The sequence below is a fragment of the Amphibalanus amphitrite genome, unplaced genomic scaffold (genome assembly GCF_019059575.1).
Source record: "Amphibalanus amphitrite isolate SeventyFive unplaced genomic scaffold, NRLGWU_Aamphi_draft 000012F_arrow, whole genome shotgun sequence".
Taxonomy (NCBI): domain Eukaryota; kingdom Metazoa; phylum Arthropoda; class Thecostraca; order Balanomorpha; family Balanidae; genus Amphibalanus; species Amphibalanus amphitrite.
The window spans coordinates 1,784,155-1,897,500 of NW_024881508.1; the positions used below are offsets into that span (position 1 = coordinate 1,784,155).

Sequence of the window (113,346 nt, forward strand, 5' to 3'; positions counted from 1 at the left end):
TACAAATCTGGTTCATGAGTTATATCAAGATTTAATGAGTTGGAGACAGGCAGTTATTTTGTTTCAATGGTTTTGATTATTTTTCATTTCACTGTTGCTGATTTCAAATAAATTTTACTGTGTGATATGTTGTCTACTGCACAGCTTGCTAACAGCTCTTTTCTTTGAAACAACATTCCCTCAGCAGAAAAAAAAACAGGTCATCCAATTCAGCAAAAGATGATCGGCCATGCTTATATTCATGCTGTTTTTAGAGGTCAGCTCACTGAGCTTCCCAGAAATGCAGATGATTCCACTAATCTGTAGATTGTTTGATTGTTTTTGAATTATCAGTTTGAATAAAGCTCATGTTTTGCAACATTTGACTTGTATTGTGTTTTTCTCCCAGGATGTTGCCTGCTGAGGCCATACAATGGCCAACACTTCTGGATATGACAAAGGAAGAATGCCAAAGAGTTCTTCGGCGATTTGGTAAGTAAGCGAGACTCCCGATTAAAGTGAAATGTCATTTGTATACCGAGACTCCCTATTAAAATGAAATGTTATTGGTATTTGGGTGGGTACATTTACAATTTTTACATGCATTCCAAATACTTCAGTGGTCAACGAAGTTACAATGCCAGTCTACTCTGTCTACCAGATCTACGGAGGTTACGGTTTTCGGAAATTCCCGACTGGGACCGCTACTGCGGTCTAAAAATAGACTCCGACATTTGTAATTCGACTTTAACAAACTCTTTCTGACATCAGTCCTAGTTTGTATCATGGAAATCATGGTTATCTAGCTCATGTGACTCTGATGCTTTCTGTTTTACCTGAACATCTCTTTGCGCATTTCAAAGACATGTACGTGCTTATTAATAAGAGATAGCGAACAGCTGAATCGAAAGCAGGTTCGGCGCAGGTGCCTTCCACGTTCATCACTTTGTCTGTAGAAGGAACATGACTTTGAACTCGACTAGGTCTGCACCTATCCCAGTAAACATGACGACGTCGGCCCGACGTCGGGCCGAGGCTCGGCCCGACGTCGGTCCAGCGTCGGTTCAACCTCGGCCCGACATCGGCTGGACGTCGGATATGCCCGCATGTTCCGACGTCCAGCCGAAGTCCAGCCGACGTCGAGCCGACGTCGGGCCGAGATCGTTTGCCGAGGTTGACGAGATCGTTTGTCGTTGGACCGACGGGGCCGACGTCGGCATGTTTATTGGGACAACGCGCCAAAAATATCAACCGGCGGCGGGATTCGAGCCCCCCAGTCGCCGACGTCGGCATGTTTACTGGGACAACACGCCAAAAGCATCAGCCGGCGATGGGATTTGAACCCAGTGTCATTCGAACGCGAGGTTAGTGCGCTAACCACTACACCACGCAGCCAGCTAACGAAACTGGTTTGTTTTGTTGAGTTATGCCCTTTCGGTCTGACAAGACCATTTCAGAGCCGGAAGGATCATAGGATGGAGACATTGGTCTTCTTGGCGAGCACCCTGGGTCCAGTTCATATAGAGTCCCTGGTCCCATTGCTGTTACGTGACACTTTTTGGAAAGGGCGACCCCACAATGGATTCATATAGCCACTCTTACACACCTGCACCAACGTTTCCCAAAGTGTCCCTTTGATAAGTGGCACTTTGGCAAAGTGACACTTGCCGACTGGCCTTTCTATATGAACTGGGCCCGGCCCTGGTGAGTTGCCGGGGCTGAGCCTGACCAAAGGATAGGCCGAGCAGCCCCCAAGCGCTCACCGCACCCGGCTACGGGTGAGCTCGGCTTACGGGCAATCCCAAATGGGATAAAGTTTCCCGTCCAGTCCGGATCAGGGGGTTGCGGCGTGGAGGAAGATTTGAGTTTCCTGAGGATATTTTGAATACAGAAGCTCTTTATGAAACATGAAACATGTATTTTATATTATTTTAACGGTCAAAATAGCGGCCGATGTCGGTCCGACGTCGCCCCGACGCCGGCCCGACGTCGGCTGGACCTCAGCAATTTATCTCGGTCCGACGTCGGCCCGACGTCGGCTGGACCTCGGCTGGACGTCGGAACATGCGGGCATATCCGACATCCAGCCGACGTCGTGCCGAGGTTGGACCGACGTCGGGCCGACGTCGGCATGCTGATGCCGAGTTGCCGACGTCACCCCGACGTCGGCCGACGTCGGGCCGACGTCGGCATGTTTACTGGGTATATATTCATCGGCCAACGGGTGTAAACTGTACGATTTTTCGACGAGAAGCCTGGTAGCGGTCATGACCTCGCTCCAGGACGTTGATTTATCGTACCACATCGAAGGAAGGGATAGAGACGTTTTGACATATTATGAACATGGCTGTGTAGAATACCCATTACACATGAGCTGGAAAAAAATACAAATACGATTTTGGTGACCTGAGGTAGAGTCGCCAGGTTGAGCGCTCACTCTCCTTCCCAAATCTCCCCGCCCCGGAGTGGGGTGGGAGGGGGGGGGACCCCGCTGGCTGTCCGTCTCAGACTCCCAGAACTCGCCCGCTCCGGTGACTGGTGGCCGGGAGGAGGCGGCCGTGTCGGATTTCATGTCACCGCGCCGCGGCTCCACACTCTTTCCGTACCACTCCTCTGCCTCGCTACAGCGATCGGTGTCGAATATCGCCCGCGGGCTTACTGGGGTGTCGGCTGTCATTGCCAGTTTATGCTGAGCTTGGGGGCAACTCCGCAAGTCAGATGTGCTTTTTATTTTGTTTGGTTGCGTTGGGAGTGATTGTGTGTTTGCGTTAACATTTTTAAGCTCTTGAGAACGATAAATGAGGTTTTAATTATTACCTACCGTTTCAGGTATTGCATCGCTTCTGACATATCCCCTTGTGTTTTGTCGTCCGTTGCCAGACTGGCCCGACCTGAAGTGAACTATGACCTGACCTGTGACCTGCCGCTCTTGCAGAACTGACTAACAGCCTACAACGGCGTTCTGTAGGCGTTCCCTGCTGACCTGACCTGTGACCTGACCTGACCTGTGACCGGCGCTTTCCACAGAGCTGACCGCCTACAGCGGCGTGGTGTCGGCGTTTGCTGACCTGTGACCTGTGATCTGACCTGTGACCTGACCTGACCCGTGACCTGCCCCCTTCCCACAGAGCTGACCGCCTACAGCGGCGTGGTGTCGGCGTTCCGCGGCGAGAATACCTGACCTGACCTCTGACCTGTCCCACCCACAGAGCTGACCGCTTACAGCGGCGTGGTGTCGGTGTTCCCTGACCTGTGACCTGACCTAACCTGTGACCTGACCTGACCTGACCCGACCTGCCTCCTTTCCACAGAGCTGACCGCCTACAGCGGCGTGGTGTCGGCGTTCCGCGGCCAGGGTGAGCTGACTAAGGAGAAGCGCCGGCTGCTGGCGGAGCTGGCCGGCGCTCTGGGGGTGCCGGCCGACCGGCACCGGGCCGAGGTGCGCCGCGCCGCCAACGACGAGGCGCTCAACACCATCGCGCACAGGTCAGAGGGCGGGGTGCGGAGGGAGAGGGAGGGGGACTAGAGGGGCATGGAAGGTGGTTAGCGATGTGGAACGTACAGGGGATGTAGAGCGACCATAGTGTGCCCATTTCTGTGGAGGGTTTTCGCTTTTCTTACAACAGTGTAGGTTAACGCGCTTGGTCCAGCTCTTTTGGACACATCGAGAATCGTCTCCAAAAATTACGTATCTTACTTTTAATCCATAATCCATACCATGGCATATATCTTAGACGTATAAGCCATAAGTAACATACCTTGGTCAGTCACATCTCGGTCTGACATGATATAAATGTCCATACTCTCTCGTGGTCTGTTGCTGGATCGATAAACAGGAAAGTGGAAGCGTGTCAGACTGCGGCGGCTTCACGACAATCCCCGGAAATGCCTCTACGGGCTGACGGTTCTATTCTACCATTTACACCCCTTTTCCTTCAAATCCTAGCAATAACCTCAAACGGAAAGAATGACGACGCCCGTTCCCATTGTGGATATTTATTATTTACGCATCCTATTTTAACGACGGATGTTAAACTTTGTAGGAACATTTATAGAAACGCTTCAGAGAAGCATTTTAGCTTCTCTGGAGCTATTTCAGTTACTATTTCTGTTTCAGTTAGATTTTCAGTTACGGATACGAAGAAGCATAGTGTTTGTCCCTGTACCTGCAGACTGACAGGCGCCGGTACTCTCCTGTGACCCCATATTTGACCCTGTCCCCGTCTGCGTGTATCACATACTGGCGGGCGCCGGCCCCTTTCTGTGACCCTGCCCCTTTTATGACCCTGTCTTTGCCCCTGTCCCGCAGACTGGCGGGCGCCGGCCCCTTTCTGTGACCCTGCCCCTTTTATGACCCTGTCTTTGCCCCTGCCCCGCAGACTGGCGGGCGCCGGCACGCGGACCGACTGGGCCGTCGAGGGCCGTCGGGTGGTGCCCGTGCTGCCGCGCGGTCGGCCCATCACCGCCTACACAGCCGTGGCCGACGCCAGCCGGGCACGAGCGGAGCGGCTGGCGGGCCGACTGCCGACGCCGGCCGATACACGCAGCTACGAGCCGGGTCAGTGCAGGGGGAGGGCAGTCACGGAGGGATTGTCAGTCAGATTAGACGGGTTTCCTGAATTCACGAATGGCGAATAGGTCAATGTGACTTCAAGTCGGCTCAGTCTGCTTAAGTTGCTGTCATTCTACAGAATGTTTAGGCATATCATGTCTACTGACTTAGTTTTCTTCATGAATTCGGTAGGCGTTTTCATATGATTACATTTTGTTTCCGCGTTTTTCATCAGTGACTCATAAAAGGTAAAGCTTCTCTCTCGTGATTTTAAGTCAAGAAAACGTATAATTGACACCAACCGCCACCCAGTGCCGCAGCTGACTCCCCTCCATCCTCCCCGCTGCCACAGTGGTGGAGGAGCTCTCGTCGCCAGACACACTACCCTCCAAGATGCCGGCGGCTCTGCTGTCTCCCCCTCCGCCTGCTCCCCCTCCCCCGGCGCCGGCCCCGGCCGTGCCCAGCGGGCCCCCGCCGGCAGCGGCGGCGGCGGCTACTCCGCACCTCCGTCCGCCGTCACCGACCCCGGGCGTCATACGACTGCCGTCCGGCATGTCGATACAGGTAGGACTTGGTACGGTAGTCGATGGAGGATGGGAAGACGGCATGATGGAACAGGCGTGTGAGTGGGGATGGGGGGGGGGTGACTGTTGCTTTGCATCGGAGGTCAGGTCGAGAGAATCAGTTGCGTCATGTAATTTCCGGGCGAAATCTTTGTGTCGACAGTTTTGCTAAATGATACACAGTCATATAGTATGGTTTAGCATGAACCCTTCTCGTTCTCCTCACTACACTGAAGCACTACGTCCTCGTTCGATTTATTCGTTCTCTGATGTATGTTGGTGTGTTTCTCAGCTGGAAGACGAACTGCAGGGCCGGGGTCGGAAGCGGCGCCGCTCCTCCTCGTCAGGTGACACCGGACCCAGAATACACCCGGCGCCGGCGGCGCGTACTCAGGTAAGGGTACAGCCAGCTTCGGGATGCTTCTAGCTTCCAGCTCCAGATTCTTTCGGGTATTCGAGGCATTGCAGATTCATTGCCCAGCCAGAACGTAGGTGAGAATTTGCCCAGCCCTGCTCAACATTAGGCGATCGAATTCGACACTGAACCCAGCTAGCCTGTACACGACCTCAACTCATGCGAGGGTCTCCTTATTACTCAGAATGAAAACTGTCTGCCAGTGATCTTTGTTTAGTTTTGCGATGCGAGATATGTTCGCTCTTGCCGCTGTAAGTGGCCCTTCGCGCAATGGCCCGTGACCTGCCCACAGCGGCCCTTCGCGCAATGGCCTCTGACGTACCATGTCGCCCCGGCAGGTATCCCACCCGCAGGAGGCGTACACTGTGCGCGTTCCGCCGCCTCCTCCATACACCTCAGCACCCGGGGGTGTGGGCCGGCCCCGCCTGCCGGTTCCCGGCGCTGCGCCGCCCCCGCCCCCGCCCCCGCCCCCGCCCCCGCCGCCCGGCCACCCCGGCGGGGGCGGGGGCGGGCCCCGGCCGGTGGGGGTGACCGCCAGCCGAGCGCCGCCGCTACCGACGGCCGTCACTGCCACCGCTACCGTCAACACCAGCTCCGGGCACAAGGTGGGTGACGGGGAGGGCAGGGGCGGTCCGGAGCCACCCCGCAGATTGGTGGGACGGCCGGGAATTTCTGCTTGTTAGCCAGACTAACTTCGGCTTGATGACTCACATCAGCCTCATGAAGACATTGACTGGGATGAAGATGTTGTTTGCAGGGCTACAGTATGTCGTAATCTACTTAGCAGGCATGTAGGTGAAATGCTTTCACACCGTTATGTTTTTCTCATTGTCCAATATCAAAGTTTGATTAATGATGTCGACCTAACTGTGCCCTCTTCGCCAGGTGATATTTGTATCGAGCTCGAGCGGCGCGCCGTCGCCAGTGGTGGCCTGTCCGCCGCGAACCACGGCTCTCTCCGAGCCAGGTCCTTTGCCCGGCCCCCCGCCCGGCCCCGGCCCCGGCCCGGGCGTCATACAGGGCCCCGGCGTGATCCAGGGCCCCGGCGGCGCGGCGGCGGCCGGCGAGCGGCAGCCGCGCCCGCTGGACCCCAACACGGACACCTACCGACAGATGGCAGGTACGGAGACGGTCCGAGGGGTCTCGGGGTGTCGAGGGGGCCGAGTCATATGACAGGATAAAAACTCCGGCTGAGTAGAAGTGGCTGCAGGAGGCCCGTCGTCTGGAATATATTCCGACTCTCAGTCGACCTCCGTGTTCCTCTCCTTACTTCTTTTAAAATTTATCCGATCTAAAATCTCTCCATCTCTACAGCTATCTTCTCCTCTCGTTTCCCTTCCACTGTGACCCAATGTCGCGGAGACTGGCACGGGCAGGGAAAACGGCGTCTGTGGTGGCGATTGTCCGGTCGCTTTAGGAGATTATCCTGGTGCCCGGCTGGAGCAAGACTCACGGAATGAGATCAGTTGCGGGAAACCAGTGAAATGGAGCTGGTGCGCGGTTAGATGGTATCTGTGTCGAACTGTTACCTGGGCGGTATGCCGTGAACTATCTTGTGTTTGAGTAGGAACATACTGATACGTTCTGATGGTAATCTTCACTTCTAGCTCATTCATTTATTGAATACCATCATATTGAACAGATTTTGAAAAATATCAATCTTGACTTTCACTATGATGCATGATGTCAGCACCGTTCAATGACATTTACCTAGCGGTAAATCAGGTATTCACCTCCATAGATACTAAATCGGCACGCAACGCATTCCTGCCGGTAGTGGATAAACCGTTCTTTCCTGCAAACTTGGAACCACGTGTTCTTCCGTGAGGTTTTATATCTATGTGATGAGACTGATGGATATGTGGTTTTCAGTGTGATCGTGTGATTATTTCAGTTTTTGTCCTGCCGGAGATAGCCTCTGGTGATCTGTTCAATATGATGGTATTCAATAAATGAATGAGCTTGAAGTGAAGATTTCCATCAGAACGTATCGGTATGTTCCTACTCTGAGAGAATATAACCCCGTGATTATTCCACTGGCTTGCCTACCCGTGTATTCTCTCTCCCATTAAGCTCCCTTATGTTTTCTCTATGGTAACCTTGCCTGTGTTCTCTGTCAGGTCTGGACTCGAGGGGCAAACCCATGGCGTCCAGGACCCCGGCACGGGCGCGGGGCCGCGTGGGACGCCTGCCAACCAACTGTCCCTCCTCACAGCCGGGGAAGAGCGCCACGCGCGGTAAGACTCGGGGGGGGGGAGAGGAGGAGGGGGTAGGGAGATGGGCTGGGAGTGAGCGCTCCCAACTATTTATTTGTCATGTAGGTGTAGCGAGTCCTTCCCTTACATTGCTCACGTAGTCGCAATATTTTATAACCAGAGGTGGGAACGAGAGAAGTAATGCTACGGATCCCGGAGTCTAAGCAAAATGGAATAGGGAAATTCGTGGCAACGGGCGGATGTGTGTCACCCAGTTCTCTATCAGAGACTCAGGACATCTTTCCTTGTAAATGGTTTGCGCCATTGCTAGTAGATATTTTGTCATACGTGCTAAAGAATGGCAGTTCGGTCAATTGTTCCGTTTACCGTTGGCTTAACCACATTGCACAATGCACATCGATCTGCCACTGCACGAATTAGATCATCGTGATAATCAGTGATAATTAATCAGGTTTTGGTCAAACATTGTCTTGATCCGATTGTAGTCGTGTATCAATGGCCAGGCCAGGTCCCGTTGTAAGATTGCCGTCAGGACCGGAGTGTGGCCTTATGTGTACGCATGCTCCCTCTCCGGTGTGGTGCTATATTCTGATCCTGCCGTGTTTCAGTGGCCACTGGTGTGAAGATCATCACGCACACGGTACCGCTGGCCGCCGCCGGTACCAAGGTGATGACCAAGGGCGGCGGCCAGCCAGTGCTGGTGGTGCCCAGCTCGGCGGCGCCCCCGCCCGCCGCCGCCGCCGCCGCCGCAGCTGCCGTCCGGCCGGCGGTGGCCGTCCGCACCGGCTCCGGTGGCCGCGTAGTGACCGTCAGTGGCGGCGTCGGTCGCCAGCTGGTGCGGCACTCTCTGCACGGCTACGCCCTGCCGCGCGCCGTGCACGTGGGCCGATCGCCCAGCGGCGGCTCGCCCACCAACCGGGCTCCGGCCAGCGTGATCGTGCTGCAGAAGAGCGCTGCCGGCCGGCCGCCGACCGTGGTGCGGCCGCCGCGCGCCCGCTCCGACTCGGGCGCCGCCGCGGTGTTTGTGAGCGCGCCGCAGACGGCCAGCCCGGCGGCCCGCCTGCCGGCGCCCTCACCGGCTCCCACTCCGGCCGCGGCGCCGGCCCCGCTGTCCGCAGCGGCGGCACCGGCAGCGACGCCGGTCTCCGCTCAGGTGGGTGCGCTCGGTGAATGTCTGAGAGAGTCTCGAGTTCGACTCGAGACTCTCGAGACACATGCATATAACGTACAAGTACACTCGAACACTGGAAATTTATGAGAAAAAATTGCGTGTGCGAGAACAACTTCAACTCACCGATTGTGTTTTCAAATTTTTGCCTGCAAACAACCATCAACAGTGTTCCATTTTTCAGACTTTTTGGTGGCAAATAACACCTAATGGGGAAAATACTTTCATCCCTAAAATATGAATGACCGACTTGACTTCATCTCTGAAAAAATGTTTCGTGTAGGTATTCCCAACAGCCAGTTTACATGTCACTTGACAGTTGATGCACCCTCATCCTTTTGTTTCACACCATGTCAAGATCCTGACATGAATTCCTGGTTTATCAGTTGGCATAAAAATTGGCATTACACCATTTTGCAAAAATACTCCAGTAATTTACTTCCCTTTTTCTCATCCTAGGCTTTTTTTCTTCATCGGCACACCCAACCAAAATCCAATTTTAGAACACTGACATGTGACATGCTTTGCCTCACGTTATCGATAAAGCACTTCTTATAAAGGTCTTTAGGTTATCCTTTCTACCTGGATACCAGCTGCTGATATACAAGTCTGGAGTTTGATTTATTTGAGAAGGTTGAATTGTTCCGTTGTTGGAAGATATTGTTTCCACCCAACTCTAACGCCAGCATGTGTCGCATTTCAGGACCAGCAGCAGGTTAACAGCAGTTCGGTGTTATCCGATATTCTGCACGCCACGGGTATCATCAACCCCAAGGCCGCGCCAGGTCAGAAGGCTCGCCGACTTGATTGTGTGGTATAATCAGCGCTCGATTCTGCTCGTCCGGTGTCGCTTTTGGGCTTTGTTTCTTCTTCGTGTGCTTTGAAGCGTTTGTTTGTGTTTCATGGTATTTCTGATTTGAGATCGAAAGCGCAGTTAGCTATGTTTTTCCTACTTTGCTTTGTCTGCATTGTTGTTAATTTGTTTCCGTTTCTCTTCAGACGGAGTATCTGCGTCTCCGCCGCCATCAGGCGGAATTCAGAAGGCGCCGCCCCCGCCGGCGCCGGCGCCGGTGCCGGCGGCGGACTCAGGGCGGCCGCCGCCCTCCTCGCCGGGCCCAGGCCGGCCGCCCCCGCCCCCGCCCGAGCCCCCGGCGGCGGTCGCGGCGGCACCTCCTCCTCTGGCCGACACCGACAGCAGCAACGACACTGGCGAGTCGATCACACTCGGTAAGGCCGTCACCCTACAGTCATTGCAATGTAGAGGTGGCAAAATGTGGACCCGAGGACCCGGTCCAAAGAACCAGTCTGGATCCATATGGGTCCAGACTGGTTCCTGGAAATTTTTTGACGGGTCCAACCGGGTCCTACCATCTTGCACACTACACATTATTGCAAAATATGAAGTGAATAAAGTGAATGTTTCTTTGCACACAGTAGCTCAGGAGTATTCCCAGTGGGAAATACCCCGCAGGGGGCTGACCGTGGTCAGAGCCGTTGCTTGGCCGGGACCATTGGGCTCTGGCCTCGCGGCGGCTGTGACTTCGGCCAGTAAGGGGAGTAGCGCCCCCTCGGCCCCAGCTTGACTTGCGTTCGACCTCGGCTCTGATTTGATTGTCGGATGGATTTTCTGCAAGATTGGCCCCGCAGGGGGCTGGCGGTGGCCTGGGTTCCTTGGGCCCGCGTCCTGCAGCGGCCCTGACCTCCGCCAGCAAGGGGAGTAGCGCCCCCTCGGCCCCAGCTTGACTCATGCTCGATTACAACCGGACTCGACCCTGGATTGATAGACGACAAGTCAGACCTTTCTTGGTTTCTCTTTTCCCTTTGTTTCTGATGAGTGTCTTTTTTGCGCCCGGTTCCGCTCCTTCCGGGTGTTTCTTTTCACTGCCAGCTTATACTGCCTTGCCGTCTTCTCACGTGGTTTGCACTAAGTTTTTGCACTTGTCTGTTGCCCAGCTTTCTTGCGAGCATTTTCATTGGTTGCCTTTTCTGCATTCTCACGCACCGCACGGGCACACTCGGGTGAAGTGGAATAGCGCCCCCCCCCCCTCAGCCCTAGATACACATATGTGTGATCTTGACTTTGCCCACATTTGCTGGATTTGATGTTTGCACAATGCCATTGCCAGTCGGCCGCGTTGCCGTCTTCTCACGCGAATTTCTCCTGGCTGGTTTGCACTCATTTGGTTGCCTACCTCATCGGTTTCGCACGCTTCCCAGTTTTTTTTTTTTAACACTTGCTCATCTTCTCTGTGCACGATTCCATTGCATAATGCGATTCCAGTCTCTAATCGTGCCATCTTCTCACGTGAATTGCTCTTGGTCGTCTTGTACCCGTTTGTTGCCCATATTTCTCTTGCGGTCACTGGCATTGGCTGCGTTTTCAGTCTTCTTGCGCTGTACCGGTCTTGCAGGCTGCTTGCCTCACCGGTTCCGCACGCTTCCCCAGTTTTTTTTTTACACTTGCTTATCTTCCTTGTGCACAATTCCATTGCCAGTTTGCTGCATTGCACTCTTTTCACGTGAATTGCTCTTGGTTGTTTTGTACCTGTCTGTTGCCTTTTTTGCGGATACTCGCGTTGATTGCCATATGTGTGATCTTGACTTTGCCCACATTTGCTGGATTTGATGTTTGCCCAATGCCACTGCCAGTCGGCCGCGTTGCCGTCTTCTCACCTGGCTGGTTTGCTCTCATTTGGTTGCCTACCTCATCGGTTTCGCACGCTTCCCAGTTTTTTTTTTTTTAACACTTGCTCATCTTCTCTGTGCACGATTCCATTGCATAATGCGATTCCAGTCTCTAATCGTGCCATCTTCTCACGTGAATTGCTCTTGGTCGTCTTGTACCCGTTTGTTGCCCATATTTCTTTTGCGGTCACTGGCATTGGCTGCGTTTTCAGTCTTCTTGCGCTGTACCGGTCTTGCAGGCTGCTTGCCTCACCGGTTCCGCACGCTTCCCCAGTTTTTTTTTTTTTACACTTGCTTGTCTTCCTTGTGCACGATTCCATTGCCAGTTTGCTGCATTGCACTCTTTTCACGTGAATTGCTCTTGGTTGTTTTGTACCTGTCTGTTGCCTTTTTTGCGGATACTCGCGTTGATTGCGTTTTCAGTTTTCCTACGCTGTACCGGTCTTGCAGGCTGCTTGCCTCAACGGTTTCGAAAGCTCCCCCATTTTTTTTTTATTTTTTTTATTTTTTGCACTCGCTCATCTTCTTTGTTCTCTGGTTCCCCTGGTTTTATCGGTCTAGCCGTACCTTCGGCCCAAAGACCGGGGAGAGGATGTCTGGGCGTTGAGGGGGCTGCCCTGCGGGTTAGTCGGGGCAGCCTTCCAACACATGCCTTTGGCGCCAATCCCCGGATCTGCGGGATGCCCCATGTTGGCCTCGCATGAGGGAAATCGGCCGGTCAGGCGTCGCCCTGTGCGGCACTGGCTAATCGGGGTCAAGGGGGCTGGGCGACGGGTATGCGGGGGGTTGCCGCCGGGTGCAGGGGCCGCCTGATTCCTTCAGCGCGGGGCTTAGCGCCACCGTATCCATGTCCGCGCGCGGGATCAGGTCCGGTCCCGTGCCCCATGGCTCTGCGGCGGCCGCGGCTCACGCGGCCCCGTACCCGGCGGCTTCGTCTTGCTGCTTTTGGCGTCCCGGCCCCCGTATAGTCCTGCAGTACTCCTGGCGGACCACCACCCTACGGGGGAGTGTGGCCGTCCCCCAGTTGGGCTCCGAGGTGGGTGGGAGGCTGCGGGACCGAAACAATTACACTTTCCATGGATTCTCACTTGGCACCCCCACGGACCACAGCCTCGGCTGAACCCCTTGCACCTAGTGCAGTCGGTGGAGCACGACCAAAAGTTCTTATATTCACATCCGACGAACGAAAACTCGCGTCGCTGTCTCCCTTTCAGAGACGAGAGGGCTGTGACAGATTTGGTAAGATTGCGAGGTGTGAAAAACTTAGAGACGGAGGCATCGAAGTAGAGTTTGTTGACGATAGAGAGGCGGAAAGGGCCCTGAAAGCCACTCACTTCACATACACAGTTAAGGATCAGCAGAGCAGGAAGGAAGTAAACCTTTCGGTCAGCGTTTCGCCGCATCGCACGAAAAATTCCAGCCGAGGGGTCATTTTTTGCGACGATCTGGAGGGCATGCAAAACGACGAGATCGCCGAAGGCCTGTCACAGTTTGGGGTCTCCGCCGCCCGCCGCATCTACACCAAGAGAAGTGGCGCTCTCGCACCCACGCACAGTATCATTCTGACTTTCAACTCGCTGGAACTGCCGAGGGAGGTGATGATAGGATATCTGTCCGTGAAAGTTCGACCATATGTCCCGAGTCCCATGCGTTGTTTTCAGTGTCTTCGATTCGGTCACACTCGAGACAGCTGTCGGAACAGACCGGCATGCGGGAGATGTGCGGCAACTGATCACAGCAGTGCCGATTGCTCGTCGTCTGAGTTGAGATGCGTCAATTGTGACGACTCTCAGACTCCACATTCCTCGTTTGATGGGCGATGCCCGGCCTTCCAGAGAGAAAAAGAAATAATGTCTCTGAAGGTCACCGAAAGGCTGTCATTTCGTCAGGCCCGAGACCGCTTTGCTGCCCTCCATCCCAAGCGGTCTTATGCTAGTGTGGCCAACGGTTCTAGACAGCGCTGCCCCACTGAAACTGATGCCAACAACAGCATCGGTCAGCTAATAGCGATTCTGAAGTCATTCGGCTTTTGTTTTGTCCCAGATGCCAACAGTCACAGCAACTCATCAGTTCAACAGGAGCCCTCTAAAGCGTCGTCGTGCACCGCCACACAGACGTCACCAAGCAGGAAGCAGGAGGAGGAGTGGACCCTCGCCCGGGGTCGTCGCCGGGGCCCGGTCTCGCCACTGCGCTCCGCTGAGCGGGCCCCGGGCACGTCTGCTGAAGTGCACCGACCCCCGCCAAGGGAGACTGCAGTGATGGCTGCGCTGCGCCGCGGTCAGGAGGAACGGTTAGAGCAGGACGCCAGACGGGAACGCCGGATTGCCCAGGCTCTTGAGGAGCGTCGAGTGTCTTCGGCCCATAGAGGCTCTGATGCCCCGGGGCCTCTGCTGGGACCTCCCCCTACTCCTCCGCCCCCTCCTCCACCTCCGCCTCCTCCACCTCCGCCCCCACCTCCCCCACCTCCCCCACCTCCCCCACCACCCCCTCCACCTCCTCCGTTCCCACCGCCCCCACTGCCCCCCTCACAGCGTCCCTCCGGTGCCCCTCCGGCGCCCTCCACGGGCGAGGTGTCGGGGTCTCGGCCTCCTCCGTGCACGCCACCTTCGGAACCGAGACCGGCGGGGCCGCCGCCCGCCCCAGGCCGCCCCACGAAGCGCACACTTCCGTGGGAGCTATCGCCGACAAACGACGGTAGCCCCCGCTCGCGGCTGAAGTTTCAACCGGGAGCTACCGGCCGTCCTAGGTCTGCCGATGGAAGGCTCCGCGAGGGCCGTCCAAAGGTGGTCTTTGGTGGTAGCCCGGGCCCCGGCGGCGAGGAGCGTTTTTAAGTCCTCGCCCTCTTTTAACACAAGCCAAAGTCTACAGTTTTAGACACCTTTCGCTTACCTAAGCGCTCAAAACTACAGCTATAGCACATTTTATCCTGCAGTGGAATTGTAGAGGTTTAAAACCAAACTTCCAGGACTTGCAATCGGTCATACGTGGGCGCAACCCCTTCATAATCTGTCTCCAGGAGACCAAGCTGGCGCCAACTATGACTTGCACCATCAGGGGCTATGCCGTCTTCCGCAGGGACCTGCATTCGGACACTATAGCACATGGTGGTGTCCTCATAGCAGTGCACCACAGTCTGCCAGTCACACCGCTCCTTCTGAACTCTCCTCTGCAAGCAGTAGCTGTGAGAGTGCACCTATACCGCCGGGAAGTCACAGTCTGTTCGCTATACCTCCCTCCTGGTACAGCTTTCCCGGAGGCAGAACTGCGCCACCTTCTCTGTGAGCTCCCGGCACCAGTCCTTGTGGTGGGCGACTTCAACGCTCATAGCACGGCATGGGGATGTGATCACATCGGCCCACGTGGTCGTGCCTTAGAAAGTTTTATTTGCGATGAGTCGCTTTGTATTTTAAATACAGGGCAGCGAACCCATTTTACTCTGCCTTCCGGCCAAACATCGGCGCTTGACCTGAGTTTGGCAAGTCCGCTTCTAGCTCACCTCTTTACTTGGTCGGTACATGACGACCCACTCGGCAGTGACCACTTTCCGGTGTGGATTGCGTACCAGGATACCCCGACACTGGGGAAGCGCCCACAACGGTGGAACCTGCATAAAGCCGACTGGGCCGAGTTTTCCGTTTTGATGGAAACCTCGTTGTCCAGTGCCGACGGCTGTATTCCATCGGCGGAAGCTTTTACGTCTTTACTTTTAAGCTCCGCCGAAGCGTGCATCCCTAAGACATCAGGACAGCCCCACCGCACTCCCGTCCCTTGGTGGACGGAAGAGTGTAGGAACGCAATCCGAGCACGGAAACGCGCCTTCAAGCAGTTTAACCGAAACAGCACCATGGAGAACCTCATCGCTTTCAAAAAAGCGCGGGCTTTTGCACGACGCACAATCAAAGAGGCAAAGGTCAGATCATGGCGCACCTACGTTAATTCTTTAAACCGGTTTACTCCGACGAGCCAGGTGTGGTCACGCATAAAGCGCATCTCGGGACGGCTCAGCTCTTCTCCACTTCCGACTCTGAGGGTGAACAACTCTGATATAATACATCCTTTTGATGTCGCGGAGGCTATAGCTAGAACACTCTCAGAGCGCTGCCGGGGTGACGCTCCCTCGCAGCCCGCACTAGGGCGAGCCCGGCCCCAGCTTGGCTTGGCGGATTTTTCCACTGACGAACATATAGAATATAACGAGCCTTTTACAATGACTGAACTGAAGCACGCCATATCCTCGCTTCGAAGTGTCGCCGAGGGCCCAGACGCCATTCACAATTCCATGTTGAAGCACCTTCCTTCTATCGCCCTGGAAACACTGTTAGCGATATTTAACTCGCTATGGGAGAGCGGTTTGTTTCCTGCAGCATGGCAAGAGGCCACGGTGATCCCCATTTTAAAGCCTGGCAAGTCGGGACTTGACCCACTTCACTACCGTCCTATCTCATTGACCTCTGCCCTTTGCAAGTTAATGGAGAAGATGGTGAATGCTCGCTTGAGTTGGTTTCTGGAACATAACGACATTTTTACGGACGCGCAGTGTGGTTTCAGGAAACACCGCAGTTCAGTTGACCATATCTTAGCTCTTGACACCGAAGTGAGGACAGCTTTTACCGAAAAGAAACACCTTGGGGCTATCTTTTTTGATATTGAGGCTGCTTACGACACAGTTTTACGGCAGATCATCTTGAGGAAGCTTCTCAGCTATGGTATCCGTGGCTGTATGGGCTTTTTCATTTGCAACTTTTTATCTTATCGCACCTTTCGTGTCAGGGTTGGAAACCACTTGTCCAGCTCCCACCTTCAGGAGAATGGTATTCCACAGGGAGGCGTCTTGAGTGTGGCACTTTTTGCTATCATGATTAATGACATTGGCGACAGACTCCCAACGGCTATAGGGAGATCCCTTTTTGTTGACGATTTGGCGGTATGGTTCTCCGCCTCAAGTGTGCGGCACACGTCGCGACAACTTCAGCTTGCTGTGACGCGTTTAGAAAAGTGGAGCAAGGATAATGGCCTTAAGTTCTCAACTTCAAAGACTGTGGCTGTTCACTTTTGCCGCCGCCGCTGCCACGATCCTGATCTTGGAATCCGCCTCTACGGGCGAAATATCCCCACGCAGCCGGTTGCAAAGTTTCTTGGTGTTGTTTTGGACAGACGTCTGACGTACAACGAGCATTTTAAAACTCTTCGTGAGAGATGTTTTAAAACTCTAAATATTTTAAAATGTGTATCACGTACGTCGTATGGAGCTGACCGACGAACCTTGCTTTTACTTTACCGCTCTCTGGTACGTTCAAAGCTCGACTACGCAAGTTTCATTTATGACAGCGCCAGCGAGTCGCGTAAGAAAATGCTTGACACCATTCACCATGCCTCACTTCGCGTTGCTACGGGTGCTTTCCGTACTTCGCCAACAAGCAGCGTTCTGGCTGAGGCTCACGAGCCACCGCTATCTTTCCGTCGCCAGATGTTGGGCATGCGGTATGTTTTAAAACTTCGTCAATTTCCCTCGCACCCGGCATACCCGTATGTCTTCTCGCGAGAGATCAGTCGGTCTGACAGAGTGGCTGGTCGATCGACTTCCTTCGGTGGACGTATGCAAGCTCTCTTCTCAAAAGCAAACATTTCTCTCCGCGGCGTGAGGCGCACATGGAGCGCGCCCTCGCCGCCCTGGAGAAATGCGTATCCACGAATCGATCTTTTACTGACAGACATCAGGAAGGACGATCAGCCGCCATGCACACTACGAGCACGGGCGCTGGAACACATTGCCTCATATGATGGTTTTACCTCGGTTTTTACAGACGGCTCGAAAACAGAACATGGTGTCGGCTGCGCTTTTGTGACTGGTCATGACACACGCACATTCTCTTTGCCAACTTCTGCCTCTGTTTTTTCTTCCGAGCTCGTTGCGATTGAGAAGGCTTTGTGTTTTATCGAGGTGTCTGACAGCTCCTGCTATCTGATCTTGTCAGACTCCCTTAGCAGCCTCTTATCTTTACGGAGTTTTAATCCAGACAACCCGATAGTACAAGACATTTTATCTCGTCTTACGTCGGTGGAAAGAGCAGGTAAATTCATCCAGTTCTGCTGGATACCGAGCCATGTAGGCATAAGAGGCAACGAGCTTGCCGACGCGGCCGCAAGACGCGCGGCCGCGGCCCCCTGCCTCCGTCGTTTGCCTCTGCCGGCTCACGATTTTTACCCAGCCGTTCGATCTTTTACGACGTTTAGCTGGCAGACAGAGTGGCGTCTCCATGGATCCGAGAAGCTACGAAAGGTGAAACCTACTCTGGAGCCCTGGCAGTCCTGCTTTCAAGGCAAAAGACACCATGAAGTGGTCCTCTGCAGACTACGGATAGGGCATACGTATGCAACGCATGGCTATCTCCTCCGTGGAGATAATCAACCAACATGTAGCCATTGTGCCGTGCCGCTCACAGTCACTCACATTCTCTTAAGTTGCCCGCACCTCGAACCAAACCGGACACGCTGCCTCGGCCGCATTGCCCCAGGCACCACCATTCGCCACCTGCTGGGTGATGACTCACCCTGGGTTTTATCCGGCAGCATCTTTTCTTATATTCAATCCATCAGTTTTCCTGTGATATACTCGTTTTACTAGTATAACGTATCTCAGGTAGTCCTAGTCTTCTTCAGTTCGTCAGTTCTCTGTTGACATATCCGCTTTACCAGTACAGCGTTATGGGCGCAAAATGACCACCGCAGTCGACGCGCCCGTAAACCCCAATGAACGAACGAACGAACCAGTGGGAAATAGGCTGTTTTACATGATGCAAGTAATGATACCTGCAAGTAGTTTGTATTATTTGACTTTTGGGGAACGGGTCCAACTGGTTCCGATTCCAACTAAGACCGGGTCCGACTGGTTCCAGAAATGTCCAGCCGGGTCTGGTTCGAGTCTGGTTCCCAAAATTTTCATCTTTTGCCACCTCTATTGCAATGGCTTTGAATATGACTTCCGCTGATTTCCATAACGCCTTTGAATGGCTACATTGTGACAATATTTTTTACAGCAGAATATGTAAATCAAATATGAAAAGGAAAACAAAAACATGGAGAAGTATAAAAACACGCCGCAAGTTGAAGACATTTATGACCTGTAATCTGGCCTATGAACCCAGGTGTGTGACCTGATCGGCGACGTCCTAACTGCGCCCTACGTCCTGTGACCGTTATGACCTGCTCTTGTCCACAGAGCAAGCGGTGCAGTTAATGAACCACCAGACGTCCAACCCGGGACAGTCGCGGCAGATTCTGCGGCGGGCCGGTATCCGGCTGGGAGAGGCGCCGGACGGCGTCACCGGAGCTGTGCTACAGGTACGGGGGAAGTGCTGTGTGGGGAACCATCCCTTGGGTAACCATGGGAGATGCGGTGGACGGCGTCACGGGGACAGTCCTTCTGGTACGGGGTTGGGAATGGGGCTGTGTAGTGTGTGGGGTGGACCATCCTTAGGTAAGCGGGAGAGGCGACGGACGGCGTCACGGAAGCTGTGTTACAGGTACGAGGGACGAATACGCCTTATGTCGGCGTATGTTCTTCCTTTTAGGATCTGAGGATAGGGGAGGGAGTAAGAGGAAGTGTTGTCAGCTGATTTGGGAGGTTTGAGATGGAATGCAAGGCTCTGTCTCAGACTGGAAAGCCTGGGCGAACGCTTTTCTGGGGATAAAAAGCTCGGAATTGGAATTTGGGAATCGGGAATGTGATTTGAGTAATGCCCCCGTCTCCGTCTAACCGAGCTCTGTCCGTGGTGTACCCTCAGGCGTCCGGCGGTGACCGGTTACCGTCCGACCCCAGTATGGAGTTGGTGGGGGAGTTGGACCCGCAGACGGGCATATTCTACCCCGTCACACAAAACAGCGCCGGTGAGTTAGTACATTACTGACAGATGGGCATATTCTACCCCGTCACACAAAACAGCACCGGTGAGTTAGTACATTACTGACAGATGGGCATATTCTACCCCGTCACACAAAACAGCGCCGGTGAGTTAGTACATTACTGACAGATGGGCATATTCTACCCCGTGACACAAAACAGCGCCGGTGAGTTAGTACATTACTGACAGATGGGCATATTCTACCCCGTCACACAAAACAGCGCCGGTGAGTTAGTACATACATTACTGGCAGACGGGCAAATTTCTACCCCGTCACACAAAACAGCGCCGGTGAGTTAGTACATTACTGACAGCAGACGGGCATATTCTACCCCGTCACACAAAACAGCGCCGGTGAGTTAGTACATTACTGACAGACGGGCATATTCTACCCCGTCACATAAAACAGCGCCGGTGAGTTAGTACATTACTAACACCCGGGCATAATTCAACCCCGTCACACAAAACAGCGTCGGTGAGTCCCCTTGCACCAAACAGTGCCGGCTAGTTTCATACAGACTGGTGTGTTCTACTCCGAGTAACATATAACAGGGCATTTGGACAAGCATGTTTTGATAGACGGGCTTTTCTGTACTGTCATACAAAACTACAGCGCTGGTGATCTTTAGATAGGCGTTGGGGCGCCCACGTAATGATGACGTAGATATTTACCGCATATCTATGTAGGTATGTGGCCCCGTGCGTTCATTGGTCGTCGAATATGACTCGATCTCACGCCAACCCCGTAATTGTATGACGTCCTCCGCCTGCCCGTCCCGCGACGGTTACTGAGCTGCTGCCTCTGGCTTGTCTCTGCAGGTGGCGCTGTTTTGGAAGGCTCAGATCTCGTACAGGTGAGTCGCTGATACGGTTCTCTCGCTCGGCTGTGTGTTTCTTCACTTTCCCGCTGTGCCTAGCTGAGATCGGAGACAGCCTCGCCAGTGTATGGTGTAGGATGCAATCAATTGAGGTTTCGTTTGAATGAAACATGCATGACTGTGCATTTACCGATGTAGTTTTGACAGCCCGATGCAGCTGTTTGTTACTGGCCAACCGGTGGCGGCGCATGTACCATAAGCAGTTACATCCCTGAGTGACCCTAACTTAACAAACGCCCACCAAGCGAAGCTGCGAACCACCCAGTAACGTTGTGTTTGACATAACGTAACCACACTCTACACTGGTTTGTCGGAGGTCGCAGTTCTGTCGATAGTACCGTGTGTGACTAACTCCGGCCCCAGCCCCAAGCCGTGGTTTGTGTTCGCCCTCCGGCCCGGTACCCTGTGGTGTCCACCCGCGCCCCTGCGTATGGTGACTGGTGTCGGTGACGGTGCATGTGGCGGTGGTGCCGTGCCGCCCTTCCAGGACAGTACTGGTGAGACGCTGGAGGACATTTCCGCCTTCCTGCAGCAGAGGCACGACCCTGTCCCCAGCGCCGCACCAGAGGTCAGTTAGTAACCGTGTCCCTAGGGAGGTTTTTTTTAGTAAAGTCCCCGGCCCCAGAGGTTGGAACACAGTTACCGCAGTCTGTCGTATCACCCAAGGATCTGCAGCATCCTGTCCCGAGCGTTACACGAGATATCGGTAGCATAACTGGTACAGCTCAGAATCCTAGCGCTCATCCTAAGGTTAGGTCCTTATTTCTACCGTAGTCCCAGCTATAGGTCTGCGCCCTGTCCCCACAGGACCTCAAAGCGCAGGATGTAGTGTAGGTGCCAAATTGCAGATGCGTGTTTTACAAATGAAGGGCGCTGCTAGGGGCCTTTCAGCTCTTGGTGATGGGTAGAATAAAATAGGCGCCATGCTGCGTTGGCTCCCTTACCCCCTCTTCCTGCACCGAAAGGTGGCGGTTCTAATCTAACAACGGGTTTTAACTGAAATTCGGAATGTATGTGCCTTGCATATATTGCACAGGAACGCTGATTCGTCTTTCCATATGTTTTGTAAAAAAAAAAAAAACACGTAGCTACCGATCTTAGGGCTTTCGCGGTCGTGGCTAACATCTCACGTCGGATAATTTTTTATTCAAAAAATGGTGCAAAGCTCCAATCCCGTTGTGAGTTGTATACCCATTACCCAGCCCCATTGACCCCCTCCCCCTTCTCCCTTTCCACAGGTGTCCAAGTAGCTAGTGATCTGAGGTCGACTCTCGGCGTGTGACGTCACACTGCAGCCGGCGGTGACGTCACCCCGAACGGTCGCCGCGCGCGCGCCCAAACTTTTACGTCGTCTCACCCGCTCGCGTCCACATCTCATCCATCTCTGGCGCGCGCGCGCGCCCGCTGCGTCTGATTGTTACGTCATTTGGTGGCGCCCGCCCGGCGCGTGCCGTTTTATCCCAGGTCTCGTGCGAACGTGTGTGTTGTGTCCGTGTAAGCGTGTTTTATTCTAAGCTGGTGCCGTTTCATACGTTTTTATTACTAGAATGCAGGGCAGTGTCGTGCTGGTCGGTTCGCGGGAGGGGTGGGTGTTGCTGGGGAGGGCCGAGGGGGAGGGGAGCCCAGTGACAAAGAACAATACAGCCTCGGATGCAAGTCAGTGAGTCGTTTGTATGTGGATGGTTTGAAGTGTTGGGATTGATGACCGGATTGCGACCGACGTGCGATGTTTGATAACCAGCTAAATTGAGATGGCGCCGCGGTCTATCTGTCGGGTGCTGGGCGTTATTGAATTTGTCATGATAAATAACAAAAGCTTGAAGCATAGAACTATTGGCTTCAGCCATCAGGTGAATCGGCGGACGTTGAGCTCTCATACACGTCGTGGCTGCGGTCTCGAGCAACTGCGAAAGCCCATTTATACGGCGGTTTCACTACAAACTGAATACTGGCGCATAACAAACATGGCACGCTTTTCCTGTTTCCTTTGATCACAAACTTGATACCCGGAAAGGACTGATGTAAAGAAACGATGCTATTTTCTATTCATTCTTCCATTCAACGGGCTGTTTCTGCCCATTTACAGGAGGGCTCGTGCTCCTCCTCCATAAAAAAACATGTAATTTACTTGGATCGATTCAGAGATATAAAACTTAGTTCCAATAAATTTAACGAGAGATGGTCTTGAGTATTTTCCCGTGCCATTATTGGCTCACGGAAGGCTATACGATTACGCATCGCTTTGTTCTGAAAAAGTCACGCTGCGTGTAATCTGGCCCGCTTCCCTTCAAGTTCAGCCGTTAACCCGTATAGTTATAGGTCCTTGCGCTCACATATCGCGATCCTTAGCACCTGTTATAAATTCACGCGGTCCGCCGTTCCCTCTAATCCCACCCCTCCCCGCCGCCGGTCGATGACGTCACCTCACCTCGCCGAGTCACTGACCGGCGGCGGGTGTGACGTCACCGCCGGCGGGCCGGTCGTCTCGTCTCGGCTCCCCCGCGTACCGCCGCGCCGGCCCGCCGCAGACGCCACCGGCCGCCGCCGCCGTCAGTGCTACGTGGCTCAGGCGCCGTGTGCTGGAGCGTGTAGTCTGCTGGCTGCGGAGGGTGGAGTGTGGGGCTGGGCCGTAGCTACAGAAAGCAGCTCGATCAGACTGTGACTGTGTGGGAAGTGTGTCTGAAGGGACCAGTGACTACGCGTGTCGGAAGGCGCGCTTTGAGAAGTCTGTGCGAGTCTCTCCCGAGTCTGTACGGCGGTACCGGTCGGTCAGACTCTGTTTCGGTGTGACTGGCGGCTGAGTGTCGGGATGGAGGCGCCGGTACGTCGGAGCCGGTGGACGGCGGTGTGCTCACCTCTGCTACTGGTCATGATGATGCTGTGTCGGACAGCTACCGCAGGTGAGAAGGTTGGAACAGGAGGGAGGACTGCCGGTAACTTTTGACATGGACTGGCTGCACTGTTTAAAAATAATGCAACCTTTATCTCATCCATCGCCCTTTTTGTTTTTGACTTTTTATTGCTGCACCCCTAGTTGATCGTATCGATCGAGATCATACGACGTCATGTTTGGTAACTGATAAAATTATGTTTCCATTCGAGGGTGATACTTCTTTGAGATTCAAATCGGTCGGAAAGCTTCAGAAATAGACGAGAAAATGCTGCAACTCTTCCTTACGACGCCCTTTTAGCATATCACCTCTGACGTGCAGAATTCCATGTGCCCGTAAGGTCCGGTTGAACGCCATTGAGTAAGATCCGCTGTCGTTCTGACCGGATATCGTAAGTCTGTCACCCGTCACCGCAATCAACATACCCTGTGAATCATGTGAATCACTTCTGAAGCTGACACAGGCTCCGGGATCCACTTTAGACCTACCTGATGCCTTTCAACGGTATTCCTCAATCGTCTTACCGATATATGTTCTACGTTTCAGATATTTGGGAGAAGGACGTGGGAAAGGACATCGAGATCGGCCCGTCGGCCAAGGGCTGGAGTTCGGTGACGTTGACCTGCCGCAGTGACGTGCTCAAGGTCCGGCTGGTGTTTCCCGAGTCGTTCAAAGGCGTGGTGTACACGCGCGGGAACTACGGGGAGGAGTCGCCCTGTATGAGCGACCCCGAGGGCGAGACTGAGGTCGAGATGACGCTGCCCAACACCGTCTGTAATGTCATACAGGTGAGACGCGGTAGGGTGACATTATACCGTCTGTAACGTCAATGCCATACACTGGTGAGAAGACATGGGAGAGCCCGCATGATATTATCAAGATACGTTCCTGTGTAGCGATGCAGTCTCCATGACAGTTATGTTCCTGTGTGAAGATGCAGTCTCCAAGACGGTGAGATATGTTCCTGTGTAGCAATGAAGTCTCCATGACAGTGGGATATGTTCCTGTGTAAAGATGCAGCCTCCAAGACAGTGAGATTAGGAACACAGTCTCAAAGACAGTGATATGTTCCTGTGTAGAAATGCAGTCTCCATGACTGATACACTCCTTTGTAGAAATGCAGTCTCCAAAACTGATACGTTCCTGTGTGGAAATGCAGTCAGTCAAAGACAGATATGTTCCTGTGTCAAAATGCAATCTCCATGACTGAATACTGATAGTGTTCCTGTGTATAAATTCAGTTTACATGACAGCTCTTGTGTAAAATGCAATCTTCGTGATAGGCTAAAAGATGTCTCCATGACAGGATAGGTTTACATTTATACCATCTTCATAGTGAAAAGATGCGTTTCTGTGTAAAGTGATGCATAGTTCGAAAATGAATGAAACGAACGAGTACGAATGACTAAGCGATACGACTGACTCTTTTTCAGGACGAAATGTCTCGCAACACCACCCTGGTGGTACAGCACGACGACTTTCTGATCTTCGAGGGCGACACGGCCTTCCAGCTCGGCTGTCGCGTCCACGAGGACAGGTGGGTGCCGTGACCGTCCGTCCTGGGCTTATTGGAAGCCCTTGGAAGCTCGAACTGGTGTGCGAGTTCGTCACAGATGTTTGGATATGCCGTAAATTTTTCAAGCCAAGTAAATGGTCTTAGTCTCATTGGACATGAAGCCAGAATTAATCTGCAACCTCCCGCATATATTATGTCAACGTATTCACCCTATCTCAAACCGCCCCATCCCGTAGACCTTATCTGACAGACCCCCCCCCTCCCCTACCCAGGTATTTGGCCAGTATCGACCTGGCCTCTCCGGACCCGGGCGCGGTGCCGCTGCCCGAGTCCCGGCGCAGTACCGTCTCCTCCGACTCCGGCACGGTCACCTTTCGACCGGACCAGGTGCGACCAGAGTCTCTGGTCGGCACCAAAGCGCCCTCACAGCTGAAGATTGAGCCGGGGGAGGTGCGGCCCGACCCGACCGCTAGCGAGCCGCCGCGCACCGCGCGCGCCACCGTACAGAAGGTGGAACTCTGAGCTGAGCTCTGACATAGCGACTGGAGCAGCTGACACCGGGGCCGCGACTGGAACTGTGACCCAGCGACTGGAGCAGCTGACACCGGGGCCACGACTGGAGTTCTGTGACTGTGAGTGGAGATGTGGGACCGTGACCGAAGCAGCTGTGACTCCACAGTTGGAGCCCTGATACCGCGACTGGAGCTCTGAGACTGCAAATGAAGCTGTGGGACTGAGACTGGAGCTCTGGGATTGGAACCCCACAGCTGTAGCTTTGAAAGCATGAGGGCAGAGTGACATCGCGATCGGCACTCGACTCGTGGCTGGTGCGTACGAACGGCGAACGGTGCACCGGCTAGGTGGGGCGCGATATAGAACGAGGGGGCGAGATATTCAGGTGTGACGGTGTGGTTCTCACTCGAGGGGTTCTCACCGCTTGTATTCGAGACGGCAATACTGTCACGTATGGAAGAATGATGTGTGGTTTTAACTCGTCCGGCGACAAGTTTTACAAGTGGTAGTGTGGACGAATTCAACCTGCCAGTGTTACTTATGTCTCAGATACGTTCACGCAAAACTTCGCAACTGGGCGAGAGAAACCGTGTACCTTAGTCATTGTTTGTATTGCTTCCAATCATGCATATTTATTACTTCAGTTTAATGATTCATGGCATGCTGGCACGCAGCTTTGTAAACCGTATGGCAAAGGCCACGGTAAAAGGCAAATACAAAGCGTCGTATCAAATATTATCAATCCAGCAGCTGTCCGTACAACCCTGTAATCGTAGTTGCAAAAGCAACATCACCAAACGGCAGACCGCCAAACCACAGCAAAATGCATGCTGCATACCTCAACCAGCCACGTCTTTGGGTAGCATGCGTAATCATTCAAATCACTAATTGACTCGATAACAATCCGCTAACATTTTTTAACGCGAAATTCCATAACGTACCGCATCTGTCGCGTAACTAACAAGGGCGTAGCCGAAGGCGCGCGCCCAACACAGGTCGCGGCTTCATAACCTCGGCGAAATCGCCCGACATGCCACGCAGTTCTGCTGGTCAGACCAGCCGTTGACTGAGCAGTCCTAGCTCAACAGACTGCAAGCTCGGTTCAATCAGCCTCTGTTGGCGAATGCCCCGTGTCACAATATCAGCTCCGTCAGACAGCCGAGCCGCCAAATGTACCCTACCGGTACCCACTCGGCGGCCTCACTGACGGCTAACTGCCTCTGACTGCCGCGAGTCCACGGATCCCTCGTACCCCGGTACCAAAGCACGACAGGTCCTCCATTAGCATCATCTACCTAACTGCTCTACCTAATGCTCCGTTACACGTGTTCACTTGTCGCGCGAACCGCATCAGGAGTTTATCACAATAGCTGCGTCAATCGGCAATAAATTGTCATCCCATGGGGCGACCATCCACATATCACCAGTGGGGGTCATCTTCGACCAGTGTCTAACAAATTGGCACAGTAATAAGTCGAATAAGTCGTCCACTGCAAGACGCAGCGACTACAGCGAGCTAGTCCTCTCACATTTCCAGAGCTGCTTATGAGCGGCCACGCGGTCAGGAGTAGTGAGCAACTGCAATATAAAACTGCCTGAACTGTATAAGGCACCGATAACCGCAATCCACACACAGACAGTAAGGCAAGGTAAGGCACTGGGTTCCAAGACGGCATCTAGGGTACAGACTCCCTCCTACCCGGCCGGGAAGACATGACTGAAGTCAGCCAGCAGCGCCTCGACCAGCATGTTCTGTCGCATCACATCTCCTGTGTTCTGGAGCGGGTCACCCTCCGGCTGGCTGGAGAGCGTCGGGCCAAACACCACGGAGAGGTTGCGCGGCCCCATCCGGTTACTGGCCTCGTGCGTGCACACCCTGAGGGCGAGGGAAGAGGGACGGTGCAAGTGTCAAAATGAAATACACATGAGTAATTAGCGAAGAGTCTTGTATTGTTTCATGCATGGCCGTAAGGACAAGAGATTTATCTATAAAGAAGTTACAGTACACTACTCTAGCGACTCTGCACTGCGACCATAACAAATGGCTGGCCTGAAGTAAAAGCTTACCTACATACAAGCGCTACTGCAAAATGAAATCAATTCAGATAAACACGAACCTCGATGCAACATAACTAAAATAAATATAACCTAACAATCCGTTTCAACACTGACTGACTTATCATCTCTCCCACTAGCCTGATGAGTTGGTGACCTCTCCCACTAGCCTGGTGACCCCCCCCCCCCTCCCCGACTGACATGGCGCCCCCTCCCCAACTGACCTGGTCAAGTGGCGCAGCAGCAGGTGCAGCGTATCACGGTGCGCCGGCTCCAGGGAGGCCACCATAGCCCGGAGCGCCTCCGTGCGCGCCCGGCCGGCCTGCCCCTCTGCCGCGCGCAGTGCCGCGTCCATGGCCGCCCCGGCCGGCAGCAGTGGCTGCGGCAGCTCGCGGAAAAACAGCTTCAGCGCGCCGGCCAGCACATGCGGGTCCGACTCGTCCTCCAGAACCGAGTAGTTCTCCTGGTCCACCTGATGGGGGGGGGGGGGGGAGGGCCGGGCGGGTCAGGGACACACCGCGGATGGAGGACGAGAGGGCCGCACGCTTTGCGGTTGAATGTGGGAAGGAATGCCACAGAGGCACGGTTCACGGTTCAGGGTAGGCACCAGATGGTGGTTGGAAATTAACAATAACAAGTGATGAAATTACCTGTCTATTATGTCGGGCAACAAATCAAGTATGAACACTCATGGTATCCCACGCAAACTTTTGCTAAATACAGCCGAAAATCTGTCACGCAACCGGCTTCCAATTTTCATCCTCATCCTTATCAAAATACCCCATTCTAAATAACGATACCATCAGCACAATCCAGTCACAATACCGTACAGCGCGGCACGGTTGCGTTACTGGTGTCTTACCTGACAGCGGACGCGCTGCACCTGGTCCAGGCCTGCCGACACCCGGTACAGGCCCTCCGTCTGCAGGAAGGCCACGTTCGACTCGATGGCCGCGATACAGCGCTCGACGAACCGCGGCACGGCACTGCGATCCGCCTCGCAGAGCGCCGTCAGACTGCGGCCAAACACCCGCTCGTCTGGGGAGGGAGGGAGGGGAGGGCAGGTCAGGTCTTGGGTCAGGTGACCCGCCGCGGCGGCTGTGCTCTGGTAGGATGGTCGTGTGCCGCGGTGGTACACTACACCGCGGCACACGACCACGGCACACGACTGTAAATCGTTCGGTAATCGTCAGTTGAAATACTTTCCCATCCATAAAATGACGCCATGTTTCGTGTTTTGGGGTTATTCTCGGTCGCCGTACCACACGTCCCAGTGTCAAGTGTTCACACTCCGTCGCCGAGCCCACCTTTGAGGATACCGCTGCGTTTCAGCTCCTCGGCCGAGGGCCGGGCGTTGAAGAAGCCTTTGAGCCGGCGTCGTATCCGGCTGTTCTGCCTGGTGAGGTTCGTGCTGGGCGGCTCCAGGGTCGCGCCGCCAGGGCCAGAGTCTGGCGAATGATGAGACGGAGAGTTAGGGGTGAAAACGGCTCTGGTAACGGCACTACACCGGCTGGAGTGATGACGTGATAGGTCTATCTGTTATTGTGTAAATCGCTGCATAGTTACATACACATTCCAACAAAACGGCGATTTCGAGTGTCTGCAAGACATCTAGTATCATCGAAAAAACGCCTTGCAGTTCCCCGAAGGCGAACTAGAAGATCACGTTTGCTCTCTAGGCCACAGGCACAGGTGCCGCTCCGACGGTCAACTTCCAGGCCCATCCCATCCACTGTCAGTCAGTACAGCGCTACATTCGCCGATAGTGGATTCCGAGCTACTAGAATGATACTTGATCACCAGCAGAACCCTTTGGTCACCGGTTGGACCCCGATACCCATGAGATCCCTGTTCAGTTCCCTCCAGCCCAGCTGGCAGTGACCACCTCACCTGACTCGGAGGCGGAGCGGGCCCGGCTCTCGATGGCTCGTCTGATCGTGGGTGACCGCTGCGCCTGCAGCAGCTGCTGCGGCTTGGGCGGCACTATCGGCGGCAGCAGGGGCTTCACCTCGCTGGGCAGGCCGGCGATGGCGCTGTGCAGCGCGTCCGTCCACACCTTCATCGTAGTCGTGTTGTCATCGCGGAGCAACACCTGGAAAAGGCGATAGGATGTCATTCTTTATTTATCGCAAAACTTCCCACCAAAAAAGGATCATTGGCGGTGACAACAAAACCCTGTCATGTAACATCATTTAAAACAAGTAGGGAGCACATGCCTCGGACATATTCAGCTGGCTTAGCTACAACAAAGCTCAAGGCTCGTTTCAAAATCAGTAAAATCGTATGCCACTCCAACAACCCGTCTCTTGTCGTTTAACAAAAGCCGCGTACTCGTACACCACCACACCTGCACAGATCACAGACGGAACGACCAGACCAGCTCCCGTCCCGTCAGGCCCACTGACTGTAACAGTGGGCCAGGCGGGGCGCGGGTGGGGCCGGTTCCTGTGTACGCACCTGCATGCCATGCCGAGTGGTCAGCTGGAGGACGTTCTTCTTGGACGAGGCGGCTGAGTCGGCGATGAGGCCCGCTCCTGCCAGGTGGACGGTGACCAGCGGCAGGTGCGTGGGCGAGCCCCACTCCTGGGGACAGTGCGGGAATAGTCTGTCAGAGGCTATGTCGCTCATTGTGTCAAACATACGGCATATGAGTGACGCGGCTGGGCGGCAGCTCATCTCAGGTGACACGGTCTTGCTATGTAACTACTAACATACAATGGAAACGCCCAATTTGCATGGTAACAGCCGGTAAGAGAAAAGCATCGGTCTGAGCCATTCTTGTTCATCTACAAGAGAGAAGATATGCCAAGGAAACACATAATCAAAGCTGTTCCCAAACAATGGGGACGTAATACGATTGTTCGGCGCAAAACATTAAAACTTAAGCGTCTGCTGAACCACAGCTACGCAGTGATGATTAAGATCCCCAGACACGGTTGGTCAAAGAGCCGCCACATTCTGCAGAAATCAGCCCACACACCCGACCCCGTCACCCGTGTCCGTGCGGCCGGAGAACTCGCCACTCTGCCACTCACGATGCTGGCCGGGTCGTTGGTGTCGTTGAAGAGCAGCAGGTAGCTGTCGGTGAGCGCCAGGTGACAGGGCGCCCAGTGTCGCCACAGCTTCACCTGCTTGACGCTGGCGCTGTTGTTACCGCCGCCCTTCCGTCGGCTGAGCTTGATCCGACAGCTGAGAGTGCCCTGAGAGGGAGCGCGGGGGTTAGCTGGACTGGGGACTGGGGAGATACCAGATACCAGTTAGATGGACTGGAGAGACAGTCACTGAAGTGATACCAGAGGCCGGCGCTCGACTGAAACAGCTGCAGTGGACGCAAACACATATCAAAATTTGTTTTCTCTTAAGCATAAAAATATATAGCCACATCCTGTAATTGTCTGCTCACCTGTCTTATGACCAGCAGCGGCGCCTCGCCGGCGCGCAGCTGTGGCCACCCGCTACCCAGGTCCGAGGGCTGCCAGCCGCCCCCGCCCCCGCCCTCGGACGGTTTGGGCGGCTTGGGCGGCTTGGCCGGCGGCGGAGGACCCTTGACGGGCAGTGAGGGCAGCGGTTTAACGGGCAGATGCCGCGAACGGATGGAGTTGGTGCCGACCTGCGGATAGAGACCGGAACAGGGAGTGAGCGAAACAGCCGCTAGCCAGTCAAAAAGAGAAAAGGATAACCATTTACTATACCAAAATGAGAATTAACATCATAAGAACGACGCACCATCTATCGAAGAAATTCCATGTTTCTAGAGCAGAGCTTTACGGAATGATCTATCGAATTCATCAACGAGTCAGTTGTTGATCTACCACGCAATTCCTTACAAACCCGGCTTCCATGAATTACTATTTACACTTACCTGCGCTATTTTCGTACTATGCCGCAGTATATTACAGCTTAGCTCCGATTGCGTCCCTGAAGCAACACTCCAGGCGCCGTGAACAGGACAATCCCACCCACGTTACACCCACCGACTCATTAGCCGTCGTTCCAGCAGTGTTGGCGGCCGCTGGAGCAGGGGCGGCGGGACGGCCCCGCGCCGGCGGTAGCGCCCACTGAGACTCCGAGCTGCCCTCGGCGAAAAAGTAGATGTGGTTGTCTGCGTTCAGGTCGCTGTACCACTGCGGTAAGACGGGGAGGGATATGAGGTCACAGACGGCGCTCACTGCGGCCAGACATGACAGTTATACGACAGAGCGGCTACCTGAGACAGAGCTTGATGACCTAACGTATGATTCCTAACTTGTAATTAGTCATGTATAAAACTTCACGAATGATAATACTTATGCGAGTTTAATTCAAGAAATCCTAAAAGATGCATAAGGAAAATCAAGAGGTAGCGAAAGGTGGTTCATTTATATTCAATAAGCGTTGCCCCTTTTCTCTTCCGTTCCTAGTACATCCGCCAATATCCCCACCCGCTCCTACCCTGGTGGGCGAGGTGTCTCGGACGAAGCAGATCTGCCCGCTGGTGTCTCGCCGCCGGCGCCATCCGTCCGGCAGCGGAACGTTAGCGCCCGCCGCCGGCTCCAATACCGGTGAGCACAGCGGCGAGTCGGAGCACGACTCTGACTCCGAGTACAGACTCTCACACGACTGAGGGAGAGGGAGTGTAGTCAGTAGAGCGGAGAGTCGGAGCTGCCGAGCATGACTCCGACTCCGAGTACAGACTCTCACACGACTGATGGAGAGGGAGTGTAGTCAGTAGAGCGGAGAGTCCGAGCTGCCGAGCATGACTCCGACTCCGAGTAGACTCTCACACCACTGAGGGAGGGATGAGCAGGGTAAGCTCAGCGGAAGGAGAGTTAAGATATTAGGGGCTGATGGCTGTAACGATGCAATCCAATAGTTGCGGAATGTGAGAGACACAAAACGGACATAGTGCAATTGAAGTTTCTGACAAGCTCCTGCTAGATATAAATGAAAGCAGCACTTTAACATAAGACATAGAAAGTTCGGAAAGTAGGCTACAGTCCAAGCAACGAGGGCAGGCGGCAAATTTGTGTTCGCAGAATCTTTTAGACATCAGACGCTGTCCCCACATTTTAATAGCACTATCCATATTTATCTTCCATCCCTAATCGTTCGATTCCGGCAGCATCGCCCCGTACCCGGCCGATCAAACGGCTACCGGTACCGGACACGGCCGATAAACAGGCACTGATCGCCAGGTCGGCCCGGCCACAGCCAACAACCACATCCTGCCCCCCTTCCACCCAGCCCCCCCTCCCCCCCCCCGGCACCCACCGACAGCTCGTCATTGCTCTGGGTCGGCGCCACCGGCCGCTGCGGCGGCGGCGGGGGCGGCGGCTGCCAGGAGGACACGCCCGTCTCGACGTTGTAGAAGTAGCTGGTGCCGTCGGGCAGGTCGTACTCTGCCCAGCTGCCCGTCAGCTGCCGGCGAGGCGTATCCAGGATGTGTGGCACGGGCGGCGCCGCCGACCGGTCCACCTGGGAACGATGCCGCGGGCACGGAAGGTCGGTTAGGTACGGGGTGAGACCTGTGGCAAAGCTTTAGCGTTTGGGTAATGAGTCAACTACAAGCATGTTGTGCAATAGACATTGACATTTTAAGTACAAAAATTGACCAAATGAAAAAGAGGGATCCTATGACACAATGTCGCTCCTCGATCAATGTCTATGTAGTTCAGAGTTCAGAATAAAGTCAATGATATTATTCGATTCGTAATCTTTGCTTTATCGCCTTCACCGTGGCATCCGTTTCGTTTGTCGTCAGCTAAGGAAAATCAAAACTAAAGGCAATCGATATCGCTTAGCTCATCAATGAACCCATGTAGAATTGTCATAAACGAAAGTAAGCCGGATAGAATGGGAGCATACGTGAGACCAAACGGTCCAACAATAGCAGCAACCGTGAATGTCTTCAAAAAAGACTCCAAACAGTATGCACGCAGCTAAGAGTCCGCAGCTCATACTCACCAGAGCGTGGACGGGCTGTTGTTGCTGTTCGGCTGCGGGCCTCCTGCTGGGCCGGGGCGGTACGGCAGGTCTCCCCGTGCCCGTCCCTGCCGCAGTCTCCTCCGTCCTGACCGGCGGCCGCTCCGCCAGCCTCGCCGGCATCCAGATACCCTCGGTCCGGTCGGCGGCGGCCGGCGGTGGCCGCGGGCTCTCACTGCGGCCGGCCAGCCGCTCGGCCGTGCGCCGGTAGCCCTCGTTGTGGCCGTCGGACAGGTCGGGTCGCTGCGCGCGCAGGTCGGAAAGCGAGCTCGGTGACGGCCGGCGCGCCGCCAGTGAGCTCGGTGACGGCCGGCGAGCGTCGATGGCGTCAAACGCCAGGCTCGGCGCCGACTGGTTGATGATACCGCGACCGGTGGACAGACCGGCCGGCTCTGCCGCTCCTGAGGGACCGCTGACGCCGGCCGCCATCCCCTGCAGCGCGTGTCGGGTGCGCGGCGGCGGCACCGGCGCCTGCTTCCGCTCCGTCTGCCACGACATGGCCATGGGTCCGCGCACGCGCACGCTGTCCTTGCCGCGCTCCCAGGTGCTACTGCCGCCGTACGGAGGAGGCGCGGAGCCATCAAGCGCGGGCTCCCAGACGCCGGCTCCGCTCTGCGGCACGATCGGCCCGCTGGTGCCCTTCCTCTCCCAGCTGGGCTCGGGCTGCGCGAACTGCGGGTCCACCCGGCCACCTCGCTCCCACGTGTTACTGGTGCCGTGCGGGGCGCGCGAGCCGCCCGTGGCGCCCCGCTCCCACGTGCTGCTCGCGCCCGGCGGTGCCGGCGGCGGCCCTTTGCGCTCCCACGTGTCACTGCCGGCGGCGGGCCGCGGCCGGCCGGTGCTGCCGATGCTCTGGTCGGAGCCGTGCGCGCGGCTCATCTCCAGCTGGTAGGAGTGCGACCGGCGGTGGGAGGGCTCCGGGAGTGCTGCCGGCGCTGGCAGTGCGCCGCCGGCCGCCTGCCGGCCCTCGGAGCGCCGCTCGGGCGCCCACGACTGCCGCCGGTGCCAGGTGTGGCCGGCGCGCGACGGCGACTCGGCCAGCACATCGTCCATGGAGCTGCTGCGGGCCACCGGGCTGCCGGCGGCGGCGGCACCGCGCCAGTCCCAGCCGGCGCCGACCGCGTCCTCATGGCCGCTGATGTGCCGCTCCGCGTCCACTGCCGACAGCGGGGCGCTGCAGCGGGACACCGACACGGTCAGATAGTCTGGTGAGGTAGCGAGTCAGGGTTTAAGTGTGCATCGTTATAATCTAACAACACTGCAGCTGGTTGATGGGTGACAAACTGCCTTTTTTTTTTGCTAGGAGAATGAAGAAAACAAAATCAAAGCTGGAATAAGCGCGGTAAGGCCCTTGTTAGTATGGTATATGGCTTAAAAGAGAAGCAAAGAAGTCAAGGCTAAATGTAGCTTGACTGACCACTACACCTTCCCATTTAAGAATAAGCCAAAGGATCAGTCATTCCATCGGTTAGTTAGGTTAATCGTGCAGCGCATTCACACATTTTTGCGGGGTGGGGGGGGGGGGACAGTATCTGGTCTGGGTTCGGCAGAGTCAAATGCCCACTGAAAAGAGCCGCCGAGCTAAGCAAGCTTGTTGCCTTGGGAAGAATAACGTACTAGCGCTAAAAATCCATCAACGATGAGATCGGGACCTCGAACAAACGACCGAAACAGCACACCCATAGCATTCAACGATCATCTTTCAACAGATGTCAGAAATTATCCGCAGCCCACCCACCGTCTGCGGTCTCGGACGCTGCCGGTACCGGAACGGAGTCGCACACGCGGCACCGCCCGCTCCTGCAGCACGTCCGACGGAGCATAGAACGGCTGTCCCTGACCACTTCTGACCACCTGAGGGAATGACCAGACCAGGTCAAGGTGGGTCAGCTGATACAGGGCCACAAATACAGTGACTGCAAGTGGGATTGTGAATAACATGCCTTCTAGGACAACTGCTGAGTGTTGCATGCCTGAAAGCTGGTTCAAGCAGCATTTGTAAGCCTCACAACAGCTCTTCGAACTTAGGTACTAAGCAAGCTTAATATTTTGAAAGCAATAACAATGGTAGGTAACAAATCTAAGAGCTGATGGCTAACAGAAGAAGATACACACATCAATGATGAATGCAAAATTATGATAAAAAGCAGTCAGAAATACCAGAGAGCAATGACAGCACAAACAGTTCCGACTTACCTTCCACCATCTGCTGTTTGTCTTTTCCAGAATCAGTACCTGCTCATCCTTCCTCATGCACACTTCTGAGCCATTTGCAGTGGAAAACTTAATATCCGACAAAACAGTTGCCAAGAGATCAGTGGCCATTGGTGAAGTGCCCCGGTGCATGGACAGTCAGCTGCTATGAAATGGAAGAGAGCACATCACTACAAAAGCAGACATGCAAGTGGTGCCAAATAACAAGCTACACCAAACAACAGTGCATCAAAGCTCTATCAGCCAAGTAAAGCACTAATTTGATGCACATAAATGAAAGAGAAATACCTAGTCATTATGTGGGTTAATAGTAATATGACTGCAGGCACTAATCCTTGAATGAATTAAACTTCAAACCTCAAGGAAAACATTTTAGGTATCTAGGTACATACTTTGCAGCAACAACTGTTGGAAACAATCATGTTTAACTTGAAAAGCAATAATCCAAGCCAATGGTTAAAATGCAAGGTTCTTTGTTGTGGTTTCAGGGATATTGTGAGCAGAAAGTTCATAATCAGCCCATAAATGAAAGGTAGGTACCCATCAAACATCTGGAGACTTAATGAAGTAGGTAGGTACCTTCCAAATACTGTATTGTGATTGTTTGACATAGTAGTGTCATGCCATACCAATTGATTCATTGCTTATAAGTATCATCATATTTCTGAAAGATATATAATGAAGAAAATAACAGAACTGCATAGGACTTCAAGTGAAATATAATTGTATGCTTTCATCTAGCATAAGCTCGACACTCACGGGTCCACCTTCACTACACACTCCACATTAATGACTGAAGCAGAGCCACTGATTGGGAGCTCAATAAGAAAGAGTCCTAAAGGCCAAGTGCCCTTCTAGATTCTCGCATGTTGTAAGTGTAAGCATTAGTGAATTCGATTCAGTGTTAATACACTATGCATAAAAATACACAGTTCTTTTAGCACTCTTTTACCAGATAAATAATGACTTTCATCATAAAGGAACTTATTGAAATTACTGGCATAAAAATCACCAGTTAAGCATAGACTGAAATAATTGTTGACAAATGACAGGAAAACATGAGCTACGGCCGAAATTAAAATCGGTAGAAATAACCGTTCAACACTTACCAGTTACCGTGAATACAGTGAAAAGCTTGGGGATAGCGTCGAAAGGTATGATATTGAAATAAATCTAAATAATATACAATTCCGAAGTTGCACACATCATGCAGGAACTAACTTGCCGAATGCCCGAGGCAAATTTGTGGGCGGACCTCGCCACGTTCGTCTCAGACGCGTAGCCTTCGCAAACGGTTGAGTTCGTCTTTGGTTATGGCACCCCAAAAATCGACAGACATTCCGATTTCCGACATATTCATACACTGCAGTTTTTTATTCCAAGCCGGAAAATTATTTGAAGCGTAACCAAAGTTGTCTATAATCCTTCCCAATCTTGCTTTCAATGCGAAAATATGTCCCGACTCAACCCCACCCTCATCCAAAGTCAGCCTCCCAGTTCCCATCAGCAGGATTGACGCCAATCGACGTCTGGAAAACAGCACGCAAAAGGTGTGCTTTCCATTTCCGTCCCATTCCTTCATATTTCCGATCGCCACTTTTTGCGACCAGTCTTATGGGCTACGATAGTCGATAGTTTACAGTTATGAGCGCACCATTTTCCTCGATAGCGCGAGCACGGATAAAATGACGACCTTCGACACGACTGACGTGTTCCGAAACCAAATCCGTCAGAGCATGTCAAGAATTTCCCAACAGGATAACGGTCCTTCGCGCGACATCAGACTAGAAGACGATGGCTGTGAAGAAGGTGGTTTTCGAGACCCGGCGTTTCCAATGTTATCGAAGGCGGACGCAGCTAGCTGGCACCACCAGGATGCCCCGTCGAACAAAGCCGCCGAGTCCGTGGTCGCCCGAGACGATCGTATATTCAGTCTGTGGTCATATTATGGTCCGCGGCGCCGGCTCCTCCAACTGGGCACATCACTCACCAGCTAAAACTAGGAAATTTATTATATATTACTTTTGATCAGTCCGAGTAAAAACAAAACCACATACGGTTAAAATGTCATTATGTATGCTGCGAGGCAACAAGCCAGTGGAAAGCCCCGGTCACTGCCAGTCTATGCACAGCTGGCGGGAGGGTGTGCCGGGGTGTCCTGTCCTGAGGGGACAGCAGCGGGAACAACAGCAGCAGCAGCAGCAGCGGTGGTGGTGTCGGCGGGGAGCGGCGCTCCGGGCCCCGCCGGCCGGCCGCCGCGCCTTCACAGAGGGCACACCGGCCGTGCACCGACCGACGGGCCGGGCCGGGCCGCCGGCGCGCGGCGGCGCCTTCACAGTCGGAGATCTGGTCTATTGTCGGTCGGGCAGGCGGCGTCGTGCACCACGAGACGCGAGACATTCACCAGCGCACGAACCATCACAGTATGACTGAGGACTCGGCTGGCGAGCTGGCCACCCGGCCAGACGCCGCGCCGCGCCGCCTGGAAGGACGCCGACCCATTGGAAAATTGCCTAGCCGCCTAGAGGTGTTACCAGTTGATCTTTTTCTTGGCCTTGGCGTTCCGCTTCATCACCTGCTCCTTGAGCATCTCCTTGTAGGCGATGATGTCGCCCTGCCACTTGGTGACCGTCTGTTTCTCGCAGATCCAGATCTCTTCCGCCACCTGGCGCAGAACGACAGATCGGTCAGGGCAGGCAGGAGGTAGATTGGTCAGTGCAGGTACACGGACAGATCGGTCAGGGCAAGCAGGAGGCAGATTGGTCAGTGCAGGTACACAGACAGATCGGTCAGGACAGGCCGGCGACAGAGCGGTTAGTACACGAGCGATTACCGCAGCACTGAACAGCAGCGACCCACACTGCACACTGTGCACACACACACAACAGCGCTGATGAATTCGTTAGAAGCAGCCGGTCTGTGTTTATGTAACTGATCAGTTCACAATATTCATATACAGTAACTGTTCAGCAAATAAAATTGTCAAAAATATCTAACATAGCTCATTTGGGCCGGATTAAGTGACGCATTTGCAGCTAAGTCCCGTATCAAATATCTAGGGACCGTGATATACCGTCCCTATCTTATCAGGCGATAATCAGCGCACAACTATCTGCATACCTACACGGCTCACATAAGTGTACATACAGTCATCAGCCACATACGGCATACCTCAAATACCTGCACACCGCTACACCACGTCACCGATCATAAACTAAGCACCATTGAGGACCCACAACTAACCACGCTAACTCATCCTCATCCCCCTGCCAAGCCAGCTCAGCTGCTCTCCGCTCTGACAGCCGGTCTCTGGAGCGCGGCTCGGCGCGGCCGGCTCCACACCCACCTGACTGATGAGTCGGAAGTCGTGGCTGACGAGGATGAGGCCGCCGCCGAAGTTGTTGATGGCCTCGGCCAGTGAGTCGATGGTCTCCATGTCCAGATGGTTAGTAGGTTCGTCCAGGAAGAGCAGGTGGGGGTTCTGCCAGGCCAGCCAGGCGAACACGACTCGACACCGCTGGCCGTCAGAGAGCTGGCGGATCGGACACACCTGGCCACGGAGACGAGGAGGGTCAGTAGGGACGAGCTTAGAGCTCGCGGATCGGACACACCTGACCGCGGAGGGAGGAAGGGAGGTCAGAGGGGCAGACCTGGCACTGACGACGGCGCATATACTGCGTGGTTAGCGGAAAACGAGTCAGGCTTCAAATGTTTGAAAAGTCATGAAAGAAGTGTCACACAATCGAGGGATGAATCATCTTACAGCTAAGAGCATTCGTATCAGCTCCTATTGACACACGAAGAACACATGAAGTTTTTCTACGTCTGATCTCTTTATCGGTAGCATCATGGCCACAATCAGGGTAAAATAGACGCGGACCGGAGTAACTTGATAAGACAGTCTCACTATCAGTTCATCTCCATACACAGATGAGTCCCTCTGCCGCCATGACTGGCCGCTGACCTGCTGTTTGCCGGTGAGGCCGTAGCGGCCGATGACCTTGCGCATCTCCTCCTTCTCCTTGATCTCGGGGAACTCCTTCATCATGTACTCGAGCGGCGTCAGGTTGAGGTCGAGCAGCTCGTGCAGGTGCTGGTGGTAGCGCGCGATACGCACGTGCATGTTCTTGCGGATCATACCGCTGGTCGGGGAGAGCTGACAGACGGGAGGTGGGAGGTCAGATAACGCTGCAGCAGGGACACGGCGGATGACAAACAACTGCGGGAGCGGCGGATTCTAGGAAATGTTTGAAACTAAGCCCATGACAGAACGTTTCAATAAACGCAGCGTTTCAATAAACTGAACATAAGCTTAACGATCGACTTAAAAGCAACACAACATCGGGGTACGATTGCAAAACTGTGAGGATGAACGGCTGTCCTTAAAGTTTGCTCTCAAGCATTAAACTTTCCAATGACATCACCGACGGATCTTTTCAGACAGGTTACCGACATTACCAACACTCAACGTAACTGCTAAATACTTCGCTCCGGCGCAGCTGCACACAGACACTGTATCACTCACGGGTCCACCACCTCACCTCTCCGTAGAGCAGTTTAAGCAGGGTCGACTTGCCGGCTCCGTTAGGTCCCACCAGAGCCAGCCGCGTGTCCAGGTCAATGCCGAACTCCAGGTTCTTGTAGATGTAGTCCTGCGCCTCAGAGTACTTGAAGCTCACATTCTGGAAACAAATACAGATTCGAATGCGTCAGCAATCGTCGTCATGAAAAGAAAATGAAGTTAAAAAGACATAAACACGGACCAAATTAATGTTTTGGTAATGCCAAAAGTGGATGAAACAAATACAACGAACGTTGTTTTCACCACGACGTCTTGCATATCGCTCATGCATTTGTGAAAACGCAGGCAGCGTCTCAATAGACTGAGCATAAAACTGACGTTCGGCTAAAAACAGCACATCTATTTACATCTGAGCTTATCATAGTCAAGGTGCTTTGTTTTGTAGAGGCTAGACTGAGCATAAAACAAATGTTCGGCTAAAAAGCAGCACATATGTTTACATCTGAACTTGTTATTCATTATCAAGGTGCTTTGCTTTGTAGAGGCCCATGCGGGACGCGGGTCGTTCGCATCTTATCTTATCTGACTCGCTCAGCTGCTTACAGTCACTGTAACAATTTTATCTACACCTGACCTACATCTGACCCCTGATGACGAGAACTGAACTCCGCGTCACATACATGAGACGTTTACGGTAACGAGTCCCGTTACGGCTGCATCCTCACATTCCCCAGCCATATTGGCATAACGGGAAACGAGCGGGCGGATTCGGCCGCAAGACGGAGTACCCAGCAGCCTTGCGGCCGTCGTTTTCCCAGTTTGTTTATTAGGAGTTTATGGCCCACAGTCTTCAATTGTCATTTTGCACCCATAACGTTATACTCGCAAAACGTCGGGCTCCTCGCCCTGCCAGTGACTTTCTGCCACACATGAAAATTACCCCTCATTCCTGGGTCGCGGCGGGCGAGCTTGCAGTGAGAATAATGGCAACAAACTGCTTCCAACCAAACCAAGATTAGTGCCTTAGCAGTCGGCTGTGCCGAGGGACCAGTGTCAGGTGGGTAGTGCTCTGCCGACTCCGCACTAAACACCGGGATATGGAATTACACGCGGTTACCTTTAGGGTGGCGATCCCAGTACGTCCTGTCCCCGGTGTAACTCCCCTAAAACTGTTCGGTATGTGCTGATAAAATGCCCGAGGCTGCAGGCGAAGCGTACTTTTGCTGAGAAAGTACCCACCGGTCCTGTCCTAGTGTCTATGATGACATCTTATAGGATAATTCTGATTTTCTGACGTGTACTTTTCGGATTTATCAATGCCTCTCGCCTTCCAATTGTCTATTCTTCCACTCCCGGCCTAAATGAACCATGAAGGACGTGATATGGCCCAGTAGCTGGGCGAAACCAATTAATCATCATCGTGCTCTGTGTCTGTGTCTGTGTCAGCTCAGTGCCGCAGTCATCGTATCAACATCTAGCCGCTCCGACAGCGCCCCCATACTGAGACTATCCAACCGTATCGGTTAGTCGGCTGTCATGCGAACCCACAGAGGGCGCCAGTTATGACACCCTTCCATTTCTGCGGCGAGGTTCTCGGGTGGACCGGCAGCACCCGGAAGGTCGACGCGGGTATTGTAAATATATAATGGCCGGCGACATCTACCAATATCGACCCGAAATTTTGACGGAGATGCCAACGAACCGAATGTAACCGGACTAACGGACAGACCGGAATAGCAGACCAACGGACCGACCGGAATAGTGGACCATCGGACCGACCAGACTACAACCGTTTGCGCTCCGACCCGAATCGTTTCCGCTCCGAGCTGAGCTGATACGATAGCATTCGCCCCGGACCGACCTGCACCATGATGACGGGCGGCGGGATGGTGCCGCAGTCGAAAAAGTAGAAGGAGAGCTGGCGGTCGGACGTGACGCGCTCCGTCAGGCCCTTGTCCACCATCTTCTGCAGGGTCTTCTCCTTGGACTGGGCCTGACGCGCCAGCTTGGCTGAGCCGTGACCGAACCGGGCGATGTAGTTCTGACGACGGGAGAGGTTCGTCAGACGGGTGGCCGGACAATTGTTCGGTGCATTAGAGCACAACACAACAAGCGGAACCACAATTGGTTGCGCTCCGTCGTGCACAACAATGGTCCGCGCTGCACGCTCACGATCGGCGCAATGCTGGCTGTTGCAAACAATAGAGACAAATGATAATATTGTAGGTGATTCAAAATATGTAGATAATATTGGAGGTGATTCAAAATATGTACATTAAGACAGTCAAAATCAAGCGACATCGTGATAATTTTTTTTTTTTGCAAACCATCTACCACTCCTACAAGCCGTCTACAGTCTATCAGCATCAACTACCGCCCCCGTTCCTCCAGTTAACGGTCTGGTCGTTTCTACCACCCACTGATCCCTTACTCATTCCCGACCAGCCCACCTTCATGTTGGCGATCTGGTCCTGTTCCCACTTGTACTGCTTCATCTGGTTCTCGAGCAGCTCACAGCGCGTCTGCACAAACATGTCGTAGTTACCCGTGTAGAACTGCAGCTTCTTCTGGTCCAGGTGGATGATGTTGCTGCACACGCCTGGTGTGAACACAGAAAAAAGGTCGCGTTAGGTCGCCATGCCTCGCCAGAGATAAATACGCACAGCGGCATGGCAACACTGGAACAAACTACAGCTCCACTGTTGCCTATGCATATTGTTACGGAGCGAGCGAAGCGAGCGGAGTCTTACGTAGAATAACGGAAATTTCTGAGTATGAGCGGCCGGCCGGCCGTGGTCACGATTCTGCGACGCTTATATCTCAGCAACCACTTGACCGATTTACATGCGGTAATTTTTGTAGGGTAGCTTCATTCCTTCTACCAAGTATTGGACTATTCCCGATGCATGTGGGTGACCCCTTATGCACGTGCCACGTGCAAAACGAAGAGGTGTCAGTTTTGTAATTGTTGCAATATCTCGGTAACTACTGGGCCGATTGCGCTGAAAGTTGGCATGTAGGTAGGCACCCGCTAGGCAATGCATATCCATGTGCCAGAGTTGGGGTGCTGCTGCACGTGCGCACGTGCAGGGGTCGTTTCCAGATCTCGAGAACGGCTGGACCGATTGCGCTCAAATTTGGTACACGGTTAGGGACCAGTTAGTAGGGTGCCGTGCACAAGTCAGTTGGGACCCATTTTGCACGTGCGCACGTGCAGGGTGCCGCTTCCAGATCTCGAGAACGGCTGGGCCAATTGTGCTCAAATTTGGCACATCGCTAGAGACCGGTTAGTAGGGTGCCGTGCACAAGTCAGTTGGAGGTACCCCCTCGAAATTTCGCACGTGCAAGGCCCACCCTCTCGCTCGCTCCGTTAGTCGCCCCAAAAGGCGTTATACTGGTGTATCATCTTGTGAGGCGTCAGACCCGACAAGATCCCACTAACCGTTGAGGAAGTCCTGTGAGTGGCTGATGACGACCAGGATGCGTTTGTACGTCTTCAGCTCCTCCTCGAGCCACACGCAGGCGTTCAGGTCCAGGTGGTTGGTTGGCTCGTCCAACATCAGCAGATGGGGGCGCACGAACAGCGCGCGGGCCAGAGCCACGCGCATCCGCCAGCCTCCGGAGAAGTCCTTACACTGGCGGTGCTGCATCTCCTGCGGGAGAGGACGAGGGGTGGGGTGGCGAGGGAGTGGTTAGCAGTGTTGTTTGTTTGTTGTTTTATTAGTAGGTATTGCGCCATAACAGCATGCGAGCCAGATCAATCAAACGTGACCAAAAGTTCTCAAAAAAGAAAGAAAAAAGGACATTGAATTACGATATTCATAACAAAGTAGAGCGATAATGTGTCAGATACCCGAGTTTCCAACCATTGGAGTAAAGGAAGAGACAGTAAAACCGCAGTTATGCGGCTAATCATTGCTATGGATGGACCTCGCCCCCACCACCCTGCTGCTCCGTTACCGCCCTCGCCCGACTCACGGTTGTGAAGCCGAGTCCGTGCAGGATGTAGCCGGCCTTGGCCTCTGCCGTGTCGGCGCCGAGGTCGTCCAGCCGCTCGTAGACATCCATCAGCTCCTCCTGGTCGGCGTCGTCGGCGCTGTGGGCCAGCTCCTCGGCCAGCTTCTCCAGGCGCACGCGCTCCTGGTCGACCTCCATGACACACTGGAGGGCCGTCTTCTCCGAGGCGGGCATCTCGCGCGCCAGCAGGAACACGTCGATCATGTCCTGCACCGGGATCTCCCGGTTGGCGATAGCGTGCAGAAGAGACGATTTGCCTGGAGGATAGGAAGGAAACGTTAACTGCACCATCGAGCATCATCAACATCATCATCATTTATTTCGTATGACCTCCGCATGTCCACGGCATTTCGGGTCAAGTGTCAAGTTTACAATAAGAACATAAAGACACACGGCAGTGTGTTTTAGCGTCACAACAACGTAGGTAGCTAGCAGCTCGTCCTAGCCCATAAGGAGATCTTATCACAATGTGAAATATTGATCGTTCTCAACTTCATCTAATTACAGCCACAGGAAGCAAACAAAACAATTAAATCACATGTAACTAAGCGGGTTGGCGCCGCATTTTCAGCAAGGATCAATAAATGTCGCCTGCAGCCCTGGCCGTATATCAATATCGCTACATAATCACAAGTGCGAGTGTTGACACGTCGCTATGGCAATCTTGCGTAGAGCCCCGAAAGTTGGCCGAATGGAAAAGTACTGGAAGCGTCCTGATTTATGCGCGTTCATTCTTTCCGCACGGAACAGTCAGTCAAACAATATCATGATGCATTAGTAGCACCAGCCATTAGCCGGCCGAGTTAAATGTCACCGCAGAAGTGACATTCGCGCCCGGCCTGTCCCATCGCCCCGCGTTTCGCGCGTTTTCGATACTGAGTTCGCGCCTCGTGCCCGGCGGCAGCGCGATGACTGTACCGCCGGCGCCGGGCGCACCACGGCCACGTCACCGGCCGCCGGCAGCCGCCCAAGGTCACGGCCGGCGGCCGGGCGGCGCGCGGAAACCCCCGCGCCATTCCCGCGCACCGCCCGCACAGCGCGACCACCGTCCTCTCGGCTCCTCAGGTGAAATTATTGATGCAAAAGGAGAGGTGACTCAGCGATCCTGAGATAAGAGACGAGATATCCTAGGGCTGATCTTATCTCTGGCCAGTAGTTCGAGCAAAAAACAAAACAAAAACATACTGAATAGCAATTACTGTAATAGGAATTAGGGAGTGGGTGAATAAAAACATTTGAGGCGCACCCTACACCGGCAGCTTTGTTACTGCCCGTCCGTCTATTATCAAACTACTGTTCCGAAACGCCTGAATTGAATATAAAATATGGAAAAAATAACATCCACTGCAGTTTTTATGATCTATGCTATTACTCCTGCACAGTGCACATGCCGTGACTGCCAGCATATTCGAGCGGTGTAATGAGGACCTAGAGACACACGGGGTGGGGCCGGTAGGTACCCGGTCGGTACCAGGACCCAGTTGGGCAGAACCGCCGCGGCGGAGCCGTCCTCCACTCACCGCTGCCGTTGGCGCCGATCAGACCGTAGCGGCGGCCGCAGTTCAGCTCCAGATGCGTATCCTGGAGCAGCTCCGAGCCATAGAAGCTCATCGACAGGCCGGACACCTTGATGTCACGACTGCGCGGGTGTACGCCCAGCACGCCGGTACAGGCGCGTGCCTCGGCGGCCATCGCCAGCTCGCGGTCCAGCTGGGCGCACAGCTTCTCTGGGGGACGGCGGAGGGCGAGTCAGCTGCCGGAGCGGGATGTGGAGGGAGATGGATTCGGGTAAAGTCTCTGAGGGGTATGAGAAGGCAGGTCATCTGAGCGAGGGAGTTTTGAGACCGATAGATTTGGGTAAGGTCTCTGGTGGATGGCACCAGGCAGCTCAGCAGAGCCAGGACACGGGACGCTGATTTAGGAGGCGAGGGAAGTGGATGGTTCAGCATTACACAGAACAGTTCCAGAGACATCAGACTCCAGTGACCAGCCCAGACAGGCAGAGGGGTTAAACAAGGCCAAGAATGAAATTCGAACATGTAGAGTGTAGACACGCCTGAACATGTGTTGTAAAACATGTGACCAAGCATGAGCAATATCATATTGTCACAGCAGTCAGCACTGAGTGAAATGAATAAATGATGTTCATATACCTAACAGTGTTTTCATACAGACACAATATTTTCGTTCGCTCACCCTCCTCAGTCATTTCGCGGGGCTCCCCGTTGGCACCACCATTGACAGCACCATTGGTGCCGTTGGCGTCTCCGTTGGTTTCGGGGGCCGCGGCCGCCTCGGGCTTCTTGCCTTTGGGAGCGCCCTTCTTCTTGGCAGCCTCCTTCTTGGCGGCCTGCCTCTTCCTGGACGACTCAGACGGCATGACTCTGAGAGAACAGAAAATACATACACTGATCTCTCCCCATCACCAGTTACACTCAATCTATTGCATACGTGTAGTAGGGTGGTCCTTATTTTCATACAAAATTTCAATTTGTATTTTTTTTTTCGCGCTTGCGCCCCCTCAAATGATGCCATTCGTCTTGAAACGTGGAAAAAGAGCAAAAAGAGCGAAATCGGCGGATGCTTTTTGGTGGCTCAATGCATATTAACCCTCGTATGTGTAGGGGGTCGGATGGACCCCCCCCCATGGTTTTTCACGAATAACTCACGGAAAAAGCGGCCGATCGCGACGAAACTTTCAGTACCCTCGAGTTGATCAATTGTATAACTACTCTGAAAATTTCATGAGCTTGACCCAAATGACCTTTGACCTGTGACCATGTTTGGCCGCAATCGCGATTAAGCGTATGTCAGCTCTCATTATCCGCGCGTTTCTGTCTTTTTGCGATTATAAACCTCCAAACATGTGAAATGATGCTCGTCCCATGCATTACGGTGGGTGTCAAGGTCACCTGAAGGTCAGGTCAGGTCATTGACGTATGATGTCGATGACCTCGAGTCACTTTTCCGAGTTATACATGTTTCTATGGTAGTTTTTTCGGGCTGATTTCGAATTTAGCATCCATTTGAACATTTAAGAAGTAGTTTTAGTGCCTTCGTAACATGTTACGACGCCGTCAGTAGTAGTTGACACCTACTATGGATAGCCGGCAGGACGCCTAATGGTTGACCTGACCTGACCTGGTCTAAATGCATGAAGACATCATATGTGATCAAAACTAGCATGAAATTTGGTGTCAGCACCCCCCCCCCCCCAAAAAAAAAACAGCTTCACTGTACGAGGTTCTAGCAGGTCCCAATTTTACTGACCATTGGGTCATTGACCTGACCTGGAAGGTGGTCAACCAATGACCTAGGACCTTAAAATTGGGTATCGTCGGCTTCCTCTCGTCACCGGCAACATGCTCGTTTTTTCCGCAAAACTCTAGCGCGATCTGGAGCCAAACGGCAGATGGGTCCAACCTGTAAAACACGTAAAGCTCGAAAAAGTAACCGAGGTCATCAAAGGTCAATGACCTGACCTGAACTTCAGGCAGAACTGGGCATTGCGCAGCTTACGTTCGCACTTCGCAACTCCACAACTTGCGGACTACCTACCCTCTTGGTAGCGGAGTATCGGCTACCGGGCCCAAAACAGTTGCGGAGTTGCGAGATGCGGAAGCAAAAAACTCCAAGCGCAACTGAGCTACCGGGGCCGCCACCGAGATACAGGATTGAAGCGAGATACAGGTTCCAGGGAAAAATTCATTGTGTTTATGTCGTCAAGACTAATCAATTGATATGCAACATGGCCTTTTTGGGTCAGGTCGTGACCTTGACCTGAGGTTACATTATAAATATTCAATTTGACCTTTCGAGGTCATCTTAAATGTTATTGATGACCCCGAAACGATGCGTCGTGATGAGAAAAAAATGTTATGGTTATTAAATTATTGACCGAGCTATATCATGTCGACTTGTTTTTTCTTCACAAAACCCATATCCGTTCTCCCGGAAATTTCGGTATTCTTATAGCAGGCGTCTCACATGCTGCCACCCGTTAGGGAAAAGTCGCTAGATTCGTACCCCCACGCACCCCCTAGTATCCCGATGAAAGTTTGCATTACTAAAGGCTTGTCTACTCGCACGTTTTCAAACCCCGCCTTGCAAGCCTGGCTCCGATTAGCCGTTTCCGAGCTATCGGTCAAGGCGCAATCTCTCCCCCCCCCCCCCCCCCTAGTATATCCCGATGATAGTTTACATTACTAAAGGCTTGTCTACTCGAAGGCTTTCCAACGCCTCCTTGCAAGCCTGGTTCCGATCAGCCGATCCCGAGCTATTGGCCAGGGCGCAATCCCCCCCCCCCCACGCACCCCCCTAGTATCCCGATGATAAGTTGTATTAGAGATGTCAATCGGATACCAACTTTTTGGTATACCAATACCAAACCGATACCAACTTGGTATTTGGTATTTCAATACTAATGTGTTTGGTATTTTGTTGGTATTATGAGCCCTTACTAATGTACAGGGTGTCCGGAAAGTCCTGGCGCTTCTTTTGGACGCCGTGTAACGCGCGCTGTGATTATTGGACATTCAGCCAATCATCACAGACATGACCCCTCGTTGATTGCTCAGCCAGAGGTCGTGTAAATATGACCTTGAAATCGTTTTCAGTGATGGGTAGATGGGCGAAGATGCGCCTTGTCGCTGAATGCCTGCGCGCGGCGGCCGGGTGCGACTTGAACGAGGCTCGAGCTGCAGCGCGATGCGGCGTTTTTCGATGAATGGTTTAGCAGGTAAAGGTTTATTTCGACTCGGGAATTCCTTAGAAAATATCCTCAGACCGTTTCGAACGCGATATGGGAACGGAGCAGCATTTCAGCGCGGCAATCGAAGAAAGTGCGGGGGTCTGATGGACAAAAATGTCCCATCATCTTCGTCAATGTCGAATAAATGAATAACAGGCTGGCCCACGAGGGGTTCCTGGACAGCCACATCAACCCGAGGGTCAAGACGACATGCCCTAAGGGTCACTTCGCATTTCAACAGCACAGAGCACCCTCCAACAACGCCGCTGCCATTCAAGCTAAACTGACAGAGGAGCTTGCCGGGCCAGATCACCGTGGCGAAATGAGATCAGGCCGCCTTATTCTCTTAACCTGACCCGCTCGACTAAGGCGTGCTACGCGTTTTGTAGAACAGGATCTAGGCCATTTCTCACCCCAACCTGGAGTCGCTGAAGACTCGCATCATGACAGCATGGGAGGACCTGGAAATGCCCCGCATCGTCAAAACCCGCAGACGCTTCCTCCCCTACGTCGAGGCCGTCGTCGGCGCCGACGATGGTTACATTGAATGAGCACGTAGCGGAAGCATGTGGCTTGGTGTCCCTGGTCATTGTTTTGATCCATTGATTAGTATCTATGAACCAATGGCATTTGTTTTAGAAAATGTTGAAAAGCGCCAGAACTATCCGGACACCCTGTATAAGAGGCTAAGAAATTGGTTAAAAGTTGGTATTTCTCTCATCTTTCAAAGTTGGTTCGGTTTCGGTATTTCCCCACGGTTTTGGTTGGCATTTCGAACGCGATCGGCCCAGCCGTTCCTGAGATCTGGAAGCGGCATACTGCACGTGCGCACGTGCAAACGGAGTCCAAACTGACTTTTGCACGGCACCCTACTAACCGGTCCCTAACCGTGTAGCAAATTTGAGCGCAATCGGCCCAGCCGTTCTCGAGATCTGGAAGCGCCCCCTGCACGTGCGCACGTGCAGTAGCACCCTAACCGCAACACATGAGAATGCATTGCCTGGTGGGTGCCTACCTGTATGCCAAGTTTCAGCGAAATCGCCACAGTAATTACCAAGTTATTGAAATGGGAACAAATTTGGTACCTCTTCTTTTTGCATTTTCCACGTGCAGTGCGGGTCACTCACATAGATCAAGAGTATCTGACCTTTGGTAGAAGGAATGCAGCTACCCTACAAAAATTACCGCAAGAAAATCGCCCAAGCGGCTGCTGAGATATGAGCCTCTAAAAATCACTACTTTTGCAAAACAGCTTGAACCCCCTTGACTTTTCACGTGGCACGTGCCACGACGGTCACTGAGATGTATCAAAAGTAGTCAATTACGGAATTCAATTACGTAGAAGGAATTGGGCTACCCAGCAAAAAAGACCGCAGGCCAATCGACCAGTCTGCAAAACATGGCAGGGTTCAACGAGATCTCGTCGGGGCAGACACAGTGGGGCAGGGGCAGATATTGGGGCAGCTTTTGAGAAATTGGGGCAGAGTTCGGCAATTCCGGGGCAGACCGTCTGCAGTCGGGGCGAACCGGGGCGGGGCGCACGCTACCGGTGGAAAATAATAAAGAAGCAGAGAATTGTTGAAATGCGCAAGAAAAAGTGGGCTGCGCCACAAACGTCGCTGAAGCGCAGAAATTGTCATTCGTAACTGTTACCATATTCGAGTTTTCCCTTCATCGGGGCTATGAATGTTTTACGCGCAGTGTTTCGTATTAGCAACCAAGGAAAGGCGCTACCCGGAGATACTCCTTTCTAGCCTCCTGCCTCACCAAACCAAATCAAACCAAACCGAACCATCACCGAGACGAGGTGTAATATCAGTTTTTTCCATGATGCATTGGGGCATTGTGCGGGTAGCGCCTCTCTTTGGTTGCAAAAACGAAATGCGCCCCTCGCTGCCGATTGATTTGACGTTGCCATGGCAACATGAGGCAGTTTTGCACCCCAACTGCGTCATCATCACATTTTAACCGGAACACTAGCCGCTCTACATAGTATATAATATAACCTTAACCAATGATCAGATCCTTTCGTAAAAATTGTATGAGTCTCATTACCGCGACCGACATAAATTTGCGCGGGTGATGTATTGCTATGTAGTTTTTATGCTATATATAGTACATTTAGGGCATAATCTAACCTGCCCCAAGTAGATGCCCTATTTGGGGCAGAAATTTGACTGCCCGGGAGGCCAACTGCCCCATTTGGGACGACGGTGAAAACAGGGCGCCTGGAGCGATTTGATCAAGGTTCGTGAAATTTACACGTGACGTTTGGCATATAGAAGGCCCATGGAGCGGGAGAAGTTCCAAATGTCACGTGACTAATATGCCCTCCGGCGCCCTGTTTTCACCGGCGTCCCCCATTTGGGGCAGGATTCCGGCTGCCCCAAACCCGACTGGAAAAAATGCACGCTTTCGTCGAGAACTCGAGCGTAGTTGGGCGTTTGCGCCGAAAATTTTCGGCGTACTTCGGCGTAAATCGACGGCTTGCGCCGAAATTTTCGGCGTACTTCGGCGTAAATCGACGGCTTGCGTCGAAAATTTCGGCGCACTTCGGCGTAAATAAGCCTGCGACGAAATTTCGCCTTGATCCAGTGCTTCCGGCCGTATTCGTATGCTCCCAGTGTTCCAAACAAACAAAAAATCTCACCGTGACTGCGCGATGAGCTATATTCGTATAGGGCGGACGGTGGGACAACACAGAAGTTCAGGCTCTCAAATTGCATGACCCTCATTTATTTTATTATTTTTGGTCAATTACAACAGCCATACCTGGGACCATGTAAAGTTAACCCTCGCCGGACGCAACGGTTTTCTCTATCTCTCTATCGCAAACGGCTCCGGAGCAGTCGCGAAAAAACCGTCAGGGGGGTGGCACCAACCCCCCTCGGCCGGCGAGGGTTAAATGTCTTAGGGAGTTAAACATCTTAAATGTCACTTATCTTGTCTCGTGTTCGTCTCAGGGTATTTAAGTCATGTTCAGTGAACCTGATTACGACTCTCCCACGGCGGGAACAGTTCACCGATCGAGAGTGAGGTTATGGATTGTCGGATCCCCTAGTTCAGATAACGTATGCTATCGTGTGCGTATTGACCGTTGTGATTCCTGTATTTCCGGCGTGTGGTTTGTGAGCGGACGCCGGCAATCGGTCCCGCGTGGCCTGGTATCTGCCCGATCCCATCGGCCGTGCTTGCACCACGCCTGTTGAAGGCCCCGTCAGGTGTCAGTCACCGGCTGGGCACTACTGCTGATCAGAGCCGGGCAACAAAATAAAGGTTACATTATGGAACATGCCAGTGAGTTTGTGAGTCAGGAGATTTTGTGAATTGTGATAGCGAACGCTGGTGCTCGGTCCCGCATGGCCTGCTGACGTCTATTGTCTGCCCGATCCCAGCCCTGATCGGCGGCCGGCTAGTACTCTTGCCCGCGCTCACATACGTGCACGTTACCCCGGCAACGGGCTATTGACCAATGAGAAGCGAGGAAAGTGTTACGTCACTGCGATTTTTCATATACCTGTGCCCCCCGGACGTGACGTAGTGTGCTCGCGTGCGTGCAGGGTCTCTGCGATCGAAAAAGAGCGCTAGCAGCGCGCCACTCTACGCCGCAATTGTCAAAAGCGGCGTGTTAGTATGCTTTATTATGAATGATGCGTGTAAAAGTGAGTTTTTATGTTGTTTATTTGGAGGAAATGGTTTGAATAAATTAAGTTATTTTTATTTCTGTTGGTTGGAGTTTTTATTCAAAAGATTTCGGTCTATACCATTGATATTTGCTGAAAATACCTTCGCTTGAATAAATTGCCGATATTTGGCAACTGAAGTGTTAGGTAAGCCAAAATGATATGGAAAAAGGTAAGAGACACCCTGATTATCATTTGAGAAACGAAAATATATGAATTTTCCTCCTAAGACTCGCTCAATATGCTACTCCGCGGTTTATGACCCGAGGGTGTCCGAGGGTTCCCGTTAGTTTGTCGTTGGCGCTCGGCTCGCGCGCGAGCCGACGTCACCGCCTGTGACGTCGGCTCGCGAAATACGTCATACCCTGCACACAAAATAGCCGGCTGCCGAACAGCGCTCCCGTCGACAGTGCCAACAACCGTCTGTAGACAGTAGTCACTGGAAGACAGCCACACACACACTCCAGCCCCCCCCCCCCCGACAAAAAGTGCGTGGCTACAGCCTGTAGCCATCAGTAAGCCTGGAAAATTTTCGGCGCATGAAGCATGGCTTGGTGAAATAATTTCGGCGCATAAACCCTTGCGCCAAAATTTCGGCGCATTACCTCCGCCGAGAACTTCAGCGTAGTGGAGGCATTTTTTCCAGTCGGGGCCCCAAACACCTCGTCGAGCTGGCTGCCACGTTTTGCAGACTGGCCAATCGATCCAGCGGTTGCTGAGATATAAGCCTCTCAAAAGCGTTACAGGCCGGGCTGGGCCGCTCATACTGAGATTTTTCCGTTATATTGAAAAGACTTCGCTTCGCTCGCTGCGCTCGCTCGTAATAATCTATGTGAACTGTGATGCTAGGTATCGGGCCTCAGTATTATCTGGATTCAGTCAGCTGGCAACGTATGATAGATACCAAGCTTATAAATATAAACACTCAGTGTAGAAGATAGACATCACAAAAAATGGTATTATTAGAAAAAATAATAAATAGGTTCCTTTGTACATTACATTAATAAATAAAAAGCTATGCTAGCGCCATCATACTGTGAGAGCTGGCAAATAATCCAGTTAATACTGCAGCCCTAAGTATATATTACAAACAAGCAGGCTGAAAATGATTCACACTGCACAGTTCACCGACATTTCAAATTAAATGAGGACCATGCATTATCAATTTCATCCTTAAAAATACTAAGCAAATTTTTGAACATATTTTCTAAATAACTGTGCGAATTGTGCAGCACGTATATTACGAAATCGCCAGCATGCTACAGCTGCGCCGCAATTGTACCACATTGGAAACCAGAAAAATACTACCGATATCAGGCTCCAATTCAAACAACACCGGATCAAACCATTCATTTCAACATAGAGAATCTGAAAATCATATTTGAGTTCCACTTACGATAAGTGTCGTGCTGGCAAATGCCTAAGCACCAACAACAGCCGGTCACGTTGACTCCGCGCCGGACGAAAAGAACGTCTCAGTCCATATTTTAAGGATCTTAAAAATCACGGCTTCGAGTGCTAAGTTACTGCTAAAATAGAATATGAGGCAAAAGAGCTGTCAATGGTTGTAGTTGGAAGTTACGATCAAGTTACGATTGCAGTCTATAAATTAAGTCTTATAAGAAAGGTAAATGATGCTATTGATGCTGGTGATCCAAGCAACATATTTTATTTATGCGCAAATAATCAATGGAAGAAAATACTGTCACAAGCTTGCTCTTCACAGGGCACTGTGAAGAGTATGTGCGTGATGTTGGCGTCGGATTCGGATTCGTATTCATCGTCGAGTACCGAATCACTTGAAAACGTCATATCTGGTCAATTCGGGGACGGGGAGCACGAATATGACATTAATTTTGCCCTAGCAGGTATCCCTTATCCCTTAATCGTCCCTTAAATGACGGGGCGCGCCAAAAGTGCCTCAGGGGCTCTTCCGATCGCGAAAATAATGGTCCCAGGCGATTCCCCGGGTCGATATCTAGCCGCACCACCACTAACTTCACACGTGCCTCATATCCCTTATCCCTTAATCGTCCCTTAAATGACGGGGCGCGCCAAAAGTGCCTCAGGGGTTCTTCCGATCGCGAAAATAATGGTCCCAGGCAATTCCCCGGGTCGATATCTAGCCGCACCACCACTAACTTCACACGTGCCTCACATCCCTCATCCCTTAATCGTCCCTTAAACGACGGGGCGCGCCAAAAGTGCCTCAGGGGTTCTTCTGATCGCGAAAATAATGGTCCCAGGCGATTCCCCGGGTCGATATCTAGCCGCACCACCACTAACTTCACACGTGCCTCATATCCCTTATCCCTTAATCGTCCCTTAAACGACGGGGCGCGCCAAAAGTGCCTCAGGGGCTCTTCCGATCACGAAAATAATGGTCCCAGGCGATTCCCCGGGTCGATATCTAGCCGCACCACCACTAACTTCACACGTGCCTCATATCCCTTATCCCTTAATCGTCCCTTAAATGACGGGGCGCGCCAAAAGTACCTCAGGGGTTCTTCCGATCGCGAAAATAATGGTCCCAGGCAATTCCCCGGGTCGATATCTAGCCGCACCACCACTAACTTCACACGTGCCTCACATCCCTCATCCCTTAATCGTCCCTTAAACGACGGGGCGCGCCAAAAGTGCCTCAGGGGTTCTTCTGATCGCGAAAATAATGGTCCCAGGCGATTCCCCGGGTCGATATCTAGCCGCACCACCACTAACTTCACACGTGCCTCATATCCCTCATCCCTTAATCGTCCCTTAAATGACGGGGCGCGCCAAAAGTGCCTCAGGGGTTCTTCCGATCGCGAAAAGAATGGTCCCAGGCGATTCCCCGGGTCGATATCTAGCCGCACCACCACTAACTTCACACGTGCCTCATATCCCTCATCCCTTAATCGTCCCTTAAATGACGGGGCGCGCCAAAAGTGCCTCAGGGGTTCTTCCGATCGCGAAAAGAATGGTCCCAGGCGATTCCCCGGGTCGATATCTAGCCGCACCACCACTAACTTCACACGTGCCTCATATCCCTTATCCCTTAATCGTCCCTTAAATGACGGGGCGCGCCAAAAGTGCCTCAGGGGTTCTTCTGATCGCGAAAATAATGGTCCCAGGCGATTCCCCGGGTCGATATCTAGCCGCACCACCACTAACTTCACACGTGCCGCATATCCCTTATCCCTTAATCGTCCCTTAAATGACGGGGCGCGCCAAAAGTGCCTCAGGGGTTCTTCCGATCGCGAAAATAATGGTCCCAGGCAATTCCCCGGGTCGATATCTAGCCGCACCACCACTAACTTCACACGTGCCTCACATCCCTCATCCCTTAATCGTCCCTTAAATGACGGGGCGCGCAAAAAGTGCCTCAGGGGTTCTTCCGATCGCGAAAATAATGGTCCCAGGCAATTCCCCGGGTCGATATCTAGCCGCACCACCACTAACTTCACACGTGCCTCACATCCCTCATCCCTTAATCGTCCCTTAAACGACGGGGTGCGCCAAAAGTGCCTCAGGGGTTCTTCTGATCGCGAAAATAATGGTCCCAGGCGATTCTCCGGGTCGATATCTAGCCGCACCACCACTAACTTCACACGTGCCTCATATCCCTCATCCCTTAATCGTCCCTTAAATGACGGGGCGCGCCAAAAGTGCCTCAGGGGTTCTTCCGATCGCGAAAATAATGGTGCCAGGCAATTCCCCGGGTCGATATCTAGCCGCACCACCACTAACTTCACACGTGCCTCACATCCCTCATCCCTTAATCGTCCCTGAAACGACGGGGCGCGTCAAAAGTGCCTCAGGGGTTCTTCCGATCGCGAAAAGAATGGTCCCAGGCGATTCCCCGGGTCGATATCTAGCCGCACCACCACTAACTTCACACGTGCCTCACATCCCTTATCCCTTAATCGTCCCTTAAATGACGGGGCGCGCCAAAAGTGCCTCAAGGGTTCTTCCCATCGCGAAAATAATGGTCCCAGGCGATTCCCCGGGTCGATATCTAGCCGCACCACCACTAACTTCACACGTGCCTCATATCCCTTATCCCTTAATCGTCCCTTAAATGACGGGGCGCGCCAAAAGTGCCTCAGGGGTTCTTCCGATTGCGAAAAGAATGGTCCCAGGCGATTCCCCGGGTCGATATCTAGCCGCACCACCACTAACTTCACACGTGCCTCATATCCCTTATCCCTTAATCGTCCCTTAAATGACGGGAATGGGATATGAGGCACGTGTGAAGTTAGTGGTGGTGCGGCTAGATATCGACCCGGGGAATCGCCTGGGACCATTATTTTCGCGATCGGAAGAACCCTTGAGGCACTTTTGGCGCGCCCCGTCATTTAAGGGACGATTAAGGGATAAGGGATATGAGGCACGTGTGAAGTTAGTGGTGGTGCGGCTAGATATCGACCCGGGGAATCGCCTGGGACCATTCTTTTCGCGATCGGAAGAACCCCTGAGGCACTTTTGACGCGCCCCGTCGTTTCAGGGACGATTAAGGGATGAGGGATGTGAGGCACGTGTGAAGTTAGTGGTGGTGCGGCTAGATATCGACCCGGGGAATTGCCTGGGACCATTATTTTCGCGATCGGAAGAACCCCTGAGGCACTTTTGGCGCGCCCCGTCATTTAAGGGACGATTAAGGGATAAGGGATATGAGGCACGTGTGAAGTTAGTGGTGGTGCGGCTAGATATCGACCCGGGGAATCGCCTGGGACCATTCTTTTCGCGATCGGAAGAACCCCTGAGGCACTTTTGGCGCGCCCCGTCATTTAAGGGACGATTAAGGGATAAGGGATATGAGGCACGTGTGAAGTTAGTGGTGGTGCGGCTAGATATCGACCCGGGGAATCGCCTGGGACCATTATTTTCGCGATCGGAAGAACCCTTGAGGCACTTTTGGCGCGCCCCGTCATTTAAGGGACGATTAAGGGATAAGGGATATGAGGCACGTGTGAAGTTAGTGGTGGTGCGGCTAGATATCGACCCGGGGAATCGCCTGGGACCATTATTTTCGCGATCAGAAGAACCCCTGAGGCACTTTTGGCGCGCCCCGTCATTTAAGGGACGATTAAGGGATAAGGGATATGAGGCACGTGTGAAGTTAGTGGTGGTGCGGCTAGATATCGACCCGGGGAATCGCCTGGGACCATTCTTTTCGCGATCGGAAGAACCCCTGAGGCACTTTTGGCGCGCCCCGTCATTTAAGGGACGATTAAGGGATGAGGGATATGAGGCACGTGTGAAGTTAGTGGTGGTGCGGCTAGATATCGACCCGGGAATCGCCTGGGACCATTATTTTCGCGATCAGAAGAACCCCTGAGGCACTTTTGGCGCGCCCCGTCGTTTAAGGGACGATTAAGGGATGAGGGATGTGAGGCACGTGTGAAGTTAGTGGTGGTGCGGCTAGATATCGACCCGGGGAATTGCCTGGGACCATTATTTTCGCGATCGGAAGAACCCCTGAGGCACTTTTGGCGCGCCCCGTCATTTAAGGGACGATTAAGGGATAAGGGATATGAGGCACGTGTGAAGTTAGTGGTGGTGCGGCTAGATATCGACCCGGGGAATCGCCTGGGACCATTCTTTTCGCGATCGGAAGAACCCCTGAGGCACTTTTGGCGCGCCCCGTCATTTAAGGGACGATTAAGGGATAAGGGATATGAGGCACGTGTGAAGTTAGTGGTGGTGCGGCTAGATATCGACCCGGGGAATCGCCTGGGACCATTATTTTCGCGATCGGAAGAACCCTTGAGGCACTTTTGGCGCGCCCCGTCATTTAAGGGACGATTAAGGGATAAGGGATATGAGGCACGTGTGAAGTTAGTGGTGGTGCGGCTAGATATCGACCCGGGGAATCGCCTGGGACCATTCTTTTCGCGATCGGAAGAACCCCTGAGGCACTTTTGGCGCGCCCCGTCATTTAAGGGACGATTAAGGGATAAGGGATATGAGGCACGTGTGAAGTTAGTGGTGGTGCGGCTAGATATCGACCCGGGGAATCGCCTGGGACCATTATTTTCGCGATCAGAAGAACCCCTGAGGCACTTTTGGCGCGCCCCGTCATTTAAGGGACGATTAAGGGATAAGGGATATGAGGCACGTGTGAAGTTAGTGGTGGTGCGGCTAGATATCGACCCGGGGAATCGCCTGGGACCATTCTTTTCGCGATCGGAAGAACCCCTGAGGCACTTTTGGCGCGCCCCGTCATTTAAGGGACGATTAAGGGATGAGGGATATGAGGCACGTGTGAAGTTAGTGGTGGTGCGGCTAGATATCGACCCGGGGAATCGCCTGGGACCATTATTTTCGCGATCAGAAGAACCCCTGAGGCACTTTTGGCGCGCCCCGTCGTTTAAGGGACGATTAAGGGATGAGGGATGTGAGGCACGTGTGAAGTTAGTGGTGGTGCGGCTAGATATCGACCCGGGGAATTGCCTGGGACCATTATTTTCGCGATCGGAAGAACCCCTGAGGCACTTTTGGCGCGCCCCGTCATTTAAGGGACGATTAAGGGATAAGGGATATGAGGCACGTGTGAAGTTAGTGGTGGTGCGGCTAGATATCGACCCGGGAAATCGCCTGGGACCATTCTTTTCGCGATCGGAAGAACCCCTGAGGCACTTTTGGCGCGCCCCGTCATTTAAGGGACGATTAAGGGATAAGGGATATGAGGCACGTGTGAAGTTAGTGGTGGTGCGGCTAGATATCGACCCGGGGAATCGCCTGGGACCATTATTTTCGCGATCAGAAGAACCCCTGAGGCACTTTTGGCGCGCCCCGTCATTTAAGGGACGATTAAGGGATAAGGGATATGAGGCACGTGTGAAGTTAGTGGTGGTGCGGCTAGATATCGACCCGGGGAATCGCCTGGGACCATTATTTTCGCGATCAGAAGAACCCCTGAGGCACTTTTGGCGCGCCCCGTCGTTTAAGGGACGATTAAGGGATGAGGGATGTGAGGCACGTGTGAAGTTAGTGGTGGTGCGGCTAGATATCGACCCGGGGAATTGCCTGGGACCATTATTTTCGCGATCGGAAGAACCCCTGAGGCACTTTTGGCGCGCCCCGTCATTTAAGGGACGATTAAGGGATAAGGGATATGAGGCACGTGTGAAGTTAGTGGTGGTGCGGCTAGATATCGACCCGGGGAATCGCCTGGGACCATTCTTTTCGCGATCGGAAGAACCCCTGAGGCACTTTTGGCGCGCCCCGTCATTTAAGGGACGATTAAGGGATAAGGGATATGAGGCACGTGTGAAGTTAGTGGTGGTGCGGCTAGATATCGACCCGGGGAATCGCCTGGGACCATTATTTTCGCGATCAGAAGAACCCCTGAGGCACTTTTGGCGCGCCCCGTCATTTAAGGGACGATTAAGGGATAAGGGATATGAGGCACGTGTGAAGTTAGTGGTGGTGCGGCTAGATATCGACCCGGGGAATCGCCTGGGACCATTCTTTTCGCGATCGGAAGAACCCCTGAGGCACTTTTGGCGCGCCCCGTCATTTAAGGGACGATTAAGGGATAAGGGATATGAGGCACGTGTGAAGTTAGTGGTGGTGCGGCTAGATATCGACCCGGGGAATCGCCTGGGACCATTATTTTCGCGATCAGAAGAACCCCTGAGGCACTTTTGGCGCGCCCCGTCGTTTAAGGGACGATTAAGGGATGAGGGATGTGAGGCACGTGTGAAGTTAGTGGTGGTGCGGCTAGATATCGACCCGGGGAATTGCCTGGGACCATTATTTTCGCGATCGGAAGAACCCCTGAGGCACTTTTGGCGCGCCCCGTCATTTAAGGGACGATTAAGGGATAAGGGATATGAGGCACGTGTGAAGTTAGTGGTGGTGCGGCTAGATATCGACCCGGGGAATCGCCTGGGACCATTCTTTTCGCGATCGGAAGAACCCCTGAGGCACTTTTGGCGCGCCCCGTCATTTAAGGGACGATTAAGGGATAAGGGATATGAGGCACGTGTGAAGTTAGTGGTGGTGCGGCTAGATATCGACCCGGGGAATCGCCTGGGACCATTATTTTCGCGATCAGAAGAACCCCTGAGGCACTTTTGGCGCGCCCCGTCATTTAAGGGACGATTAAGGGATAAGGGATATGAGGCACGTGTGAAGTTAGTGGTGGTGCGGCTAGATATCGACCCGGGGAATCGCCTGGGACCATTATTTTCGCGATCAGAAGAACCCCTGATGCACTTTTGGCGCGCCCCGTCGTTTAAGGGACGATTAAGGGATGAGGGATGTGAGGCACGTGTGAAGTTAGTGGTGGTGCGGCTAGATATCGACCCGGGGAATTGCCTGGGACCATTATTTTCGCGATCGGAAGAACCCCTGAGGCACTTTTGGCGCGCCCCGTCATTTAAGGGACGATTAAGGGATAAGGGATATGAGGCACGTGTGAAGTTAGTGGTGGTGCGGCTAGATATCGACCCGGGGAATCGCCTGGGACCATTCTTTTCGCGATCGGAAGAACCCCTGAGGCACTTTTGGCGCGCCCCGTCATTTAAGGGACGATTAAGGGATAAGGGATATGAGGCACGTGTGAAGTTAGTGGTGGTGCGGCTAGATATCGACCCGGGGAATCGCCTGGGACCATTATTTTCGCGATCAGAAGAACCCCTGAGGCACTTTTGGCGCGCCCCGTCATTTAAGGGACGATTAAGGGATAAGGGATATGAGGCACGTGTGAAGTTAGTGGTGGTGCGGCTAGATATCGACCCGGGGAATCGCCTGGGACCATTCTTTTCGCGATCGGAAGAACCCCTGAGGCACTTTTGGCGCGCCCCGTCATTTAAGGGACGATTAAGGGATGAGGGATATGAGGCACGTGTGAAGTTAGTGGTGGTGCGGCTAGATATCGACCCGGGGAATTGCCTGGGACCATTATTTTCGCGATCGGAAGAACCCCTGAGGCACTTTTGGCGCGCCCCGTCATTTAAGGGACGATTAAGGGATAAGGGATATGAGGCACGTGTGAAGTTAGTGGTGGTGCGGCTAGATATCGACCCGGGGAATCGCCTGGGACCATTCTTTTCGCGATCGGAAGAACCCCTGAGGCACTTTTGGCGCGCCCCGTCATTTAAGGGACGATTAAGGGATAAGGGATATGAGGCACGTGTGAAGTTAGTGGTGGTGCGGCTAGATATCGACCCGGGGAATCGCCTGGGACCATTATTTTCGCGATCAGAAGAACCCCTGAGGCACTTTTGGCGCGCCCCGTCATTTAAGGGACGATTAAGGGATAAGGGATATGAGGCACGTGTGAAGTTAGTGGTGGTGCGGCTAGATATCGACCCGGGGAATCGCCTGGGACCATTCTTTTCGCGATCGGAAGAACCCCTGAGGCACTTTTGGCGCGCCCCGTCATTTAAGGGACGATTAAGGGATGAGGGATATGAGGCACGTGTGAAGTTAGTGGTGGTGCGGCTAGATATCGACCCGGGGAATCGCCTGGGACCATTATTTTCGCGATCAGAAGAACCCCTGAGGCACTTTTGGCGCGCCCCGTCGTTTAAGGGACGATTAAGGGATAAGGGATACCTGCTAGGGCAAAATTAATGTCATATTCGTGCTCCCCGTCCCCGAATTGACCAGATATGACGTTTTCAAGTGATTCGGTACTCGACGCTGAATACGAATCCGAATCCGACGCCAACTTCACGCACATGTGAAGAGTCCTAGTGATAAAGTGAATGGTATCGTGAAGTTTTGTTCAGGCAAGGCAGGGACCATTTGTTCGGATACCAAATGCGGAACCGTAGTGCAACAAAAAGCACCTATCCGTGCTTCTATCCTCAAGATACTGAAATCCTTCTCCTCCACGCCACAACCCCCTTCCGGGCTGGACAGACAGCTTTATCTCATGCGGGCTGCTCACTTGGAGCGGCACCGCTGCTCCCGAGGGAGCTGCACCCCGTAGCCGGGTGCAGAGAGTGCTTGGGGGCTGGTTGGCCTGTCCTATGGACGGGCTCAGCCCCGGCGACTCTCTAGGGTGCCTGCCCAGACCAATGTCTCCCCCTAATTCCTATCATCCTTCCGGCTCTGCAATGGTCTTGTCGACCGAAAGGGCCTAACCCAACAAAACAAAAACAAAAAAAGCAACAAAAAGCATCGCTGGTTTGGCTCCGCAGTATTGCAATGTTAACTGCAGTGGCGACTTGCGGACTGCGGTAAACAGCATCCCCTATAGGTATCCACTCCGTCCGAACCCCCCTCCCCTCCCTATCAGCTAGTTCAGCTTATCTGAAATCGTAGCGCAATGGCACATTAGTGGCAAGCATTGGCGAAAACGGGCTAAGAAGATATAATAATCATGCGTGAAAATTTTACTCAAACAACTGCGCGACAAGCCGAAGCATTGAACGGTTGGTGCGATTTTTATTGCGCTTCGCCTATCGGGAAGAGCTAACGCCCGACGCCAGGGCATATTTTAACATACTGACTGCGTCCCATTTTGGGACGCAGCCCCCTGCCTTTGGGACGTAGCCCTCGCGAAATTTGGACCACTGCGTCCCACATGAAATGTCACGGTTTCAGCGGAAAAGTGCAAGCAAAAATATTTAGCATGCCTCGGTCTTTTACTATGCAACAGATGTTGCCTTTCTGATTGCTTTGTGCCCTGATTTACTATGCACCTTAGTACATACATGCGCTCTCCAGTCCTTGTGCCCTGCCCTATCCTAGGGTCGTACACCTTGTTATGTCCTGCCCTACTATACCCCTAGGATATGTGACCTGCCCAGTGCCCTGTCCTAAGGTCTTGTACCTTGCCCTGCCCTTCCTTCAGGCCCTGCGCCCTGCTCTGCATTCAGGCCCTGTGACCCTCTCTGCCCTGCCCAGTTCCCTCAAACCCGATACCTTGTTGTCTTCCCGTCTTAAGGACCCGTTCGGTGCTGCTGCCGGTTCGGTGCTGGGCCCGGGTTTCGGGAAAATTGTGCATGTCTAGTCCTGTTCCTTGCCCTGCCCTCAGATCCAATAATACTTATATTAAAAAAAAAATCAAATATAAGACTTTAGCTAAAGCTGGAGAAGATTGTCCCTGGACCTGGGCGGAACCCAGGGAGGCGAGGCGAGTTATCACAAGCAACATAAGTGTCACCTTTAATCCCCTACGCTCCCCCTCCCCTGTGGCACCATCCGCCGCCCACCACCCATTCATGATTCACATTCGCGTAGTCGCCGTGCTGGACCTGTCGGAGCCGAGGCGGACGTGCGAGCCTGGATGTTAGGCTGACCCGGGCGGAATCGGCGCCCGCCCTTCCGGGGATTCCCGGCCATTGAAACCAAGGCCGTATAAGAAAGGTGGAATCATCCCGCGATTTCCAATTTAGTCTCACCTCGGGCCAGAGGGGCCTTGCGACGCCAATTGGCGGCTGAGTGTCCACGCTGGCATCTTTCGACTCAGAAGGGCCCCACAGGGCTCGGCAGAACACCTTATGTGCTCCGAAGAGCCACACTTCTCTCCATAAGAGCCCCACACCGGCTTTTTAACTTAGTTAGTGTCCCTTGTCGGCCTTTGAGGGCCCCTTGCCGGCTTCTCAGGGCCTATTGGCGACCTCTGAGAGCTACTTGCCGGCCTCTGAGGGCCCTTACCGGCCTATCAGGGACCAGCAGCTCTAAGGGTTCCACACACGCCTGCGATGACCCCCTAAACCAATGATTGAAGGCCCCCACAACGGCGCCTGCGAGGGCCCTCTCCGGCGGCTGTGAATGCCCCACACCGGTGCCTAGCTGAGGGCCCAACACTGCCACCTCTGAGTGCAACCGGCACCCCTGAATGAGGTCCCGAAACTAGTGCTTCTTAAGGCCATATATCGGCGGCTCTGGGGGCTCAACGCCGGAGCCGCATCGGACGGCCACTCACCGGTGACTTTTGAGGGCCCCACTAGAGATGTCAATCGGATACCAACTTTTTGGTATACCGATACCAAACCGATACCAACTCGGTATTTGGTATTTCAATCCTAATGTGTTTGGTATTTTGTTAGTATCATGAACCCTCGCTAATGTTTAAGAGGCTAAGAAATCCGTAAAAAGTTGGTATTTTCCTCATGTTCCCAAGTTGGTTTGGTTTCGGTATTTCTCCACGGTTTTGGTTGGTATTTGGTTTGGTATCGGTATTCGGGGTAATCCGATTTTCCGTAATTGACGTCACTAGGCCCCACACCGACGACTCTGAGGGCCCCACTGGCGTCTGAGTGTACCTTGCTGGTCTCTAAGGACTCCACAGGGCTCCCGAAGGCACCGCAGATGAGGTGGCATCCGCCCCACCCCTTCTCGGCCGACGAGGGTTAATGCACTAATTCATGTACATGTATGAGCAGATATAGTATCATCTCAGCTAAAATATATCACTAATTCATGTTCGATACATTCTAGTGTTAGTATAAATATTCACTCATTATATTTTCAATTTATTTGACTTTTGTGTATGACGAATATTTACTTTTCAAAAAATAGGTGCTATCTCCAAAATGAAAATTTTTCAGATTTCAGGGACCACACCATCGGATTCCTCGCAAAATTTTGGTTCAGAAAATACTAAAATTGGAGATAGGTATTTTCGAAAGTTATTTACCGTCTGTTGGAGCAATGTGCGCGGGCAGATGACGCCGGCTGGGGGACCCGGCCTGTGGGACCCGGCAGAGTGGGAACCTGGCGTCACCTGGACCGGCTGTACGAGGTCGGGGCCGGGTGACACTCCGCTGTGATAACGTTGTGCATACGTGCCTACCCATCGCAATAACAATAAACCGCAGCCATTTTCGGACGTGTGTAGTGGCCCGTTTGCCAGTTTTCCTTGCTTCCCTGGCCGATCAGCTGCCGGGCGCGATCCCGCATTACGCTGAGGCGCCGAGGCGGGCACGTGGCGACAGGCTGCACTCGCCACTGGCGGCTTAGCCGAGCTGTGGGAATTTTCAGCCGGAGCTGGGCTCCTTTCGGGAGCGGCCCAGGTGGGCGGATTGGCCGGATCGCGCCGTGCCGCCGCCCGCCTGGCACATAGGTGAGCGCGCCGCGCCTCCGGTCCGGATACGCCCCCGGACAGAGCTGTGAGGGCGGCCAGAGGGAGGCGGCCCGCTCCGACTGAGAGGCCAGCTCCCGCGACACCGCCAGAGCCCCAGGCCCACCCAGCTGGGAGCTCAGCTGCAACACACACGGGGCTGACCATGCAGTATCGTCCAACGGCGTGGGACCGATCGGCGCGTCAAATGGGATGGTTCACGTGAGCCATGGCAGTGTATTTGCAATGATGCTGCCGCAGCGCCGGCCGGTCCGACCGCGGCGTGGCAAGACCGGCCGCTGACGTAGTGCCGGAAGTGACAGCAAGTCTGCCGGTCAGCCTTCGGACAGACTAAAAATAGCAGCGGCCTCCGCCAGCAACGGTGCAGTCAACCCCCAGACACACACGCTGGCAATGACGCGGAACGCATCTACCATCTACGCAACGTAAATGCCTTTTCAGGTCGAGGACCTGTCATGATACCACTCAATCCACATAACAGCTGTCATCAAACGTTAGCAATGCATGTATGTAGATTGTAGGCACGTCTTTAAACGATAGATCAGACCCGCTGTATGCGAACAATTATCAATGAGCATTGGGTTGAGCCAGTTGAGGTATTTTCCAGCACGTTCTAACAAGCAGTACACGGTTGAGCAGGTAACAGAATATCTGTTAAACTCGCACCCTGCTGGAGTGGGGTGGTTGAACGCCCCTCCTGTGTTTTTTTTTTCGCGTCCGTGCCGTAGTTAGTTTTTTTCGTCTTCTTTTTCCTGCACACCTTATCATACATCTTTTCTATACACTGTGCTTTTCTGCGCATGTTGTTGTGACGGATCGTTTTGAAACTTTCAGTAATCGAGAACCGCAACATTATGTGCAAAATGCATATCTCGGAATTTTGATATCGGTGACCTTACGTCAGGTCAATTTTGCGACCTCTCCATTAGGCCTACACCCAAGTCAATGGGAGAAAATCGAAAGACGCCTCGTTTGGATCAGCGTCATTTTAAATACCATACACCGACTTACAAGGTAACATGGACATACTGAACCGGAAAATGGCACCCGCGACCCTTCCTCATGTGCGTGAGGTCATCTCAGGTCACGACTTGGCGTAAAACAGTTTTTTGCCAATAACTCTGAAAGAGGCATGCTATAGCGATGAAAACGCCTTACATGTGCTCAGCTCAACGATGCGGATCGACTGATAGCGACACGACCTTTTCTGGTCGCGTCATGACCTTGAGCTGAGGTCATTGTTTTCAAATAAGCCTTTCAAGGTCAAATCATATTCATAATCCAGTTTATTTAATGCATCTGAACGGGAGGAAAACGATGCTAGTAAAAGTAACCTCGTGCAATTTTTAAGTCAAACGTTATTGCAGAATAACTGTTCCCCGCAAAAAAACGTAAATTTTGGCAGTTTTTGCCCCCGCAGGCTAAGCCGTTGACCTTAGGTCAAATTTAAGGACATTACCTACACTTGAGAGCCAAAAGAGTCATCGAATGCGTTATAACTTTTACTGCGGCGCTGTAGCTCTATCCGATCCTGAGCAATGCACCGGTTTATCGTTAATAGTCTAAATTTGACTTGGTAATTGGCGAACTTTACCTTCCATGACCTCGGGTGACTTGACCTCTGACCTGACCTTAAACGTAACCGAAGTAACTTTTTCATTATTGTTGACGCTCTCTCGAACGCCGCCCGCCTTTGGTGTGTCGCTACGTGGCCCAGGAGCCGAGCTAGAAGGGGTGGGTGTGTTAAAAGACGCCCTCCCCCAGCAGAGCGTGGAAATCCAGGACTTATGAGCTTCAGTGGGGCGCAGGTTAAAACCCGCGAGCCGTTGGGGTCTGCCGAGCAACGCGCCCCGTTAGGGGAGCATTTTGCCACCCCACCCCCCCCCCCCCCCCCCAGATCTCGAGAATCACGCAACATAGCGACAAGCAGCAAACGGTGTTAGATAGCCCCAACGGGGAACTACTTTGTGACCCAAATTCATTTGCCTTGGTCAAACTGATGACGTCACAGGTCAGGTCAAGGGTCGAATTTTCACCGTTTACAGGCATTTTAAGATATGTGTTGTAAAATTGATGAAAATGCATGGCATCGAAAATCATCGATGACGAATTGTTCGTCAAACAAATGTTTTGCTGTTCGAGGTCAATGATACCCACCAGGTCAGGTCACAGAGGTCAGGTCACTGAGGGTCATAATATGAAAATAGCATGTGATGCATGTTTTATGGTCCATTTTACATGACAAATGTGATTATGTGGGGCGGGCAGTCTTTAGGGCCCTTTTATGTTACGTTCTGGTGGAGGTCAGACCAAGGTCAGGTCAAATTAGGTCAAAGTTCCAACTTGATATTTTGCATTAAATGGGTATCGGTTCGATGCAGCTTGTCACGGGGTGTCTAATGGTGTCTTTGTTTTGCGCTACGTGGTCTAGAATTGCTGAAATTGAGATAAAAAATTGACGTCATAAATTTTGAGCAGTTTTTCCGCTATAACTTGGCCAAAAAAGGAGGTATCTATCTAAAATTTGGTATGTAGATAGAGGAGCGAGGAACTATCATGCATATTCCGTTTTTTTCGAAATTCGAAAAACTTTTGGGATTGTTTTGCTTTTTTATAAAAAACAACTTAATTTGATTTTGCGGGGTCAAAATCACAAAAATGTGAAAACCCGAGATAGCAGCTTTGTAGCGCCGTTTTTTCTACACGACCACACAAAGAACTTTGAACTTGCTTGTTAACTGTAGCTTTTGTGTGCGTTTCAACATTTCATATTTTTTGCTCATTTCTGCTCGAGCATAACCTCAGTTTGACCTGAATACATTGAATGAATTGATGCCGCTGAGGGTACCGCAAGTTTCGTGTTGATCCGTCGAACGGTCGGAAAGATATGGCCGAGAAACGGGAGGGGGGCTCTGTAGAGCCCCCCCCCCAGTCATGCACGGGTTAAACAAGACAGTACCGCATCATTCAGATGTGTTTATTCGTGGCCCACAGAACAGCTCTGTGGGGACAAACAAAATCTCAGCCCCGCGCCTTCCTCCGTGTTCTCGCCAAAGTGTCACTTGATTGGCCTATAGGTATAGGTATCCAGTACCGCACGCTGTCGGCACCAGTGGCATCCTCCATTTACCGCCAATACCATAATAAATCCAGCTCAACAAATCGAAGTCGAGCCATCAGTGACGCCCATAAATCAGGCCGACTGGACAGAGCGGTGGGCTCCGCGGTCCGGCGGGACGGTCTCGGGTCTGGAGGAAGTCGTGAGGAAGTCGTGGACAGTGGACAGTGGACAGTGAACGGTGGACAGGGATAGGGGACAGGGGGGGGGGGCATTCCACGATAGATCGTACCAGGCCCGTCACCCTCATCTCTCATATTTTAATGAAAATTGGTACTAGGGGTAATCATAGGCTCCAAAAACATCTGTCAAATTTTCAGACTTCTCAGATGAAAACTTTTTGAGCTACATTTCATAATATTTTCTAAACTTCAGATTGTAAGGGTGAGTTTGATGAGCTATAACTCAAAAACGAGCTAAGAAAGCAACAAACGGTAAACAGCTTTGAACTAACGATGAATCAAAGATTAATACAGCTTTTTTAAAATTGGAAAGAACAGCTTTGCATATTGAAAAAAGTCGTAATATTTTTTAAAATTGTCTATAATGGCCCTTGGGACCAAATTTTTTGCCATTTTTATTCCTTCAAAATAAAGTTCAGGTCATTCAAAATCGACATGCAAAAAATTAGAAAGGTGTTCTTTCTATAAGTTCCTCATTTTAATGCATACAAAATGGGTTTCCGGGGGTCGGTACGACCCCAGCTCGCCGTTTCGCCTCTAATGGAGCTAGAGCCTTGCGGAAAAAACGAGCATGTGCGCCGTTACAAGGTGCATCGAATGATACCACATTTTAAGGTCTCGGGTTCATTGGTGACCGAGTCCACGACAAAGCCAACCAGCGCGGCGCTGGACAAACAGCGCCGCCACAGAGATGGTTAACAGTCGGGTCAGGCCACGAAGCTGGGTGAATGAGATCATATTGCCCATCATTCGATTCGCAAGGTCTTCCCGAGTCCATTGGTAGCTTTCCCGTCTCTCTAGCTCAATTTGATCGAGAGTTATTGACGAAAAACTTTTATGACCCTAGTGACGTACGAATGACGTCACACAAGGTCAACATTGCAAACGTGAGGCAAATATGACTTCAATTGGACTTTCAGTAACCAGTGATGTCGCTAGGCAGCTTTACCACGCCATTTGTAGGCTCTCTTCCGAAAGCACCATTCGAGACCATTACGGTGACGCAAAATAAGCACATTTATAGAAAGAACACCTTCCCAATTTTTTTTCATACCTACTACTTAATAATGATCCAAAAATGCTTTTCAGTAAATAAAAATTCAAAAAAATTTGGTCCCAAAGGCATAAAAATGCAAATGAAAGGAAACTCGATGTGTTATATATAAAAAATAGTTTATATTTCAAAATTTTAAAAATGCATATTATTCTTTGTTTCAATGCAAGTTCAATGCCGTATAGCATTTGGCATTTAGATTATCCGTCTTAGAGTTACAGCCCGCCAAACTTGGCGCTGCAACGCGAGATCCAAAACATGTTATACATTATAACTCGAAAACTGCTCATCGGATTAGCCTGAAATTGTCACAGGAGGATTCAGAGCCCCTGATTACCCCTTAGACCAATTATCGTTAAAATCCGAGAGATGAGGGTGTCAACTTGGAAAAAAGTGGTACGATCTATCGTGGAATGCCCCAGGGGACAGTGGACAGTGGACAGTGGACAGCGGACAGTGGACAGCGGACAGCGGACAGTGGACGGTGGACAGCGGACAGGGGACAGGGGACAGGGGATAGAGGACAGCGGACTGGAGACTGGGGACTGGGGACTGGGGACAGGGGACAGGGGACAGGGGACAGGGGACAGTGAACAGCGGACAGCGGACAGTGGTCAGCGGACAGCGGACAGCGGACAGGGATAGGGGACAGTGGACAGGGGACAGTGGACAGCGGACAGCGGACACTCGATCAGCCGGCGCCGCTCGCTGCAGGCGCTGGGCCGCGGCACCGTACCGCTCGGGCCGCAGCACCGTACCGCTCGTGCCGCGGCACCGTACCGCTCGGGTCGCAGCACCGTACCGTACCGCTCGGGCCGCTGCACTTCCCCGGGAGCTGGGCCGCAGCCGGCCGCCTGAAATAACCACCCACTCTCCCGCCATACCGAACCAATCGGCTCGTCAGCCTCATCCACGAAAATGTTGCCGTCGACTGATAGGTATCAGTTTCCCAATTTCGGGCTAACATTTGTTGGAGGTTTCGAGAAGCTACACCGCTTGCCGCTAAACATGCTCTCTGATTGTCTCGGCGGCGTTTGGCGCGAGCTGTGAGAGCTCCTCCTGTTACGTGACACCGATTTATTGTCCGAGCGTGAGGGTGGCGGGATGTGGTCCGCGCTGTCAATGTGTGTGTGTGGGGGGGGGGGGGATCTCCTTTGATCCCAAAGGCCCTCTCTGGCAGGCTTATGACCTTCCTCGCTTAGCAAATCAATTATCGTTTTCAGGGACTTTTTCTTGGGAAATAAGGCCGATATGTGATTTACAAATTAGTAGAAATGATGTTCAGGCATTAGAATATCATTAGCGAAAAGTATATAACACAAAATTTGTTAAGTTGATAGATAGGGATGTAGGGTAAGGTGCCTAATTAGCGACCCTTTCCTATTTGCGACCTACCTCCCTACAGAAAAACTGGCAGAGAAAGCTGGGTAAAAACATTGTCAAAAGGACAGCCATACTTAGCTTACCAAATTAATTTTTTTCCGGTTGTCGGTGTTTCTGGTGGGACGTTTCAGGTGAGCTTGAATATTTATTTAAAAGAGCTTATATAAAAAAGAGCTTATTCAAAGCGTGTGTATTTGGTCCCTCTCTGATGAAAAGCGATGCACATTAGAATGATGCTTCTTTTTTATTCTGAATTGACAATCCTTTTTCAATTGATTGCCACTTTCCCCATAGTGAATTGCTTAACTGTGCACTGCATGGTGCTTAAAAATGTGTCGCAACTCATATTTCCTATTCGCGCCCGACATGGTCGCAAATACATAGCTCAAGCAGGGAAAGAAAGCGGAAAAGAGAGAAATGAAAATGAGGTTTTGCTGAAGCTTGCAATGTGTGGCAGGGGATGCCAAATGTCGTCACCGACTGCAGGGGTGCCGAATCCAGCGCGGACCTCGAATATCATACGAAATAGCCCGCAAAATTGGGGCTTTCGCCTTCTTTTCGCCTTTGGTGCAAGGGCTCCGCCACCGGGGGGGACGGGTGGGACATGTCCCCCCATGGGCGGCGCCACCGTGGGGTACGTGGGGTACTAGTACCCCACAGTCATTTGACTGTGGGGTACTGCATATACCCAGTACCCCACAGTCAGGAGCCCAATCTGAACTTTTTCAAGACTTTTTGGTAGTCGTGCAATGGCCCTCTAAAACCGTTAAAAAGGTTCTAGCAATGATCAAATAACTATTGCCGACAGAGGGCCAATGCTGAAAAATTTAACAGGCGGCTGTTACAGGCCCCTACTGATCGGTGGGGCGCTTTTAAGGCCTGTCCTGTCGTGTATTCAGAGGGCTTTTATGTAGCTTAGACGGGCCCCTGTCAAGCGATTAGGGACCCTTATAATGTGCTCAGAGGGCCCCGTCAAGGAATCAGGGACCCCTTCATGAGTTTAGAGGGCCCTCTCGTGTACGCAGGGCTTTTCTGTAACTCATAGGGCCCTCGTCAAGCGTACAGAGGCCCTTTAAGCGCTGGGGCCCTTCTGTCGCTCAGAGAGGCCTGCCAGACGTTCAGGAAGCCCTTTAAATGCTCAGAGAGTTTTCATGTAGCTCAGAGGGCACCGTCACGCGCGATTAGGGGCCTCTTCATGTGCTTAGAGGGCCCTGCTGTGTACTCAAAGGGCCTTTATGTACCTTAGAGGACCCCGTCAAGCAAGCAGGGCCTTTATCATGTGCTCGGAGGGCCCTCACCAAGGAATTAGGGGCCCCTTCATGCGTTAAAAGGACCCTCTCTTGTACTCAGGGCTTTTCTGTAGCTCATAGAACCCTCGTCAGGCGTTCAGGGGCCCTCTAAGAGCTGGGGGGCTGTTTTGTCGCTCAGAGAGCCCCGTCAGGCGCTCAGGGACCCTTTGTATGCTCAGAGAGCTTTCTTGTAGCTCAGAGGGCCCGTTACGTGCGATTAGGGGCCTCCTCATGCGCTCAGAGGGCCCTGTCGTGTACTCAGAGAGCCTTTATGTAGCTTAAAGGGCCCCCGTCAAGCAATCAGGGACCCTAATTATGTGCTCAGAGTGCGCCCATCAAGGAAGTAGGGCCCCTTCATGCGTTTAGAGGGCTCTCTCGTGTGCTCAGAGCTTTTCTGTCGCTCAGAGGGCCCTGCCAGGCATTCAGGGGCCCTTTACATGCTCAGAGAGTCTTCTTTAAGATATGATGGCCCCGTCACGCGCAACCAGGAGCCTCTTCATTTGCTTAGAGGGCTCTGTCGCGTACTCATATGACCTTTTCTGGCTTAGAGGGCCCCGTCAAGCAATCAGGGGCCCCCGTCAAGCGATCAGGGGCCCGTCAAGTGATCAGAAGGCCCCTTCATGCACTTAGGGGACTCTGTCGTTTACTCAGGGCCATTCTGTAGCTCAGAGGGGCCCCGTCGAGCGTTCTGTATGCGCTCAGAGGGCCCTCATAAAGAGAGGGCTCTCAGGGGCCTATTCATGCGCTCAGAGGGCCTTGTGTATTCACACGGCCCTTCTGTAGCTCAGAGGACCCCGTCAAGTGTTCAGGGGGCCCCTTCATGTGCTCAGAGGCTCTTTCTGTAGCTAAGAGTAAAGCGTTCAGACTCCGGGCCAGGAAAAGCGACCCGACTCTGCAGTCGGCTCCATCCTCTATCCCCAAAAAGATTATGTAACACTAACACTTGTCCCGTTCTAAAAGCACAATTTCTTACCAAAAATAATGGATTTCAAATTGTGCATGGTAATTACCTGGAAATTGTGTCTTAATCAACCCTCGCCGGCTGAGGGGCCGGCGGGGCCTAAGTTTTTTTTTCGCGATAGCTCCAAACACGCCGGCGATAGAGAGCTGAAACTTGGCATACCTGACCTTTGATTCAAGCCGGATCTTTTGACACCAATCGCACTTTCGGGTCAGGTCAGGTCACTGACTGATGACGTCATAAGTGAACCTCTGCAGTCTGCACGGTCTTTAGATGTCGCAACTTCGCAACGCCCTCACTGCCAGAGGAGATGTCACAGGGAAATGGAACTTGCAGGATCTAGTATCCATTATGAGTCTCACAACTTGTACTCGTATATCTCGGATTTTTCCTAAAGATCATATGAGGTCAGGTTATTTTCGTGACCTCACTATTTAAAGTGAATGGGGAAAAATGAAAACTAAAACTGCTATTCTGGCGCCGGGAACGATCTCCTTCTATCTCAAGCATAATTTCATGCACTTATTGTAAGGTTTCATGCGTTACTTTTGCAATGTTGACCTTGCTGACGTCATTTATGAAGTCATTAAGGTCATAATTTGTCTTCAATAACTCCCGATCAAATTGAGCTAGCGAGTCGGGAAAGCCACCAATAGACTCAGGAAGACCTGCTGAATCGAATGATATGCGACATGACCTCCTTCGATAAGTTGGTGACCTGGGGTCGCTGACCTGACCGTGACCCGAGGCAACACCCTAGGCTGACCTCACTCAAACAAAAAGTATATGATTCGACGCGCCGGAGCGACGGCGACACGATGCTGCCAAAATCGCGGCTCTGCGGCCGTTTTTTGCGAAGCTATTCATCAAAAACGGAACCCTACCTTGGGGCACTTGACCTGATCTCAGAGGTCACCGGTTGATCTAGGACCTTAAAATCGGGTATCAATCTCTGAATCTTGTAACGGCACACACGCTCGTTTTTTCCGCGACGCGCTAGCTCCACCAGGGGCGAAACGCCGAGGGGGTCGTTATTGCACCCCCCCCCCCCTCCCTCGGTCGGCGCGTATGTAGAAAACCAATAGGTCCGGCGAGGGATATACACTATACAGTAAGCAGTGCACAGTCTTAGCTGCATACAGTAGCACCCCGTAGTTAAAAAGTAGTAGAAACTCGTCCATATTCCGTAATATGAACAATAATTGGCAGGCTGGCAATTTATCAAAGCATCTTTGTCGTGACGAAAGGAAGGCATTTCAAATAGATGGTAATTTGGCAAATAACGCTGGTTATCTTTGTTGGTAGGTAATAGGTATGCAATACTGCATTAAGTGTTTTCAGTCTTTTGGCGAGGCAAGCCGGTCCCGTAAGCTCAGTTGGAAGAACGTTGAATTCCACGTGGTGAGAGCACGCGTTCCCGGTTATAACAGTCCGGGTTCGAAGCGCGACGGGCGCTTGACGTTTATGGGCCTCCTGACAGGTATGGTTGCGGTTGGTGGCAGGCCGTAGCCAGGCAAAGTCAGTGAGGGGACCGGCCGTGCGCGCGCACAGGCCAGGCGCAGACAAAGTCAGTGAGGGGACCGGCCGTGCCGCGGCTATGTGCGCACATTAAACTTTGGACTCTAAATTCTGCCATAGAACTGGAATTTGACGATCGGAGGGTAGAGGGCAGGGTCACCGCAACAAGCTTCGCTTAGCGGTGGCTCTGTCCTTGTGAATCCTTCCCATCAAAAGGTTCGGACTAAATTAAAAAAAAGAAAAAAAAGCATCCAGGTTCTAGCATCTTTCACTGTCGACTATTAGATTGCTATTGCAAGTGCCTTTAACCCACGCCGTGCTGGTGGTCGAGCTGAACACATCTGACGTGTTTTCACCGCTCTAGCACGTCTCTATCAAAAGTTATGGCCACAAAACTACTGGTGACCGTTCATGACCTGAGATGACCTCAGGGGCATACAGAGGGGTCACAGGTGCAGTTTTCCGATTCAGTGTGTATATGTAAACATAACACACTGAATCGGAAAACTGCACCTGTGACAAAACGCTCTCAAACATCGGTTCATACGTAAACGTATGAACCGATGTTTGGGAGCGTTTTGAACGACATTCGTCCAAAAGAGGCGCATTTCAATTTTCTCCCATTGACTTATGGTCACTTGACGTGACCTGGTGACCTGACCTTGAAGACCCGGGTCTGAGATTTTCACATGTGCGGAGAAGATGTATGAACAGGTGTACCAAAAACGGCGGCGCTGCGCGCCGCCATTTTTTAAATATTTGCAAAAAAAACTGACCGAGGGGGGGGGCGTAAAAACTGCCCCCCCTACCCAGCACAGCGCGGGTTACGCCATGATAAATGTATGGGCCCTTTTCACCGCGCAAGGGCCCTTTTCACGCATGGGCTCCTTTCACTATGCATGGGCCCTTTTCACCCTAGTACCCCACAGTCAAAAATTCGTGGCGCCGCCCCTGTGTCCCCCCCAACCAAAATGTTGGGTGGGACATACTATCTTTTGTCCCCCCCAATAATCGGCTCCTCCGCTGGTAGATAAATCGACTCTTGTTCCTGACACCGAATACAGAACATAAGTGCAAAGAATCTCCGAAGAAAAAAACGTGATGAGAATCTAATTAACCTGTCGTCGACAACCTATATTGTCGCCCTGTGCTTTAAGTCTTTTTCTGTTATGGGGGCCACGGATTTCAATTTTTTTAGTAGACAATATCGACAGGCATTTTCGCGTTAGGTATATCAACGTGAGTCTACTGCAACGAACGAATGTTCGCAATCATACGTCCCAGTCCGATGATGAATCCAGTAGGTATATCCAGTAGGTAATACAGTAGGTATATCAAATAAGGATCTCTCAAATTCAATCAATTAAACAATCAATACGGAGATTATTTTTTCGGGTAAACGCTGTCGTTCTTTAAGAGGAAACTTCCATCGGTCAAATAAGAATATCGCAGAACTGTAGGATGAGAGAAACTGTTTGTTTAAAGTGTTTGAGAGGTTAACCCTCGTTCTTATATGGACTATGGTGGGTCGGATTGACCCACCCCTCAGTTTTTCACAAGTAACTCGCGTAAAAAGTGGTTTATCGTGACGAAACTATTAGTATTTCCCGGGAATTTTGCACATCCTCTGAAAATTTCATGATCCTAAGTCCTAACCCCATGGGCCATGACTTTTGGGCCTGTGGCCTATTTCTAGAGACCATGTCAGGCCGAACCACCGATTCGGTGTATGTTAGCGCACATTATCTGTACGTTTCCAGACTTGTTATGTCATAAAACCGAGCCAACATGTGAAATGACGGTAGACACATGCATTCTGGTAGGTGTCAAGGTCACGTGAATTAGACACATGCATTCTAGTAGGTGTCAAGGTCACGTGAATATCAGGTCAAGGTCATTACCGTTAGATGAATTTGGTTCACTTTTTCGAGCTAGGCATGTTACTAGGAAACTTTTTGGAGATGATGTCGAATTAAGCATATAACATTGAGAAGTAGTTTTGGTACCAATGCAACATGTTACGAAGCTGTCTGTGGTTGACACCTACTTTGGCTAGCCGCAGATTCAGCGCAAAACTATGAGCCAGATACCATTAAAAAATTGAAGCTGGTCTTTCAAGTTTTTTTCTGTCTGGTTTGTCAATATGATGAAGGTACAATGACTACAATCTAATATTGGGTAATATTGCATGGGTCAGGTGGCCTACCATTTCTCTATTTTTTATTTTTCTAGTTAAAGGTAGTGTGCCACCTTTGAATGATTTCCTATTTTATTTTTCCTAGGATAAGAAGCTTCTGTTTTTACCTAATATCGCAAAAAAATAAATCAAAAATGGGCCTAAAATAGTGCTTTTTTCGCCTAAAAGTTTATCGGTTTTTCGATATGTATAACAACTGTAGTGGGCTGACTTGCAAACAGGCGTCGGCAACAATCACGAATGCGGCGCACATGTGACAATAAGCAAAGGTCATTATAGAGTTACGACGTACGGGAATGAGTTATCAGCTGTCTAATCGTAGACAACACAATGTCGAATTTAAACTGTAAGCCTGTATTGGTATTGTTTCTTTAATTTGGCTGTCGAACATTTATTTATGGTTGGAAATATTATTTTATGTAAAATAATTGATATGAAACAGCCGTCTCTAAAGTTATGACCCCATCTCACCACATGAAAGTGGCAGAAATAACAATGATCAGCTGACGCATTTTTCTTGGCCGAAGTCAGAGCGCGCGGCCGGGGCCCGACGCACCACCACCGCGCCCAAAGCCAGGGCCCCGGTAACGTGAGGTAGCCGAGTCGGGGCAGCGTGCGCTGACACAAGCCGGGGCCGCGGCTTTGGGCGCCGTCTACCGCATCCCCGCGGGCAGCCCCGGGCTATCACATGACACCGGGAGGACGCGCGGCCCCGGCTTGGGTCAGCGCACGCTGCCCCGACTCGGCTACCTCACGTTACCGGGGCCCTGGCTTTGGGCGCGGTCTACCGCACCACCTAACAGGCGTGTTCGAAACCGCAGGAGATGATGATGAACGGGTTTATCGAAACTTGATTGGATGAGCCTATCGGTAATAGCGATTTCAGTGTGTGCATTTATTGTTCATAGTGGTGTGAAATGTGGTTGGGGTACGACCGACAACCCGTCGGGGCGAATTTCGCACTGGGGTACTCAAAATTTGAAGAATTTAAGACGTTCCCATGAGTTTTGAAGGTATGGATAAGTTCTAAAAATCCGGTTCTCCTTAACTGGGCCATTAACTCCATACGGTCCAGGAAAGCTGGCACACTACCTTTAAAAAATCATCGTATCAGGGCTATGACGAAAAACAAGTGGCCTAAATCCGATGAGAAAACTGGATTTGGGGGTACCCTAGGTTTAGAGGAGACACTAAGGGCGATGGGCGAAGAGCAGACCGTCCCCCCCAACCAAAAGTCCGTGGCGGAGCCCTTGCTTTGGTGCATCACGTGATCAGTTTTTACTTACGTAAACGTGTTGGATAAACGTTCCTGTTCGAGTGATTGAGTTCTTTGCGTATAGGTTACCTTTTTGCAGGGCATATTTTAAGGCACTTACTGCGTCCCATTCTGGGACGCAGCCCCCTCGCCTTGGGACGTAGCCCCTGCTGATTTGACCCACTGCGTCCCTGCCCTGTGCCCTGCTGTGTGCCCTGACCTGTACCCTTTCCTCTAAAATGTCTTGTGCCATGCCCTGTAACCTGCCGTGCCCTACTTTCTGCCCTCCTCAGTGCCCTACTCTGTTCCTTGCCCTGTGCCCTTAGTCGTAGCACGTGCCCTCTGCTCAACTTTGGGACGCAGTAAAAATTTGTTAAAATATGCCCTGCCTTTTTGGAATCATATACATATTTCATCTTTTCAGGCGTCGCATTTTTTGCCATTTTTAATATGGGAAAACCCATAGACTTATTAGCGACCCTCCCCGGTCGCTAATCGGGAAGAGTTCCCTATAAGCGTTTTTTTTTTGCAATGGTTTGCCAAAATGCTCACTACAAATAAATTAGTTGATATTGGGGCAGAAAATGACTATATTTTAATAGAAAAATGAACGATCTCTCCGAAAATCAAGCCAGTAATGCAGTGGCACCCATAGAGCGTGAGCAATGACGGTTCAAATTAAGGGGGTCGCTACTTAGGCACCTTACCCTAGGCAATTTTTCGGATGGATTATTCGCCCCCTCCACCTTTCAGCCGAGGATTCAGAATCTGCCTCATCTTGTTTTTATGCCAATGCCTCCTAAATGCATCAAGCCAGCTAGCAGCGACGTAAAACTTTCAGTAGGTACTTCATAATGCATCATTTTGACATTGTCCGGAAAATTTGAGCAAAATCCGTCGGTAAAATGTTTGAAAAAATAGCGCTTAGATGACATGTCACCTAAAATAAGCTGCAAAACTTCAAAAAGATCGAAGTGCTAGCATCTTCAGTTTTCCTTTCAAGGAATCAAGACAATTGTATGGTGTGGAACGTTTTTTTAGCATGATTATGATTGATTATAATGGAAATCAGATGGAATAGTGACCTTTTGCTCATAACTTAAGTAAGCTAAAAACAAATCCAAAATATATTTTCGGTGCTGGACCTTCTTCAGTAGAATGACAGAAACACGAAAGAGTGACACATTTTAAATCATGATAAGTAAGTACGCACTGGCACTCGCAACACTAATACAGCTACTTCCGAGAATCAAGAACAAGACCGAATCAAGACGAGAAAAAAACATGCACGTGGTTGTACATTTTTTAGCTATCTCGTTTTTTTATTTGTTTTTTCTTCAAAAGAGTGATTTTGTGGAGAAAATCGTTACGAAATCCAAAAATTTGAGTTTAAAAAACGCATTGGTATAGACGTACGGTCCGTGCACCTACATCCCAAGTTTAATAGAAACAGCTTAAAAATGTAGGAGGTATTCAAAGTTTAGTAAAGTCAAAAGCGCAAAATTATAAAAAGTTTTGAACCTAATTCCTAATATTTTTCTGTAATATTCTTTTACGAGTATCTAGAGGACTAAGAGGTATTCACGTCTGCCCAAGCATTGCTGCACCTCGCGATTACGTGCAGTTAGTGGTAGCGGAATTGTTCAGCCAGCTATCATGACTCCGTCCCGAGGCGTTCAGATAAAGTGACGCCATTACGCTATACTCGCGTGAGGGTATCCAGCACTGCAACTTGATCCGTAATTTTGCGCGTTAGTGCTACTCAGCTTATGCTAATCGTCGTCCATGGGAGCCTGGCTGGCTATGCCGGCGTCCTGTCGTGTTTGAAGTTTGTGTCCGCCCACGGGGCGCCGGCAGAGAAACACGCCTGTGCGGCCCGGCTGTCTTCAGCTGACAGGCATCTGTATTGTTAATGACCTTGATAAATTTCAAATAAGGTTCAACCCTCCCCCAGCCGAGCCGATGATTGGGCGCGCCACTCAGTAGCCCTGCAGAAAGTTTTATGTGATTGGCTAAACTCGTTACTCGTTAGCGATAGTGGCATACCTACCTGGCCTTTTATTCAAGCCAGATCTTCCGAGACGAGCTGCCTTTTCAGGTCAGGTGAGGTCTGGCCAAGACTGATTGGGTCTGATCGGGTCTGATCGGGTCTGGCTAGGAGTGATGGGGTCTGATCAGGTCTGATCGGGTCTAAATGCATCTGACCTGGCCCGGTCGGGTCTGGTCGGGTCTAATCACGCCCAGCTTGAAGCGCATCCGTGGACAAATGGCTCAGCTTCGTACACTGGTTGGGTCCTTGAAATAGAAGCGCTGACGCTAAATTTAGTCTTTCACGGTCGATCACAATCTTGCTGACGTCAAAGGACTAAATTTGTGCTAACCGTTGTGTTACGCCAGGAACTGACAGCGGCACCTCAACGGCTTTTGGTCCACTGCCCCGAGTTTTTTTACGATAAAATATACGGCAGCAGAGTAATTAGGTGCGTTTGCGTGCCCTTTGATACGACCGATAAAACTACCTATATGTAACTGCGCAGCAAACGAGGTGTACTTCTGCAAACGTATGCGCATTGCATCACAGGTACCTACATTTTTTTGTACCTAGCAGATGTCCAACTGCCAGAGAAATGTCTTCAAGACTTCAATAATCTTTAATAATAGACTTAAATAGGCTTCAATAGACTTCAATAATAGCCTGTTGACAGGATGCCTATTTTTGCAGGAAATTGGTGTCATAGTCTGTTTTGGATTTAGTAGGTCGCGTATAGTGAGTGATAAGAACAGACATCACCTCCACTGAACTGTTGGCGAAGATCGCTCAGCATAGGCGGCGGAACGGGGAGGGCACCGGGGCACCGTGCCCCCTTTGATTTGGGCATTTTAACATTAGCCCTATGGGCATTGCATGGAAAGAATGGGACCAAAATTCGGCAATGCCCCCCCCCCCCTTAAGTGAAGGTGTTCCGCCGCCACAGCGCGCTTGGGGGGGGGGGGGGGGGGAGTGCGGTCTGCGCGCTCGGCGGGTGTGTGCGGTCGGCGCGCTCGGCGGGACTGCCCCCGACCGGCGAGGGGAGCCCCGGGCCGGGCCGTCGCCGGTCGTTGGGCCGTTTCACGGCGCGCAGGGAGGGCCCGCGGCGTGCTCGGGGGTTGCCCTGGAGGGGGACGGGCCCGCCGCGGTGCAGGGCGTGCTTGTTGAGCAGACGGCCGGTCCATGAACGCGTCCCGTAGCCGTACCGCCCAGCGACCGTGCATGGCGAGTGTCGGCCGGTGGAATCGCCGACTTACTTGGTTCGGTGTGCCGATGTGTCCCCAAAGCCGGTCTCGAGCACTCTGTGTATTTGATAATTCACGCACGCTTATATACAGGATCTTGCACGCACAGCGCGATCATATAAGGAGCGTCATGCGGCAAGCGCATAAGCTTATTCGAGGAACGACGCGGAAACCTCTGCAGAACCGGTCAGTCGTTGAATTCATAACCCGGATCTGCAGCGGGCCGCACGCACCTGAACAAGGCCATACGCGCTTGTAGCAATAGTCCTTTGAACAAAGCCTTGCGACATTACCTCCCCTCCCCCATGAGCCGACAATAGGAGGCGTCAGAACAACACACGACCGAGTGAAGAAGTAGACGTCCCGAGCTGGTGGGTGACTTGCTCGCAGCGCGGAGATGTGTAGGTCCTCCGGATCTTGATGTCCGAGGTCCCGGCCCATGACACAGCCGCGCAGATGAGGTCGCCGTCAGTGGACAGTGACAGAAGGCGCGGCCGGCTGGAGCGGGCGGTACTGTCGACTGCTGGCGGCCAGTGATTGTGGTGGCAACTGGCTGGAGTCGACAGCGACGCCGGTGGTAGAGGGGACCTCTGGATGGTGTGCGAGCAGAAGTCGACGGGGACGTCTCGAGTCGATGCACTGGTACCGGACCATGGTTGTGTGGCGATTGTACTTGTAGGGCGATTTTGACCGCACTCGGGTAATGTGGTCCCGTGAATGCGACGCCGGATAATCGCCATGGAGTCAGGTACCAGTGGCGGTGTGGTTGACTCGACGGGTACTCGACGTCCCGGCTGCCGGCCGGGCCCTTGGCCAGGCAGCGGAGACGTGAAGATCGGTCAGCCGTGTGTATTTGACAGTCCATTGTGGCCCATGAGGAGTGAGTCGGCATGCAGCAACAGGCGATGCGAGTATGATCGGCTGTCTGCAACATACAAAATCTTTCGTGAATGGCACATACGTACACGAGACAAACGAACAGACATATACAATTCTTAAAAACTATACATGATTTTTTATGTTTATGGCGATCTGGCTGAAGTGGATGCAAGTAGGTATGCATATGAAACATGTGGGGCAACACATCAAGATAGTTGCCGCCAGACCGCCATGACATTAGCCGTAAGTACATGGTGATACAACCGAAAATGAAGGTGTTGACGAGCAGCCGGAGAAATGATATAGCCAAGATGTATGTATAGGGGCTATCGACGGCATAGATTGATTACCATCGAAAAGATGAAGATAGCGGCGATAATAGCGAAGAACCAGTAGAGCCCCTGCTGTAGTGTAGTTCCCAATGAAGAAGTGGTCGAAAGAAAAGAATCAAAGAGACCACTAGAGTGAATAACGGCTGTGGACTGGGCGACCGTCTCATTGCGCTGGGTAAGGGATAGAGTAGGGGTATCTAAACAGAAAGAGACGGGTTCACAGCTTTTAATTTCGTTATAGTAAAGACACACTCGTTCCTCGTGACAGGGGACCGACGTAACGAACTGAATTGTCACGAGGGAGCTGTCAGTGGATAAGGCCACTGCACGGGATGAAAGTGGGATATTATTGAAGGATACGGATACCGTACCTGGAGAACAGATGGATTTGGCTCGTATGATAATTTTGGCAGCCACTGGACATGAATGACACCCAGTGACTGAATCAATCGATTCAATACGAGGACAAATTTTGTAATGGGATATGGCAAGGGACATGTCATTGAAGCGTATGTGAATATTTACTGGGGCACTCCGAAGTAGTTTAGATTGCAAAACACCGTCCGAATTAATGTAAAGGTGGTGGTTATGAACGGCGCGAGGAAGGATATTAGGACGCTGATTCTGGATAACCGAAATGTAACTTTGAGGGATATGGCATCGAAGGGTTGTTTCGTAGTTAGTGCAGTCAACCATGAGGGGGCTAAAAATAAAATCGGTAGACAGCGGTTTGGGGGCCTGAATGTCACCCAATTGACCTGGGGTAGGCTGAGATGGAGAAGAAGCGGATTCCAGATGTGAGTCAGAAAAGTCATGGACGTTTTGGACGAGGTATGGGGATGGCAGGGATAGGGGCTGGTCATAGGTACCTAAGACATTCAGTTCAATGCCGGAATTTGTAATAACTTGATCGGATGTCGTGGTATTGACTAAACGATTGTCGATAGCTTCCGAAATTGTAATGATCGGTTGACAGGTATGCCCTGTAATCTTGTCAACACGATAGGTGGCATTGTACTGTGGGAGTAGGTACCAGCGGAAATGAAGGCAGGGATCATAATGAATGACGCCACAAAATCTAGTTTTTGCCGGAATAGAAATGCATGACGTGATGCCGGGCCATGAAAGTGATTCTTTGGTGATTTCCGGAAAGTATTCTCGCCGAGGAACACATTTGGCTCCCCAGCTGCAATACTCAAAGTTAGGGCATATCAACTTGGAAGAAATTTCAACGGAAACCGGAAAAGTATAACATTGGTGAATTGTGGTCCATTGGCAAAAGACGTCTTCAAATTTAATCCGAATGTAATAAACATTGGCGCCACTGTCGTCCGAAAAGAACATGCAAGTCGTAGAACCTATGTTACTCAGACTAAGCTGTGCCTGCCCTGAGATAACACAGGATTGCTTACCTGTTGGCAGTGTTTGACACTGCGATATACGAGAAGATATTATTTTGAGTTCATTGCAGTCATCGTGAATAGAAGAAGCCAGAATGAGCGGTAAAAAACAAATAAGAATAACCACACTATACTTAAGCTGCATAGATTTAGGAGCGGGTGGTGTCTGTACCTGATTGGGTGAATCGGCAAATTTTGAGATTTTAGAGAAGGCTGTAGAAATCTGGCGGCGGGATGTATGGCCAGCTATAGCGCCCGTTCGTAGAGAAAGGCGGAAGCAAGAACGGACCAGACGGTAAATGCCAAAGATAATGTAGCAAATAGTACGAAGTATACTGAAAATAGCGTTACAGGCAGATTGAACGTAGATAATAACTAGACCAGAAACAATGATGATAAATCCATAAACGAAGTACTGAATGGTGTGGGGTAGGCATGAAAGATTCAACAACATTTCTTTGCAAAAAGTACAGGAGATCCTAGAGCATCGAGTAGAACTGGGGATCAAAACTGAGCCAGACAAAACGTTACCATCGGGGGAAACAAACGTAAACGATAACGTGCCTTCTGTGTAACGTAGTTCAGTTGGAAGAACAAATTGGCGATCGGTATCTGAAACAGTATGGATAATTTCGAGGCCATCTTTCCTGGCGATGAAAGTTCCTAAAGTATTGAAAGTAAAAACAGGATCATGAAAAATAATTTCGGCGAAATCGTTTTGAAAGTTAGCAGTGTCTACGCTTAAAAGTTTTCTAGCGGGTGCCAAGTTGATTGGGCTTTGGTAAAAACAAGCTTTGAATGACACTAGAAGAGGGTCTTCGAATCCAAAATCATGGGAAATTTGCAGATAAGAATGGAAACTAGCAAAGCGGGTAACACAAGAGCATGAAGACTGATTATCACAGGGAAGCTTATTACAAAATGCTTCATCGCCGTGGCAGGGCTGCGTCTCAGGACAATTGCAGACCTCTGCCTGGCGTCGGCGGTCGTCGTCTAACCGTCTGGTACAATCATAGGCAGCATGGGTCCCATTGGTTTCGAAATGCGGTTGAGAAAGAAAATGTGTCGGGGCGTACAGCGTGCCTTTATGTTGAGCGAAAGTTACCCAATTAACGACGGGGCAGTCGGAGCACATTAAACAAGTTTGGTGTTCTGGGCATTGTTCCACGGCACAAATGTTGTCGGGCAGTTCCAGCACGGGAGGGTCGAACTCTCCGATTGCGCACCATTCGGTGGTACGATGATAGTAACATATATGGTATAGGCCTAAAGAGAACGAGATATACTGAAGTACAATGAATAATTTTGGAAGTGGGTGCTGCATGATTGTACCACGGTTTTCTCCAAGCACCTGAAAAAGAACGGGTCTTTTAATGTTATCGGTTGAACGTACGGCGTACAAATCATTTCAAAAAGTATTCAACAGATATATATATGATATATCGTGAACATTGGCAATTGTAATCATTGTCGTCAGTGACGAATCATCATCTTATCCTAACGGGGATATGTACAAGGGAACGCGTTCCTTAATCTATAGCATGCCTTTTCATGTCCGCTCACTGGCGGAATCTATCTGGCGGCCGTATATGATGGCGCGGCCTCAGATTGTAGGCCGGCTCATCCTGTCGGGGACCTGGGACTACCGCAGGGGCCGCGGGAACTTGCCATAGTTCCTCTAATAGAGCTAAATTGTATTCAGGCACTTCTGGTGCCGCAAGATCTGCTTCTTCAGCAGAGCGGGGTCCTGCAGAAATCCCTGGCGTGACCGGCAGTGTAATGAGCGGGTGTGCATCAGTATTACTGCGCTGAGTGGCCTGGCCTACGGAACCACCGTCAGGTTCGCAACTGCGAGAAGGATCTTCTGAGGCTTTGAGCTGTGTGTGCTCAGTAAAACGCCTCAGCCGGTCGACGTGGACGAGCTGCACGTCGTCAGGGTTTGAGGTGTGCTGTATACGAGCATTCACGGGGCTCGTCATGTGCAGCACACGGTATGGGCCGCGGTTGACTTTTTGGAATTTGCGAGTCAAACCGGGCTTGAACTGAGGATTGTGAAGGAACACAAGGGAGTTGGGAGGAAAAGATGGGGTTTGGTCTTGTGTCGCGTGAGACTGTTCTTGTGCCAAAATAGCGGATTCGTTGTTTGCACGCACGACGGAGTGAAGAGAATCCAAATGTTTGTGAAGGACGTCGCGGTAAGAATCGATGGATGAGAACGGATCAAATGGAACCTGTGCGTCTACATCTAAAGGGAGGATCGGATCTCGGCCTGTGAAGATTTGGGCTGGAGTGTCTCCAGTCGAACGGTTTACGGAAGAACGAATCGCAAACAGAGCGAGAGGCAGTACTTCGTCCCAATTTCTTTGCGAAGAATCGACAAACTGGGACAAAATATTGCCAATTGTGGAATGGAGTCTTTCGACACGACCGTTTGCTTGCGGGTGACGTGGAGAGGACAAGATGCGTTTGATGCCTAATAATTTGCAGATAGCTTGCATGAGTTTGGACGTAAAATTTGACCCACGATCACTAAGCAAAATTTTGCTAATGCCATGACGAGAAATGATCTGTTCTACAAATGCTTTGGCTACCGCTTCTGTGGTAGTTTCTGATAAGGGAACAGCTTCGGGATACCGACTAAAATGATCAATCCAACTAAGATAGTGAGTGTTGCCACGATAACTTTCTTTCAAAGGTCCGACGATATCAAAAGATGCGATGTGCATGGGGTATTCTGGAACAAGAGTTCGCTGCAAAGGAGCACGTTTAATGTGTTTGTGGGCGTGTCTTTCCATACAGAGACGGCATGACTCTACATATTTTTTCACGTCGGTGTACATACCCTTCCAAAAGAATGACAACCGAATCTTTTGTAATGTCTTTTCGAACTTCAAATGACCAGACCAAATCGTGTCATGATATTTTTGAACGATACTCAATTGCATCGGCTTTGGAACAACCATTTGATCGAGAAAGGGACGAGTTTTGTTCTTTTGTGGGGAGACATGATATAGCAAACCATCTGAACTGAGGAAGTAAGCAGACAACTCTTCATGTAACTGTAAATCTTTGCGAACGTTTGTCTTTCCTGATAATCGATCTATGATGGGCACAAGAGCTGGATCTTTTCGTTGTTCGGTCTTAATTTTCTCACGGGTCCATCCTTCGTTTTCGAAGGTAGTGCTAGACACATAACCAAGAAAATCTGTTTTAGACTGTGAATCTACTCTGGTACGAGAGAGAACATCGGCTTTCACGTTTTGTCGACCTGGCAAATAATGAATTTCAAAGTCGAAAACACTAAGCTTCTGAGACCATCTAGTCAAACGACCACCTGGATTTGTACCTTTGAATATACCACGCAGTGGTAGGTGATCTGTGAAGACATGTGTAAAATGACCAAGGAGATAACAACGCAAGTTCTCAAATGCCCAATAAATAGCGAGACACTCTTTTTCTGTAGTAGAATAATTTCGCTCAGCTTTGTTGAGCTGACGACTGATAAACGCGACGGGGTGAAGATCGTTTCCATGTTTCTGTTCTAAAACAGCGGATATTGCAAAATCACTTGCGTCAGTAGACATATAGAAATCTTTCGTGAAGTCGGGAAATCGCAAAACCGGAAAATGTAGTAGTGCGCTTTTGATAGCTTGAAAATTTTCCTCACACTTCTCGGACCAATCGAATGAAACGTTCTTGCGAGTGAGATTGATCAGAGGAGCAGCCAACTCAGACATATTGGGGATATGTCTCCGATAATAGTTTGTAAACCCTAAGAAAGATCGTACTTCTTTGACTGAGGTTGGGGTAGGGAAGTCCTGAACTGCTTGAATCTTGGAAGGATCAGGTCGAATGCCATGCTCATCAACAATATGACCTAAATACCGAATTTGTCGGTGCATAAAAGAACACTTGGATGGCTTGAGAACGAATTGGGTTTTTTCAAGACGAACAAGAACTCTTTCTAATTTCTCTAAATGTTCCGAATAATCTCTACTAGCGATAAGAATGTCGTCTACGTACAAGAATGCATCAATACCTTGAAGACCTGAGAGAGCTATCTGTAAGGCTCGGTTTAATCCACTGCCAGAGCTTTTGAGACCAAAAGGACAAGCTTTCCATTGAAAATGTTCATTGTTTGCAGTAAATGCGGTATACGGCCTAGAAGAAGGTGCGAGTGGAACTTGGTGAAATGAACTGAGAAGATCTAATGTCGAAAAAACTGAGCATCCTGACAACTGGTCAATGGCATCGGCAGCGAAAGAAGAGGGATATCTATCATCTTTGATTTTCTGATTGAGGAGACGTAAATCGGAAACTAATCTATATCCACCTGATGACTTTTTCACCAAAATAATCGGGGCGTTGTATGGAGAAACAGCGGGCTCAATTATACCACTTGCAAGCAACTTATCCACTTCTGATTTGACTATGTCACGGTGAGCGAAAGGCAGTCGATAAGGATGTTTAAATGCAGGAGTCGTATCCGAAAGTTCAATGTGATGCTCATATACGTTAGTAAATTTAATATCTTTTAAATCATTGCCGAAAGCAGAGACGTGTTTCACCAGCATATCGCGTAACTGAGATTGATAGGGCTCTGGGATGTGGTCTATCTTGAAGTCTTTTATGGTAACTTGATTTTCAGAGGAAGTCGCTGCAGAGTGTGCGACATGGTCAAGGTCGGGCTGCACGGCGCCGGGCTCATCAGATGGTGCAGCTGCAGCGGGACTGAATTGCGCAAGACGGACGTTTTTGCGGAGCAGAATCGGTGCAGCAGTCACATTGGCAACGCGAATAGACACTTGTGGACGATTGACAAATGCAATAGCACGAGCTACCTGGATTCCAGCCAAAGATTGTTCAACATGACCCTGAATGAAATACGGAGTTTCAGCTGGGGTGAAGTAGCGAGGGAGCTTCATCCGAACGAACATTTCTGAGAATGCTGGAATTTCAACTGACTGTGACACGAAAAGAGGAAACGTTGTCTCATCATCTATGGTAAATGCATTGCTTTCGTCCGTAGCGAACAAGGGATTGTCAGAATCAATCGGACTAGGGCTATCGGTTGTGCCTAGCAAGAACTTCACTCGTTTCCTACGTTTTGGACTCAGGCGGTTTGTTGACTTGGACCGGATGGATGATGTTGCACAGGGTTGAAGAAATGTAATTGCCATTGTCGCAGGACTGTACATCAACTGATGCTGAATGATGAAGTCGATACCAAGAATGATGTCACATCCAAATGAAAGAGATTTCTCTGTGACGTAGAATTTATGTTTGATAGTACGGTCAAGAATCTGGATATCTATGTCAATTTCACCAACAATGCGAATCGCAGAACCGGTTACACCGAGAACTGACACAGATGGAGTTTTGAGAGAACCTGTAATATCGCAGTATAATAGAAAATCACGAGTGACGAGGCAAACACTGGAACCTGTGTCGTATAAAGCAGTACCCTTTCGCTTAGAAATGGAGACATCCTGAAGAATGGGTGGAGGAAAACGATGTTCAGCACTAGCAGTGTTGGATGCAATGCTCGCAAACGCAGGACCATCGTCTAGCGTTGCGAGCGGCGAGCGTTTGGGGAACGCGACTGACGGGACCGGTCCGAACGGGACCTGTCAGGTGAGCGCGATGGCGACCTTGAGTACGAACGTCCGCGCCGATCTCGGGAGGACGGACGTGACGAGCTGCGATGGTAGTGGCGGTCACGAGATGAGTCGCGATAGTGGCGGTAGGGCGAGCGTGCACGGTAATCGCAACAGGAATGGCGACACTGATCGGGCGAATATGCACGGCGGGGCTGGGAGGAAGATGACTGGTATCGGCGGTATGATGATTGGTGGTAGTTGGTGGTGGGTGGTGTGGAGAAACCACGGCCACGGCCGCGCTGTGGATAACCACCTCTGGGTCGGCGTTGTGAAGAGCGACCACGGCCACGGGTGGCCTGCTGACACGTGGCAAGCTCGAGGCTGGCCACACGGCGCTGGAGATCGTCCATTGCGCCACTAGACTGTGCCTGGGTTGAAGATGCGGCGAGGGTGGAAGTAGCATCGGGCAGCAAAGAGCTGTTAAGTTCATGTGTCCGAGCTAAAGTCACCGCGGAATCGAAATCGGCAGGGTTCTGTGGAAGCACGTACTGACGGATGGAAGGCTTTAACCCTTTCACAAAGGTGGCGGCCACGGTACGGTTTTTGAGTTGTTGGGTGTCTGGGGTAGCGTCCCACTCTGTCAATGACTTTGCTTTAGTTCTGAGGCGGCAGGCGAATGCGTCTACAGACTCGGAGGGATGTTGTATACACGTCATAAGATCTTGCAGACGGGAGGAGATAGGTCGATCCGTATGAAGAGCGTTCGTTAAAAGAGTTTCAAAGTCATTCAATGTTTCTGCATTGGACAGAGCCACACGAGTGCGGACAATGTCAGCGACATGACCTTGCATTTTAGATTTGGCAACTTTGATAGAGACCACGTCAGGCCAATTTCCTAGGGATGCGGCTTCTCTGACGTCCCGGAAAAAATCTTGAATGGGGAACGAACCGTCGAAGTTGGGGATAAAAGTACCGATTTGATGAATGTTGAGGGTGCTAGGGAGAGGCTGAATATGGTCGTCTGGCATGGTTAGTATCTAAAATGCACCGGGAAAAAAATTGGGACCAGAAAAATAAACCCTATATAATCCTAAACGGGCATGTAAGTCACACATAGGGGACACGCAGGGGGACACACAGTAGGGCACATAATCCTACCGCTGCCACCATTATGTCGGCCGGTGGAATCGCCGACTTACTTGGTTCGGTGTGCCGATGTGTCCCCAAAGCCGGTCTCGAGCACTCTGTGTATTTGATAATTCACGCACGCTTATATACAGGATCTTGCACGCACAGCGCGATCATATAAGGAGCGTCATGCGGCAAGCGCATAAGCTTATTCGAGGAACGACGCGGAAACCTCTGCAGAACCGGTCAGTCGTTGAATTCATAACCCGGATCTGCAGCGGGCCGCACGCACCTGAACAAGGCCATACGCGCTTGTAGCAATAGTCCTTTGAACAAAGCCTTGCGACACGAGAGAGGGAGCGGCTACCGGAATAACGGTAAAACCGGAATAACGGTACCGGAATAAACTCGTAACACCAGTGGTGTTCGGCGGCCATCTCACGCTAGGTGCGGTAGGTATTATCCTCAGCTGAGTAGTAAGCAGGCCGCTTCCCTTGCAGGGCTTTGGGAGCCGCGGCCCTGAGGAAGGCGTGCCACCGCCGCCGCCGTCCGGCCCGCTGCGAATGTCGCCACACCAGTAAATCAGTGGCAGAGCTGCCCGCGGAGTGCAGCTGGCTGTACCGGGCCGACTCTCTCCAGGATGTGCTCGCAGAGGTGTGTCACCGCGGGCGTCTGCTCTCCTCACCGCTCCTCTCCGGCGCTCACAGCCGCGCTCAGCGCCGACCTCGTCACCCACAGCCGCGACTCGGCCGGTGGCCGATCGACTCGGATGCATACAGGGCGCAGTGAGCGCCTGCTCCGTGGGTCGGCTCGTGTATTGCAGTTCCGCCGTGCGCCGCAGATGGACCGGATGGCTCTCTGTCCTGGCACCTCGTCAGTCGGAGCCGATATGCGTCGGGCGGCTATCTCCCCGCGCTGATGAGAACTTAGCACGGAGCCGTGACGCAGGAAGTCGCCTTGACTAGACCAATAACAAGCACTGATTGCCAGGTCGAGGCCACCTCAGCGCGGACCCACAGATAGTCAACGGGCATAACTACAGAGCTCCAATCATTACGCAGCTAGTTTGAGCCCCGTATGCCCGTATCCGGCCGATAACGACCGTAGCTGTGTATTAAAGCTGCCAATATTCCAGGTGCTCTCAGCGACAGGGTTGTATACGACTCAATCAATAGCAATCAATTCAATCACGACAAATTTGGGAAACCAATCAAATCAATCAAGTCAGAGCAGTTTTCGGGAATTGATTCAATCGACTCAAACGCGACAATGAAAGGAATCAATCAACTCAATCAAACGACTCAAACCAAGACATACATTAGGTTTTTTTGCCCCACCAACTTGGAAAAGTGTCCATAGCAGTCTGGTGTACCTACCTACCTACCTACCTACCTACCTACCTACCTACAGAAGAAACATAAAAAATATTGTCATTTAAAATTATAAATTGCCATGCCATTCAAAGTTTCTATGTAATAAGGAAGGATACCTACTGATTGACAGGTGGATATGATATTGAGGTTCAATGGGTAGAATTGGAGCAGAAGTTTCATTTAATGGGTGCAAAATAACCCAGTAGTTGACTCGCCCCTTAACTCAAATCACCACCTTTCACCTAAAAGTTGTCAATTTAATTTTGGCCATATTCCAGCTAAGTCACCAGGCTATCTACTCCATGTAAAGCCCCTGTCTGTTTCTAAGGTGAGTTATGCGGAGCTCTTCTGAAATGAATCCTGAACATAATGAACCTAGCTAGGTTTCATACCACAGGCTTCTAGGCTTCTGCCTGGCCGACCGTCAGCTGCACCTGCTGTTCGCCGAGGGGCGCGCCGACGCCGAGCTGAAACAGACGGCGGCCGCGCCGCGACGCCCGCCTCTGCCACCACTCGGGCCTGCTGTATAGGGAGCGCCTGTACCCGCGCCAGCCGGCCGCGTTCCGCGTGCTCGAGGACCGCCCGCTACGCGCCCAGCTGCTCGACACCCGCCTCTACACGTTACAGAAACAGGAGCCGGCGCGCGCCGTCCGCGCCATCAGAGAGTGCTTCCGCACGCAGTGGCTGTCGGAAAATGAACCTGCTTCCCAACGAGGCCGGCCTGCAACAACTGCTGGCCGGCTGTTGGCCGAAAAAAAAAAACGCCTTCAACCGGATGTCAGTTGTCAAATCAACGCGTATTAATGCATTCACTAGGATGGGCTTACGTAAAGCTGTAGAATTGCAAATATATAATGGCACTGTTTTTGATCCGTTCGGTATGCATTGGTATCATATGATCTCTCATTCACAGACGATCAGCTGCGAAGACCCAGATCCGTAGTAGAGGGCTCATCGAGTCTGGGTCCAGCTCCCCGTACTTCCTCCACTTTGGAAATACCGCAGCGCAGACCACAGTTATACATAATATTTAGTTTTCATTCACTTCATAACCGAAGGTTGTTTGATAGGTGATATGCTGCTTGAGTTGCACCCCGGTATATCAATACGAAGCTTCCGTCCCTGCCACATACCAGTGAAGGAGGCGGCGGCGGCGGCGGCGGCGGCGGCCGAGGCCGGGCTGCCCTGCCCACCGACACAGTCTGTGAAATGCCCCAACAACCTTTAAAATTCAACAGGCTTCATAAATGTTTTTTTGCACCATATTTTCTCGCGTATATGAAAGCTCTAAAATGTACAATATTCCTTTCAGCCGCAAGCGATATAAAAGCTCTACAAAACGTCATGTCTCTGTGTGCAAGAAAGACACATATATTGTGTATAATCGAGCGTACATGATCTACAGCGCTGCGGAGGGCTGCTCGGTTGCCGCTTTTTACCAGTCGGCTCTAGGTCGGACATATGGGTAAACAAAATGGAATAGTAATATTAAACAATGCTACCTGCTGATGCTACTGGGCCTCTCATTGGTGAAGAACTGGCAGCCAGCCAGCGTGTTTTTGTGAGAACTGTTTTAACAGCAGCAACCGAACGGCTCTCGGGCCAGTGACCAGTGAGCGTAGACAGCACAGCGCTCCGTTAGGCATCGGCGGGCAAGCACGCATTAGCTGTGGACGGACCGGCCGCCCGAACATATTTGTCGATATCGAAAGTATCGTGAACCAAATGACTGCTAGCGAAAAAAGGACTGCCTCTCGTATCCATGAAAACATGTGTTCTACAAAAGTACATAATTGCTTAGTTGTCGCCAGTCACTCATTGCACCATGGCGTCAGTGTGGGGCCGCGCCCCGCATCATCTCAATCGCCAGGCAAAGCATCTCAATCGACAGGCACATGGTAGTCCAGCTACGAATCCGAGCCGCGGCATCCCGTCTATGTATCTACATTACACCACAATCGAACACTGTCTGGCCACCCGAGACAGCAGTCTCCAATGTAACATCAAAACACGCTACTCGTCTAATATCAGAAAAATGAGCATTGAGTACCTACCGAATATCGACTACAGAAGATTACAATGGGGTGCAGATCTAGCAAGAGTGTCGCGGTTCGTCTCGGCACGGCTTACAGGCCGCCGAGCCCGCGCAGGTGACCGCCAGCTCCACCTGTTCCACCTCCGGCGCGGAAGCTCGATCACAAGACTGACCTCAGTCGGCGCTCTGTGCTCGGCACAGGGCGACCGGGTCAGGAGCGGGCCGCTGCCGCCAGGGCCGCGGCCACCAGCCACGCGGCAGCGCCCGCGCACCGGCCGCCACCACCCGCTCAGCCCAGATGCGCGCCACGGCGTCATTGGGGCTTCCCTGAGCAGGATCGAACCAGAGCTGCATGCACGGCTCCGTATCCGCCGTGAACTTCCACGAGTGATCCCACACCTGAAAAAGGCGCACGGTTTGCGTCACAGCTCGGCTCACTTTCACAGTCCACGCACCGGCAGCAATTAAGGGCTACTTAGATAGTGTGCTAATAGAGCGCAATCACTTAGCTTAATCCATATAGAGTCAACCATGAATTGTTAATTACGAGCGAGCGAGCGAAGCGAAGTCTTTTCAATATCACGGAAAAAGCTCAGTATGAGCGGCCCGACCCGGCCCGGCCTGTAACGCTTTTGAGAGGCTTATATCTCAGCAACCGCTGGACCGATTGGCCTGCGGTCTTTTCTTTTTGTTGGGTAGCCCTATTCCCTCTACCCCGTAATTGACTACTCTTGATACATTACAGGGACCGTCGTGGCACGTGCCACGTGAAAAGTCAAGGGTGTTATTTGTCAAAAGTTGCAAAAGAAGTGATTTTGAGAGGCTCATATCTCAGCAGCCGCTTGGGCGGTCTTGCGGTAAATTTCGTAGGGTAGCTGCACCCCTTCAACCAAAGGTCGGATGCTCTTGATCTATGTGAGTGACCCCCACTGCACGTGCAAAATGCAAAAAGAAGAGGTGCCGAATTTGTTCCCATTTCAATAACTCTGTAATTACTGGGGCGATTTAGCTGAAACTTGGCATACAGGTAGGCAGTAGGCAGGCACCCACCAGGCTATGCATTCCCATATGTTGCGGTTAGGGTGCTACTGCTTAGTGTATTATGTGTAAAATAAAGGACGCTTAAATCTTACCTGAGTGATGTCCATTTCTTGATCACTTTCATCTGTGGGTGACCGAGCAGCGACAGCAACCCAAGGCGTATACGGAATCTGTAAAAAATCAGCACACCGTTACCACATGTTTTAATAAAACTTACCTATAGGGAGGTAGCATAAAATACAGATCAAAACAATAACATACAAACATACAAATATTCGGTTAGGTTGAAATGGCTAAAAAGTATAAAAAATAAGGGCAAGGTACTAGGGCTGTAAAGCTGTAAGGGCTCGGTACTAGTAATAATTTTTGGCTAAAAATATCACAAATAAAGACTCTGCATTAAAGCTGTAATGTCTGGTACTAGGAATAACTTTAGAGTGAAGTGTTACAAAAACAATATTCAAAGTCTTTTGATAACTTTTTTTTAAACAACATAGCAGGCATTTTCATCACTTTTAAAAAATAACTTACATTCTGATCCGGCACAGCACTGTTCTTTAGACGCAAACGTTTTTGACTGTGCTTATCATGGTGCGCACTTCTTGTTAAGTTTAAGTGGTCATGTGGTCTTGGCTCATTGGTCATGCCACACCCTCATCCACTTTTCTCTGTACTTCTTTTTTTTAGCGGGAACCTAAAAGTAAAAAAGGGTCAACACATGCTTAGTCCATGCAACACATACTCTGTATTAAGCTGAATAGCTCCACTGAGCCCAGTTTCACCAAGTGCGGTAAACTTAATTTTGGGGTAGTTTTTGTAGTTAAGTAGTGGGGTAGTTTGGTAGTTTACCCCAAATTGAGTTTACCGCACTTGGTGAAACTGGGCTCTGGTGAGTTTCCTTTTCTTGTCAGCACATAAGTGAAAGAAAACTGTGTAGACAAGAGATGAACCAAACCCCCATGGAAAGGTAGGTGTTGCCACAACCAGGAAATGGGATTTGAAGGGCTGGATAAATGTGTCTGAGTTCTGCCTTTCAGCCAGACTGGAAAACATCCATACACTACGCCGGACGCCCGTGAGCCCCTCATGCGCCAAAATTTGAAGCAAGCAATTTTGAGCTGAAATTCCAGCGCATGATTTCCACTGAAAGTTGGGTGCCTGTTTGCACCAAAATTAAGCCACTTTTACATAAAGCACATGTGCATATCTACCGACCAAGGCTATATCAACCAGACAGATCGTTCCGGGGCCTCGGAGTCAGACGCTCTTCCCTTTCTGAGCATCTGAATTAGTTAATGTTCCCATGAAAACCCAATACCACAATATGTGTGGCACACTGTAGAATCTTAAGGTGAAACAAGGCCCAGGCCGGAAGTTCCGACTCTCTTCAGACCTGCCAGCGCCCGCAGGGCAAGTCTGCTGCTAGATTGACCACAGCGTGTCAAAAAATTCGGTGACAGCCATTTGCATAAACATTATGCGCCATGCGGTCACCCTGCGCCTAAAAATTCAGCTGCCACCATGCGCTGAATTTGACGCATGCAAAATTATGCTGGATGTGATATGAAATTTTCGGGGCAACGCCGCAATCACGCCACTTCGCATGACATATTCGGCATAACTTGTGTTTTTTTTATCCAGTCTGGCATTTCAGTTGTGAAAGCCTGAACAGTTCAAAAGGGTTTGCTAATCCAGGGGAGAGTTCTGTGAAAACAAAAGTAATAGAAGAGCCATTTCAATAAATAAGAATTTAGGTACCTACCTAGGTACCTACTTACTTGTGCACAGTCACACGCATCAGTCCCGACCCGACGTAGGTCGTTTACTCCGCGGATCACGCACTTCTTCATCGTTATTATAGGTATTTTTTTCGAACAAAAATGCCCTGATTTCGGATCAGAGCCACGGTATAAAATATGGTATACTGCCTTGCGATAAAAATACATTTTTTAGCAATTGGCTACCAAACGAGATGTCATCTGTTCAGGGCATAGCATAGGTTTACTTTCATAGACCTCATGAAAGTAGCTCATGAAACTCATTACCAATCAGCGCGACGGATTTCAAGATTCGATTGCGGATGTTCATCCGCCGGCCGATTGCCAGAACAGACAACGAAAAATAACGCAACTGCTCGTGGTCTGCTCGCTAGTACAGGGATCCGTGCCTGATCAGTACTGCTGCAAGCTGATTGGTTAAAAACCAAAGCCTCGCCGCGGGTGGCTGTATTGTCGGATAAGAACGCATTCCTGGGATAAGAACGCATTCCTGGCATATTTTCTTTTAAAATTGCCGATAACTACGAATGGAGGCCGAAATCGGCCGTAAGGGGGTAGACAAGTTGGTTTTCGGACACGGGCTACAAGATGGCTATCTCAGTTTCAATCCCCATGTTAAAGGTGGCCCTTTTCCTTTAAGAGCCCCTTGTCGGTCTCTGAGAGCCCCTGTCGGCCTGTAAAGGGTTCGAGCCAGCAGCTCTAAGGGTCCCACACCCAACTGTGACAACCCCACACTGCAGTGTCTCTGAGGTCCCACAACGGCAACTGTGAGGACCCTCACCGGCGACTCTGAGGGCCCACAGCGGCACCTCTGGAGCCCCGCACCAATGCCTCTGAGAGCATCACACCGGTACCTTTGAGGGCCCACACCAGTGCCTCCAATGGCTTCATAACCGGCGGCCCTGAGGGCCCTACACGGGTGATTTTGAGGGGCGTACCGAAGGCACCACACAATCCCTTAGTCTCGCTGAGCTTCTATCCCAATCCCATACCGGCTTCTATCCCAATTCCGGCTCAACTCATTATCAGCCCCCCCCCCCTCCATGGGTCTCCATATCTATGTTTATTCTCTAAACGTAGGTACATTTAGGTGCATCAAGGGAGGTCAAACACGCCCAACGACGTTCAGGAAAACGAATGACTAACAGCAATATCAATGTCATTAAATCGCCGGTCCGTCCTTTGAATGCGGAAAAAGAACGCGCTATGACTGGGCGAATTTCGAGACTGGCCAAAAGCAATCACAGCCCGCTCCCAATATCCCGCTTGCTGTCCCTCCACCGGCACATTACACAATGACACGTGTATCTCACCTGCATTATATGCTATTTCGCTTGCAATGTGGTATGTGCCCTTTCCGATCGAAGCATGTGCCCTATGCCACCTTTGGGACGCAGTAAAAAATCCTTAAAATATGCCCTGCCCGACGCCGATTACCATAAACGGACAAGCCAGATACAGATAGGGGTGCAAGTGTTTGATATTTGGCTCGATATAGGTACCTACATAGAGTCATAGTCGTGCGTAATCGTGCCCGTGCGAAATCATGCGATCCGATACGAGCCTCCTCTCCGAGGAGCAATGCCTGCGTGATGGGGCCAGCAGACGGGAAAGAACCGTCTTGTTAAGAATCGTATAAATAAATGTCTCCTTCACATTCCGTTACTAAGCATCCTTTCGACATATGGGATCTTGTGTGGACATCTGACTCAACCCCCCCCCCCCCCCCGCTGCACACCGGCGCACGCGGCCGCCGCCCCCGCCGCCGCCCCCGCCCTCGGGGGACGATCGACCGCGGCGGCGCGTCCACCGGTAGAGCTGCGCGTCGGCTCAGAGCGCGTCCGGGCCTCGTCCGCGGAGGTGCATCCGCCCGCCTTCCGTCCTTGGAGCGAGCTGGACCGGTGCCAGTGGCCGCCGGCCGGTGTGTTGTGCTCAGGGAGGGACGCCGCTCTCGTGTGGTGCCCGATCTCGAGAAGTACGGCTCCAGTGGCGTGGTATAGCCCGACTCGTGAACCGAGTGTCGATACGGTGGCAGTATGACGTCGACAGCGATGGAGAAGGCTCCCGAGCCGCCGTCGGTGTCGGACGCCGGCGACGAGCCGCACCGGGCGCTGCTCAACCACGTGGACATCGTGGTGGTAGTGGTGTACTTCCTCATGGTGATGGCCACCGGCATCTACGTGAGTACCGCGTGCCGGCCTTCTGAGAAGCCGCCACAGGCCCATGCAGGTGATGGGTTCGGGCACGGTCCGCGCCGGGTACGATGTGCGCAATTATTCTCTCCTCCTGCTCAGTCAGGTTTGTGCGTGACTGCGTGATGACTGTTTGCGTACTGTGCTTTACACTGCGTACGACGTGCCAACGCTGCTTTGCATAAGAGGTTGGACGTTGGCATGGACGCACTGCACTGGAATACAGATTGACTCGAAGCGACCGTCGCGAGCTTCGGACCGCTGAACTCGACTACATTGTCCAGCGATCTATGTTGTCGTGGGCTATCAAGCTAACGAGAAAAGACACAATAGGCATGGTAGGTATGACGTTCTCTCATAGATTCACTATAAGAATAATATTAATTATTTTACTACTTTAACCCGCGCCGGGCCGGTGCTCTGAGATTCCGCGCCGGGCCGGGGGGGGGGGGGTGTCTGAACACCCCCCCCCCTTCTAACTCGGCTCCTGGGCCACGTAGCGACACGCGGTAAGCGGCAATCGAAAGAACGTCAAAAATAAGGACGAAAACACTTCGGTCATTTTTTGGGTCAGGTCAAAGGTCAGGTCACCAGAGGTCACCAAAGGTCAAATGTCCACTATTTCAACATTTTGGAAACTGCCAACGGCTATCTCGGGAACCGATAGAGCTACAGCGCCGCTGAAAAGCGCATTCGATAGCCCTTTTACAGACCTTTCTGAGTAATGTTCTCAGATTTGACCTCAGGTCAACGGTTTAGCCTCCAGGGGGCAAAAACTCCAAAATAGCCGTTTTTACGAAAAACGTTTTTTCGGCAATAACTTTTGACTCAAAAGAGTCATGACATTACTTTTGCCACCATCGTGTTCCTCTAGTCGAGACGCGTCGAATGAACTATAATTTGACCTTGAAAGGTCAACTTGAAAATTTGACCTCAGGTCAAGGTCATGACCTGACCGGAAAAGGTCATGTTGCATATCAGTCGATCCGCAACGTCGAGCCGAACACATCTAAGGCGTTTTCAGCGCTCTAGCACGTCTCTATCAGAAGTTATTAGCGAAAAACTGTTAGATTCTGTTCGTGACCTGAGATGACCTCGGGGACATAACGAGGGGTCACAGTTGCCATTTTCCGGTTCAGTGAGTCCATTTTACCTACATCTCGATGTTTGAGAGTGTCTAGAATAACGTTCGTGCAAAACAGACGCTTTTCAATTTTCTCCCATTGACTTATAATGGAGAGGTCGCAAAATTGACCTGACCTTAGGTCACCGATATCAAAATTCCGAGATATACATTTTATAGATAATGTTGCTCTAATCAATCGATGAAAGTTTCAAGGCAATCGATCAATCCGTATAGCTATGACGAGCATTCTTATTTTTTCTGAGCTGAGGTCACTTGGCGTGACCTGGTGACCTGACCTAAGGTGACCTGGGTCTGAAATTTTCACAACATGTGCGGAAAAGATGCACAAACAGGTGTGCCAAAAACGGCGGCGCTCCGCGCCGCCGTTTTTGAGATATCTGCGAAAAACCGCAGGGGGGGGGGGTGTTCAAACACCTCCCCCCCGGCCCGGCGCGGGTTAAATACTCTCACCGTCTCGACTCTCGACTATTTGCACTTTTTTACCGGTAGGACCCCCATTACAACCTTTGGCTCCCAATCGGCACACGCATCAGCAGCCAACTTATTCACCGAGTGGCTTAGTTAGCTTATGTGCTGAGGACCGAGTTTATAATCTTGCCCGGGTAATAATTGCCTTGTCGACTGCATCCGTACGGTCGCTATATGGCATACTGCCGTTCAACAGGTGAGGTTATCACAGTCGACCAAAGTCAGGTTATAGGTAGGCAACTAGTTATATTTTAAGTGATAATAAGTCAAAGCCTAGCCAATGTAAAATGTCTCCTTTGTGTCGCATGTAATTTTAATATCACCGTCCTTGCAATGGTCTGTGGGTAAACGACGGAACGGACGAAACCGTACGACGCGATCGATGCTAGCTGGTGCAAGAATCATCGATGTGCCGGCATCGAATTGAGCCGCGGTGCCGCTCTGATCAACCCCACCGTGATGTGTCAGGGCACGTCAACGATTTTTTTTATAACTACGACACGTCGTAGTGCACTGTTGAGACTGCTGATGTCTGTCAGAAGACCTGCCATGTAGATTTTCTTGGATCAATATGGGTGTAATTAAAACCCGTAGTTCCGTACTCTTTCCAAGACATTTCTGTCAGTTTATTTTTGTAGTTACGGAGCGAGCGAAGCGAGCGGAGTCTTACGTAGAATAACGGAAATTTCTGAGTATGAGCGGCCGGCCGGCCGGCCGGCCGTGCGGACGCTTTTGCGAGGCTTATATCTCAGCAACCACTTGACCGATTTACATGCGGTAATTTTTGTAGGGTAGCTTCATTCCTTCTACCAAGTATTGGACTATTCCCGATGCATGTGGGTGACCCCTTATGCACGTGCCACGTGCAAAACGAAGAGGTGTCACTTTTGTAATTGTTGCAATATTTCGGTAACTACTTGGCCGATTGCGCTGAAAGTTGGCATGTAGGTAGGCACCCACTAGGCACTGCATATCCATGTGCCAGAGTTGGGGTGCCGCTGCACGTGCGCACGTGCAGGGGTCGTTTCCAGATCTCGAGAACGGCTCGACCGATTGCGCTCAAATTTGGTACACAGTTAGGGACCGGTTACTAGGGTGCCGTGCACAAGTCAGTTGGGACCCATTTTGCACGTGCGCACGTGCAGGGTGCCGCTTCCAGATCTCGAGAACGGCTGGGCCGATTGTGCCCAAATTTGGCACATCGCTAGAGACCAGTCAGTAGGGTGCCCTGCACAAGTCAGTTGGAGGTACCCCCTCGAAATTTCGCACGTGCAAGACTCACCCCCTCGCTCGCTCCGTTAGTCGCCCCAAAAGGCGCTATACTGGTTTTATACGTGAGCATAAATACCTATAGTACCTAAGTAGGTAGCGTTAGTATTCAGACATTGGCAAAAAGCGGCATATAGTGCACACTGTCAACTCTGCAGCGTGTACCGTCCGTCTACCTTGTTTTTAGGGCCTTTGTCTATCTATGTCCATGTCGGACAATCGCGTGTTCATCTCGGCCTTCCTTATTTGATGGATGTTTTAGTTTTAAGTTTAGACTCGTTTTATAGAGCCCATCTTGGAGCGCATCTAAACTATTTAGTACCTATTTCGGCACTTTTTTTTCGTCCAATCAACCCCAGCTACTGACCGACCCAAGATACCTAGACACACACGAACGACCGTCCTCTAACCTCTACTGGCCGATAAGTATTTCGGGTATATATGACTGTCGCCTCAGTTATGATCTTCTCACCAACAGTAGCGGCGGAACACCTTCAATTAAAGGGGCAGTGCCAAATTTTGGTCCCATTCTTTCCATGCACGCCCATGGGGCCAAAATAAAAAATGCTTAAATCAAAGGGGGCACGGTGCCCCGGTGCCCTCCCCGTTCCGCCGCCTATGCTCACCAAAAACGTTATTTTCTCTTGATTGGCTTTGATATTGACGTAGCTCATTGATGCGTGTTCGCCAGCCGATTCCGGCATCGTGTTCCGAGCACCTACCGTACAGGCATCTAGCAAGAAAATCTGGAACCCCGATAACCGTTTTAAGCGTTCGGCTTGGTCTCATCCGTCATGGCTGAATGACTAGTGGCTCATAGTAACCGTTTCGTCCTTAGGTCCCGTATCTCACGACTTCCTACTTTGGGCGGCCGGGCTCCGATTTCTGTTTGAATAATACCTGACCAGTATGTCAGTATACCTATTACCTATACCTACCTGACATACCCCTACAGCTACACCTCCTCTCGTTCCGCACCTGACTGACTGTTCGTATTGTGTTCGCAGTCAATGTGCCGGCCGAACCGGGGCACAGTCAGCGGCTTCTTTCTCGCCGGCCGGGGAATGAGCTGGCTTCCCGTGAGTAGCCGAGCTCTCAGAGCTCTCTCAGCTCTCTCTCTCTCTCTCTCTCTCTCTCTCTCTCTCTCTCTCTCTCTCTCTCTCTCTCTCTCTCTCTCTCTCTCTCTCTCTCTCTCTCTCTCGCTCTCTCTCTCCCTCTCTCTCTCTCCCTCTCTCTCTCTCCCTCTCTCTCTCTCTCTCCTCCCTTCTTCTCTCTTCTCTTCCTCCCACGTCTTTTTTCAGTCTCATCTTTCCTTCTTTCTCTGTCTCCTTGTTTTGGTAACATTTAAACGTTTTAATAACGTTTAGTAACGTTTACCGTTTTATTACTGAAAATTAAACTGGACCTTTTATTATCATCGGGCTGCTTTTGTTATGATCTACCTATTTGTTTAAAAATGCAATGATGTTATGAATAAACGTAATAATGAACCCGATTGCCAAACCTTTCTGTGTGGTGTCCAGCAGCTGAAGTATCGTTTGAACTTCAATTCGCTGCCAATGCCGTGCATTCCTTCGTTGAAAACTTGGCTCCTCCCGCTGTTATCTGTTTGGATCACAGAGTCCCAGACAAATACACGTCTACCGACGCGTATTTTGATGTTTAAATTGTCTTTCTTCTTGGAAACTCAGACGTAAGCACGAGTAGTGTGGCCTGCTTACAACGTATTGCTCTACAGCCTCGTTGTTATGTTTTGCTCTGTGTCGTGTCCATGACGAGCTGTGTGTCTGTCAGGTGGGAGCGTCGCTGTTCGCCAGTAACATCGGCTCGGAGCACTTCATCGGCCTTGCCGGGTCAGGGGCTGCGGCCGGCATCGGCGTCGGCGCCTTCGAGTTCAATGTAAGGACGGCGCGTCTCGGCGGGCCACCTATTATCGCAGCTGTTTGATGTTTTGGCGAACGTCTTTCGTGCCAGTTGTTTACGCATGGAAACGTGTTGTGTTGATGCGGAGTCCATTGTTAGGAAAATGGTCACCGGCAAATGGACTATTTATTACTTATAGGCTGGCCGCACAAGTCGACAACCTCGTTTCGTTTGTTACGGTTAAAACGGTGACCGTCACCACTGTATCATACCAATCAAAATAGTACACCGTCGTATCACACCCCTTACGACAGTTTTATCGTCAGTCGTCACCTACGACACTGGTTCGTTTCATGGGACGAAACATGTGTATTGTTTATTTCACACTTTTTGTTTACAACGTATGTACCTACGAAATTGTAAGTTTTTGCATTTATTGTCATAATTGCATAATTAATTATATCAAGCAGTTCAAACACATTTATTCACGTATTCTTTATCTTGTCCTTATGTGTCGACCAACAGCAATGCTTCGGAACCTAAACTTTCATTTAACTTCCATTTGCGTTTCATTATGAGTGATCGCACGCTTACGAAAATTTGTAGGCCGCTGCTGCAAAATAACGACATGCTGTGGGCAAGATCATGAATTAACTCCTTATAGACATTTTAGTTTTAGATGCTCACATATGTCCGAGAGCTTGTTTTAACTAGAGTCATTGGCATGCTACTTGTTTGAGTCCTTATCGAATTAGAACCAATTACTTACCTATACACCCGCATCGGCGTACTCTGCTAAGTGCTAACAACAATCGTGTCCTTTTCAGGCGATTATTTTGATACAGCTGCTCGGCTGGATATTCCTGCCCGTATTTTTAGCCAGTAGGGTGAGTAATCACGTCGTCTGCTTATTGTGCACGGGTGCAGAGGGACTTGCATGCGCCTCCTACAGGCTACATTCATGAGATGTGACGATTCATGAGCGCCCTCCCCCTCCCATCCCCTCGCCTGTTGTATGCACCCTTTAGAGCCCACCTGATCCCGGCGTGGCTTTGACCTCTCTAAAGAAGCTCGAGTGGAAAATTCCACTGCTCGGTGCTGCCCGCCATGGGCTGCTGCCAGCCGATTCACTCTACGGGGTCGTGATACCTATTTTTGTCCGATTTCGCTCAGGGAGTGAGTCGCCCGCCTAAGTATTCCGAAGGGCCGGTTGAACATGAACTCGGCAGTTGGATGGCGTCATGTAGGTATCGGTGGTCCTGCGGGCCTGCTATGTCCGATCAGAAAGAAGCACGCGTGCTGATCTGAAGTCCGAGCGTATATTCACCAGATTCCATTACCATGAGCATTGAGCAGTGAGCGAGCACTGGTACTCGTTTTAAAAAAAAGATTCCAATCGAGTCGAGGATTCAGCGGGGCGTGTCCGCATTAGGACCGGGCCCGGGCGATTCAAACATCATCATATCATATCCCCAATCTATAAGGTCATATATGATGGCGACTGCCTCGAAGGCCAGCCTCAGCCGGATATAGGCTGAAACCGTGAAATAAACGTGCTTCTCTCGATACGGGCGTCACCTCTCGAATTTTACTAGTGAGGTTCTAAATGTTAACATTTAGATATAAGCCAAGTAACTCCATATGGGTAAATGCTATAACTCACTTAAATTATTCGAATGACTTGGGCCCTGCCATCCCCCTAAAAAGACATCCACTTCCCTCGACGCGAGGAAGAAATGACCTTTCTCAGCTACATATGTACTATACATTCGCTGAGCCCTAAAAGCGATCGCGACAAGTAAAAGACCTTGTGAATCGCCCGGTCCACCAACCCACCAGCTTCGTAGTGTCCCTCTGGAGTTCCACCGGGGATTTCAGAGGTGCACGAGTGATGTCGACCTTACTGTCCACCGATGCCCCCGTCCGCGAACCGTATAGGGCCGGCTGTCGAAACCATTCGGCACCGATTCATGGGCGGCCACGGAAGGAGCGTGTGTTGAAAACCGTCTCGGGAAGGAGAGAGGTTTCTGGAGCGTTTGGGAAGGAGAGACGTTTCTGGATTGTCTCGGGAAGGAGAGAGGTTTCTGGAGCGTTTGGGAAGGAGCGACGTTTCTGGAGCGTCTCGGGAAGGAGAGGGGTTTCTGGAGCGTCTCGGGAAGGAGAGAGGTTTCTGGAGCGTACCCCGTGACCACGCCATCTCGTTTGGCTCGGTGGCGTTAGGTCGGATGACGGAAGCGCTGCCCGGTGTAATGGGGGGGGGAGGGGGCGGAGGGAACCGACACCCGATACCGCTGATTGGTGATGGCGGGGAGGGGACGGGAAGCGTCTTCGACTGCTGGGGAGGATCAGCTGTAGTATAGTTCGCTTTTCACAGCTGTAGTATAGTTCGACTTCATTCAGTTAGTGACCCTCGTGTCATTGATTTCCCGATAGACATCCCATCGCTTTTATGGTGGATTCCCAGAAATGACGGCATTGGGTTTCGTTCGTCGGTAGTTTAATTTGAATTATTATGATACCTATAAGGACGATATATCTTTCAGTCGTAGGCGCAAAGCCTCCATCTGATATCAGACTATCGTTTGTGAAAATAAAACGCATGAGCTTCGTCTAATCCTTGGACAACGTTCCGTCAATGTCTTCCGTCAATGTCTTCGGTCAATGTCTATATGGAATGGAATGTATATACAGGGTCTTTCAAAATACCCTCTGCATAGATTGCCGTTCACATCATCCCTGTAGGTCATTTCACGGTTCATTGTGTTTGTTTCAGGTTGGCACGCTGCCGGAGTTCATGCAGAAGCGATTCGGCGGCTCCCGCATTCAGGTCTACTTGGCCATTCTATCACTCATTCTTTACATCTTTACGAAAATATCGGTGAGTCAGCGCATTGGGCGTTTACCGGTATTAAATCGGTGCTGTTTGCTCACTGTGGGACGGTCTTGTTTGTTTGGATACGGTGAGTTAGTGTTTGTGCGACAGTGCGATCATTTTGCGATTTATGTGGCGGCTTGCCCCTACCCAGGTTTGTGTGATAAAGATTTGTTCAATGATCTTAAAGCGGCAATCGAGCACCTACGTCTGTGGAGCCTCTTCAGATGACCGTTCTTTTTTCCGCGCTTGAAAATTATTGCGCGGAGACGGGAGGTGTATCATCAGAATCACATGGCATGACTGAGCCAGGTACCTGGATATACTTTGCTAGGAAGGACACCCCCCAAACAAGTAAAGGGCTCACTCAGATTCACTACCGCCCATTGACGGTGGCGAGAAGCCGTAGTAAAAAGCCTTTTGCACCGTCATCGATGAGTGTTGCTAGTCGTCCTTGCAGTGGGTGACTGACAGAATCTGTTATATTGTGATGATATGTGATGTTACGCAGAGGGTATTTCTGAATTGACTGAGAAAACACTCGACTCAAGGTTCACCAATGTCAGCGAGAGAAACAGGAATCACAGAACAAGGACGGTTGGGTTTTATCCGGTAACGTGCGAGACGTAATTTTATTCTATAGTTAGATACGCTTGTTTATACCATTGGCTGATAATGAATATATTAAATTGGCGTCGATAGAAGCAACTTCTCAATTTAAAACGTGTTTTTTATAATGACTCATCCCGGCGGTGTGTGATTCCGGTTGAAAAAAAAAATCCAATAAGCACAACCATGTTCAAATGCTCCCGCGCTTCTTGCCTTACCATTTTGTTCCGAAGTTACGACATTTCTGTCGGAATTTATTGATTTGATGTTACATAATTCGGCGACAGCTAGCGTATTCTCTCAGAACGTGTCCATCACTAATGAAGTACTAGGCGTGCTAGGATTTCAATAACGTTCCTGTTCCCTAGTGCCATCGAGCGAACTGGAGTTCATATATAATGCATTTGTTTTTGTCATTGGACGGCTGGCCGTCTGGTGCTGGACCTCCGGTAAAGCTGCAATCAATGCCGGCTCAGGCCTCGACTCGTGAAGTCGCATGTCTGCGTTGAGCTAAGCGACTTTTCCGTACGCACATGGCATTTGTAAATGGAACTGAAGGTAAATCGTTGCATACGGACGTGAGCAATGAGCATCAAAATTGTAAAGTAATCTTGATGAGCATATCCACAGGTGAGCATGCACTCTTCGTGTGAACCTGTACAAAGGGATCGTCAGTTCACCATTGAACCCTCCTCTCCTGATCGTCTATACACAGGCGAACTAATAATCTGCCTTCAAGTGAACCGGCTCACATAGCTTTGAGTGAACCCGTACTATGTAACTCCTGTGCACAGGACGTGATTTTTTAAAGCAAATTAATCGTCTTTTCGCAGGTGAACCTGTACTCGGGCGCCATATTCATCCAGCAGGCGCTGCGCTGGTCGCTCTGGTGGTCCGTCATCGGCATCCTGCTGGTGACGGTGGTGACCACGGTACTCGGCGGTCTGGCGGCCGTCATCTACACCGACACCCTGCAGTTCTTCATCATGATCCTCGGATCGCTGGCCGTCATGGGAAAAGGTACCGATGATGATGCCGCCAGACAGGCTGGGGTTAGATGGGTAGCTGTCTTTTGTGGGAGTCCAGGGGGTAAACAGTAGGGATCCTCCACTGGAGGTCCTCCCCAGTCCCGTGTCGAACGATTAATCATTCAGCAATAACCGGTGCACGATAATGCGGCGATATATGCGCACTATCAGTCCATGGAGTTGTTCGATGTGTATTCACTTTAGCAGCGAAGCATTTTATGTGCACACGTTTAGGTTGACAAACATGAACCTGTCACCCTTTAATCGTTTTAGTATCGTTTAATATCCTAAATATAATATTTGGCCGTGTCGAATGGGTCGTTTCGCCTTTAGTGATGCTGGCTAATTAACTTAATCTGGACAATCAGGAGCGCAACGTCTTTAAACGTGCTATTATAATTTATATGGCGTATATGAATCCGATCACGGTGTTAAATGCATCTCGTAAAGCCTACACTGACGAATGAATCATCGATCTCCGGGCCCCGACTGGGTAGTTGTATAAACTTCCGGCGCCGATCCGGCGCCAATTTCATGTCGCTGTTGGCGGTAACTAACCGAGGAAGGTAACCCGCTCAGACCCCTCCCGTCTCGGCTGTTCCCTCGAAATGTTCGGTGTTGTCCGTTGCCGAACAGAACCTAGGGGAAGCGGGGGTAACACCGCCCCCCTAAGCTTTTCGCCAAAATGAGAGAATATGTGTGTAGTCTCTTGGTAGTTATTGTCTTGGTTACAATATTTAAACATTTTCTCACGTGTTTTAGGTACTAATTTTGCATGCTCCTAAAAGGTTTTCATGTATCACGACTTTTAAAAATACCTTGCATATTTGCCACCTACAAATTGTGTGGGTAACCCCGCCACCGGTGTTGATGTTAACCCAACCCATCCCTACGAAAGCTTTTCATTGTTCAGAGATCGCGTGCGATGAGTTTCCTGTCGGTAAGTGGTAATTTTCGCAAATAATCGGTAATGGACACATAAATAGGTATAGGTTCATCAGCTGTTTGCCAGTTTTATACAGCTGGCAAGTGCTTGGTCGGGATGCATGGAAAATATAAAGTAAAAAAATCAAATAAGCTGCTTATTCCCGACTTAGGAACATCTACGAACATAAATAAAGCATGTCTTTGGAGTTTCATCACTTACCACGCTGCGAACAGGAAACACCGCAACCTCAATTGGGGGAACACCGCCACGGGGTGGCGGTGTTCCCCAATAAGTGATCACAAGCAAAAATCGCCAGCGGCAAGAATGTACTACACGGTTCAAGCAAACCTATCTTACTGGACAAAGCCGATCAGTTATTTTTCGACGTAATCAAGTACCTAAATCAAAATGAGTCTTTACTTAAAGACATTCAAAAGTGCTCCCAACTCATCGAATTTTTATAAGAGAATGTGCATTTTTCTTTAAATGCCCACATTGAGCTTCGATTACACTGAAACACCGGAACACAAATCAGAAGACGCTTACCTTCGTGCGGTTAATAGGAAATAACGGATTTTCACACTTTATAGTTCATACTTTCGCCGCCAGATGGGGTGGCGGTGTTTCCCACAGTGGCGGTGTTCCCCCCGCTTCCCCTAATTATCCGGTTTTCCCAGTCTGATCATGGCATGACATGCCAGTGCTTCGTATCGTGCTGGTTATATTCCGTCTTTTCTCTCTTCCTCGCCCTCCCCCTTATGCCCCATGCCTCCCCCTTCGTCAATCCCGTGTGACCGCTGACCACCCCGTTCCGTCTTGTTACAGCGTTCTACCTGGTGGGCGGCTACTCTGAGCTGCAGGAGCGGTACATCCAGGCGATCCCCTCTGTCACCATACCCAACACCACGTGTGGGGTACCGGCAACGGTACGTACTTATGGAGAGTGGAAGGGCGTACCGCGAGGGCTGGGCGCTACACGTGTGTGCGGTGTGCTCTGTAAACTTTGATTGAGATGACAGTTGGTTATTGTCCCTCTCCCTTCAAGAGAAGGTCAAGTGTACGCACGAGGGGCGTTTTCATGGACTTACCGAGAATAATCTGGTGAAAGCTGGATTTTTCCTCGAGTTCTGCTTACCAGGATGTTTACGTTTCAGTCATGGCGTGAGAGCTATGAGCGTAGCGTGTTTGAACAGCGATATCAGATAACACTGCCCGAGATCACGACTTTTTGCACTAGTCCGGTAATCGATGCTTCCCTGACTCAATTGGTTCCAGCTCACAAGTCGCAGCTTCCATTGCCCTGATACCTTCAGTCGTGCCATCCTTTACCCTTTCCGCCGCCCAGCCCTGGGTTCCCGAGCTCCCCACATCCGGTCGTTGGTCGTGCGTTACATTTCTGTTGGTGGCACGGTCTGCCGGTCGTATACCGCCGAACCACGACGGGATATGTCCGTGACAGCTGCAGACGTCTGCAGCCTGCCCTCTCGGGAGTTTGGAACTTCACAGGGTTATTTGATACGCTGGCCATTGATCTCTGGGCGTGTTCGAAAGTGTCCGGCTTAGTAAACGCGACCAGATGCCCCGGTCCATTGTACCTATTTGAGGCCATATGCCGGTCCATTGTAGCGATATACCGTTTGCTATAACGCGATGTTGATTGTATAACTGCAGACCGTTCTATTTCACAGGACTCTTGGATAATGCTGCGCGACCCTCTAAACTCGGACATGCCGTGGCCTGGCTTCATTCTGGGCCAGACGCCGGCCTCCATTTGGTACTGGTGTGCTGATCAGGTGAGACGCTTCCTCCTGAGACTTTGACGACTATTGTATGGGGAAATAGTCTAATGGCTGTTCAATTACGTTCAAAGCAAACATCAAGAATCGCTGTTGTGGGTTTATGTCTTTATGAGTGATGGTTCGTTGTTTTGTCCGGGCGATACGGATCGAGAGCTGTAACTCTGTGCATGCCCTAACAATCTCAGCTCTCCCGGCGTTGTGCCGCCCGCCCCACGCCTCCCAGTCGGCCACTAATGGGCCTCGGGTGGCGGCTGGCGGCCGACTGTCGTTCCGACGTGCCGGGGGGGGGGGGGAAGAGGGGGACCACCCCGACGTTACCGTCTGGTCGGCGCTCTCCAGAGGGGCGGGGAGACGGGGAGGGGCGTCTGGCTGACGTCTTGGCGCAGCGGGCTGTCAGTGCGCTGTGATTGACGTTTGCACGTGTATTCGCCATCCTTTATATCGAACCTTTATATTTATATCGTTTGTATTACACTGTAAAGAATGTTTACTAATTTCTTAGTAATCCGGTCACTTTTCACTTACTCGCATTTGTTAGCGAAAAGGGGCCGTATAATTAGGAAATCAGTAATTTTTTTACAGTGTAAGTGCATTTTATTTTGTACGCACACATTGGCTGGCGGAAGTACGGAAAATTATAAAATAAAAATCAAGCCGGGTACCCTTGCCTTACACCAAAAGGGCTTGTTTTTAATTTGTCATGTTATCTAATGCTAAAGGTAACAACGTCACATAATGTCTAGTTCAGTCATAGGCCGCTCTTGTGCTCTCATTTCACTCTGCTATCTTCATGCCTCACCATATTATGGGACGCATACCGTATCACCATTAATCACCATGAGCTGAGTGCCGGTTTGAGCTGACAGATGCCTGTCTGATCGGACAGCTGTCGGTCTTTATCGGGCACAGCTGTCGGCCGCGCTGTGTCGGCCGTGTCTCGAATGTCGGACAGCTCTCCGGTGTTCAACAGTCATGGTACTGAATCGTTTATATAATCAGCCTTGCCATGGTTGGCGAGGGTCGTTTTGCTGTAGCCAACACTTTTGGTTTCCGTCACAGGTCCTATGTTCCCAAACGTGTTCATGTCTTGTTCCATGTTCACATTTCATGTTGACATGTTTTTCGTACCTATTCGAATTCCAAACCCACGCCCCAGGTGCTCGAACTGCATTTCATCATTAACATCCTCCCACCCCGTCGTCAGATGATGGTCCAGCGCGCGCTGTCGGCTCGGTCGCTGTCGCACGCGCAGGGCGCCACCCTGTTCGCCGGCTACATCAAGATCCTGCCCGTGTTCATCATGGTGCTGCCCGGCATGATCAGCAGAGTCCTCTACCCGGACGAGGTCAGAACGGGGTCAGATGTGGGGTCAGAGGTCAGATCAGGGTCAAATGTGGGGTGAAAAGGAGGTCGGAACTGTGGGATCAGAAGCGGTGAATCCAGTTCCGACAGGTACAGATCAGGGTCAGAGGTGAGGTCAGAATGAGGTTGGGTGTCACCGGGTTCATAGGTCAAACTGAGGTCAAGTCGGGGTCGGATGCTGACAGGTGTGGTAGCAGAGGTCAGAGCGAGTTCGACTGTCGGTAGATGTCGGTAATGATTTTCAGAGGGTTTTGATAGGGAATTATCGACTGTCTGAACCAGGCGGGGACAACTTGACTTCGAGTCTCGAGACATTAGTTTGAGTTACGTCTCTCGGTAAGTGTGTAGTTTAGGGACTGTGGACCGGCTGACGGAATTCAGGCCCTGCTGCGGCACAGCGACGCTCTTCAGGCTGCGGTATGAAGTCTGAACTCGTGCAGAAAGCTGCTGTGTGCTAATAGTTGTCCCGAGTCTCTGAAGATGGCCGGACTATCACCAGCTGTCGCC

General features: G+C 51.4%; 6 protein-coding genes and 1 long non-coding RNA gene across 7 annotated transcripts in view; 3 read left to right on the forward strand and 4 right to left on the reverse strand.

Annotated features, from left to right (window-relative positions):
• The first annotated feature begins 5,987 nt into the window (after positions 1–5,987).
• Positions 5,988–21,771, forward strand: LOC122383401 (transcription initiation factor TFIID subunit 4-like). The gene is made up of 11 exons (XM_043369757.1): positions 5,988–6,114; positions 6,395–6,629; positions 7,630–7,746; positions 8,334–8,878; positions 9,597–9,678; positions 9,893–10,120; positions 18,798–18,919; positions 19,363–19,465; positions 20,299–20,333; positions 20,845–20,925; positions 21,596–21,771. The coding sequence occupies exons 2-11, from the start codon at positions 6,623–6,625 to the stop codon at positions 21,605–21,607; spliced, it is 1,332 nt and encodes a 443-aa protein (XP_043225692.1). The 5' UTR covers positions 5,988–6,114; positions 6,395–6,622; the 3' UTR covers positions 21,608–21,771.
• Positions 21,772–22,981: 1,210 nt separating this feature from the next.
• LOC122383407 lies at positions 22,982–25,628 on the forward strand. Its single transcript, XM_043369769.1, has 4 exons — positions 22,982–23,257; positions 23,795–24,036; positions 24,682–24,785; positions 25,037–25,628. The coding sequence occupies exons 1-4, from the start codon at positions 23,167–23,169 to the stop codon at positions 25,284–25,286; spliced, it is 687 nt and encodes a 228-aa protein (XP_043225704.1). The 5' UTR covers positions 22,982–23,166; the 3' UTR covers positions 25,287–25,628.
• A 241-nt stretch (positions 25,629–25,869) lies between these two features.
• On the reverse strand, positions 25,870–31,174 carry LOC122383618 (rho GTPase-activating protein 27-like). Its single transcript, XM_043370229.1, has 9 exons — positions 31,160–31,174; positions 30,736–30,942; positions 30,368–30,532; positions 29,790–29,915; positions 29,223–29,424; positions 28,640–28,780; positions 28,195–28,370; positions 27,557–27,804; positions 25,870–27,153 (listed from the first exon to the last, which is right to left on the reverse strand). Exons 1-9 carry the CDS (start codon positions 31,172–31,174, stop codon positions 26,973–26,975), a joined length of 1,461 nt encoding a protein of 486 aa, XP_043226164.1. The 3' UTR covers positions 25,870–26,972.
• A 1,644-nt stretch (positions 31,175–32,818) lies between these two features.
• LOC122383623 (skin secretory protein xP2-like) lies at positions 32,819–36,712 on the reverse strand. The gene is made up of 5 exons (XM_043370243.1): positions 36,617–36,712; positions 35,490–35,652; positions 35,032–35,147; positions 33,276–34,467; positions 32,819–32,836 (listed from the first exon to the last, which is right to left on the reverse strand). Exons 2-5 carry the CDS (start codon positions 35,637–35,639, stop codon positions 32,819–32,821), a joined length of 1,476 nt encoding a protein of 491 aa, XP_043226178.1. The 5' UTR covers positions 35,640–35,652; positions 36,617–36,712.
• A 696-nt stretch (positions 36,713–37,408) lies between these two features.
• On the reverse strand, positions 37,409–54,110 carry LOC122383414 (ATP-binding cassette sub-family F member 2-like). Its single transcript, XM_043369781.1, has 11 exons — positions 53,876–54,110; positions 46,243–46,430; positions 45,567–45,773; positions 44,008–44,303; positions 43,472–43,682; positions 42,480–42,628; positions 41,891–42,070; positions 40,049–40,189; positions 39,472–39,663; positions 38,854–39,057; positions 37,409–38,172 (listed from the first exon to the last, which is right to left on the reverse strand). The coding sequence occupies exons 2-11, from the start codon at positions 46,424–46,426 to the stop codon at positions 38,038–38,040; spliced, it is 1,899 nt and encodes a 632-aa protein (XP_043225716.1). The 5' UTR covers positions 46,427–46,430; positions 53,876–54,110; the 3' UTR covers positions 37,409–38,037.
• A 39,575-nt stretch (positions 54,111–93,685) lies between these two features.
• LOC122383419 lies at positions 93,686–96,218 on the reverse strand. The gene is made up of 3 exons (XR_006256833.1): positions 96,056–96,218; positions 95,617–95,694; positions 93,686–94,882 (listed from the first exon to the last, which is right to left on the reverse strand). It is a non-coding gene; the product is annotated as an uncharacterized LOC122383419 (long non-coding RNA).
• A 2,883-nt stretch (positions 96,219–99,101) lies between these two features.
• LOC122383424 (sodium/glucose cotransporter 5-like) overlaps positions 99,102–113,346 on the forward strand; it is a 22,209-nt gene continuing 7,964 nt past the window's right edge. Inside the window, exons 1-9 of the mRNA XM_043369803.1 lie at positions 99,102–99,482; positions 103,386–103,457; positions 104,173–104,277; positions 105,069–105,128; positions 107,015–107,119; positions 108,556–108,742; positions 110,504–110,604; positions 111,367–111,471; positions 112,682–112,822. Of these exons, the coding sequence (XP_043225738.1) occupies positions 99,339–99,482; positions 103,386–103,457; positions 104,173–104,277; positions 105,069–105,128; positions 107,015–107,119; positions 108,556–108,742; positions 110,504–110,604; positions 111,367–111,471; positions 112,682–112,822 (1,020 nt within the window). The 5' untranslated portion in view covers positions 99,102–99,338. The remainder of the gene's footprint in view (positions 99,483–103,385; positions 103,458–104,172; positions 104,278–105,068; positions 105,129–107,014; positions 107,120–108,555; positions 108,743–110,503; positions 110,605–111,366; positions 111,472–112,681; positions 112,823–113,346) is intronic.

Bases quoted from the DNA above. Each gene is read 5' to 3' on its own strand.
- LOC122383623 (XM_043370243.1), bottom strand. From the start codon at position 35,639: ATGCACCGGGGCACTTCACCAATGGCCACTGATCTCTTGGCAACTGTT. The intron at 35,148-35,489 runs GTAAGTCGGAAC...TCATTCCCTCAG, and splicing joins CAAACAGCAGATGGTGGAAG to GTGGTCAGAAGTGGTCAGGG. The intron at 34,468-35,031 runs GTGGGTGGGCTG...GTCCCGCTGCAG, and splicing joins AGCGTCCGAGACCGCAGACG to CGCCCCGCTGTCGGCAGTGG.
- LOC122383407 (XM_043369769.1), top strand. From the start codon at position 23,167: ATGGAGGCGCCGGTACGTCGGAGCCGGTGGACGGCGGTGTGCTCACCT. The intron at 24,037-24,681 runs GTGAGACGCGGT...ACTCTTTTTCAG, and splicing joins CCGTCTGTAATGTCATACAG to GACGAAATGTCTCGCAACAC. The intron at 24,786-25,036 runs GTGGGTGCCGTG...TCCCCTACCCAG, and splicing joins TGTCGCGTCCACGAGGACAG to GTATTTGGCCAGTATCGACC.
- LOC122383401 (XM_043369757.1), top strand. The intron at 18,920-19,362 runs GTACGGGGGAAG...GTGTACCCTCAG, and splicing joins TCACCGGAGCTGTGCTACAG to GCGTCCGGCGGTGACCGGTT. The intron at 20,334-20,844 runs GTGAGTCGCTGA...CCGCCCTTCCAG, and splicing joins AAGGCTCAGATCTCGTACAG to GACAGTACTGGTGAGACGCT.
- LOC122383414 (XM_043369781.1), bottom strand. From the start codon at position 46,426: ATGCCGTCTGAGTCGTCCAGGAAGAGGCAGGCCGCCAAGAAGGAGGCT. The intron at 43,683-44,007 runs GTGAGTCGGGCG...CCTCTCCCGCAG, and splicing joins ACGGACTCGGCTTCACAACC to GAGATGCAGCACCGCCAGTG. The intron at 39,664-40,048 runs GTGAGGTGGTGG...CCCGTCTGTCAG, and splicing joins TTAAACTGCTCTACGGAGAG to CTCTCCCCGACCAGCGGTAT.
- LOC122383618 (XM_043370229.1), bottom strand. The intron at 28,371-28,639 runs GTGGGCTCGGCG...CTCCCTCCCCAG, and splicing joins ACGCAGCGGTATCCTCAAAG to ACGAGCGGGTGTTTGGCCGC. The intron at 27,154-27,556 runs GTCAGTTGGGGA...CCTCGCCCTCAG, and splicing joins CTGCTGCGCCACTTGACCAG to GGTGTGCACGCACGAGGCCA.